General features: G+C 36.6%; 8 protein-coding genes across 9 annotated transcripts in view; 2 read left to right on the top strand and 6 right to left on the bottom strand.

Moving 5' to 3' along the window:
* Positions 1-1,572, bottom strand: part of LOC112050240 (organic cation transporter protein-like) — a 6,843-nt gene extending 5,271 nt beyond the window's left edge. The window contains exon 1 of the mRNA XM_024088460.2: positions 964-1,572. Coding sequence (XP_023944228.2) covers positions 964-1,133 — 170 coding nt within the window. The 5' untranslated portion in view covers positions 1,134-1,572. The remainder of the gene's footprint in view (positions 1-963) is intronic.
* Positions 1,573-9,300: 7,728 nt separating this feature from the next.
* Positions 9,301-13,011, top strand: LOC112050229 (facilitated trehalose transporter Tret1-like). The gene is made up of 3 exons (XM_024088446.2): positions 9,301-9,513; positions 10,708-10,843; positions 11,345-13,011. The coding sequence occupies exons 1-3, from the start codon at positions 9,490-9,492 to the stop codon at positions 12,634-12,636; spliced, it is 1,452 nt and encodes a 483-aa protein (XP_023944214.2). The 5' UTR covers positions 9,301-9,489; the 3' UTR covers positions 12,637-13,011.
* Positions 13,012-36,728: 23,717 nt separating this feature from the next.
* Positions 36,729-41,190, bottom strand: LOC112050237 (organic cation transporter protein-like). Its single transcript, XM_052882133.1, has 7 exons — positions 40,804-41,190; positions 40,275-40,377; positions 39,938-40,038; positions 39,408-39,559; positions 38,497-39,105; positions 37,589-37,770; positions 36,729-36,919 (listed from the first exon to the last, which is right to left on the bottom strand). The coding sequence occupies exons 1-7, from the start codon at positions 40,977-40,979 to the stop codon at positions 36,740-36,742; spliced, it is 1,503 nt and encodes a 500-aa protein (XP_052738093.1). The 5' UTR covers positions 40,980-41,190; the 3' UTR covers positions 36,729-36,739.
* A 3,687-nt stretch (positions 41,191-44,877) lies between these two features.
* Positions 44,878-49,666, bottom strand: LOC112050234 (organic cation transporter protein-like). Its single transcript, XM_024088453.2, has 7 exons — positions 49,335-49,666; positions 48,908-49,010; positions 48,209-48,309; positions 47,751-47,902; positions 46,614-47,222; positions 45,970-46,151; positions 44,878-45,439 (listed from the first exon to the last, which is right to left on the bottom strand). The coding sequence occupies exons 1-7, from the start codon at positions 49,508-49,510 to the stop codon at positions 45,245-45,247; spliced, it is 1,518 nt and encodes a 505-aa protein (XP_023944221.2). The 5' UTR covers positions 49,511-49,666; the 3' UTR covers positions 44,878-45,244.
* A 2,892-nt stretch (positions 49,667-52,558) lies between these two features.
* LOC112050233 (organic cation transporter protein) lies at positions 52,559-62,822 on the bottom strand. The gene is made up of 7 exons (XM_024088452.2): positions 62,569-62,822; positions 56,653-56,755; positions 55,769-55,869; positions 55,083-55,234; positions 53,994-54,602; positions 53,507-53,688; positions 52,559-52,764 (listed from the first exon to the last, which is right to left on the bottom strand). The coding sequence occupies exons 1-7, from the start codon at positions 62,745-62,747 to the stop codon at positions 52,594-52,596; spliced, it is 1,497 nt and encodes a 498-aa protein (XP_023944220.2). The 5' UTR covers positions 62,748-62,822; the 3' UTR covers positions 52,559-52,593.
* Positions 62,823-70,582: 7,760 nt separating this feature from the next.
* LOC112050226 (organic cation transporter protein) lies at positions 70,583-84,988 on the bottom strand. 2 transcript variants are annotated; one of them, XM_052882138.1, is made up of 7 exons: positions 84,850-84,988; positions 79,198-79,306; positions 77,061-77,161; positions 74,944-75,095; positions 73,429-74,037; positions 72,296-72,477; positions 70,583-70,808 (listed from the first exon to the last, which is right to left on the bottom strand). In XM_052882138.1, the coding sequence occupies exons 1-7, from the start codon at positions 84,933-84,935 to the stop codon at positions 70,611-70,613; spliced, it is 1,437 nt and encodes a 478-aa protein (XP_052738098.1). In that variant the 5' UTR covers positions 84,936-84,988; the 3' UTR covers positions 70,583-70,610. The 2 variants fall into 2 exon arrangements, with proteins under 2 accessions (XP_052738098.1, XP_023944211.2); XM_024088443.2 differs by lacking the exon at positions 84,850-84,988 and adding an exon at positions 81,419-81,945.
* Positions 84,989-112,305: 27,317 nt separating this feature from the next.
* Positions 112,306-128,132, top strand: LOC112050241 (hepatocyte nuclear factor 3-beta-like). The gene is made up of 5 exons (XM_024088461.2): positions 112,306-112,524; positions 113,765-113,922; positions 124,283-124,505; positions 126,102-126,177; positions 126,772-128,132. Exons 1-5 carry the CDS (start codon positions 112,384-112,386, stop codon positions 126,834-126,836), a joined length of 663 nt encoding a protein of 220 aa, XP_023944229.2. The 5' UTR covers positions 112,306-112,383; the 3' UTR covers positions 126,837-128,132.
* A 7,438-nt stretch (positions 128,133-135,570) lies between these two features.
* On the bottom strand, positions 135,571-138,309 carry LOC112050238 (organic cation transporter protein). The gene is made up of 4 exons (XM_024088457.2): positions 137,939-138,309; positions 137,312-137,436; positions 136,721-137,003; positions 135,571-136,441 (listed from the first exon to the last, which is right to left on the bottom strand). The coding sequence occupies exons 1-4, from the start codon at positions 138,307-138,309 to the stop codon at positions 135,700-135,702; spliced, it is 1,521 nt and encodes a 506-aa protein (XP_023944225.2). The 3' UTR covers positions 135,571-135,699.
* Between the last annotated feature and the right edge of the window lie 5,870 nt (positions 138,310-144,179).

Below are 144,179 nucleotides of genomic sequence, written 5' to 3'. Positions count from 1 at the left end.
AAGGAATGAGTATATAAGAGGAAGTCTGAAGGTGGCGCCAGTGACACAAAAATTGAGGAGTAGAAGGTTAGCTTGATATGGACATGTAATGCGTAGAGAGGAAAGTCATATTACTAGAAAAATGTTAAATGTGCAAGTGGAAGGTCATAAGAGGAGAGGAAGGCCAAAGAAGAGATGGTTGGATTGTGTGAAAGAGGACATGTGTGTAAAAGGAGTGGATGATGAGTTGACGAGTAATAGAGACGAATGGAAAAGATTGACATATTTTCCGACCCCACTTAAGTGGGATAAGGGTAAGGAGATGATGATGACGTCGTAAACATTTATACAGTCAATTAATATCTCTGTCATTTCATCGTTATCATTATCACCCCGTTACTGCTGAGCACTACTCTCCTCTCAGAATGAGAGGTGTTAGGCGTGTGGTCTAACCCCTAACCTTTTATCTAACACACTTCTAACAATGCAGGTTTCCTCACGTTTTAGACACGTGATATTTAATTTTTAAAAATGTACACAACTGAAAAGTTTGAGGTTCAAGCCCTGGACCGGATTCGAGACTACATCCTCCGGAATCGGAGGCAGAGGATATCCACTGGGCTACCACATCTGTCATGTAATGAGGATCATTTTAGCATGAGTAATTTTTGTGCAATGAGGCTGTATAAATAACTTAGTGGTATTTTAAAGTAAGTAAAGTAAGACATCTATACTCTACACTAATATATAAAGCTGAAGAGTTTGTTTGTTTGTTTGATTGAACGCGCTAATCTCAGGAACAACTAGTCCGATTTGAAAAATTCTTTCAATGTTAGATAGCCCATTTATTGAGGAAGGCTATAGGCTATAAATTATCGCCCTATTCCTACGGGAACGGGAACCACGCGAGTGAAACCGCGTCAGCTAGTCTCTTATAAAAACCGTGCAGATATTCTGAACTTGTTAAATTATAGATCGCCCCACCTGTACGGCGTCTCCTCTGCGACTATGATATAGTTAATACAATGCATACAATTGTTGAAGAACGCAAAACTGATCAACAGTATGGCCCGGATATTGTAACGGTTAAACGGACCAAACGTTTTTAGAACGTCGTCCAAATGCACGCTGTTATCATTGGAGTTTACAACCATTTTATATTTAAATTATCAATCACTTTCTACAAAACATTCCTTTATTTTCATTTACAAAACTACATAAACTTATACAATTTTCCACGACATCACAGAGCTTTCACAAATTCGAAGAACAAAGTTTTTTTATCTATAGAATCAGTTTTTCTTCATTGTAAAATTATATTGAGAGATTCTGGATTATTCACACAAAAGTATGGTATTTTTTCAAGATGTTCTACGCTCTTCAGTAATCACTTTGTATACAGCTTTTCTATCTTAAGCATTTTGTAATTAAATGATTAGTAGATATTAAAAGAAGACTCAAACGTTTAAGTTTTAAACTAATAAGTTAAAATTAACACGAATTACGAGAAATTTTCAACACTAATCACATCACATCATCTTTACACGTGACCATGTCCATTTAAACATGTTCAACTTGCCCTGTCGAAGAACTCGACATTTGCTGTATTATTTCTGGGTAACAAAGAAGTATGATAACCATATAAATATTATACGTCGGAAAGTCCCGGAATCTTACGCGATGCTTACAATCCATATAGGCATATTTTTCTAAATCCTTCATTTAAAATCTTATAAGATTGTGACGAATAACAATAATAATTCATATTTTATGATTTTATATGATTATAAAGTCACCATCTATACTAATATTATAAAGCTGAAGAGTTTGTTTGTTTGTTTGATTGAACGCGCAAATCTCTGGAACTACTGGTCCGATTTGAAAAATTCTTTCAGTGTTAGTTGTCCCATATTCCTAAAGGAACGGGAACCACGCGGGTGAAACCGCGCGGCGTCAGCTAGTCATTCATAATTTCGAGGTACTTCCCATTTAAATTAATTTTACTTTCTTGCCAATGACAATAATAATAAAAATCATTTATTCAGCCAAATACATAAAATAAACAAAAGAAAACCAAAACAAGTTTTGTTTGGGTAATCGTGAACAAAGATACTGAATAAAAGCCTTTTTGTTCATAAAGTCAGTGTGGTCACTCTAAATGCGCCTAACAGTAAGATGGCTTGTTTCCGTCTGTTCTCTCAGTAATGAGATAAGTGCTGACTGATGACCAGCTTCCGATACAACAGTAGGTAGGTACATAGGCGGTGAGAATGGAGACATTAAGTGGACACGTGTGAACACACAAACAGCTTCACACTTACCCTAACTATATTATAAATGTATGTTACACTTTTATGAAAACGCAGTGTTGGTCGACCCCCCATTAGGTGAACTGACAACATCAAGCGAGTAGTTCGATGGATGCAGATGGCTCAGGATCGTGATGTTTGTAAGTCCCTACGAAATCCATCGGTTGTGATGATGATGATGATGACGATGATGAAACTTTACTAATAGAAAGTTACATTCAGCGAGTAACATAGGCTATAAAAGGTAACATAATTATTAACGACCCATATTCGGCTCACAGTTGAACACGAGAGAGAACAGAGTCTGATAGAAGATATCAGAATGAGAGGGTTAGGCTTTAGTTCACCACGCTAGCCAAATGTGGATTCGCAGTCTTCACACCTAGAGAATTAAGAAAATTCTCAGGTATGCAAATGTTTTTCCTTCACCGTTTGAGACACGTGATATTTCTTAAAGTCGTAGTGGGTCACGTGTCAGGCTATAAAAATATTTTTCTTTTATTTAAAGATTTTCAGTAGCATTCTGTAGGCCTAAATTGCATCTCTCTCATCTCATCTCAAGATGAGAGAGACAAACGGCGACCAATATCGGAGTGGAATTGAATTTTGCGCTCTTTTTGGTTGCGTCGGAAAATATTTAAATTATCCAACACAAAAATAATCTTTCAATTGAAACGAGTAATGCCTGAGATTAGCGCATTCAAGCAAACAAAGATACTCTTCAACTATATCTATATAGTCTGACAAATTCGTTGATGACATTCCCATGATATGCGGGCGACGGGGGGAAATCGTGCATGCGGGGATGTGAGGTGCATCAGTCGTGGGTTTTTCATTCTATTTTTTTATTCTTTACAATTAAATCCTTGACTACAATCTCACCTGATGGTAAGTGATGATGCAATCTAAAAAGGAAGCGGGCTAACTTCTTAGGATGAGGATGAAAATCCACACCCCATTTTGGTTTGTACACGGCATCGTACCGAAATGCTAAATCGCTTGGCGGTACGCCTTTGCTGGTAGGGTGGTAACTAGCCACGGCCGAAGTCTCCCACCAGCCAGACCTGGACAAATTAAGAAAATCTCAATCTGCTCAGCCGGGGATCGAACCCAGGACCTCCATCTTGTAAATGCACCGCGCATACCACTGCGCCACGGAGGCCGTCGAAACATTCATCGCTACACGCCCTCCGGCCCGCGCAGACCATCGGGAGTGTTACGAACGAAGTTGCCAACCTATAGGTATTTTAATATAATATTAGTATAGATTATAATATCTAAAGAGAACACTCAGCCATATTGCCTAGTATTATATCACAAACCTATACGTTGACTCGTGTCAAGGGTTCTATTAACAGGCAAGTGTGCTAAGGTAGTATAGCCGGCAGCAATCTGCAGTGAATCAGGAGATACGGAGCCCAATTGAAGCGGGAGATAGTTTCTGTAAGCGGCGCACCTAGTGCTAGTAATCTACTAATCAAAGCCATTGTGAGACGGCGGCTCTGTCTGGGTTCAACTAATTACCTACTCGGTTCACTAATATCTGTTACTCACGGACGTAGAGTTTATACAACTAACATCTAATCGAGCTTGTGCTTTTTAGGGTGTTGTACTTCAAAAAGGTAAAAGAACCCTTATAAAATCACTTTGTCTGTCTGTCCGCCCGTCTGTCAAGACCCGGGTAAGGTTATGTAAGGAAGTCTACAGTCACTTGAATTTGTGAAAATATCAAACTTCAAAATAAGTGAAAGTGAAAAAAGATACCGTTTATGTAATAAAAGTAATACCGTCTTATACCTATTGTAAGTAGTAAGTAACCTATAGAGAAAAATCTGAAAACTATATATTTGTAATGAAGTCATAAAAAATATAGTTTTATTTTAAAGTATGTAAATCAATAGGGTACCCTCAGTGGGTGAATCCGAATCGTACTTGTCCAGTTCTTTACATAATAATAATGTTAGTCTTTTTTAGTCTAATTAGTATTATAATTTTAATAATGTCATGTTTTAGTCTGTAAATTTGTATGAGAATTCAAAGTTGTAAATAGTACTGTGGGGGTAATCCCTATTTTGGTCTTTATTATCAGCCTATTAAAATAACCATCAAATCAATTGACAAAGTATCATCTACATAATGTATGATATCCACCAGTAAGCACCGGATGTCATTTGTTACATATAATCTCAATTTCATTTATGTCAACCAGTATACATTAAAGATTTATATTTACTGAGTAATTCTTCAACGAAAATTAATTTTATTTTACTCGATGTTTATAATGCAAGTGTGTCACACTGTCAAATCGGAAACTAGAAACTCATGCATTATTATACGAGATGAACTGTACCACAGCCTCAAAACAATTACCGCCGACAATAACTACCATATTCATATAATATTCTAATAATTTAATGCAACGTTATAACAATTATTATACAGGGTGCTCGGGAGTATTTCCCATAACTTTAAGGTGTGGACGAGTCCACTTATAGGAGCTAAACTGCATAACTAATTTTTTCAACTAAAAATAAAAACTTTTTATTTTCATTTTTTCGTACAAAGTAATTCAAATATTTCCGACAATCCATATAACACTCGCCTTTAGGTAAAATGAAAAGAAATATTTTTTTATTTAATGAACTCAATAATGTGGTCAAGTAACTGTAATTGACCACATTTTTGACGAGAGCGACGAGATAGTTGCAATTGGCACTCCGCGCTTCACCAGTTAGCTACTTCGTGATATATTTTATCAATAAATAAGTTTCGCTACGTCATTATGCGTGGATGCGTGCGACACGTTTCAAGATATTTTACAAAAGAAATATTATTTATTCCGAAAATATAAATTTTTGATCATGTTTCTTAAACATATTTAATTAATTTTCTAAAGTAAGGTGGATTTACAAGACAAAGGTCGATCCCTGGCTGAGCCGATTAAGGTTTTCTTAAGTGGTCCAGGTCTGGCTGGCTTCAACTATCTACCACCCTACCGGCAAAGACGTACCGTGAAGCGATTTAGTGTTCCGACACGAACGATGTCGTGTAGAAACCGAAAGGAGTGTGGATCTTCATCCTACTTCAAACAAGTTAGCCCACTTCCATCTTACATTGCATCATCACTTACCATCTAGGTGAGATTGTGTTCAAGGGCTAGCTTGTAAATAATAAAAACACAAAACAAAAATAACTTCATGTAGAATGTTGTCATACCTTGTTCTTATTAATACACAACAATGCCGGATTTTAGACCATCAGTAATGAGTCCTCTCAGAATCTTCGTATTAGGGTAGGTGGTGCATTTTTGCTTGTTCATACAAGCAAAAATGCTCTCTATTGTGTAAATTGGATCTAAATCTAAATTGGAGAAGTAATGTTCCATTTTTTATCGTCTGACGTTATTTGCTTTCTCTATTTAAATACTGTTTGCACATCACTGTTCATTAGGGTGTCCCAGGCTAAGGGAGAATTTTTTTTTTTCTAATTTCAAAATGCATACCCTTTAATTTTTTTTCATTTAACTCCAAAAACTTAAATATTGAATATTATTAAGATCTGATAACGATAACCCGTGCTGACTTGACGGCAAAGATTAGGCTGAAAAGTTAGTATGGAGCTATAGGGACATAGTGTTCCTTAATTTATATTCAGTAAATAAAACACATTTATATTATTTATTAAGTATTTAAAGTAAAATACACATTAATCATTAAATCTTTTCAAATTTTGCTTTTATACAATTATGATATACGTTTCCATATATCTTGTAATAATAATTGCTTTTGCTCCTCTATAACATTGATCAAACCATGAAAGTTTTTCATTAATTAAACCGCTCTTTCTGCTGAAACATGTCTCTCAGTGTCAATAGTTTCCTTTTAGCTTGTTGGAACGAATCATCATTTGACATGAACAGAACATGAACAGTGTTCATCCATAAACTAGTACAAGTTCACGCAACTTGTGAACGTGTCATATGCTCAGGCTTCTGTGGAGAGCTATAAGTCTCATTTTGCTCATCAGGAGTTTAGCAAATGTTTGCTCAGTGTTAATTAAAACGATATTGCTCTGTGGCAGCGCTATCCGGAAAAATAGCCACTCTAGAACTGAGCGCGTGGAATTGATCTATATTGCTACTTCTGTTTTAATGACAATGGCTTGAGATCAAGTACAAGTTAGTGCCGTGTTTTCTTTATATAAAAGGGAGAGAAAGTAGAATTTCTCTGCTATTTTCTATTTCTTTTATATACTACTGCGTTGGTCCAGTAGTTAACCTGTTCATTAGTGGAAATTTCGATTCCTGGTTTGGGCTATGAAATATTGAATATTTGTTAGCAATTTTTCAACAATGAGTATCTACAGCGTGTGTAACACAGTGGGTGATTGAAATTGATTGAAATAAAGCTTTTTCTTTAGAGTTCATCTATATCATAATACCCGACAGGTATGGAGCCGTGATAGCTCAGTGGATATGACCTCGGCTCGGTTCGAATCCGGTCCGGGGAATGCACCTCCAACTTTTCAGTTGTGCGCATTTTAAGAAATTAAATATTACGTGTCTCAAACGGTGAAGGAAAACACCGTGAGGAAACCTGTATACCAGAGAATTTTCTTAAATTCTCTGTGTGTGGTGATGTCTGCCAATCCGCATTGGGCCAGCGTGGTGGACTATTGGCCTAATCCCTCTCATTCTGAGAGTAGACTCGAGCTCAGCAGTGAGCCGAATATGGGTTGATAACGACGATAATACCCGACGCCACCACGCAGTTACACTCACGCAGTTTCACCCTGCGATAATACGGGGATAAAAATATGGCTCCAAAGATTACCTACCTACCACACACACACGCGCGCACACACGCACGCACCCATACGCGAAGTACTACAAACTAATTTACAACTTTACTTCTTTACAATATTAAGTTTATAGATTTAGCAGAACTCAGAAGCGGATTGAAAAAATAAGAAAACCAATGTTGACAGAATAATCAATAACAGGCAGATAGAGCGAACGAAACACGAGCGACGGTGTCGCTCCAAATACCAAAGTCAAACATTTTAAAGACTGTACGACACGAAGGCTCGCATAACGATATCATACGACTTTCGATATTATTCAAGTAAAATGTTTTTAAATGTTCACAAAAACTAAAGAAATAAGATGGTGTATTTTTTTATTGGTAATTATTGATTATTATATTAATTTCACGTAATTGTTGTTAGTATTAAATTTTTAAATACAAATTATGAAAAAAAGTTTGTATATGCGGATGTCAAGGAGACGCGTGACGTTTGTTTTTTTATGGGTTTCACGCTGCTGTATTTACACATTCTGTATGATCTTTATTCTGTGTGTTGAACGAAGAATGTTGAAATTCACAACTTTCAAATTTAACTAACAAATCAAAATATAATATACGGCCAAAAGAAATATAATATTATATAATTAAAATATAGTATAATATTATTTTATTATAATTTGACGGCCTCCGTGGCGCAGTGGTATGCGCGGTGGATTTACAAGACGGAGGTCCTGGGTTCGATCCCCGGCTGGGCCGATTGAGGTTTTCTTAATTAGTCCAGGTCTGGCTGGTGGGAGGCTTCGGCCGTGGCTAGTTACCACCTTACCGACAAAGACGTACCGCCAAGCGATTTAGCGTTCCGGTACGATGTCGTGTAGAAACCGAAAGGGGTGTGAATTTTCATCCTCCTCTTAACAACAAGTTAGCTCGCTTCCATCTTTGATTGCATCATCACTTACCATCAGATGAGATTGTAATCAAGGGTTAACTTGTAAAGAATAAAAAAAAAAAAAACCTTGAGCACTCCTTAGACCAGTTGTTTCCGCCCGGCCGCCCCCACCTACTAACTCGCGCTCTTCACTATTATTTTAATGAGGCATGTCTGACTGTAGCAGGCTCATTTAGTATGACATTGATTTATTTTATAATTAATTTAGCCAGCATAAATTAATGTAAATTAAGTAAAAATAGTATAATTTTAGCAAGACATAAATATTTAAACGTCTAGACGGTGCAAGCTAAATTGTCTTATATTATTAAGTTGATAAGACTGCTTTTGATATTATACGTAAGATGCTCATTTACATTAGAAGGTTATTATCCTACTAATAAGTATAACAAGTATGTGAAAATTAGTATTATAAAAATAATTTTTTGGTTAGTAGGTACTATAAAAGTAATAACAAATGGTGCACATTTTATTTTTAATATAGGATATATTTTTTACATCGGTCTGTCTGTTTGAAATAATCGCCAAGATAAGCGATTTAGCGTTCCGGTGTGATGTCGTGTGATAGCCCAGTGGAGAGAGGGGTGATAGTCCAGTGGATATGACCTCTGCCTTCGTTTCCGGAGGGTGTGGATTGGAATCCGGTCCAGGGCATGCACCTCCAACTTTTCAGTTGTGTGCATTATAGGAAATTAAATATCGCGTGTCTCAAACAGTGAAGGAAAATATCATGAAGAAACCTGCATACCAGAAAATTTTCTTCGCATTGGACCAGCGTGGTGGACTATTGGCCTAACCTCTCTCGTTCTGAGAGGAGACTCGAGCTCACCAGTGAGCCGAATATGGGTTGATAATGATGATAGCACTTACCATTAAGTGGAATTGTAGTCAAGGACTAACTTGTAAAAAAAAAATAGCTAAAGTGTAAGTGTAAAAAAAAATAGTAAAGAACGTCCTTAAGACGTCTGTGTTTCCTGCCATCTTCAAGGCAAGAGTGAATAGGCACTTTTTAGACAAGCGAGTTACACATCCTAGACCTCATCTTTACTTTCCATCATAATTGTAGTCAAGCGCAAGCTTCTTAAGTATAAAAAAAATAGCCACGGTTCTTGCAGAAAAACAGAATTTCAAGCGAACAGAGTCGCGGGCGTCTGCTATAGGTATTTAATAAAATAATCGTTATGCTAATGCGTTTTTAACTACCTCATCGCAAAGCGTTATCATCTGAACGTGAATATTAAACACTTTGTCGGAAGTGTTAGTTTAACAAAGTAACACTTTACCCACGAAACGTAAAAATAATAATAATCAGTATTAACTACAGGCTACAGTGCAATGAAAAGTTGCTTCAATTGCATCACTTTAATATTATAAATGCGACGAAATTTCGCATATTTTGCTCCTCATTTAATTTTATAACATTATTTAATTTATAAGTGTACACCAAATGAATACGCCGATAATACGTCAGGTAAATAAACAATAATGAAGTTATTCTTACCAGCCTAGTTGATTTGATGGTTAGCCTGTGTGGTTCCATATAACAAGTTGTTGGGTACGACTTCTTTGATACTATGTTACGAGTTCCTCGATTGCAGGTGGTATTAACATTCATTATTTATGTTATTGTAGAGAGGAGGCATCAGTGTTGGTATAAATAAGAGGGTATTTCATGACTTGAGCTCAGTTGTTTGTTAGGCAGCGTAGATACCGTCACGCTGCCAGTCGCGTGAGTGATTTTGTGCAATAATGTTTTGCGTTGTAATTATTATTTATCATAAATTGTTGTGTGGGCATGGAGAACATGTCGGGATGCCAAAAGGAGTAGGTTGATGCATTTTAAAAGGATCTCTTAAACCTACTCCCAAAGTCACAAGTCTTAAGCTCTGCTCGAGGTGTTTCCTCTGCCACAAAATAATGGTACGGATACTGTTGCTGATACTCGTCATGTCACAATTATATTGAGCTTTTTTTTCTTCCAAGATTTTTTCAGTAAAAAAATTCAGTTGGGAAATTGGTGGTCGTACTACGTTAAGCCGTACCACGGTCATGGTCATTATCATTAACTTTTGATAGTGATGAGTGATGAGAATTTATCATTATCACTATTAACCCGCCAATTAATTGGAGTAACATCGTAGATCTATACTTTATATCTCCTCTTGTATATAAACTAACCACATCGCCATTATGTAGTCTGTAGGAATGTTTGCATCTTCCGGTACCGTAGCTCCACAAGTTGTCTCATCAGATTCCATTCTGTTTCTCTGGCTTGATCAATAATAGGAAAAAAGAGTTTAATAATAAGAAACCGACAGTTTCGGTCTACAGTAAGTCACGAAAAATGGTTGAACGAATGAAATCGAAGTGTCTGTCTTTGATTATAAATAACTGCGATTTATAAAGTGCTTTCACGATATCTAAACACATACAAGCCTTTTTGAAATTTTTGTCTCTCGGTCTATCTGTTGGTCCGGGTTTATGAGGGGAACAGCTGAGCCGATTTCTATGGCTCTTTCACTGGAAGAGTAAGGAGGTTATTGTGTAACATATAGACTTTTTATCCCGCAAAAATCAATAATTCCTACAGGATTTGATTTGAATTTCACGGGCGGGCGTCTGCTAATTAACATAAGATTCCTCAATGCAAGTTTTTGATTTCCAGATGTTCGTGGTGAGTTCAATGCTTCTGGCAGGTATATCAACTGGCGGAATCATGGGGGTGCCCAGCGTCATGCTGCAACAATTGAAAAAGAATGACAGTCTGATCGAAATAGACTTGGATACTGAATCATGGATCGGTAACTACCTTTTCTTTGTAACATACTCACACGATAAAACTAAAAACATTCTTTAATAAGTCATGGTAAAAAAAACATATTAAGAATCTATAGCTGATTTAGAATTAACTTCAAATTAGATCAGTGTAAGTCTAAGGCTCAGCGTTAAATGAAATAGAAAATAGAAAAGCATAAAGTCCCCACCAAAAACTTGACGATTACCAAGACCGAAAAAACAGATAAACTGAACCAACCAGAAAATAAATGGAAAACGTCATATTATACAGGACATCGTATTACTAGTGCTATTCAATGACCGTCTACCTAAGGAATTTATGTTAGTACAAATTATTCTTGTCGGCTGAAATGAGCCTACAAATGATTTAATTAGCCTCGAAATTGATTGAATTGGATAAAATTTGCAGCAGCGTAATATTTCCAAGGTTTTATACCCTTTTAGTATGAGTTGCGCTTCAATTATGTTGATGACTATAGATTAACTACATACATTTTTCGTTTCAGCTTCAGTTCACGGTTTTGCGGGGATCCCGAGCATTCTCATCCCATACCTAATGCAGTTCTGGGGAAGGCGTTTTGGATTTCGCTTTAGCTGTCTCGCTGTTTTGATCGGCTGGATCACCCTGTGCTTCGCCAATAGCTCCCTCGTCATCATCATCGCAGAAATCTTCCAAGGTGCAGGAGTTAAGAGTCTACTCCTAGTGGGTATGGTGATAATCAGTGAAATGGTTGAGCCCAAAATCAGGAACCAATCAATTGCGTTGTACGGTGTCATTCAAACATTCGTAGTGCTGATCATTCACACGGCAGGGAACTACGTTCACTGGAAAACAATAAGTCTAACCATGTGTTTTCCGCTCTCGTTAGCGATAATTTTCACTTTTATTTATCCCGAATCGCCGGCCTGGTTGGCCTACAAAGGTAGATTTGAGGAGAGCAAAAAATCCTTCGTATGGCTACGGGGCAAAAATAAAGAGTCGCTTGTGGAGATGAATGCTCTTTTTACAGCTCAAAGAGACTTTTTGCGAATGGAAATGTCCACGAAATATTCCAACCGCAGTAAGCCGCTAATGAGGATGTTGTGGCGAAAAATAAGCGCACGAGACTTTTACTTGCCGATTTTCCATATGTTCGTGTTACAATCGTGTTATTATTGGAGCGGGAATTTATTGATAGTTGTATACGCCATCAATTTAGTTGGTAAAGTTATAGATGATAGTGACTCTGCTTTTGTTGCCATGATTTTAATCGATATAGCTTTTATAATTGGTAACGTAAGTTGTCCTATTTTACTCAGATATTTTGGAAACAAGACTATCATGTTACCGGGCGGAGCGCTTTCTATTCTGTTTTTGTTATGTACCTCTGCCGTTTTGTATTTACAAGAAATAGGTACTATAGCAAGTGACTCAACGCTTTGCTTGTATTTCTTAGTAGGTTTCATGGTATGCTCTTCCACTGCTGTCTATATGATTCCTTTCGGCGTAACAACAGAAATTGTGCCTTTGCGACACCGTGATGTAGCTGGATCGTTTTTCATAATTATTATGAGTGTGTCTTATACCACTTCACTTAAAGTTGCTCCGTATTTAATCATACATTTAGGGATTTACGGGATATTCTTACTCTATGCCGCTATTTTGACTTGCTGCCTGCTGTGGGTTTGGAAATACGTTCCTGAAACAAGAAACAAAACACTGCAAAGTATAGAGGAACACTTCATAAAAAGCAATATAGATTCACGTATTGTTGACGAAGAAATAAACGAAAATGTTCATTTGAATAATATCAAATAAAAACTCTGTATCAAACTCGGCCAACCCACGTTAGAGCTGCATGGTGAGTGTAAGCTCTATATTCCCTCCTACAAAGAGTGGGGACTTTGCCCTGTAGTGGGCCGTTAAAATAGACTGATGATGAGGATGATGAGAAATTCATTGTTTAAGCATTATATTGAAATTATGTCATTCACTCAGAGGCACAATTATCCGCCCACTTTTATATGCGCGAGTATACTAAAATGGGCGGATAATTGTGCCTCTGAGTATATAGTTAGTAAGATAAATTATTACTAAGTAAGTTAAATTATGATAGTATATAGACATAAGTAAACGTTCTAAAATGTATATAAAATAATATTAATAAAGTTAAAAGTAAATTAAATCAGAAAACCTCTATTATGTCTGAGCTCAAAGCTATTGATTGCAAGAATGTAATGGACCCAATCGCAATCACTTTAGAGAAAATTGTAAATGAAAAGACTAATTAGTAATTACAGTATCCAGTAATTGGAGAGCTTGCTACAGTTGTTATTGACAGGTGACTGACTGGATAATAAAGGTCTAGAATTAAGTAAATAATTAACAATTTTCGTAATGCCAATAAAGTGAACAGTCCGAAGATAAAAGGTTAAAAGTCATAGAACAAAAATCCTGCATTTCATGTACCTACTAATAAAAAAAATCCATTATATTGTACATAAAGGGAGATGAGGTCAGAGTGCCTAGTGGGAGTTTTCATACTGTGACTATCGCGTAAACGTAAACGCGAATTTTTAAGGTATTGAAACAGCACCATTTAGTGGCACTACTGCACAACTATTTCAATTCCTTACAAATTCGCCTTTACGGTTACGCGATAGTCACAGTATGAAAACATTGAAAACTGCCACTAGGCACACTGTAAAAGAACCAAACGCAACGCAAAACGGAATTGGCGGAGGCGGGTATTCTCGCGCTATAAATTATTTCATACTAGCAAAAGCCCTACGGTTTTACCCGTGTAGTTTAATTCGGGGATAAAATATAGCATATGTTCGGTGAAGAGGTAGTTTTCTAATGGTGAAAGGATTTTTAAATAAATAAGGTCCAGGAGTTTCAGAACCTGCAATGCAAATAGTTTGAGAAAAATCGTTACAAACGTAATGTATAATACTATATTATAAAACAGGGATAATATCCCAACATCCTATATAATAATTATAATATTACTTTAGGTTTCGTGTTTTTATTTTTCAGTGTATAGGTGTAACAATTTTCCGCAAAATAACATCCGCCTTTCAACATATCCGTATTCTACTTTTATCCCTAGCGGTAAAAATTGCATTTCCTTCTGATCGGTCAGCGTCACACGTGACATTTCGCAAACGTCAGTTGGAGCCAATTCAATAAACCAACTGCAGTGCCGAGGACGTTTCAAATTCGTTATTCTAAGGTGACCACCGACGCCCGGGCTTCCTTCCGCCTTCATGTTTTATTAATAAGGCTGCATCAGCTACAGAGCACGAGTGGCAATATACTTGAGAAAAAATGCGCAACTTACAATCTTCTAAGTACTTATGGAAGCCTGGTATATTATTATTTACTATCAGAACTATGAGGGTGACATACCCTGCTGTTTTACCCTCTTAGTTCCTATTCTCGTGGCAAAATGGAGATAAAATATGGTCTAGGTTACTTTCTGGTAACGTCTTTCTATTGGTAAAAGAATTTTTCAAGTCAAGTAGTTTCAGAGTACACATCAGAATTCAAACAAACAAACAATCAAAACAAGCATAGACTAGCGGAAGCTGTGCCGTTTCACCCGCGTAGTTCCTGTTCTCGTGGGAAGACGGTGTCTATTTTACATGCTAATAATGTAGCTTTCTATTTGTGAATGAATTTTCAAAATCGATAGGTATATTTGTTTAGTCGTGAAATCGTGACCAACGAACAAAGTTTTTTATGACTCGACATTGTTAGCTTCGAATTCTTTATCTACATGCTTGCAATTCGAAACACAACTCTGTCGAGTTATAAAAAAATCATTACATAATAGTACCTATTACTGATTCTGTATAGATTTAATAAACACTGTTATTATGTGAGCAATAGCACAAGTTAAATTATTTGCTGACAAACAGCGAAAAACGCAAGCTAGAAAATAATGCAGTATAATGTTTTGACCCATAAAGAATTCCCGTCATCTCTTCCCAAGCGTAATGCAAATAGAAGCCAGAATAGCCATTTTAAGCGACACGAAACTAGATATTGTTCGTGTTTTGGTTCCGCGCAAATTTGCATTTTAAGGATTATCCGTCGCTTGCAAAACAGTCCTACGCAAATGTTTGTGTTGACCCAAACCATCTGTTCATAATTGTACTGAAGCGACACTCTTGTAAGTTGTCAACGCTATTTATACTAGAGATATGGCACTAGTGCGTCGAAACTGCGGTGAAAATATTGAGATGAAAAATATTTGAAATTGGGTACTTATAACAGCACTACAATTTTGTTCAAATCTATATATATAAAAGAAAGTCGTGTTAGTTACTCCACTTATAACTCAAGAACGGCTGAACCGATTTAGCTGAAAATTGGCAGGGAGGTAGTTTAGAGCCAGGAAAAGGACATAGGATACTTTTTATTCCGTTCGACAGCATTCCCGAGTGACTTGACATGAAACGCAAAACGCAAATGAAAGCTATGTAATTGACGTATAATGACAGATATGTAATGACGTATGGCAATTTGATATTATAATATAAAGTAGGGTAGGAGTAAGGTTAGGGGTAGGGGTAGGGTGGGGATAGGGTAGGGGTAGGGTAGGGGTAGGGCAGGGGTAGGGTAGTGGTAGGGTAGGGGTAGTTGAAAGTTTACATCGAGTTTCACGCGGACGAAGTCGCGGGCGTCCACTAGTAACTTAATAAATAAGAAAGTTAAAATTATTTCAATTCTGGGATTCAGTTTTGTAGTCGAAAGAGAGTAGGTACAGCCGTTTTAGTGTTAGTACAGTCTACCGCAATAGTTTAACCCCCCTGCGCCCCTAAAAGCAACATTTACATAAATAAATACTCATTGTATCGAACGGAAAGCCGCCATTCGGATGCCATCAGCGCCCGCCCCGCTGTAACTGAATATGATAATGCTATTCTTACATACTATAAAAAGCGTGCGGCTTGCCTCACCTTTTATTAAACTTCTTAATGTACCTACTATTTATTTTGAATTCTTTCATAGTTGGGTGTATGTCACGTAGCGTGAACAAAGGACTAAGGGGTAATATGGATCAAAACCAGTCGAGCATTTATTTTACAATAATTACATGTATTTAGCCGTGTACCTATATAGAATTTCATTATAATATTCTAAAAAGGATTTTTTTATAATTACCATGCGTACTTGTTCTTATCGCTAAATTAGTCTCTACCAGAGAAACCAAAAAAAATTGTTCATTTTTTTAAATTTCAAAAGTATAATGAGAAATAAAGTATAGGTATGCGTAGGAAGGTTCGATTTTTATTTATAGCTAAAATAGTAATTTTATGAACTTTGCAAATAAGTAAGCTGTACGAACTTAACGCTTGTTTGTAATATAATGTGCAGGTAGGCAGGTAGGTTAACAACAAAATATAAGAAATTTTATTGACCAATTTCACAGACAATAATAGAAGTACAGTACTTGTACATATGTTTTCTGTGGTAGAATTTGGCTAACTGACGAAAAGAGACTGAAATCGTCCGCTAAGTCCGCTTCAAAAAATCAGAGTAAATTCTCAAAATTATAGTGCAAATATAGGTATAACTGAGTTTAATACTTATAGATTATTATAAAAAAAAATTTATTCACAAACAAAAAAATTATCTAAACAAATTATGAAAACGCATGTTTTTCCAAATTGTTTAAATGATTTTTTAAATTTGGCGGGTGATTTCAGTCTGTACTTTCACAAGCCAAACTCTATAACAAAACCGCAGCACATACATACAGGATTTTCTCTTTGTATTAGTATATTTTGATATTCCACCTTCGAGCAAATAGTAGCGGACTCACCTCACGGATGCAACTGCGGAATAAAAATTGGCATATTATTGTATGTTGGTATCTCGACCTTTCTGGAAGTTTCTTTGGATAACCTTCATATTTCTCTGCTTATTTTATTTACATTCTTATTTTATACTTTAATACATTTAGCATCAAAGTCACGAGCTTTTAAAATTTAAACACAAATTATTATTAGTACTTTTAAAGTCTGGCTGGAGGGAGGCTTCGGCCGTGGCTAGTCACCACCTTACCGGCAAAGAAGATTTAGCGTTCCGATACGATATCGTGTAGAAACCAAAAGGGTGTGGATTTTTATCCTACTCCTTACAAGTTAGCCCGCTTCCATCTTAGATTGCATCATCACTTACCATCAGGTAACTTGTATAGATTAAAAAAAAATCTAAATGTTAGGTACATTACTTTACGGATGTCCGCGAGGGCCGACTTTCCCCCCGTCGCCCGCATATCATGGGAGTGTCATCAACGAACTTTGCCAGACTATATAATATACTAATGTTAGTTTCACATATTGTTAATATTTAAAAAATAATGATGAGAAATTTGTTATACTTATTAAAAATTTAATATTATACATTTCCTATGTTTGATATCATCACCCCCAGCTACAATAGAAATGTGTTAGTACACACGTGTGTAAGAAAATACAGGTTAACTCTCAATTTGCAAAAAAATACAATTTTTTATAGTTCGATACGACCTGATAATTTCTTAAAATAATGCAACACATTTCTCTGTTTGTTGATCCGGGATTCGAATTGTGGACTTTTTAATCTTCAGCCAAATAAACTAACCAGTAGAACAACGTACTAGACATAGGCACTATATACGTAAACTCCGAAAATGCAAAGTAAATACTATATTTTATAATAATAACTGACGCAAATATTAATTAATTAACGAGGGTAAATATTATAAACGAGGAAATGCATAAATAAACAACCCTTTTTATACCTACCCACATTCGCCATTTAACCAGCCCTCATGAAAAACAAATTTAGCTCGGCCACCCTAAAATAGAAAACATACAACTTAGAGTGTATGTCATGCACAAGACTTTACGCAAAACAAAAAGTCGCAAAACTTTCTATGAAATCACACTTTCTAGAAATTAATTTGCTTTAGTCATGAAAACCTAACAGTCAGACATTTGTGTTTCTATACTAAAGCTGAAAAGTTCGTTTGTTTGTTTGAACGCGCTAATCTCAGGAACTACTGGTCCGATTTGAAAAATTATTTCATTGTTAGATAGCCCATTTATCGAGAAAGGTCCCCGTATTCCTACATATTCAATTTATCAAAGCCTTAATAAATCCTCGATTAAGGGGCTGACATATTTTTGTTCCCATCGGAAAGACCGTGTTAGGACAATAATCCAGCGTTCGTGCATTCTACCGTTATCTATTGAGGCTTTTAGAGGCATTTGCTAAGTATACCACAATAATAGCACAGGTCAGTACTACACTAGCGAACGTCCGCGACTCTGTTTGCCCTTAGACCTCCTTAACCTCGGATTCTCAGACCAAGGCGCGTTATCAACTATTTTTTACGATCATTATTTAATAATATCTGATTCTTTGTGACAGTACAAGTATCTTTACAAACAGAAACGGGTTTTAAATAATAGATTTGTGCAACCAAAATTATTTGTTTGATCTATAAAAAACATTGTGTTAATGATAGATGGAAAAGGTTCAACAATGTTTATGTTGCAACATAATGTGTTGCGATAATTTGTCTCAAGTCTGATGTGGATCTAACTCATGCCATCTGAAAAGAAGTAGAGTTTGCAGGTGCGGTAAGAGAGCACTCTCATTAAACTTTGTGCCACTAATTATTTTTATACTCGTATAACTTTATGCTAATCCTCTCTCTAAACCTGTAGGGTATAGAGTCCAAGTTTTCTTGCTAAATAAATTTATAAACGCTTTTATAAAAAAAACAGATTAAGACTTAAGAGTAAATGTTTAAAATACACTTAAGGCTGGTTCACACTGTTCTATTTGCTGGATCAGAAGCTGACGGCTAAAAGAAGCTGCTGGCAGCTCGAGACTGTTGTTTTTGGAAGTCCATGCAAGAGGTCTATGTCTGGCAGTGGACGTCCATCGGTTGATCATGATGATGACAATGAAGCTAACTGAAGGCTAGGAACTTTGCAATGAACAAGTGTATTACTTTGTTACAAGTAGACATAGTATCCCAATCTTTTTAAGGTTAAGAAATTAAAACATAACATTGACTTTATGCATGAATATGAAGTGCACTCCACTTTTTGGGGTCCCTAAGGTCTTGGAAACTGTACTGTGTACCTATTTATAAAGTATATGAAAGCTATAGTAATTATATCAGTAGACTTTATAGTTAGAAATGTACTAGTACGATGCGACCCGGACTTAACGGAAAGTTCTTCGACCTGTAATAATTAAAATCCACTAGACTGGCTTTTACAAATAATAAATTCGGCGTAAGTATTTCAGTTTTACAATTTACATTCGCTCTATATTTGAATAAGTGAACATGTTAGAAACCTTGTGAATTTATAAAGTTCTTAAATTTTGCTAGATTTATAGTATACACATTAAAATTTCTTTACAACATTAGATATGTTTCATAAAGTTTAAAAACGCTGTTTTGAGTTAAATTATATTACAATGTTCATTAGATAGACTACTGTTGTTTAAAAACAAACAAATTATCAAATTTTGTAGCAATTGTCTTACTGCTCCTCTATATATATTGCCCTACGTCCCTACGAGTTGCTTAGCAATAATTGCTCCATAAATTACTTATTGTAAGTACATATTACATTTAATTATTAATAAAAAAAAACAAATATTAATTGGCGCTAACACTAGCCATGCCTCTAATAACCCACAGTGTTTGAAGCTCAAATGAAACGTGGCCTAATTAGCCCCTACCCTTTTTATAAAGGGTTAATGAATAGTCCTTTGCGATTCGTTCGGCCTTAGAGGTTTTGCGTCGTTAATCATAATCATTAATAACCAAATAATGACGTCTGACCATGAAATGTTCTATATTTTATATTTTACTAGGAGACGCCCGCGATTCCACCCGCGTTGAGCGCAGGGGTTGATATTATAGATCTTCATGATGAACAGCATATATTTGACTCACTGTTGAGCACGACTTTTTATTCTTTACAAGTTAGCCCTTGACTACAATCTCACCTGATTGATGGTAAGTGGTGATTCAATCTAGGTAAGATAAAAGCGGGCTAAACTGTTAGGAGTATGAAGAAAATCCACACCCGTTTCGGTTTCTACACGACATCGTACCGGAACACTAAATCGCTCGGTGGTACATTTTCGTCGGTAGGGTGGTAACTAGCCACGGCCTAAGCCTCCTCCTAAGGCCTAAGACCTAAAACAATTAAGAAAACCTCAATTGGCTCAGCCGGGGATCGAACCCAGGACCTCCGTTTTGTAAATCTACTGCTCCACGGAGGCCGTCAAAAACAAGTAAGCCCGCTTCCATCTTAGATTGCATCATCACTTTTCATCAGATGATATTGTAGTCAAGGGCTAACTTGTAATGAATAAAAAAAACTAAAAAGCACAAAAACATGGCGCTAGCAGATTTTCTTAAATAAAAGAATAACATAATGGCTCCAGGAAACGGTGACTCAAAAGGCACTAAGTAATTGCAATCCAGTAATTAAAAGGCTACTTGTGGAATAAAAACAAGCTTAATCACCCTCCCTAATGAGCACGGGACAACACACGAAAAGAAAATGCAGCCTGTAAAATATTTTTATTAAGGGCAAGTAAGTAAGGCAAATAATAGGGTAGACGCCCCGCGGTTTCACCCTCTTCCTCGAGAGGATACAGGACTAATTTATATCTTATGTTACTCAAAGAAGATGTAGTTTTATAGCACGAGAGAATTTTTGAAATCATTTGAGTAGTTTTGCAACTAAATCGTAAAATATAAACATAAAATCAAATCGTATTTCTCTTTACATTTTTTGATTGGATATTACTAGCGTTTGCCCCATGGTTTAACCCGCGCAGATCCTATAAATATAGCTTATTTTACTCGCTGATAGTGTAGCTTTATCAAAAATCCCTCACTCAATTGTAGCGCTGGGACCAACAGTTTCAGAAATGTATTAGCTGATCTCAAACCATGTCAAAAAACAAGTAACCTCAATCTTTTAACACTTACCTAACCTAGTTTTTCGTTTATTTTGATTTATATTCCTAACTTAAATATAAATGAAATATATACATTATTCGATTTTAAATAAAATACAAAAGTGAATTCAAATAATAACAGACCCACTCCATTAAATACACTCGAAACAGGATATGAGCATAAAATAAACAAATCCCGAACATTATATGAACATATTTCCTGAAAAAATATAAAGCAGATTTACGTTATTCTACACCGAATGAGGTAATTTTCCACTTCACATACTCAAATTTGTAATAGTCCAAGAGGCAATTACTGTTAATATTACTACTGAAATGGAATAAATTGGTTTATCACTAACAATTATCTTATGTTTCAAAACCAATTAAACATATATAAATTTATAATTACTGTAAGTTAATAAAAGTACAATACGTACGCGTAGTTCCCGTTTCCGTGGGAATACGTAAATAAATAAAAAAAATATATAGCATATATTACTTGGTGAAGTCATAGGTATCTTTCTATTGCTAAAAGAATTTTAAAAATTGGTTTGTGATGGTGAGTGATGATACAATCTAAGATGGAAGTGGGCTAACTTGTTAGGAGGAGGATGAAACCCTCACTCCTTTCGGTTTCTACACGATATTGTACCGAAACGCTAAATTACTTCAATCAATTTTTACGGTCATTTTGTAGGCATGTAACATACCTATCTAATAGTATAAAATCGTTGCAAGTAGGTAACACCAAATTGAAGTCCGATCTTGGTCAGTATAAGTTAGTATGAAAAAATTTGTACCAACCACACACGTATACCACTGTACTCCTGGTCCTTTATAAAATAATACTGCAATGTTTTTAAGCTCCAGCTTAGCATAAGTTTTGCACGGCCATCCATATTTTATATTTAAAATGGCAGACCCATAATTCATATTTACGTCGGGGCCAGCACTCTGCTATAAATGTCATCATGGCTGAACGGGCCTGCTGGGAGACTCGCGTATCAATATTAAGTATTAAATATTGTTCTGGTGAGAACCTTTTTACACGTTTTTATTTTTAGTTAATTTATATACGAAAGAATTGAGTACGAGACGCTCACCAGTAAAATCTCTTTATAATCTGCTTCAAGACCTTGAAGTAGAGCAGTAATTCCTATTTTGGAATCTTAGGCTGTACTAACAGGCTTCTAATAAAGACTGATCAAGAAGAATAACGCGATCAGTAAATGTAAATGCGCGCATATACTATATCCATATACTTAAACCTAAGCGTGTCACACGTCTCTGGATCAGCTTTTAAAAGCTGGCTTATCACCTCATGCTAATGAAACTTTAGGTCAACCATACCATACGTAAGTATATACTCTATACGGTAAAAATAGAGTTTGGACCGTGATAGAGTTAAAAAGAAGTACGTTAGATATTTGGACAATAGTTAGCCTGGACACTTTAAGCCTGCCTCCCAAAGCCACCATGGTCCAGATTCATTTGTTGCCTACAGTACTTACCCATGGCAAGAACTATGGGGCTAACTATGGGTTGACTAACTTTCAGCTTTTGTAAAATGTCCAAGATTTGGACATCACTGTCTCTTACACTAGGTATTTCATTAGATCAAATCAATAACAACTAAATACTCGTAATTTCTCAACCTTGAAAAGGTGGTATAATGTTTTCATTAATCTTTGTCAATAAAAAAATCCATTAACTTTAATTTTAAACCGTAGTTAATTAGCTTTTTCCATTTTTGTGCGTAAATATTTCGTTTTACAAAATAATTTTAGAAGCAAAATTTTCACTAATTGAGCTACGAAATCGGCTTATTGGAGTTCAATTTTATAATTAATTAGGCCATATTTTGCACACTTAAAGACTTTTAAGCAAATTATATAACACTTTGAAGCTTTTAAGCTTCCGAATATACCTTACATAATATACTGACAGCTTTGGCTTATAAATATTAAACTCTCACAAAATTCGAAATATCTAAATATACGAGTATAAATAATAATAAGCAAATAAAACAATATATTAAAAAAAAATAATTTAAAAGTAAGCTATTTTTGTAAGTAGGCTTGTACATATGCTTTCTGTGAAGTTACCGTTTTGTACTTTGAAACTTGAGGGCCCTTTAAACCTAAATTACCTTTTACCTTTAAACTACCTAACAAACTCTATAGCTGCAAGCCGCACTTATCTGTACTATACCTATACGTATAAGTATACCTATTAGCCCAGGATCCGTGGAACATTCTTACAATTGATTACTATAAAGTTAATTTTCCGTGAGTAGATTCATCTTGATGAAAATTTCTGAGCGTCGGATCGAGATAATGTACCACGAAATTTGTAGGACATTGTGACTGTTAAGTTGTATAACTATTAATTAAGCAACAGTAAAGAACAGCTGGTTAAAAACAACTTTTAATAACCTCGTTATTGATGCAAGTTGGGAGGAAGGGAGTTTACCAAAAAAAAAAAGTTCCACGGACCCTGGGCTGTATAGAATGGTTGGCTCTTACACCATAACGTGAAATTTTGATTGATTAGCTTTGGAATTTAATTAAATCGATGGACTCAGTGATTGGGTAATCTCATTCATACTATTCGCAAACTTCTGTCGCCTCGTGAAGTATTACAATAAATGTCATCAGGCTAATTGCGAAGATTGTTGAAGTAGAACTGAATTCCGCAGAATGTCAATTTATTACGAGTTCCCACTTCTGATTCGATTAGTTACTGCTCCTCAAAGTTTTGTGGTTGACGCATCATGCTAGCTACTCGTACCTTAAACTTTTTGGTTAGGTATACATATATTAGCTTAAACACAAATTCGCTAATATATAAATGAATTAAAGGATGTGTATTGTGCTTTTTTTGTTTTCGACGATACACGTTAGCCCTTGCATGCGATATCACTTGACCGAAGAAGAAGTGGTTTGCGCGGTGGATTTCCAAGACGGAGGTTCGAACCCCGGCTGGGCCGATTGAGTTATTGTTAATTTGATCACTATTGATAGTAAGTTAACATTTAAATCTCATATAAATAATATTGTTCAGAGAGGTGCACAGCTTTTGGGATTTTTGAAACGCAACACAAAGGGGTTCTCTTGTAAGACCAAAATTATTCTATACAATGCCTTGGTGAGATGTTGTCTTGAGTTTGCTAGTGTGAATTGGAATCCAATCTATAGTATACATTCTCAACGAATTGAAAATATACAACGAGCATTTACTAGACATCTTGCCTTTATATCAAGCGGTATGTCGCATAGGATGCCTTACCACCAGCGTCTAGCACAGTTTAAAATGTTACCGCTGCGAAGAAGACGTGAAATGCTTGATTTATGCTTTCTTCACAAATTAATAAATAATAAAATCAAGTGTGGTAACTTACTGGAAAGGATATTTTTTTCAGTCCCGCGTAGATATCCACGCTACCGTACTACGAAAGTATTTCATGTTCCTTTTATAAGGACTAACCTTGGTATGCAGGCCCCTATCAGACGAATTTGTGCCAAATATAATGAAATATCCAAAACCATACCAGGTATTGACATTTTTCACAACTCCTTCAATGTTTTTAAAAACAAGGTACACGACCATTTTGTACTTAATAATAATAATAATTAATTAAATAAATTGTCTTAGATTTAGTTTATTACTTTTCTTCTCTTTCTATTTGTTATAAATAATTTAGAATAAGTTTAAATATATTGTCAACTTTAATTTAATTTTGTATGTAATTTTACCTAGTAATCTAATTTAATAATTGTATTCAATGAATTTGTTTTCCTTTTATGCTAATGTTTTATAATAGTATACTTTTTTTATTAACTTTGACATAATATAATATTATTATAAGCTTGACATATAATTATTATGAAAGTGTTGACATGAAATTATATAAAATGTTATGTGCGCCTAGAGTTAGTATACATATCAGATTTTTTGTGGCATATTGTATTGTTTTTAATGGTTAATATGTGTATTGTTGGCGTGCTTTAAATAAATAAATAAATAAATAAATTTGTCCAGGTCTGGCTGGTGGCAGACTTCGGCTGTGGCTAGTTATAACTCTACCGGCAAAGTTGTCCCTCCAAGCGATTTAGCGTTCTAGTATGATGTCGTGTAGAAACCGGCGTGTGGATTTTCGTTCTCCTAACAAGTTAGCCCGCTTCCATGTACATCATCATTTATCATCAGGTGAGATTGTAGTCAACTAAATTGTAAAGAATATAAAAACGTTTTAATTGCAAAAGTTTTTCTTAAGAAACATCTACCACGGATGTAACATTTTTCATATCCAAACCCCAAGTTTCCTACAACGAACGCTGGCGCTACTGAGCTAGTTAGCATATTACAAGATATCGTAATAATTGCATGCAGCCTGGCTTCTGCCCCGACGTCAATTTGCATCACTAATAAACGAGGGAGCTGTGTTTTTATCTTATAAATAATGTTGCGAAGTGACAAAAAGTAATTCAAGAGCGCAAGACCCACGAATAGCGTCGTGAAACTCAACTGGATTTGAGAATATATTATTTTCTTTATTACAATGCTTGGGACGCCTGATTTTGTCCGCGTGTGTGTGTGTTTTTTCGGATATACGAATCCTTTCCTTATGTAATGGTTTTTAACAGAGGTTTGATTTGATTCTCGGGCCAATTTAGGATTTTCTAAATTGTCTAGACTGGTGGTATGGTTTGGCCGTGTCTAGTCAGCAAAGACGTACAACCAAATTGCGTGTCGGTATAGTGCCACGTAGAAACCTTCAGTGGTATAAGTAAAATAAACTTGTATCTTCGTCGTTACCAACCTATATTCGTCTCACTGCTGAGCTCGAGTCTCCTCTCAGAATGAGAGGGGTTAGGCCAATAGTCCACCACGCTGACTCTATGCGGGTTGGCAGACTTGACACACGCACGCAGAAAGTTCTCTGGTATGCGGATTTCCTCACGATGTTTTCCTTCACCATTTGAGACACGTGATATTTAATTTTTTAAAATGCACACAACTGAATAGTTGGAGGTACATACTCCGGACCGGATTCGAACTCACACCCTCCGGAATCGGAGGCAGAGGTCATATCCACTGGGCTATCGCGGCTCAATTGTATCTTACTACCATGTTATTCACCTAAAATTAGATGAGATCACAGTTATGGACTAACTTGTCATCTGACTGCAAAAAGCTTGGAGGTTATTAAAAAATATGCTTAAGCCTCCAGCAACAGCAAGAAGATATGTTTAGAGAGAAAGTAGTTTCAGAGATTAGAGTAACAAGCAGTGATCTCAAATGTACTGTCACTCTTGCCAATTTAATTCCGTTTAGAAAGTATATTCATTTAGAATCATTATAAATAAACTCAAACTACACCAATAGCTCTAAAGCTTCTCAAATGCTCACAAAAATGCAATTTTTCCAAAATACGTAACCCGTAACAGGATGACAATTAGTTTAGCAAAGTTTGGGAAGAATGTTGGGCTGTGGCCAGCATTATAGGCGGTCTAATATCCAGAGTTGAGTTCCCAGTTTGACAGTTTGACACGCTACTATTCAAAGTGTCACAGTGGAACGAAATTAGCAGTCCGATTACCTAACTATGTTTCCAAACTTTTGTCAAATGCAACCTGTTTTGCTGATTAAAATAGCTTAGACCAATATACGAGTACTTCCACTTTTATTATTTTTGGAAATTAAGTTGGATACATGCGGCTCAAGATAGCGGTGTTTGGATCCATTGGAAGCCCTTTGTCCAGTAGTAGACGTCCCTCAGCTGATAATGATGTCAATGACAATGACTTTAGAACTAAAATCAAGTTACGAACTTGAAACGATTGCCTCAATACCCATTCCTTTGCATTGGGATGCCCTCCTTTTTTGGAAGTTTACAATAAAATAGGGAATTTCTTTATTCCCAGAAGTTCTCAGTTTTGGCCCAGAGTAAGGAAGTTGACGGTGATTCAGAAATTACCCTATTAATGATATTTAACTGATAGCAAACGTTGCAGGGTCAAACAAACATCCTGAGTCAGCCAACATACAGAGGTCGTAGCTCATTAGAGCTCACTTGTAATAGACAGGTGCACCATGAGTGGACGCCGCGTTGTCACCAGTGAACCTCGCGTGGTCAACGAATTTCGAAACGAATAGTATTTCACGCGAAGCAAGCATGCCAACAGCGAGCTATCATCGAATGGTCCACTCGCAGTCCGTGCGTGGGCACCTCGCGAGCAAGGCGATTCGGTGATGGTACGGAGTTGATGTATTGAACGCATTCCCATACAAATGCATACGAAGAATACTAACCAGTCGAGGCGAGGCGGTGCGGGTCGGGTCCTGGGAGGCTCTAATAGGCTACGACCTTTAATACAATAATGATGATGATGACATGCAACGCAAAACACATACCTATAATAGAGTAGATGTATTAGACACAGGTATAAAGTCGTGCGCGCTGGGCATCGCTACTCTACTTCCGGCCCGCGCGTATCATCGGGAGTGTTAACGAATTTGCCAAGCTATAGTCATTCGCGCTGAGTGTGCGAGTTATGATCACTCGCCAGCGGTAGAGGGCGCTAATCAGCCGGTGGCGAAGTCGTCCGCACGTGACATCGTTGACACGATACGTGACTGTCGACGGTACAGTATCTTACTAAAACTTGTGGTGAAACAGTCACAAGTTAAAAGTAACAAAATTTAAATTTGGAAAAACTTCCAACAGCCATAAATACTCGTAGCTGATATACAGTAAATAATTATAAATATTTTACTGAGTGACCTTTCATCTGTCATAACTTTTTGATCATTTGGGTTACTTCCATGCAAATTACATTTATTAATACACATTGCATAACATCATGCTCTTTCATTTGATTTTTAAATTTAAAAATATTTAGTGGGTATAAAAATAAGCCTAATTATAAATCAAGAATAATTTAATTTTACAATTTACAAACAACTTGAGTAGTGATGGACTGGGCAATCTATACTAATATTACAAAGCTGAAGAGTTTGTTTGTTTGAATGCGCTAATCTCAGGAACTACTGGTTCGATTAAGATTTGGTGTTTGATAGCCCATTTATCGAGAGAGGCTAAGGGCTATTTATTATCCCCGTATTCTTACGTGAACGGGAACCACGCGTGTGAAACTGGGCGGCGTCAGCTAGTAATAGATAATATTGACAAAATGATATCCGAGACAATATGTACAGACTAATAGGTGGGAAGATGTATCAAGAACAATAAATAAATAAGGAATCCAATAAGGATTCGTACAGCAGTGTGTAAAACTTGATATGGATAGAACAACAGTGTCAAATTCGTTCACAGAAATGAAAAAGGCAGTATTCCAAACACCGCAGTGTGATCGGGGGTCACATTCTGAAAGTCCGCGACATTATCGGGATCAATATCGCATGCGATATTCGCGTCACGTAGCTAGTTGAGATCAAACGCCGTGATTCTCTCCCGATGCCCCGCTTCTTAGCGTTATTACTGCGCGGGGAGCGCTATTTCTCCTTAACTGACTCCTTGGACCGACTTCGTACAACCTCGCGTAATCATTTTGAATGGGTGACATCTTTTCGGAATATAAAGTTGTAATTCTATTTTAATACAGTCAACTTTGTCACAACCGGGACCGATGGCGTGCTTTCTGAGGGGGTTGTAACTTCTATCTCGGGGTAGAGAATTTTAACTGTAAATTTCTTAGAAGAACTAAATTCTCAGTATATTCCAACGTATCCAGAACCTAACTATCCAAATAACATTAAAAATTAATATTATCAACATCGCATACTCAAATTAAGCCTCTATAGCTCAACGGTAAGAGCGGTCGGACACATCACCAAGGGGTGGTGGTTCGATCCCCGCCCCGTAGGTATATTGTCGTACCCACCTAATACAGTATTTCCCGACTAGTTGGAGGGAAATGGAAATATTGGTCATATTTGAAAATATGGCAAATATTCTTTAAAAAATGAAAAAAATTAAAGTTATGTCAAATATTTAGACTGTGCCAACAATAGGGCACATACATACATACCTACGAGTAGCTACTCGTCCATACATGTACATGCGTTCGAAAAACATAAACCTTCAGCAATCAGGTACTTGAAGTTGATAATATTATTATACCATGTCTTTTTTCTCTATATATTCTGAAAGATAAAAGTGGCCAGGTTTTTTTAAAAAACCATGATTTTTCGTATACAAACAAGTGAACGCTCTTTGCGAATGTCAAAAGCGGCGAGCGTTGTTTCCGGTAGCGACGTCACCAGCCAGCTTCCGGCCCGTCATCTGCTCCACTCATTCGTCTGTATTTTTATTTAATAGCTAAAAGGTTCCTTTCAAAAAAATAAATTGAATTTCAGGAGTCTCAAACTTCGGGCTTTCTGTCCCGGTTAAGCAGCAAAGGTATACCTTTATGGGTTTGTGTCCCGGTCAAGCCTAATGTTTATTTATCGAAAATATGCTAGAAATATGAAAATATGAAATACGGACGGATAGCAAACGAATGCATGTGAACGATGTGTGGTGTGACAAGAATAGATAAAATAAGGAATGAGTATATAAGAGGAAGTCTGAAGGTGGCGCCAGTGACAGATTGTGTGAGTGACAGAGAAATTGAGGAGTAGAAGGTTAGCTTGGTATGGACATGTAATGCGCAGAAAGTCATATTACTAGAAAAATGTTGAATGTGCAAGTGGAAGGACATAAGAGGAGAGGAAGAAGAGATGGTTGGATTGTGTGAAAGAGGACATGTGTGTAAAAGGAGTGGATGATGAGTTGACGAGTAATAGAGACAAATTGAAAAGATTGACATATTTTCCGACCCCACTTAAATGGGATAAGGGTAAGGAGATGATGATGATGATGATGTTAGAAACATAGAGAAGGTATATCGCGAGTGGTCTCTATACTGAAATGAAAACCATTAAACACTCAGCCAAGCATTAAATTTTATGTTAACATCATCTGGCCATTTTATTTAGAAATAATTAATTATTAAGTTTTATAGTGTTGAGATCGAGAAATAATACAAAAACCTGAATTTTTTAATTAAATATAGAATTTAGTACAGGGGTATTCAGTGAAATCAGGGTGAAATTATTCACAGTATTCTTATGCGTCAAATTTGTGGAATTTTTAACCAATTTCCGAAAAGGAAGGTTTTTTTATAAATTTACTTTTTGGTGAAAACAATATGTAATAATGTTCAGTAATACCGGAGATTAGGTAAACAGACTGACAGAAAAAAATATATGAAGTGGATTTTTAGGATTATCGTCGTTGTAGTTGGAGGAGAATGGGGTATATTGGTCATGGAATGTTATGTCAAGTCAATATTTGAGAGTTTTAGTATTTAAGTATATCATTTAAATGGGAGTTAAGAAATAAGTTTCACAATAAAATAACCTCCAGGCAGACTTTTCCTCTAGCTGTATAATATTAACATAAAAATTTCACTAAGACACAGGTATTCTTTAGTACATAAATATGATTCATTGTAAGTCTACGGTGTGTTAATCAAAAACTCGTAAAAAGGTCACGATCTTTAACAGAAATTGTAACTCAGCACTCCGACCCTCCTCCGCGTGGCGATTCTATCACCGCCGCAGGGTCTTCGCCGCGATGCTATCAGTCCTCACATAAATCTGCAACAGTAAACTGTTATTTTCAACCCAAAAATGCTAAAAGTGATTTTTTCTTATATTAGGAAGAGCTTATCACGAGGTAAATTTTATGCCGACCACCTGGATGGCCAGATCTGTACAACCATTCGATTTCCTAGATCGTCCCAAGAAAATGTGAATGCATGCAAGTACATTATTTTTTTTATTGTAAATATGAAATGATTTTGATAACAATCGTAACTGAAACCAGTGATAAGGTCTAGGATGGGACAGGCTTGAGAGTGCGTTTTCAAATTTGCCTTGAAGGTCTTTAAATGGTCGGTGGCAGGAAAAGCATACGATAAGGTATTTACACTTCTGAATGAAATAAATGTTATACAATAGACTTATAAAAATTCAAAATTACAAAAAGAAACTAAACAAAACATTCAAATATTTTACTTTCTTTTTTTTATATCTGTACAACCGTCATTATTCCTTGTATTTATTTTTTTGTTTTATGATTGTTTGTCTAGAAAAGATCACTCATTGGCGATAAGGCCGCCAATGGTGCATTAGTTTTTAAATTAATTTCTTGCAAATCATATTTCATTAATTCATTCGTTCATATTTCAGCAATATTATACTTAACACATTACACAAAAATCAAAATAAATGTCACCTAAAAAGTTACAAGTTAAATTCAAATAAAAATCCATTTTGTGTTAATTGCTTCCCCAGCCTCCCATACAATCTATTGTTAAAAATATAAAAATGGTGGCGGTCAACCTCTGAACGAAGCTCGGCAAACAAAAAAAAACAAGAGTCATTAAAGGTCGTCAGTATTCAGCGGCGATTTGACCCGCAACGCTATTACCATCAGTTTATGAGGAGACACATTAGCGAGTCAGATTGTTCCGTAAATACTTTCTGATTTACAGCAGGGCGGGAAATCTTAGGGCGCGGTCACATTAGGACGACTTCTATTAAGACAACAAGATATTATAGGCTCATGGTAGTAAGTTTTGTGAAGAAAATCACGGAATATTGAATACGATTAGCTTATGTCAGTTTTAGTTTTGAACACTCCGTACCCGAGGGTACGGGTTTTTTTTTTTTTTTTTTATTCTTTACAAGTTAGCCCTTGACTACAATCTCACCTGATGATAAGTGATGATGCAGTCTAAGATGGAAGCGGGCTAACTTGTTAGGAGGAGGATGAAAATCCACACCCCTTTCGGTTTCTACACGGCATCGAACCGGAACGCTAAATCACTTGGCGGTACGTCTTTGCCGGTAGGGTGGTAACTAGCCACGGCCGAAGCCTCCCAGCCAGACCTGGACAAATTAAGAAAATCTCAATCTGCCTAGCCGGGGATCGAACCCAGGACCTCCGTTTTGTAAATCCACCGCGCATACCACTGCGCCACGGAGGCCGTCACCACTGCGCCACGGAGGCCGTGGAGTAACTTTACATATAGAGTAAACTTTAGTAAGTACTTGTGCTTTAGCAAGGAAAGAGTGCATAGTACTAACTAAAGTTTACTGTATGTAACAGTTATTAAAGTCAATTTTCTTATAATACAAACACATTAGCGTAACTCTTCATATAGGAGGATACGCGGGCCCCGCTCCTTAGCTTTAGCGTTCTATGTTCTGTGGTGAAAAAAGAGAGTGATTTCTTTTTATCCCCTTAAAGTAGAAGGGGAAGAAAATTTGTAAAAATATCATTTATGATTCCTTTTTGAAGACAATCATGCTAGTGTACTCATAAAATTAGTGAAAAGCTAGGTTTAGTTCTAGATACTTTTAAATGATAATTTGGAAATTATAAGGAAAGTTTTATATACAAAACATCGACATTTTGTCGTTCGACATGTCGCACGTTCAAACTCAAGGTTACGGTTCCAGGGAGGGGTGACTTAGCGAGGTTTATGTCGACGACGCTCACTGCATTAATGGAGACAAGAAGTTTGAAGCGATCCTTCGCTGAGGGCTCTGAAACTTGTATGCTGTTAATGTCTCACAGTTGGCCCCACAACTCCACGCTTCTTATTATCAACGATCAGAGGTTCTAACTAAGTTACACATCAATTCTCTTTCTACAAACGATGACGCTTCGGAAACTAAAAAAAATGTACGAGGATGACATGCGTTATCACGTGGTCACGTGATCAAAGTATCAATGGGATATGTCTGTCTCAAATATTTGTTTATAGTTTTCAAAGCGTTAGGCGTTAGTGTTTGTAGAAAGAGAACTGATGTGCTACAGGCACAGTTACTATAATAAGAATTAGCATTGCTACCTACCTATTGCTTAATATCCCGAGCAACCTACTCGAAGCGGAGGGGCAAGAGAAAAATGAAGTGTGGGTAAAGAATAATTAAATTGCCTTCTTGTTTCAGTGGTACACGGATCACGAGGTCCTGGGTTCTGGGTCCAAATTCAGGCTAATAAGGGTTTCTTTCTTCTACAGATTAACGTTCACCGACTTTTACAACTAGTATGTGCCCCGCCCAACGCCACTTCAGCTTCGCGACTAGTTGAGCTATGACCGTGACTGTGATTGTGTCATTTCCGATTCGATCACGCAGAGATACTCCGTCATACCATCGTCCGCTATGCGACTCTGAGCTCATCGTTAGTGACCAATAAAAAACTAATATTACCTAGGTACTCATATAGGTTCGTAATCAGTACAGTACGCTTGCTACACGATCACGTCTCAATACTTCTAAAGAAAAGAAAGCCCATAAGTAAGCATTCGTGATAAAATAAATAATATCGATACACGGCGCCGGTATTACCGCTGAGGAAGCGATCGGTCGGCAGTCGCGCCACGTCGCAGCAATCAGCTAAGACCGCAAACGTGACGTGGGTTCCGCCTGTAGGCAGTTTTTTCGTACTTATGTGATATTATGTGAACTCTCAATATTTAGACAGTCTTACGCTGATCAACCCATATTCGGCTCACTGCTGAGCTCGAGTCTCCTCTCAGAATGAGAGAGGTTTGGCCAATAGTCCACCACGCTAGCCTAATGCGGATTGGCAGACTTCACACACGCAGAAAATTAAGATAATTCTCTGGTATGCAGGTTTCCTCACGATGTTTTCCTTCACCGATTGAGACACGTGAAAAATGCACACAACTGAAAAGTTGGAGGTGCATGCCCCGGACCGGATTCGAACCCTCACCCTCCGGAATCGGAGGCAGAGGTCATATCCACTGGGCTATCACGGGTGTATCAATATGGGTTGATGACGACGCCGATCATCTGGTGTTGTACGGAGGAGTTCTTCCAGTGGCATCTCGTGAAAACGCGATAGGCCACGGGCAACATGAAAGCAGTCCGTTGAAAATGAGTTGAAGGCTGATGATCTGCTGGGCTATTCTGTAACGATATATTTATCTATACTAATCTATACTAATATTATAAAGAGGTAAAGTTTGTAAGTTTGTAAGTTTGTCACATTTTTTAAATGGGGTAATCTTCGGAACTACTGGTCCGATTTCAAAAATTCTTTCACCAGTAGAATGCTACATTATCGGGGAGTGCTATAGGCTATATTTTATATTAGTATGATATATATTCGCCGAGTTAACACAGTTTTTGTCATACAGATCGGACCGAAAATCCTCTTAAGCAGACTTATTCGCATGCGCTGCCTTAACCATTGTGTAAAATTGAAATTAATGTATAGAGGCTTTATGTATCTTTAAAAGTTCTACAAAAAAATCCGCGACACCATATATCTATCTTCTATATATTAGCAGATATAGTACCTTTTGTGTTTTAAAAATTATTAATTTTATATACTTAGGTTTGCGTCATTATTTATGCTACTTAACTTAAATCCTTATCAAAATAAATTATTTAATAATCACAAGGATATTATGGAGATAAGATTTGCCCTTTATAGTATGTTAATTAGTTAAATAGTTTCGGAGATAATACAAAATTTCTAAAAGACCCAGAAATTCCGCTACATGACGCACCGCGCTTTCAATTACGTAGTTCCCGTTCCTGTGTGAATATGTGAATCAAACATAGCCTATGACACTTGCAAATAACGTAGCTTTCTATTGGTAAAACAATCTTTCAAATCGGTCCAGTAGATCCAAAGATTATAATTTTAGCATAGAAGTCTCTATTTTCCTTTGTCATCGCACCACGCTCATAGGGCTGGAGCGATTTTGCTAAGGGTAGGGGTAAGGTAGGGAAGGTATAGGGTAGGGTAGGGTAGGGTACAGGTAGGGTAGGGGTTGTGTAAGGGTATGGTAGGGGTAAGGGTAGGGTAGGGGTAGGATACAGTTAGGGTACGGGTAGGGTAGGAGTAGGGTAGAGGTAGGTTGGTTCAAATGATACTGAAGCCTATTTTCTATTTTTTGTCTTTTTTTTGACCGGGCATCACGCTGAAACTACAGAATGAATTCAAATGATACTTAAGACGATTTGAGACCATAATACGTAGAAGGATAATAGGATACTTTTTGTCGCGAAAACAAAATCAGAAATTGGTAAAGTAGGGGTAGAAAGTTTGTACGGAAAGTCCTTAATTTTTCTAGGTACATTTGTAAATGTAAAATGCTAAGTGGACTATTTATTAGGTATAAGTTATAAAACTTGCAAAATAGAATGTGAAATAGGGGTTGAAAGTTGACATCGATTTTTACGCGGACGAAGTCGCGGGCGTCCGCTAGTAAGTATATATAATTCACCTCAATCTTTCTCTGTTTAACACGATACTATGGAATAAGAAAGATTTCGGTGAATTCGAAACTCGCACTTGCGAGTTGTACATAATATTGTTAGAGAATAGCCGTGCTGTTCTGGATTACGAAGATTATCTGCAGTCCGCGATAGATTCACCTGGAAAACGTTTGATTCGGCTCTATGCACCGCCCGGTGTTAAAGGAATCAAAGAAGACTTAATTATTAGATTACAATATCTTATTAGCTTCTGATATTATAATATTAACTAGAATCATCGATCAGACAAATTATAGAATTACGTCTGTAAAATAGCTTCTATGTGATCGAGCTTTACGGTGTTTAATTTGTAGTTATATTTTTTTTATCTCTGAGAGTTTTTAAACTGGTAGATACATCAAAGATCTTAAAGTTAGCGAAGTAATAATATATCTAACCTATGGTAAGAACAACCTTAACCGTAAGGTTTACCATTTAAAATTTATTTGTTCCTATTTGTCGTTTTTGTAAACTGTACCTAAAAGCAAAACCCCTAAGTAAATAGGTGATACGTATACTAATATCAGAAGTAGAGTGAGGGTGTACGAGTAGGTAATCTTTCTTATTTTGAAAATTCTTGTTCTAATAGAAAGCCAGCTTATTTGAAAGTATTTTATGCTATGTTTGAACCCTGTATTCCCACGGGAACGGGTACTACGTGGATAAATCGCGGTATTTAAAATTAAAAGAGCTAAACCAAAAATGTGTGGTCCTTATAAACAGGGTATGGCTGTTCTAGAGAGGCTCTCAGGAATTCAGAGGGAGGTTAGGGTAGAAATAGTTCTCCCTGACGTAGTAATATCGCCGGGTAGCGCCGGGATCAAATCACTGCGTTTGATCTCCACGATACGTGATGCGAATGCTGCATGATATTGCCTCTCATAATGACGCAGCAGCGACTGACACCTTTATGCTATCAATTATTTTTTCACTCCTGTAACGCAATTATAATTTTTTTTATTATTCTTTACAACATTTAAATTTTTTTTATATTTCTTGATTACAATCTCACTTGATGTGAGATGTAGGTGATGATGCAATCTAAGATGGAAGCAGGCTAACTTGTTAGGAGGAGGATAAAAATCCACACCTCTGTCGGTTTCTACACGACATCGCTTAATCGCTTAGTATCGGTTTTCCCACCAGCCAGATCCGGACCAACTAAAAAAGCCTCAATCGGCCCAGCCGAAGATCGAATACAGGACCTCCGTCTTGTAAATCTAACGCGTATGCCACTGCGCCACAAAAGAGATCAAATGAAAAATATCTATACAAATACTAATAATAAATTCTTATCTATTTCAAATCAAAACAAAGTTAATATAAATTAATAGCGATCGTCAAAGAATCATTATCATTCTATGTCAATACAGAGATTGATAATGATTCTTTGGGTTAATACCCAACGTGGTGGTTGTAAGCCCCATATTCCCTATAAGGGGAGAGGTCTGGCCTTGTAATGGGTCTTTAAAATGGGATAATAATGGCGAAGATAAAGGTAATTGCAGATAATCGAAGATTATAAAAAAGCAACATATAAATTTATTTACATCCCAGAATCAAATCCTTCGTCCTCTTTGTGAGTTTTCTGTCCTAACGCCTCAGCCTGTCGCACAGTGTCAGGCAGCGCGTCGTCGCCTACGTCGGGCACGAGGAAAGTCGACAGGCCCGCCGCCAGGGCTGCCAGGCCGAACACGAACGACGGCAGGCCCGGCCAATATACCCTCTGAAAACATGAAATGTCATTAATCCTCTAGAGAATGGGAGTCATGGAATGCCACGTGTGCCGATACGTTAGCGGTGTCTTAGGGCGGATTTGATTTGTCTGACGTGTCGTGTTGTGACGCATCAGAACAGAATCGATTTCACCAAGGGCTTCTACCAAGGGCGCTAACTCTTGATAAGTAATTTTAAGTCTTAATTTTAATTATTTGAATTTAATTTTGTAAATTAAATTCAAATAATTAAAATTGTGTTGTACTTGGGAAAAAATTATTGCGGTGGTAAATGTGGAAGGCAAACGGCCACGAGGTAGATCTCTAACCCGATGGTCCGATCTTCTCAAGGAAACAGGAGCCCGCACCTTTTACAGTGCCGTCCAAATGGCCAGCGACCGTACTCGATGGAGGAGCATTGTATACCATAAGATGACTCGCCAAGGTGGTCACGATCCTCAGTCATGAGGGACCGACTAGAGAAAGAGAGAGAATATTGTAAAATTTTAATGTAGGTACTTATATTATCTGAGCAATCTGTTTTTAGACCGAGCCTCATTTTATATACATAAATCTTATTATATAAATGCGAAAGGTCATGCATCACGAAATCTAAAAAATCGCTTGATATACAAAGTCGCAGGCGTACGCTAGTAAATAAATATGATAAAGAAAATAACCAGAAGTGGAGTTTGTGGAGCTATGATGGAACCCAGCCGGCCGATAGACGAACACAAGGCGTGCATCGAATTCCTGGTGGTAGTAGGGAAAAGTTCTATGGTGTACACGTAGGTGGTGTAGAAATATATCCAACACATCAATTTACCAGCCATGTAGAACATGATGGAGAGCCATGTCAAATCTAAAACACGATTTAAATATTAAGGTAAAATTTGAAAAAAAGAAAAAAATATATATTCAGATTTTTTTAAGATGACTCTCAAAATTACTCTTTTAAAAACTAATCTTTTTATGTTAGTTTTACTAACATAATAATTTGATAAACCTGCTATAATACAATGCATATTCCTATAACTTACACAATCGTATGCACAGGATGTTTTAATTTACTTGTAATTGCAACAACAACAAAACTCTAATTAAACTTAAATAATTATTTGCATTTTTGCATAGCAGCAAAATTAAACTGAATTCTTCGGGCGTTAATTTTACTTAACAGCCCTAATGATCTAAAAATTCTTACTTTTTTTTTTCTTTTTTTTTTATTCTTTACAAGTTAGCCCTTGACTACAATCTCACCTGATGGTAAGTGATGATGCAGTCTAAGATGGAATCGGACTAACTTGTTAGGAGGAGGATGATAATCCACACCCCTTTCGGTTTCTACACGGCATCGTACCGGAACGCTAAATCGCTTAGCGGTACGTCTTTGCCTATATAACATCTATAAATCGTCTATAAAACATGAAATATTTCACCCAGAAAGAAGTACTACTCTCATGCGATACTGTGAGTCGTCTAAAATTTAATTTAGTGACAGAATCTATGACTACGCAAACTAAGCTTCTCTATTAAAATATAGTGCTAAGGATACGGATGTTCTGTAGTTATTACATTATTAACTTACTTTTTGGTAGAAATGGCTGCGATATACACAAAATAGCGCCACCTAAAAATGAAAGCATCAAAGGATACTTTCTTTTATATTTTACCAATAAATAGGTAATTATAAAACATCCTGGAAGATCAACCAACGAAACCAATATGTAGTTCACATATTTGTTTCCTTGTAAAGAAACCGCGTTGATCATCAACCCGTAGTTAACAAAAGTTGACGTCGTCCACCAAATCACGCAAACGACAAATCTTTTTACCAGTTTCTTAGACTTAAACGTTTGTTTCATTAATTCAGCAAAGGAAACTTTAACATCAACTTCACATGATAAATGTTCTAGTGATTCATTGTCAATATCCAATTTATTCTTCGTTGCTGCATTCCTGATTATAAGTACAGCGTCATCTTTCCTTCCTTTTGTCAACAACCATCTTGGACTTTCATTGAGGAAGTACTTATAAGTAAGAAATATTACTCCAGGTACGTAAATCGCTCGTAAGTACCATCTCCAATTAGGTGTTATCCACGCTACGCACGCTGAAACGGCTCCACCGACAACGTATCCCACACTACCAAATGTAAAAGGATATATTTTCTTTTTGGTTGATACTGATTCCAATACTGAAACAGATGAATCGAAATTTCAAGTTATTAACTTTATAAGTTGGTGTTGTAACTAACGTGTTTGTCTGTATATTAATTATGTCAAAGGCATAAATGAATTAACTAAATTTTAGCTTAAGCAATTTTACAATTCCGTCTATTTGCTTTTACTTCTTAATACTTAAATGAAACCATAGAAATATGAAAGTAACTTTTATCGGATACTGCAGTATCAACTGGGATCTACAGTATAATTAACTTTTCGACAAGTTTTAACAGAAGGTTTGGTGTGTCATTGGAAGGGAAGAGTTACTGCTTACTTAATATATACATCGGCGAAACACAATCTCCTATAGCACCTTCCATAAACTCCAGCGTTATATAAAACCAGTACCAGGGAGCAAAACTTCTCAAAATACCGAAAATTGGTCCGAGCACACTTGTTAACACTGCAATAGGTTTTCTGCCAAACCTAAAAATATTTGAATTTTAATAAATAAACACCATTGTAACCATTTCTGAATTCCCGAAAATGAGGACACCGTCTGTAAGTGTTTTTACTAAACATAAACCTACACTATAATTTACAGCAAATAAGGCACATAATTAACAAAGCATCCAAATTAAATTGTCTATGGAAATTGTTCATGGGATATCACTTGTAACCCTGGCAATTTCTAAAGAGCTATCTACTTCTGATATCGCCAAGTTTTATTGACATTAAATAATATCATCAGATAACGTAGCCATTAATGTAGCAAGGTGTCCGAGACTACTTACAGATCAAGCTAACTGATTTTACTTGGTGGCTAATGTTATCATTATAGTGTTAAGCAATGTAATATCTTACCGATCAGACATAGGTCCAACGAACAACAAGCCACACATATATCCAAAACTGTGCATTGTTCCCACAAGCGTCCTCTTCCATTCTTGACAGGCTAAGTCAAACTATAAATAACAGATAACTATCATGAGTACCACAGGGATCCTATTTTGGGCCTAGTTTCATTTTTTTATTCATATATGACAAAACATAATATTTGCTTTACTAGGTACATGACTTCAGATTGTATCGTGTAAAAAAAGATATCAAGTATGTATAGAATGTATAACTAACTGAGTGTATAACAGTTATAAAATTTAAAATGGGAAGAAAAACCGAGGTTGTTGAGGAACTTACTTACGTATGCTACAAAACTGTCTGGATTATCATACATCCATTCCATACATTTATGTGAAGAATTTAATGGTTTGCAACGTGAATAATTTTCGAAATTGTCTTTACAACTGAAAAAGAAAATACATTACTAATTCATGCGTATGCAATCTTAATGTTTCCCTATCAGGCTTATGATAAACAGTAAAAAGTTTTATAGATATTTATAATTACTAAGCTTAGCTCCAAGGTTAGGAGGCTGTATTCGAATTCGAGAAGCGAATCAATCAGATAAATCTCCGTTTCTTGAACTATTAAAAAGTATTTATTTATAAGAAAAAAAAAAATGATTAGAATGAAAGGCAAATTCTTGAAAAAATTATTAAAATGAAATTCATAAATTTAGTTGAATTGTTCACAGTTCCAAAAAAATGCAGACGTGAGTATCTAGCTATTGATATTGAATTGATACCAGGTCCACACGCTCCTTAGAAAATTACACTTAGACAGGCGAAAATAATAATAGATGGTCGACTAAAGTTTTTTCACAATAATACCTGTATGATACTTCTTCGGTAGCAAACACATAATTCATGGAGTATATATTATTGGCAAACATGGCGATAACTAACAAACAGATTTGTTCCATGTGGTGCCGTTTGAAGATCCGGAACTTATCCAAAACATTGTCAATATCCACCTTTTTTACTTCAATTACATTTGTTGTATCCATTTCGATGCAAAAATCACAAATGTAATATAAAATTATCGCATAAATTAACCGTTGAGAGGAGAAGACGAAATTAGGAGGAAAACTACAACAAGTTTGCGTTTGTAGGGTTCCGTTTTCGACAAGAATTTTGTATGCACATCATTGTATATTTGCATTTCAAGTAAATCCAAGCGATCATTTTAAAACTCAATGTGGAACACATTAGATTCAGTGACCATTTTCTTCCAAACTTTAATAAAAAATTTCAGTCGCTATTTTATTTAATTTAGCGATGTCAACCGTTAAAGACATGGATAGCCAATGAAAAAAGCACCACACATCAATCGTATTGAATGCACTGTACCAGACTTTAACAATTTTTTACCCGACTGCGCAGGAGTGTTATATTTTCCGATGAATAAGTATGTATACTTCTTTGGGACACCTTTATAGCCTCTTCTTAATTAAGCTCTAGAGCCTTAAAATGTCAATCAGTTAGCCTTAAAATATTCATAATTTAAAAGAATTATCTTAATTCCCTGCGTATAACCCCTCTCATAAAGAGAGGAAACTAAAGCTCAGCAGTGAACCGAATATGGGTTAATATAAATAATGATGATGACGATGATGTTTTGAATGTAATTTGTTTGCTGAAAATATAGTTCAAAATATAACAATTTCTAGGAAGACTAAAATATTAATACTTATTAAAAGGTAATATGGTTGAACGGTGTTTGACTTATACGCAAGTCTCTCTTTTCAGTTCTTTTATTTTATTTTTAATTACCTGGATTACACATTAAACTGTCCATTTAATCTACGAAACCCTACACTGCGCGTTGCCCGACACGCATTTGACCGTTTTTTAAACAATTTCTTTATTCGATGTTTATCATGGTAAAAATCACAAAACACATTGAATTTACGTAATTTGGCACTTTTTGTAAGTAAGTAAGTAAGAGTATATGATGCTCAAATGTTTACTGACATTTGTATTATAAGGTGGTTGTTTTATTCGAACTAAGTTTTAAGCAAGAAACTGGTAAATAAATAAGACTAAGGACGTACGTTAATTAATAAAGTCATTTGCATACTTTTGTCATAATCGTAACTAATTTAGAGCATCGTTTACAAACCTAGCGTATTCACGTATATTTTACATTTCAATTTGCATTTTCAGTCATTTGGCGTAACTGTATGCTTTAATATTTGACTTTAATTAATATTTTTATTTAACTATTCATTATGGATTCAATTATCCACATAATGTTTGTATCTATAAATTAACAATACCTACTTTTATAAATAATAGGCTCAGGGGAGCCTTCCTAAATTGAAAAAAAAATTCAAAATTAATTTATTTCAAGTAGGCTCAGTTTACAAGCACTTTTGATACATCAGTTGAATATTTGTAAAGATTATACTACCGCCGGTTCGGAAGGCAGGTTCTGCTGAGTAGAAACCGGCTAGAAACTCAATAGTTGCTCTTTTTAAAAAATCAAAAAATATTATAATTTACAATTGATGAGCTGATTACAATTCAATTCTTATAGTTTTACTTCCTGTGTGAAGGTGGAAGCTGATCCAACGGCCTCCAAGCATCTTTATCATTAAGGATCATCAATAGTGTAGAACCTCGACTAAGTAAATGTTTTTAACACATTGCTTAAAGCTATGCATTGGCAGGTCCATCACAGTCTTGGGGATCGTACTATACTAGTCGTATACTAAAGTGTTCGTTATTTTGGCTCAGGATCGTGACGTTTAGTAATGATAATGATGATGATGTAGGGTATAACTCGCAAGTGCGAGTTTCGAATAAAATGATGATTTGTACGGAACTCGTGGTGATCCATGTCGATGCACTAAGTAAGATGTTTTATTTTTAAACAAAAAATTGAGTTATCATGTACATTTATTTGCAATGGCTTATATTTTAAGTGCTGTCACTATGTCGTTGTATTTATCAAGATTATCAACTTTATTCCTATATGTTATCGCATTTTATGGTTAATGTAAGATGTATTACATTTATATTCAAAAGTAAGTTTACTACTTTTTATAATATATTAAAAAAACATAGGTATTTAGTAAAGATAGTGGGTAGGTCTATAACCTGAACTATGCGCACTAACAATTATTTCGTTGGGTATCAGCGACGTATAGCGAATAACCATAGTAGCACGGATAATGATATCAAAAATAATTGATGAGAAAACTTTCGCTTTTATTTATACTAATATTGTAAAATTGAAGAGTTTGTTTATTTTTTGGTTGAACGCACTAATCTCAGGAACTACTGGTCCGATTTGAAATATTTCAGTGTCAGATAGCCCATTTATCGAGGAAGGTTATATCCCCGTATTCCTACGGGAACCGCGTGAAAGGTGAAACCGCGTGGCGTCAGCTAAGATAATGTAGTAGATAGAGTATAGCTGCTTAGAATAACAAAAAAATATTCTAACAAATTACAAAAAAAAATTGTAAAACTGAAATCACAAAACATTCGCAAACTGCGTTCGCCAAATAACAGAGGGCCGAGTTTATGCGCGGAGCGGCGCTTCCGGTGTGACGTCACGGGGCAGATGTATCACGTGGTTTCCGGCCGGCGCGTCCGCTGCGGAAGCACCGCGCCCGGCCCTTTCAGCTTTCAGCAAACGCCATTAAAAAGGCTTCACCGCGTGAATTTAGTGAACTTTTCTCGTAATTATGCCAAATATACCATATCTACCTACCGAATTTTGATTTAATTCAGTCCTCGTTTGGTCCAGAGGTTAACCTTCTGGTTTCGGATCACATCATCATTATCATTTATTCCGGTCCGGGTTAAATAAATGAAATACTGGGCTTTTCTTTTTTTTAAGATGGCCCTCTCCCCATACATTGTTTGTCTCATAAAACAAAAGCGTCATGACAAACATTTTATTTTTGGATTGGCTACCTACCAAAAGTATATTTATTTATTTATTTATTTATTTATTCCGGTCCGGGTTAAATAAATGAAATACTGGGCTTTTTTTTTTTAAGATGTATCTAATAAAAATGTATTTATTTTAACACACAGTAAAAATTTTTAATCAATAATTGAGTAGTTCCCTTGCTTCAAAACAAGCTGTCATTTTAAACTGTAACTAGTTGACACTTCAATATTATCACCCTAAGCCCGTCTACTCGCAATAAAGCAGCATAGTGGGTGTAAGCACCACATTAACTGCTCTTCTATAAGTCCGGCCCTGTATTTTACCGGACCTTGAGTTCGCAGTAATGCTGTATAGCGACATAGATAAGTACAGCAATAGTACTTCCTCGAACGATCTTTAATACAAAAAGGTCTACTACTAAGACTTCGATACATACTCGTATTCCAAAAAACTCTTAATTCAAGGAAGAACTAGTTAGCATATTACAAGAAGTTGTTATAATTGCATGAGAAGTCGTTAGCCGCTTCTGGTCCCGGCGTCAATTTGCATGACTAACAAATGATCTGGATTCCGCTGTGTTTTTGTAAATAACTCACAGAAGCTGGCTTAAATTAACAGTTTTTGGTCTTATTTTAGTAACTGTCATTGATGAAGTGTCAAAAGATTTGCTATATTTGACCTTAAAATGTTAAAAAGAAATATCATAGTAATAGAAGATTGCGGGATGTATATGGCAACACCCATGAATAAGCGTTTTCTAGGCAATTTCTTCTTTTCACCAGGCATGATTGTAGTCAAGCGCAAGTCTATTCAGAATAGAAAATCAATTTTCAAAACTGACTAATGGTGATGCCGCAGATGACTTGACTTATTTCTCCATCTTTGATGGACGAATCCATAGAAATATGATTCGTTTGGTTGTCCACTAAACAACACACAAGGCCGTCGCCAAAAGAAGACAGGGGTGTCAAGTTTAATAATAACACGATGTTTTGATGTTACAATTTATCTTTAAACTGGTGTGTTATGTTTATAATTATTTAAATATTTTGTACACGTAAAGATAAGGATTAAGTATTCTAACAAATTACAATTACACATTACATTTACACATTACATTAAGATATGCAATTAAGTTTATCATACAGCCAGTTTAAAAGCGAGATATGTATATTAATATAATATGGTTTTAATAAGAAATCGAAACTCAACGCGTTCCGGAGATATAGGATCTTGGAAGTCAGAAAGCAATCCTTGATGTACCGTTTTTTCCTTGATACGGAACTCTAAATAATATACTGGAAAGGTATGTCCATGTTTAGGAGATGTTCAAGATGTCAGTTTATCGACCTCGTTTATCGACTTTCAAATTTGATTCACTTCAACCCCGTTTTCGTTATCGAGGCCGGTGGCTTTCTTTTGTTTGCCCAGTGCTTCAGCCTGTCGCACGGTGTCGGGTAGTGCATCGTCGCCTATATCGGGCATGAGGAAGGTCGACAGGCCCGCCACCAGGGCTGCCAGGCCGAACACGAACGACGGCAGGCCCGGCCAATACACCCTCTGGAAGATAAACAATACGTGTCTTTATTATGCGGCTTAAGTGTCTTTTTGTCGTCGATAGATTATTGGTTGCGTAACTGTACTAGTCAAAGGGGTGGTGTTGCCACAACATTCGAATAGTTATATTGTAACCACTTAAGCGCCCAGAGCCTTAAGTGCTCAAGACAATATGATTAATATAAAGACATTTTATCCTGGACAAATCCATGGTTCCTGGGGGATTTGTGAAAAATTGAATTTGATGTGGACGAAGTCGCGGACGTACTTAAAACATATACTAATAAAAATGTTAAACTGTGTTCCAATAGTTGTTTCCTGTATATACATGTATTTATTAATGCATTTTTTCGTAATAGCGGAGTCTCAGTAATAGGGTCCCGTTTTATCTTGTGGGCATTCAACCCTAATAATAATCGCTAATTCAATTGACTGACGCGAGTTCCAGGACGTTAAGAATAGACGTTTCAAGTAGGTAGTAGCGAGACTGAAGAACAGAAATTTATTCTTATAATATAAACAAAAAATATAACCAGAAGTGGTGTTTGTGGAGCTATGATGGAACCCAGCCTGCCGATAGACGAACACAAGGCGTGCATCGAATTCCTGGTGTATGTCGGGAACAGCTCCATGGTGTACATGTAGGTGGTGTAGAAATAGAAATAACACATCAGTTTCGCAGCCATGTAGAACGTGATGGATAGCCATGGCAGATCTAAAAATCAATTTCAAATAATAATAAATGGAACAAGGAACTCGCAAGGAACACCCACTGACTACAACGTACGAAAACATGACTGTTTTACAAAAGGTTTGCTTTGTTATTTCTTAAGATATAACATTTCCTAATTTCTTTTATTTCTTAAATGAGTGTCTCGAAATTTTGCTATAATGATAGAACAGCTATGAAGATGTGTACGACTTTACACGTTAATAATATATGTGATTGGTCAAATTTTATATTTACTCGTAGACTAGCAGACACCCCGCGGTTTCAGTCGCATAGCTTCCTTTCCCGTGAGACAACGGGGATAAATTGATGTAGCCTATGATACTCACGAATAACGTGACTTTTTCGTGGTAATAGAACTTTCAAAATCGGTTGAGTACATCTAGAGATTGCCCCCTTTAAACTTTACCTCTTTATTATATATTATATTAGTATGGATAAACTTACTTGTTGGTAGAAATGGTTGCGAAATAGACAAAATAGCCCCGCCCATAAACGAAAGCATCAAAGGGTACTTCCTTTTAAAGTTAGCCAATACATAGGTTATTATAAAACAGCCTGGAATATCAACTAACGAAACCAGCATGAAGTTAATATATTTGTTTCCTTGTAAAGAAACCGCGTTGATCATCAACCCGTAGTTGACAAAAGTTGACGTCGTCCACCAAATCAGGCAAACCATAAATCTTTTCATCAGTTTCTTGGATTTGAACGTTTGTTTTAACAATTCTGGAAATGATACTTTAACATCTACATCACAAGATAAATTTTCTAGTGATTCTTTGTCAAATTCTAAATTATTTTTTTTTGCTGCATTCTTGATTATACTTATAGCTTCATCTTTTCTTCCCTTTGTCAAGAGCCATCTTGGACTTTCGTCAAGGAAGTAGATGTAAGTAATGAAAATTAATCCAGGAATGTAAATGGCTCTTAAGAACCATCTCCAATCAGGTTCTAGCCATGCTACGGCAGCTAGCCCGGCTCCACCCAGGATGTGGCCCATGCTGCCACACATAAAGAGATATACCTTTTTTCTTGATGATATCGATTCTAATCCTGAAAGAAATAAAATTAATGAAAAATATATCGGGTTGCATGTACTATCTGAACTGGCAAACCGATTTCTTCTTTGCAAGATGAATTGCTTGTGAGTGTTTTAAGTATGACTAAAGTAAATCTGTATAGTTGTGTGGAGGAATGACATTATGAGCAATTCCCAGGTCGATTATATCTGCAGATACTTGATATTTATTATAAGAATATGTCAGCTCGACTTTTTGCTGCACAGCTGCACGTAAGCCTTCAATGTGCACGGCTTTTGATGTGCAGCAAAAATTCAGCCGCGGTATGTCTAAGTCCTCATCCATTAACGGCAGATCTATTATATTCGTATCGAACGTAATATGTTTATGAGATAAGCTACTAATTAATTCTCATTATAGCGTGGCTTTTGTGTAAATACTCTCGTTAGCATATGCACCAACTGTTACATACTACATAATTTGTAATTATATAAAACGATTAAAGTGCGAAGTTAGAGTATTTTCCACGGTCAACTTAAGGTTAAAACAACTTACTGCTTACCCAATATATACAGCGGCGAAACGTTATCTCCGAAAGCACCTTCTATAAATTCCAGCGCTATGTAGAACCAGTACCACGGAGCTAAACTCTTCAAGATACCAAAGATTGCTCCTAGCACGCCTATCGTAACTGCAATCGGTTTTCTGCCAAACCTGTAAATGCCAATTATTAGAAATATCAAAATTTACAATTCTGAAAATCAAATCAATATATGTTCTGATTTTATTAATCACTAGTTCACAAAGCTCTGGACGTGAAACAAAACAAAAGGCTACCGGGTGATTTTGTATTAGTAGTAGGCTTGAGAATAATATGGTCCAGATCCTTCATGGGCCAAGTCATAGGTACTCTATAGTACTCCAGAACTAAAAGACAGCAAAGCACGGCGACCTAGCTAGATCCGCACAAGGAAAGAATCTTTTATGGGCAGTACAGAAGATACAAGATAATTTACTTACCGATCTGACATGGGTCCAATGAGGAGCAAGCCACACATATATCCAAAACTGTGCAACGTCCCCACTAGAGTCCTTTTCCATTCCTGGCACGCTAATTCGAACTGTAATTTTACAAAACGCTTGTAATACATACATATTTCAAGTTGTCTTAAGAACAGAGACGTTGTGAAACCCCTACGTAGTTGACATTCAGGTGCCCCAAAATATTAGTTTTGACGTTTCTTATACGAACATTTCTGTTTTCTGCCTGCAATTTTAACTCTTTCAAGTACAAAGATTTTCTAGACAAGCACTTCATATGTAAGTCTTACTTCATATTTATTTTTATTATGCATCATTGTAGTAGTCAATCGCAAGCATATTATTGATTATAAAAGTACATTTACAAACTAGTTTCTTTGTTTGTTGTTATTCTTTACCACCAGCTCGGAAGACAGACTCTAATATTAAGAAAACCCCACAAGAGTGTTGCTTTATTATATACTAGCTGACGCTGCGCGGTTTTACCCGCGTGGTTCCCGTTCCCGTAGGAATACGGAGATAATATATAACCTATAGCCTTCCTCGATAAATAAGCTATCTAACACTGAAATAATTTTTCAAATCGGCCAAAAACTTACTTAACATTTTTTAATTTCACAGATTACACAAGTACATATTTAATTTGCGAAGATTATTACTAGAGAATAATTAACTTACATACGCGACAAAGCTATCTGGATTATTGTACACCCACTCCAGACATTTGTGTGAAGAATTTGATGGTTTGCAATGTGAATTATTATCTAAATTATCTTTACAACTGGAAAATTAAAACAAAAACCAAATAAAACAATCAGTAATATTAGTACAAAGTCATACAATTCTCTGATATATCTATCCAGAAAGAGGCTTTTAAATGTAACTTCAATAAAAAAAGAACCAAGCCGTTTATTTTATGTTATTAAAATATCTATAGCTCCATATCTAAGGGACCAGATTCAGCTTTGCGAGGGTTCGATCTGCGCTCATTTGACTAATGTCATACTCACTCTTAACACAGTATTTATGACTAATTGCCCTCCCAATTAGTTAATTTAAATAACAGAATAAAGATTTAAAAAAAAGGGAAAATTAAGAAAAATACCTGTATGATACTTGTTCTGTAGCAAACACATAATTCATGGAGTATACAGCATTTAAGTACATGGCGATGAATAGCAAACAGATTTGTCCCATGTGATACGGTTTGAAGACTCCAAACTTGTCCAAGACATTGTCAATATCCACCTTCTTAATTTCTTTTACATTATTTGTATCCATTTCAATATGAATTTCAATAGGAATTGAATTATCACGATCACAATATTATAAACAATCTCACTTAAACACGCACACTTGAATGTTGGGGAATTAAATGTGCACGTTTACTTTTCAGAGTTCTGTACCCTGTAATGTCTTGTCATCAAATGTGCTTAAGGACATTGACTTCATGAGATAATATAGTTTATTGTTTCACAGCATTCAGTTATTTTAAAAACCACTTGTAATAGTGTGTTCAAACTTAAAACTATTTACGTAGTAGTATTTTGCCTATTACCAGCTCCGTACCTAATAGTATATCAATAATTTTTAGCTTGCAAAATTTATTGTGGAAGAAAGTTGGTACAGAAAAATCAGTCCCGCAGTGTATGATTTTGTACCTAGATTTTCAAAAAATGTAAACTGATACTGTATGTAGAAATGAAAATATGTTTCCAGTTTTGATGATGATGAGTTGAGCACGAGTCTCCTCTCATAATGAGACGAGCAAGGCCGGTAGTTCGCCACACTGGCTCAATTGGCAGACTTAACACATTTAGAGGATTAAGTAAATTCTCAGGTATGCAGGTATGCAGCACGATGCATTTTCTTCACCGTTTGAGACACGTTTAATTTCCTTAAATGCACATAACTGAAAGTTGAAGGTATAGGTATTGAACCTGCGCCCTCCAAATCGAAGGCAAAGGTCATCACCTCGGCACTCTTTTTTAGGTGTTAGTATTAAACGATTTTAATTGCCTGTGTAAGTGTACATCTATACATCGTTTTACGAACGTTTATTTTAATTTGAAACTGATGGCGAAGACCTTACATACACGTCATTTGCATATTTTTACCATTTATGTTTATTTTTATGAACGTAGTTTTGTAAAATTAAAATTATATTGCTGTTTGTTTTTTTTTAAGAATTTGGTTATTATTGGAATCTCATTACCTATTATGAATGTTATTTAAAAGGGTGCATACCACGATAAAAAGACGAGATTTTTAATGTCGATATTTCGACCCAGTTGCATGGATCGTGGTCACGACGGGACTAAAGTTGCGAGAGGAGAAGTGAAGTCAGCTGTTAGGGGCAGAATCGATCTACCCTCTTCCTTGTTCTTTTTCTTTTTTCAACAACCTCGCGTTTTTGGCTGTTTAGGCAAACCACACTCATCACATCGCTTTTCTTATTATGCGTATCGCGGCGCCCTCTTGGTTTGCACAATTCTACCACCGGGTAGAATTGTGCAAACCACGGAAAAATCTCGTCTTTTTATCGTGGTATGTACCCGTTTAAATAACATTCATAATGAACAACCACGAAATAAGTTTAAAATCATTAACTCATTACCTATTATTTATTTATTTACTATTTAAACATTGCATAACTATGACTCTACTGTTATTTTGATGCCTTTGTAGCAATATTTTGTATTTTTTATTAACAATATGTATAGTCGATATCAACCCATGTTGATATCGACACTGCTGAGCTCGAGTCTCGTCTCAGAATGAGAGTGGTTAGGCCAACCACCACGCCGGCCCAATGCGGATTGACAGACTTCACACACGCAGAGAATTTAGAAAATTCTCTGGTATGCAGGGTTTTCTCACGATGTTTTTCTTCGCCATTTGAGACACGTGATATTTAATTTCTTAAAATGCACAAAACTGAAAAGTTGGAGATGCATGCCCCGGATCGGATTCGAACCAACACCCTCCGGAATCGGAGGCAGAGGTCATATCTACTGGGCTATCACGGTCACAATATGTATAGTATTTGGACGGAACTCCTGGTGCTCGAAATAGATTCACACTTGGTTCCAAAAGACAAAAAAATATTTTTATATCCAAAAGTATTTTATTTCACCTTGTTACGTCGTTTATATTTGCAATGGCTTATATTTTAAGTGATGTCTCAATGTCGTTATATTTATCAAGATTATCCTCGTGTGATATGGTATATTATATATACGAGTATACTCACACACTCCCAAGCGTATGTATTATATTTTCGTCTAAGCGTGTTGAAAACGGCTGGCAATATATACAAAATTCATACTACATCAAAAGAAGAAACGTATGCTGGCATCTGAATCATCAAATACTGCAATTTGTTTTAGTATTTAAAATGATTCAGATGCAATTTTTTTGTAAATTGTAAACGGAAATATTGGATAAGATAGAAAAAGGTATGGTATTTTTTTTTTCTCAATCAATGCTGCTGTTTCCTGTAGCCTCCATCAGAGAAAAGACTATACAATTTCTCCCCATGTTTTTTATTATAATTACTAGCGGACCTGTAAAGCTAGTGTGAAAAATGTATACGAAAAACTTCTCGAGCGATTATGTGCAAACTTTACATACACCATCTTCTTAATAGTCCGAACAAAGCCTAGGTGAGCTCGTTCTTGAGTTATACAATTATAACGAAAAGTGGCACTGATATATATTTATATATAAATTATTGGTTTTATCACAGTATACATATATAAAATTATCTTGGTATACTTATGTATACTTATGTATAGAGAGACCCTTTCGTTCAAACATGTATGTGGTTTCTACGTGACTTTAGATTCGTTAGATTTGCCCTGGTCAGTGTGGTCTCGGACAGTGATTAAGTTTGAAATCTCCTGATTAAATTAACTCTCTTAATTAAATTAAACGTGTGGTCTAATAACACACACCGTCCTCAGAGGGTCTCCTGGGGGACCGACCTCGGCTTAAGTGACATTTAGAGGAAGAGGAAATTCGAACTGGGAATTTATTATAGTTTACTAATGGAATTATTCAAATTCAACATTTCCTGGTTTACCGGCTTTTGCTCCTCGACTTTTAGGTCAGCTCTGTCTCGATTATGGTAAATTAATTTTTGTTTTGACTTTAATGAAAATATGTTTTTAATAAGTTGGTGACCTGTAAGTTAACCTATGCACAGTAACTAATTTTTGGGTGTTGACGCGAACCGCAATACGTTGATGCATACCAATCGTGAGGTGAGTAATACTATCGATTTTACAAAAAGAGTTTTTAGCCGCATATTATTACAAACAAATAGTATAACAAATAAAATATTTATTTGATGTTCACAATATTTAATTTTTCAATGTCAGCCCAACAGACTTCGATTCCCCGAGCAATTCTGCCTGGTGAACAGTGTCGGGCAGCGCGTCGTCGACTATGTCAGGAACGAGGAGCGTGGTCAGGCCAGCGATGAAGGCTGCCAGCCCGAACACGAATGAGGGTAGACCGGGCCAATACATCTCCTGAAATTCAAACCAGTATCATAGGCATTATCTAGAACTTCAGAATCAAAGGTTGTTGTTTTAGATCTAATAAAGAATTATGACTATAATCTATGATGTGGTAAAGATTAAGGAGAAGAGGAAGATAAGTTGTCGACAAAAATCATTTTCCTATAGCTGTTAATCCGAAAAGGGAATTTCGGGATTAACTCGAGCGCGTTAAAGAAGAATAATGGCACATATTGGTGGTTACATCGATTATTTCGGGATAAAAAGAAGCTTATGTTTTCTTAAAACTTAAATTCAAGGTTTGATTTATGTTTTATACTAAATTTCTCAGTGAGTCAGTGATATAGTGGATAAGATCTCTGCCTCCGATTCCGGAGGGTGTGGGTTCGAATCCGGTCCGGGGCATGCACCTCCAACCTTTCAGTTGTGTGCATTTTAAGAAATTAAATATCACGTGTCTCAAACGGTGAAGGAAAATATCGTGAAGAAACCGAGAAAGAGAATTTTCTTAATTCGTGTGCCAGCGTGGTGGACTATTGGCCCAACCCCTCTCATTCTGAGAGGAGACTCGAGCTCGAATATGGGTTGATGACAACGACTAAATTTCATCCAAATTGGTTCAGTGGATTAGCCGTGAAAAGGTAAAAGTTGTCAAGTTGAATAAGTCAAATCGAAGCTTGACTGGGTCCTCTAGATGTATAATATAATTTTATAAACATAACATACTAAATAACATAATCATAATATACAATACCAGAAGCGGTGTCTGTGGAGCGACAATGGAGCCGATGCGACCGATAGACGAACACAGTGAGTGCATAGAGTTTCTGGTATATGTCGGGAACAACTCCGCGGTGTATATGTACGTTATATAGAAGTAGAAGGTACACATCAGTTTCCCTGCCATATACACCATAATTGAAAGCCATGGCAAATCTAAAAAAAATATTGAATTTTCTGCCAATATCATATTTTTTATGCAAATATAAACAAGTTTCCTGTTCCCCTCCAACCCCTTTACCGTCGATCTATTGAGGCTTTACAATATCAAGCTATTCTAACGACCGACGTACACTATTAAGCTATTTAACAGGCCTACATCCATATACGAAAAAGAATATGGATTTTAGAGTTACCACGCTGCTATCATTGAAAGCAGGCAAGCTTTGGCGACAAAATTTAAGGGATTTTTTTTCATGCACATAAATAATTACTTATTAACCGACTTTTTTAATACTTACGTGTCGGTAGAAACGGTTGTGCTATACACAAGGCAGCGCCCGTGAAAAACGAAAGCATCAATGGATATTTTCTCCTACAATTCGTTAATATGTAAGTAATAATTAAAGATCCCGGCAAATCAATTAACGCTGCCAACATGAAGTTGACATATTTGTTTCCTTGCAAAGAAACGGAGTTGATCATCAACCCGTAGTTGACAAAAGTTGACGTTGTCCACCATATCAAACATACAATGAATCGATTCCTCAGTTTCTTGGACATAAACGTTTGTTTCAACAATTCTGTGAAGGGAACTTTTTCAGTAACTTCACATGTAAGGTTTTGTAGAGAGTCTGTGTCTATGGCTAATTTATTCTTTTTTGCAGCATTTTTGAGTATCGTCACCGCCTCGTCCTTCCTTCCTTTTGTCAGAAGCCATCTTGGACTCTCATCCAGAAAATACTTGTAGCCGAGGAATAAGAAGCCAGGCAAGTATATGGCTCGGAGGAACCACCTCCAATTGGGTGTTGCCCAAGCTATTAAAGGTAATGTAGCTCCACCGAGAACGAACCCAATGATTACTGTGAAGAAAGCCAATAGCTTCTTTTTTGTTGACACAAGTTCCAATGCTGAAAGAAACATGAAAACCTTTTATTAAATAAACGTCTTAAAGTTATAGAATTTTAAAGCAATTATACATTTAACTATCATTAGCCTAGTCTAGTCTAGAATTCTAGTTTTAGGTCTAGTCTCTCTCTTTTGAATGGGGTAGGGTGTTCCTAATAATCTCTCGTTATAGAAAAGCAATCTGGGAAGCTACTAAATTACTTTAGTATATGTAGAGACGTTGCACTAATACCGGTTGGATATACTGACAATATCTGATAATATGTAACATTCACTACTAAATTATAATTCAAAATCTATAAATTAAAGTGCTCTTCGAGACACGAGAGCGTAACAGCAAACCATGCCAACGCAGTGCTGAGAATTTCTTGGAAGAAAAAAAAATCAAAATTTCCTAACCAATCCGTGGACTCAAACCAAAACCTCACAATCCGAACTCTTATCTTACTACTGGACCAACGAGGCGAAGCAAGTATACTCACTCATCACAAACATTGGTGAAACATTGTCTCCTATAGCACCTTCAATAAACTCCAACGCTACATAGAACCAGTACCACAAAGAGAAACTTCGCAAAGTACCAAATACTGCGCCTAAAACTCCAGTAATCACTGCTATAGGTTTCCTGCCAAACCTGAAAATAATGATACGAAATAAAAGTGAAATATAAAAATAAATTTAACAAATGACTGCGAAAAATATAGTATAAAAGTGTATCAAGTTATTACAAAGCAGCCATTTTATTATCAAAATATTGGATAGGTTTAGTTTAGTTTAGAACTCTAGATTATATAAATGGATCCCATTATTTACTACTTTCTACAATTACTGAACTTGTTTTTTTCTTTTCAGTTTTTATATTTTACACAGTCGGGTTTATTTATTTGTTATATTATTTATTTTAACACTTTTTAGTTACAATTTAATAACGATGGTGAATTAGTCTTATTTTTCTTTTTATTTAAAGTGATACCTTCCTACCTAATAATCCGTTTACTACTTATGGTATTTTTGTAGATAATCCTTGCGATACGTCCTATAATTAATTTGATACCCATATTTTAGTAACCAAAAACAACATTATAAATATGAAAATAAATTGGTCTATCCGTCTATTTTGATGAAGTTTTAGATAATTTATACATAGATTATAAATACTTTTTCTTACCGATCGGACATGGGACCTACGAGCAGCAAACCAAACATACATCCAAAACTGTGCACCGTCCCCACAAGTGTTCGCTTCCATTCTTGACAGGCTAAATCAAACTGTAAAGTAAAATTTATATCAAAAATCTATATTTATTATCATTAATATAGCAACTAGCGGATCCGGTCAAGCTTCGCTTTGACTTATTTACACTTTTTCCCTTAACCCTACCTTACATATCAATAAAATTAATCGGTATCGGTTTCAAAATAACTGTGATTTTTTTGATTTTGATTTCAAGATATTTACACGATACATATTACGTAATCAAGATTTGTCTGCCTTTCTGTTTGTCCGGGCTAATCCATGAAACGGCAGAATCGATTTTAATAGGACTTTCAATAGTAGACATTAGATAGAAGACTTTTATCTTCAAAAATGAACGGTTTCCTCGGGATTTGAACGTATAAATTTGCGGGCATTTGTTAGCTATAAATAAAATCAAAGTGTCTTTTGCGACTTTAGAATAACTTTAAACTAGACTAAATCTAGACAGCTTTGTGGTATCTGGGGATATGATTTCTCATATAATTTATTTATTTATTTATACTTTATTGCACAGAACAAAAACAATAACAAAGAAAACAAAAGAAAACATAGATAACAAGTATGTGCAAAGGCGGTCTTATTGCTTATAGCAATATCTACCAGATATTTCATGAACCTCAAATCATCATGCCCAAAGCCTAGACCTACCTTCAGTAGGTATCCGGTTTTAAATTTGACAAGGTAAATATTCAAATACATTTGGTAAAGACGATATTTGAAGGGATAATCCAAATTAAAAGCAGAAAACGAAACAATTTACTAATAACAACAAAAAAAAAAATAAAACTACTTACGTACGCGAAAAAACTATCAGGATTTTCATACACCCATTCTGAGCATTTGTAAGAAGAATTGTACCGTTTACAAAGTGATATATTTTCCAAATCATCTTTGCAACTAAAAAAATTGAAATTCATCAGGATAAATTATCCCAAATGAGGGAAGTCTGAAGGCATTGAAAACTTCTTATCATCAAGTCAACGCATCATATTAATTTTTCCAGCCTCCCACCAGCCAGACCTGGACCAATTAAAAAAACTTCAATCGGTTCAGCTGGGGATCGAACTCAGAACTTCCGTATTGTAAAACCACTGTGCATAACACTGCGCCACGGAGGCCGTCATGGAGCTTAGCTTAGGAGCAAAAACTAGTTTGTTTACATCAATCGAATTATTCTTGTTCTTGTTATTGCATTGCATTATCTCGTTTGATGCCGGCAGACATAAATGTGTGTGTTACGTACTTACTTACGTAACTTTTATATTATTAGCAATTGTTTATTCTTCAGGGATAAATCACGGAAGGTCACTTGGGTATCAACTTATTACAATAAGTATCAACTTACTGATTATAATGTATCACATTATAAAATTTGAGACACTTACAATAAGATAAAATATTATCATTGTAGAGAATGGGTTATTTCTTTGTATCTCAATTTTATTTCGAAAAAATGAGACAAGTACTGTGCTAAAATATTTGGGCTAAAATATTATATAAAATTTAATTTTCCAGAAAATTAACTATTCAATAAAACTAAATTATTTTATTAGTGATGTATGGCAGTGGATATGATCTCTGCCTTCGGGTCGGAGGGTGTAGGTTCGAATTCATTTATGTGCCTTTTTTTTTTTTTTTTTTTTTTTTTTTTTTTTAATCTCTCAATATTCCTGCAATCTGTCTTGAGACATTCAGCGGGATTTTAAGTATTTATATTAAGGCGTGTTAGGTGCAAAATCCAGTGATTTGCCCATATATAATAATGTAGTGTCTATTTCATGACATCTTGTGGTGCTCGTCTCTTGAGCCTTTTGAAAGTTGTACCAGGTTTCTTCATCATTAGGTTCCTTGCAAGTTGATTTGGATGTTTACGAATACGCATTTGGTATGTTTTCAGTGAGTGTGCAACTTCTGTCTTTATAGTCTTAATTTTTAGTTCACGATGCAGGCGATCATTTTTGAAGTACCAAGGAGCATTGGTAATCATGCGCAGCATTTTTGACTGGAACCGTTGCAGAATTTCTAAATTCGAGTTTGATGCTGTACCCCAAAGTTGCACTCCGTACGTCCATACCGGTTTAAGTATGACTTTGTATAATAAAAGCTTATTTTCCAGCGATAGTTGGGACTTTCGATTTAAAAGCCAATACATCTTTCTCACTTGTTGGCCAAGGGCTTTTCTTTTCGTGAAGATGTGTTTCGTCCAAGTTAGCCGTCTGTCCAGATATATACCTAAGTATCTCACATTCTCTGACTGAGGGATCTTAACTTGATTGAGTTCCACTTCGGGACATGTATCGCGCCTTAGTGTGAAAGTCACATGTACGGACTTCGATTCGTTTGCTTTTATTCTCCAGTCCTTTAACCATTTCGATAGACAGTTCAAAGTTCCTTGGAGTTTAAGAGAAGCTCCAGATGCAGTTGCATCAGCTGCTAAAATGGCTGTGTCGTCGGCATATGTGCCGGTGACCACATTATCTGCATTCGGAAGATCATAGGTGTAGATCAAATACAGTAAGGGGCCCATAATGCTGCCCTGAGGGACTCCTGCTTTAATCTTGAAAAGTTCAGTCATGCTATCACCATGTTTTACGTAGAAATACCTTTCCTCAAGGTAAGACTTTACAAACTTGAAATAGTTGATAGGTAGATTTAGGTGTACTTTGTAAAGGAGTCCATCATGCCATACTCTGTCGAACGCCTGTGATATGTCCAAAAATACTGCTGAAATATACAGTTTCTGTTCTAGAGCATTATTGATTTGCTCTACTAGTCTGTGTACTTGCTCTATTGTCCCGTGTCCTTCCCTGAATCCGAACTGGTGCTCTGGGATAAGATTGATTTCAATCAGTTTTACCATTAACCTCTTTATGAATAGTTTTTCCATGACTTTAGAGAGAAGAGGTAAGAGGCTGATAGGACGATAAGATTTAACATCTGTGGGATCTTTACCTGGTTTCGGAACTAGAATTATTTCTGCCACTTTCCATTGTGGTGGAACAAAGTTTCTATAAAGGATAGAGTTGTAGAGCTGTGTTAAGAAAGTTAATCCCTTGGTTGGTAGTTCTCTTAAAGCTTTTGCCGTGATGAGATCATAACCTGGGGCTTTATGGATTTTAAGACTCATGATAGCCGCCTTTACTTCTGATTTTTTGAATTTCTTAATAGGCAGATCCAATTGGTGGGGTGTGTTCAGGAGTTCAGTTACTGTTGCTTCTTTAGTTGAACAGAAGCCCTCATGAGCTGTAAATACTCCAGATAAATGTTTCGCAAAAGTTACGCTTTTATCTTGGTCACTTTGGGCCCAGCTGCCGTCAGCTTTTTTTATAGGAGATTGATGAACAATTGGTCTTTTCAATTTTTTTGTTGCTTTCCAGAGGGAATAGTCTGTAGCTTGTGTAGCATCAAGGTTTCGCAGATACATACCAACATCGCGATTAACAAAAGCCGCGAGTGCGTCCTTTAATTGTGAAGCGAGCTGATTGAATTTGAATTTATCTGGTGGGTACTTTGTAGACTGCCATGTTTTTCTAGCCTGGCGCTTCTTCTTTATTAGTTCGAGAATGGACTTTGGATAGAAGTACATGTCTTCTGTGTATGTTGTGAAGTCGGGAGTAGATGACCATGCTGCTTGTTGAATGCAGTTATTGAATAATTCCACTGCCTGAATAACTTCAGAATCAGAGGTCAGAGGTATTCCGCAATCAAGTGAATTTTCTACTATCTCTCTGAAGTTTGTCCAGTTTGTTTGTTTCGTATGCAGCTTACAAGTTCTTATATTTTGTAAAAATTTACAGCTTAACAGCACAATCACAGGAGAGTGGTCAGAGGTTAAATCGTAACAGGAAAAGCATCTTACATTAGAGCCAGGTACTCCTTTTGTGATTACGAAGTCAACTAAATCAGGTTTCTTTTTTGGATCAGCAGGCCAGTAAGTTGGTTCACCTGTAGACGAAAAGGCGAGTTGTAGTCTCTTGATCGATTTCAGCAATTCCCTACCCTTTGATGTTGTAAGTCTTGAGCCCCAATCTGTGTGTTTCGCATTATAATCTCCACCCGCGATAAATCGGTGACCAAGTGTTTGAAGAAAATTGGAATAATCTCTTTCCTTTAAATTATGTTTTGGTGGTATGTATACTGCTGTTATATTGAGCTGATCCTTAGAGTCACTAATTATTATGCTAGTCGCCTGTATTTCTTCAGTACTGTACGAGTTTGTAGCGTAGTGTTTGATTTTATCTTTTATTAAAATAGCGGAACCACCGTGAGCTGTGCCATCTGGGTGCATTGTATGGTATAACTTGTAGTTCGGGATTTTAAAGTAGCTCTTTTGTGTGAAGTGGGTTTCCGATACTAATAGTATATCGACGCCATTTGTTTCTAAAAATAGTTTAACTTCTAAAGAATGGTGTGACAGGCCATTTGCGTTCCATAAGACTATTTTGAGTTGCTCGAATTTTGACACAAGACTGTCATTAAATTGGTGAGTAGATTTGTCACGGTGCATAATTGATTCATGATTTGATTGAACATATTTATTACATTATTAATATCATTTGGATTATCGGAAGATTCTTGGATATTAGAATAATTTTTTGGTTGTGATTTGTTTTTAAGGATATCTGCGTAGCTCGTTTCAGGCATTTGCTGTTGTTGTCTCAGCGTTATTGGATTGATTGGTATTTTAGGCTGCCCTGATTCTGTAGCAGGTTTTTTAGGGCGTAGAGGAGGATATTTCTGCTTCTGTAGTTCTTTATAGACACTGCATCCCTTGTAATTTGCCGGGTGATTTCCACCACATAATACACACTTGACTGAGTCTGATCGTTCTTTGCGTAAGCAGTCTTTTGAGGCGTGATTCCCAGCACATTTTATGCACTTGGGCTTGCGGTGACAATATGCTTTGGTATGTCCATAGTTTTGACAGTTAGCACACTGTGGAATGTGACGGGTTGGTCTTGGAGGTTCAAATGTTATCCGACAGTTTAGAAGGCTTTTGACGTCGTATATTTCTTTATTGTTTTGTTGTGGAGATAGTTCCACTATGAACATGTAAAGTGGTTTCTTAGATATTCTTTGTTTTATATTCCAGATATTAACTGTTTTGTGTCCAAGATCTAGCAGAGCTGCCTTTATTTCTTCCAAGTCAGTGGAAGGGTGCATCTTCTTTAGGACTACCCTAAATGATCGTTCTTGTTTAGGTTTATATGTGTAGTAATCTGTACCTCTCGTATCCAGCTGTTTCTCTACTTCCCTGTAGACTTCTTGAGTTTTGAATAGAATTTTTACTCTATTACCGCTTAATATTTTTAGCTCATAATTTTTACTTGCATATTGGTCTAGAAGCTGTTTTAAAGGTGTGATATTTTCTACTCCATCCACAAATATTGGAGGGGGCCTTGGTATTTTCTCAGCTGGCACAGCTGATTCTTTGTCTTCAGCGTCCAAATCCAACTCTTCAAAAGAGTTGGAGGTTTGAATTGGTTGACTTAGCCAGTTACTATTAAACTTGGTCTGTTTTTGTACATTGAAATTGTTGGTAGGGCTGGTCATAGGACGTTTTTTGTAGTTTGATTTGTCTGTTTTTATATTTTGTGCAGCTTTTTCGCCAACGATACGAGATTCTTCAACATTACTCACCGAACTAGGTACACGTTGGAAGAAACTTGAATGTAAGACTTGTTGCACATATTTTCTGTTTCCAGTAGCATGAACTTCGGCAGCGTCCTGAGAACTCTCTCCTGGAGAGTCGTCGGTCACATTGCCTGGTCCGGGAACCGGGGAGCGCCGGGGGTTAGCCGGGTTAAAAGACATCGCATTCTCAGTATATTACTAGTATTTAATAATACTAGTGTAAATAAATTATTGTTTATATCACTTATTTATTACGCCTTACGCAACAAATAATGTAGGCCATCGTAACTCGCGCGGCGAGGCCGGTAAGAAACGCGGACGGTAGCGCTGTGTAAGCAGTTTATGTGCCTTTTAAGAAATTAAATATCACGTGTCTCAAACGGTGAAGGAAAACCTACATACAACCATTTGCGATATGTACGGCATATATGCGCCACAAAATCCGTTCTTAGCGGACGTCTAGGTATTAACTCTATGCTACCTCACTGTTAAATATAATATAATATAATTGTAATATATACATATTGATATATACTCGTCTGATTACTTGTTTGATTTCTCTTTAATTACTAACCTTTATATCTAGCTTGAAAAATACTATTTTTATCCTACTTTGTTAGCAAGTACTTGTATGTAAAGTTAAAAACAGTAATAATGGCTCATTTTAAATTTATATCTAGCTGTCTGCCAATCTTTTATACCTTATCAGCCGATAAACATCCACTGCTGGACACGGGCCTCTTGGACCTCCAAGCACAACGGGTTCGAGCCGCCAGCATCCAGCGGTTCTCTGCAACCCGCTTGATATCCTCAGTCTACCTAGAGAGGAATCGACCAACACAGCGCTTTCCGGTACGGGGTCGCCATTCCAGCACGTTGGGATCCCAGCGTCCATCGGCTCTTCGAATTACGTGGCCTGATCTGCGGATCTCCTCATTCTTAATTAGATCACGCAGAGAAACTCCATCGCCCATATGAGCCTTCTAATAATGCCCATAGTCAGCGACCAAGTCTCGGATCCGTAGATCATTGCACATCACACAAATGTTTACACGTAAATAAAAAAAAAGTAATACCTGTATGACACAGCTTCCGTGGCAAACACATAATTCATGGAGTACACCGCATTGGCAAAGAGAGCCAGAGATATCAAGCCAATCCTTTCTAAGTGGTACCGTTTGAAGAGTCCGAACTGATCCAAAACACTGTCTAAATCTACTTTTTTATCACCAACATGTACTGTATCCATTTCCATGTTGCTTTATATTTTTATAAAATATTTTATATTGAATAACAAAATTGTCGTCCACATTGAGTACGTTATCAAAGGTGACAATCATTTCGTTGGTCTGTTTTTGTGTGCTGCTGCAGTTTTTGGGGCATTAACTTTATAGCAATACATATATATTTTATCGAGGTGTTGCATTTTTCACACTGTTATCATGATACGTATCTGATCACAGTGACAAGCAACAAATTTTAATATATCCCATAAGACCGTCTCAAATGATGATGTTTTTTTTTTATTCTTTAATAATATTATAAGCTAGCCACCATAATCAACCCATAATCTCCTCATACTCATTATCTCCTCTCAGAATGAGAGGGGTTATTCCAATAGTCCACTACGGCAAAATGCGGATTGGCAGACTTCACACACACAGAGAATTAAGAAAATTCACACCCTACGGAATCGGAGGCAGAGGTCACGGTTCTCAACATAAGCTAGCAAATGACTACAATTTTGCTTGATCATTAATGATAATGCAGTCTATGGTGAAATGTGCTTTATCTGAGAAAGTCCATGAGTTGTAAGTTTGGCCTTTATGTCTTTCTATCTATGGCACCGTAGCTTTTAAATGGTTCATATATTTACAATTTATGGTTTTACAGTCGTTTCAGCTGTTTAAAAATTATACGGATTAAACGTGCGGATGAATTCATAACATTTGTAGACGCTTAAATTGTTTAAATCAGGTAGTGACCCCAGCAATTACAGACCGGTATCAGTATTACCCACCTTCAGTAAAATTTTCGAAAAACTTATTTTAAATCAGCTACTTAGTTATTTTAGTATCCAACCTGAAACACTACACGTTTTCGGTAAATGTTTTTTACAGGCTTACAGACTGAATTCATTCATATCTTTATGGCGATAAGCAAGAAGCGGTTAGTTGCAACCATAAAACATAAACGTCAATAAAACATGATTGTGGCTGCAGTAAACAGGTGAACGTTTTTTTTATCTATGACACACTGGGTATTCTACGTGATTAAATATGCCTGATAATATCATTTATACAAATGGGTACATAAGAATGTCTGTTCCTTGTTTTGCACTTACGCCGATGATTCAATTTGAATACCCCATAACTGTTTCGGTCAGCAATGAACAAAGCTAAATTAGCTTTTTTTTTATTATTCTTTACAAAGTATCCCTTGACTACAATCTCACCTGATGGTAAATGATGACGCAATCTAAGATGGAAGCGGGCTAATTTCTTAGGAGGAGGATGAAAATCCGCACCCCTTTCGGTTTCTATAAAGCTAACTGTTATCGCCATTTAGTGTTGGAAATAGTAGTCTGTGACGGATATGACGCCGCTCGATCTCGTGTTAGCTTCAGTGTGCTCGTGGCGTTCGAGGCGTTCACATCTCTTGTTGTGTAATTCTTTATGGGTTACTTGGGATAGGTGGAGAGAGTGACTTGAGTGGAAAAGGGGAGTGTTAGTCGACTGTCAAAGGATCCTTTAACCCTACATACATCGTTCACAAGTACGTGACTCCACTCAAGGTCATTCTCTGCCATTCTAGGATCTTATTTTGGTTACAGTTTGATTTATTAATTAAGTTGTCCTGACAAGTGTTGTGAATCATAACCTTTGTTCGACATTAGTTTTCTTATATTTGTAATCACCTTTTGAGTCCTATAATATAACCTCCGATAGAAGATGGTAGGTACTAATACAAGACGAAATTTCACCAATCTTTCCTTAGTAGGCAGGATAACTGTAACGAACGATTTAAACACAAATCCCTGGATGCGATGCGGCGTAGATTAATATTGCAAGCATACCCGCAGGTGTGCGCGGGGCCAAATTGAAAATAGCTTACGATGGCTACACTTTGTTTATGCCCGACGATACGGAGACGATACGGAAACGATACGGGAACAACGTCAAGGTATATTGTATGATTAATACATGTAAGTCTAAATATGCAAGCGGAATAGGTGTTTGAAAGAACTAAAGACATTATGAGAGGAGACACGAGCTCAGCAGTGAACCGAATATTGGTTGATAATGATGATAGGTTAATATTTTATCCCCGTATTCTTAAGGAAATGGGAACTACGCAGGTGAAACCGTGAGGTTCTGTTAGTTTATTGATAAAGACATTTTCTATATATTTAGCAGTTATATCGTATTAGTGTCGTAAGGTTGAAATGCAGCTTGGCGCGCTACCATGTCGCAATTACACATCCGCAGCGAGTGGCAAAGATGTGCCAACTGTGGCAAACAAACTATCGACCTGCGCTTCTACAACTCACTTGGCCATTCCGAAAAACTGTTGCCATATCGAAATGTTATCAATACCATTATACAGAAGAGCCACGTCTCCCACTGTTATTGTTATACAGAAAAATCAAAATCAAAATCAAAATCAAAAATCATTTATTTCAAGTAGGCTCAGTTTACAAGCACTTTTGACACGTCAGTTGACTATTTGTAAAGATTCTACCACCGGTTCGGAAGGCAGGTTCTGCTGAGAAGATACCGGCAAGAAACTCAACAGTTGCTCTTTTAAAAAAGTCACACAGTATTATAATTTACAATTGATAACAATTACTGTTTACATTTCTTATAGTTTACTTCCTGTGTGAAGGTGGAAGCTGATCCAACGGCCTCCAAGCATCTTTATCATTAAGGAACTCATCAATGTTGTAGTACCCTCGACTAAGTAAATGTTTTTTAACATTGTAAAAGTTCCATGAGCCGTATGTATAACAACTTAAACTCAACGATACAACGACAACTCACATTTCTGTATGAAGAACTCAAAAAGTTTATTAAACGCAAGCTTTTAGGAAAGTCTTATTATAGTGTTAATGAGTATATAAATGATAAAAAAGCTTGGTGTTAAACTGTTTTATACGACTGTGTGCTTAGTTTTAAATAAGTTTGTAAAATGGTGGTAAACAAAAAAAAATAAACCTTGGCTGAGTTTGTTGTTGGCTCTTCTCGGACCAAGGCGCGTTTGGAACCCTCGTAACTTTAATTTTAAGTTTTCGACTATTATTGCCACAATAAGATTAAATTATGACATAAACCTGTCCTTTCAAAAGTGCTTGTAAACTAGGCCTAATTGAAATAAATAAATTTTGATTTTTTTGAATTTAAACTTAAGCTAAACGACACAACAACAACTCTAGCAGTGGAATTCATAGACGTTGCAGGGACCCCCATGGGAACATTCACCCGCTGAGTGTTGAATTCTCAAACGCATAGAGTTTAAATTCGGCACTCAGGGTGAACGATCTCCTGGGGGCGCCCCCACAACGTCTATGAATTCCACTGTAAGTTCTGTATGAACAACTTAAACTTAAACTCAACTCACGTGACTTTCATGAATGAGGGGATCTCTTCATGGTACGGAGTATTAACTTCCCAATTCCACCACTAACTTCCCAATTCCATCACTAACTTCCCAATTCCAGGCTGAGAATTATTTATACATAAAAGATGTCCCACTCTCCATACATTGTTTGCCCCAGATAAAAAAAAGATAATGTGTCACAGTGATACTCTTACCATTGGGTTGATTGTAATGTCCTAATTAATTTAAAATAATATTTTTGATCCTAAATAGTGAGGCCATTGCGTATTGAGTGTTATAACATCTCACATAATACCTATGTAGAAGGTTAAGGATTTAAAATTATTTTAAAACTATATATATATATAATATATCCGAGATTTCTGTTTGTACCTTTCAATATAGAACATTAAGGTAATTTTAGCACATTTATATTATCGGGTCTCCTAGCATTTTGTCGTACCTGGGGTACGAACCCAGGGCCCCGTGATCCAAATCGTGATCGTGATCCTAACCGCTGGACCAACGAGGCAGTTAATGACGTTTATAAATGAATAATATGTATTTAAATGTTTTACGTAATATTTTTGCGTGGACTACTATCCTTTGGAATTATCATGGTTAAGAGTTCTAACTCAACGTCAGTTGGACATGAGCTTGGTCCAACGACCAAGTAAACCGAACTGATATGATATATATTTTTTTTATTGTCTACAAGTTAGCCCTTGACTACAATCTCACTTGATGGTAAGTGATGATGCAGTCTAAGATGGAAACGGGCTAACTTGTTAGGAGGAGGATGAAAATCCACACCCCTTTCTGTTTCTACACGGCATCGTACCGGAGCGCTAAAGCTTGGCGGTACGTCTTTGCCGGTAGGGTGGTAACTAGCCACGGCCGAAGCCTCCCACCAGCCAGACCTGGACAAATTAAGAAAATCTCAATCTGCCCAGCCGGGGATCGAACCCTGGACCTCCGTTTTGTAAATCCACTGAACATACCAATGCGCCACGGAGGCCGTCAAATCAATTTATGCTTATCAATTTCTAGGCTGCATCATACCGGAACACTAAACTGCAAGGCGGTATGTCTTTGCTGATATGGCTCTTTAAATGATAATCATATTGTTATCAAACCCAGATATATCACGATTGTCATAGATGTTTCTAAAAGAGCGATAAGCACTTGAGTTTCAAGTTATTGACATAGAATTATTTTACTAAGACCACTTGCTATTTTTTAAGATAGCAACTTGGTTAAGCACGCTCCTTCTATCAGCTAGTCCCAAAATGCATGTAATCTCGCCATTCTCCTTTAACTAATGGCGGTGCAACCGGAAATCTCTTTCATTGCGTTGTGATGAAACAGATGGGACTAAGGCAACTCGGCCGCTATTGGAAGATATGTTGTATCTTCACTGGGTCCCATTTTAGCACCACTGATGTTAGGTGACGATGCAGTCTAGACGGAAGCGGGCTAAAGCTACTATTACACACGCTCATTTCAAGTACAAAAGCATGTTATTATTGAGCTGTTGCTACCTATTAGCATGTGTATCGCAGCATATAATGCATGCTTATTTCTACTTTTCACACACATATGCTACTTTTTATCCCGAAAAAATCCATGGTTTCCCGAGATTTGTGAAAACTGATGATTTTGATGATATGAATGTTTGTTACTCTTTCACACCTCGACTACTGAACCGAATTATTAATTGGTATTAAGATATATTATAGTCTGTATTAACACATAGGCTACTTTTTATCCCGGAAAAATCCATGGTTCCCCAGGTATTTTTTTTTTTTTTTTTTTTTTTTTTTTTTTTTTTTTTTTTTTTTTTTTTTTCTTCGGGGAGGAAAAAAATCCCTCCGGACTTCTGCCGGCTAGTCGGCAGGGCATGTCCGACTTGCACGGACTAAAAATAACCTCCTCGTGCTTCGTGGTCAGCGCGGAACCGCTTAGCATTTCTTCACGCTGGCCATGTTTTATATTTAGATCTCCCGCTTTTCTTCTGCCTCTTTTTTTTCTCTTCTTTTCATGGTGGCTCGGACCATATGGGCGTACTTTTGCCACTCTTCATCGCTCGACAGCATGCGGGTGATAAGGTTTGCCGCGTTTACCTCGCCGCTTGTTCCTTCAGCCGCAGCTCTTAAGTCTGAGCAACCTGAGCACTCGAAAAGTGCGTGCCTCGGGGTATCTTCTTCGTCACAGAAGTAGCATGTCTCGTTATGAGCTTTCCCAATGGCGAAGAGGTAGGTCTTAAAAACTCCATGACCGCTGAGTGCCTGCGTTAGCCAGCGGTCTACCTCTCCATGCTGTCTCTTGTGCCACCTTATAAGGTCCGGGATCAGTTCCCGCGTCCAGGTCCCTTTCCCTTGTCCCTTCCATTCACTCCCCCACTCCGTCAGTGAGACCTCTCGGGCTTCTGCGGATAATCTTTCTTTGTTTTCGAACAGTATCGCACGTTCCCTTACGAGTTTGCGTATAGGTACAAGACCCGCAATTACTAACACAGCCTCCGTGGAGACTGTCCGATATGCCCCGCTTATGCCTACAGCGAGACGTCTTTGCACCGTTTCCAGCTTTCTTCTATACAGATCTACTTCCATTGCATCCTTAAATATAGGTGCTCCGTAAAGGATGACGGAGTGGGCCACCGATGCCAGTACCCTTCTTCTACTTGCTCTAGGACCTCCTTTTGTAGGCATAAGTCTGAGTAGCGCTTCTGTTAGCTTTTGCGCTTTTTGAGCTACTTCCTCAATGTGCTTTTTAAAATTCAGGCTTTTATCAAGCCCTACGCCTAGGTACTTTATGTAATCTTTCGGAGTTACTGTGGCGCCCTCGACGCGGAATTCGATGGGATCAATTTTTCGTCTCCCACTGAATACTATCGCCTCTGTTTTTTCCGGTGCTAGGGCTAGTTGTTTTTCTTTCATCCAGGAATTTATCTCTTTTAGCGCTCTATTTGCACGAATCATAAGCGAAGATTCCGTTCTAGCTACTACTATTAGAGCCAGGTCATCCGCAAAACCAACCAGTTGTATGCCCTCCTGTTGTTTTAGTTTAAAGACTCCGTCGTACAAGATGTTCCAGAGCGTAGGGCCCAGGATTGAGCCTTGTGGGACTCCGCTATTCACCATGACTATTTCTTTTGTACCTACATTGTCTGTCACTTCTATGCATCTTTCATCTAAGTAACTACTTATTAGGTTCTGGATGTATCCTGGGAAACCTCTCTTCCTCATTTCTAAAAGAATTTCCCTCCAAGAAGCAGAGTTGAACGCGTTCCGGACATCCAGACAGATTTGAGCACATAGACTACGAGTACTACGCGTTCCCTTCTTAGCTAACTCGGCGGATTCTACTACTTTCTTTACCGCCATCAGAGTTGACCGGCCTTTCCTAAAACCAAACTGATAGTCAGAAAGGCCGCCGAAGCTTGGCAGGAGGCTCTCGATTCTATTAAGCAAGAGCCTCTCCAGTAACTTTCCGTAAGAATCAAGCAGGCAGACAGGTCTATATCCTGTTGGGTCATCTACTGGCTTATTTCCTTTTCGAAGTAGTACCAGTCTCCCTCTCTTCCAGATCTTGGGAAAATTTCCTGTTTTTATGACCATGTTTATGGTGTTTCTTATTTTTTCTGGAATCACTTCGGCTGCTATTTTAACTATTTCTGGGTATAATCGATCAGGTCCCGGTACCTTTTTAGATTTAAGCCCCTCTGCCGCCTTTTTTATTTCGTCCTCCGTTACTTCAACGAACTGGGTTGTTTCTGCAGTGACTCGACCAAAGTCTTTATGTGTTGGGAATAGTACACCTACCACAGCTTTTATAAGGTCCATTTCCAAGCTGGGTGGGGGTTGACGTAATTTTTTCGTAACTATTCTGTATCCTAGTCCCCACGTATCTCTATCAACTTCATCGCAGAGCTTCTTCCAGTTGTCCGCTTTTGATTTTTCTATTGCTAGCTGTAGGTCCAGTTTGGCAGCTTTGTAATCCTCCCTTACATTGTACAACTCTTTTTCCAAAATTTCATCTACTTTTGATCTTCCCATACCTTTCTTTTGTGAAAAGGTAAATTCCCCAGGTATTTGTGAAAAACTAAATTCCACGCGGACGAAGTCGCAGGCGTCCGCTAGTGATGTATAATTAAGGATCTGGTTAATTGATTTGCTCAATAAAAGTATGTTTCTTCAAAAAAATACATTTTTTTAACACTCTTCTAGGCAAAATGTTCGCCGGTGTACCAAAACGGCGAAGTAACATTTGAAGCTGTATTATTTTTCTCTGTTACCAACAACAAGCTTAACAAACAAGGAAACGAGCAAAGAAACCAATCATAAGTCTTCAAAAAATATCGTAAAACTCAGACTGTATAATCAACGATCTTAGCTTGTCCCCGTGAACAAATTAAAGATGAATTAAAAACTTTTAACCTACATAAAACAAAGATCTATCTATCACAGTCTCTTAATCTATAGAATTAATATATGAGTAATATAAATATAATAAATCAGCATTACAATTGAGTATCAAAACCCTCGTTAAACACCCCAGTAGTCTTTGGTGGTATCTTCAGTTTCCCCAACGCTTCTGCTTGATGTACAGTGTCGGGTAGAGCTTCGTCACATATATCCGGCACTAAGAAGGTAGACAGACCAGCGATGAGCGCAGCTAGACCGAATACAAATGACGGCAGTCCGGGCCAATACACCATCTGGGAATACGATAAATTGATGTTAGCAAAATACTCAGAGGTGGATTTAAAATTATATTGAACAAAGGTTTTTTTTTTTTTTTTATTCTTTACAAGTTAGCCCTTGACTACAATCTCACCTGATGGTATGTGATGATGCAGTCTAAGATGGAAGCGGACTAACTTGTTAGGAGGAGGATGAAAATCCACAGCCCTTTCGGTTTCTACACGGCATCGTACCGGAACGCTAAATCGCTTGGCGATACGTCTTTGCCGGTAGGGTGGTAACTAGCCACGGCCGAAGCCTCCCACCAGCCAGGTTATGGTTATTCACAATATTTGTCACGACGACGACGTTATCAAGCCATATTCGGCTCACTGCTGAGTCTCCTCTCAGAATGAGAGGGGTTAGGCCAATAGTCCACCACGCTGGCCTAATGCGGATTGGCAGACTTGACACATGCAGAGAATTAAGAAAATTCTCTGGTATGCAGGTTTCCTCACGATGTTTTCCTTCACCGTTTGAGACACGTGATATCTAATTTCTTAAAATGCACACAAATGAAAAGTTGGAGGTGCATGCCCCGGACCGGATTCGAACCCACACCCTCAGGAATCGGAGGCAGAGGTCATATCCACTGGAATATCACGGCTAATATTTGTCAGGGTCAACTTAATTAACAAATCGAAATGTAACCAAAAGAAACCCTTGAATTATAATAAAATACCTTGAGCAGTCCCAAAGGCTTGTGTTTGCGGGTGCAGGCTTAAGGTATAACGCTTAAGTCTGCCAATCCGCATTGGGTCAGTGTGGTGGACTATTGGCCTAACCCCTCTCATTCTGAGAGGAGACTCGTGCTCAAAAGTGAGCCGAACATGAGTTGTTAACGACGACGATGATACGGAAGTATACCTGGGTTCCCTGGGCCGATGTTGTATAAGCCGCTGGGAATTCCCTTTTGCACTTCTCTAGTTTAAGGCCCATAAACACGGAGCCATTGAGGCTTTTCTACGGTCTGCTTGGCGCAGAAGGTAATACTGTCGTTCTTAACAGAGAGATCGTGGGTTCCAATTCCAACTCGGGCTGATGATGATGAAGAATAAAATCTTGAATAAATGTTCAAACAACATTGAAACGACGTCTATTAGGTCTTAAGTGTTTTCAGATAGCATGGGTACGGTGACAGTCGCCTGTGTGACGTTCATAATACGTACTATCGTGAATCACGGCAATCTTTCAAGAGTGTAACGAACTGTCAACCGCAACACCCTACATAAAACAAACTGTAATCTATACTAATATTATAAAGCTGAAGAGTTTGTTTGTTTGTTTGATTGAACGCGCTAATCTCGGGAACTACTAGTCTGATTTGAAAAATTCTTTCAGTGTTAGATAGCCCATTTATCGAGTAAGGCTATAGGCTATTTTATCCCCGTATTCTTATGGGATCGGGAATCACGCGGGTGAAACCGCGCGGCGTCAGCTAGTTATTAGAATAAAATGTTACCAGAAGTGGAGTCTGTGGTGCCACAATGGAGCCTATCCGCCCGAGGGAGGAACACAGCGCGTGCATGGAGTTCCTGGTATACGTCGGGAACAGCTCCAAGGTGTAGAGGTACGTTATGGCGAAGTAGGAAGAGGACATCAGCTTCCCAGCCATGTATACCAGCACTGACAGCCAAGGCAAATCTAGAAAACACGACAGGTATGTAAATAACTAACCTACTTCAACTTCGTCCGCGTGGAAGTAGAGAATCACATGGCACGGTACCTCTCTACCCTTCTATAGTAAATGCGCAGGGTTGTTTATCTTTTTTTTTATTCTTTACAAGTTAGGCATTGACTACAATCTCACCTGATGGTAAGTGATGATGCAATCTAAGATGGAAACGGGCTAACTTGTTTGGAGGATGAAATTCACACTCCTTTCGGTTTCTACACGGCATCGTACCGGAACGTTAAATGGTTTAGCAGTACATTTTTTGCCGGTAGGGCAAATAGCCTGAGCCGAAGCCTCCGACCAGCCTAAATCCGGCACTGATGGGCTTAGACTATGTATTTATTGAAATATCTCCATTACTGACTGAGCCGGAGAGATCGTCAAAGTGGTAGTAATTTAGCTTGAATGCTAAATTGCTTCCACTTTGACTCACACTCAAAAGGGCATGTTAAATAAAAGCTTATAAAAATAATTATATGTTATAAAGAAAATATAAGCCAAAGAAAAATAGAACGCGTATATTTTAAACTAAGCATTTGTTATGAAAATATCAAAGTAAGAATTCAAATTTTACAAAAATATAGGAGTCTGTGGTATTCACGAATGTTAACCCTTTATTATTTTACCCCTAGACCCAAAACGCTAATGAATATTATTATTTCAATAAAGAAATCATACCCTAACTACCTACTAGTGAAAATATGATTTAACAAAACCAACCCAAAATTAAGAGCGGGCGTAAAATGGTTAAGCGGAGTAAAATGGAAAAAGAAAAACTATATTGCATTTTAATTTACGCCTAACAAGTTAGCCCGCTTCCATCTTAGATTGCATCATCTCTTGCAATCAGGTGAGATTGTTATAAAGATTACAAAAATCTCTTAGATAACATAATATATTACGCAGATAATAATACTTACTTGTTGGCAGAAATGGTTGCGACATACACATAACAGCACCGGCAAAAAACGAGAGCATCAAAGGAATCTTTCTATTGAAATGAATTAATACGTAAGTGTTGGCCACTGTAGCGGGAAGGTCGACCGCCATCGTGAGTGCAAAGTTCACATACTTATTCCCTTGCAAAGATACAGAATTGATCATCAGGCCATAGTTCACAAAGGTGCAAGTCGTCCACCAAACCAAACATACGAAGAAACGTCGCCTCAGCGTTTTTGATTTAAACGTATCACGTAATAACTCGGAGAGTTTCACATTTTGCCTCACTTCACATGTTAAGTTCTGTAAGGAGTTCCTATCTATGTGGATTTTATTTTTCTTCGCTGCTTTCTCTAGTATAGCCACTGCTTCATCTCTCCTTCCTTTAGTTAGTAGCCATCTTGGACTCTCGTCTAATAAGTACTTGTAAGTGAAGAATAGGAACGCTGGTGTGTATATAGCTCGGAGGAACCACCTCCAGTCAGGTGTTAACCAGGCTATCACAGCTAAAGCAACTCCCCCAAACGTAAAACCGAAGCTGCATATCATAAAGTATACTAGCTTCTTTTTCGTAGACACCATTTCTAATGCTGAAACAATGAATTAAAAAACACTCTTTTAAACTCGTCGCCATCAACCCATATTCGGCTCACTGCTGAGCTAGAGTCTCCTCTCAGAATAAGAGGGGTAAGGCCAATAATCCACCACGCTGGCCCAATGCGGATTGGCAGACTTCACCCACGCAGAGAATTAAGATAATTTTCTGGTATGCAGGTTTCCTCACGATGTTTTCCTTCACCGATTGAGACACGTGATATTTAACTTCTCTTTTAAACTGTACATTGTCAATTATTTGTAAAAATATATTATGGAGTTCAGAGGCTATCACACTAATATTATGAAGGCAAAAGGTTGTGTCTAAGTGTGTATTTTTGTTCCTCCTCTCCGCTGCGGCTACTGAAGCGATTTTGCTGATATTCGCATGGAAAATGTCCATGGTTCCCGCGGGATTTGTCAAAATCTTAATTACACGTGTAGGAAATCGCGGGCGCCCGCTAGTTATGATAATATAATTATGATTTTATATTGATTATTAAAAAATTCGACAGGTTTACAGAAACAATCATTATCATTATAATCATTTAATTTTTCCGGTCCACTCACACTGGAACGTCATAGAACAGTCTAAGCTCCAAATGTTCCTCTTTTATAGGAGAAATTGTAGAAGGTGTAGATAACTACCTACCTCTTTATCTCAGAGAAAAAAAAAATCTTAGAAGAAAGAAAGTAAATTTTCTAAGGCCCGACACAGGCTTCCCGACACAAGACTTCGTGATCCTGAGCCACATAGGCTAACCTATTTGCTATATAAGCAGCTAAAAAATCTATATGTCGACGATAGCTTTCTTGTGATTGGTTGCTTGCGTAATTGTCAAAGCGAAGCTTGGCTGGGTTTGCTAGTAATATAATATGTATTAAATATTGAACTCACTCACTCAACACATACATCGGCGAGCAAAGGTCGCCCAGGGCAGCCTCCAGAAACTCCATCGCGATGTAAAACCAGTACCACGCGGAAAAGCTCCTCAAAGTGCCAAAAACTGCCCCTAAAATTCCCGTTATCACAACTGCTGATTTTCTTCCTAATCTACAAAAAACGTAAAATGTATTGTACTCTTTTCTCACAAAATAACTCATTTCTCTAGCAACAAGTTATTTACATGATATTGACACACAAACCAAAAATAAAATATCCGTTTTTAATTTTTGTCTGTTTGTAGGGTTAACTTCTGGAAAGTCTGAACCAATTTTAATGGGACTTTCTGCTAGGACGGATTACATGATAATTTAAATAAATACTCCAATGTTATCTTACCTTACTCAGTACTACCTACGTAGACAACATTAATAACAAGGAAATGTTAAAAAAATACCTTTTTCTACATTCTTTCGCATTTTTAACCGACTTCCAAAAAGGAGGAGGTTCTACGTTCGGCTGTATGTATGTTTTTTTTTTTTTTTTTCCTACCTATTATTAAACGTATCTAACTATGAAGCGAATATTTACTTACATTAAAACTAGTGTACATTTATTAGATTAGGTGTATAAGTAATATGTACTTTTTCATTAAAATAACCTCAAAGACTTGCTTTGTAATTCCTCTGACGTTAAAGTTAAGTACTACAAGACGTTAAAATGCTACAATATTTTAGCATACATAGTAATATTAACATAGAGATAGAAACTCTTACATATCTCTGAAGCAAAATGGCTCTCGACCCTCAAGCACAATAAACCCTGTACCGTACCGTATGTCAAGCTAAAACGTTACTTAGGGACTAATGCTAAACACTTTCGTATTTCGTTCTGCAAATGTGCTCACAAAAACATTTATTTCAAGTGGGACTACATTTATACTTTTTTTTGAAATACGTAGACAGTGTGTTTGCTCTACCAAATATCTTTTTAATCCAGACAATGATATTCTATTTTTAGTGAACCAGTAAGGTCTTTAACCAGACCATGATGTATTTTTAGTAAAACCTAATTCAAATGAATAGTGCATTAGTTTTGGGTTGCCTGTTAAAAATTAGCGGCAATTACTTTTTTGATACTTACAGTTTAAAAGGAAATATTTATAAGTCTCATTTTACGAAAATATTACATCCCTTTTAATATTTGACAATTATTGTAGGTATATGTTATCATTGATAATTATAAAATTGCAAGCAAAAAGTTGAGTGTAATAATTGATTCATGGCACGGATCATTTTGAGTGATACATTTTTAAATATTGAGAAAGAATACAATAAGGAACTTAAGCTAACTTATCCTAATAACTATACAAATCATGATAATATTTAATTACATTCAACTCCAACCAAAACTTGCCCAATTCGCTCATAATGCTTCAATGTCACGATAGCAGCTGATGGACGTCCACAGCAGAACATAGGCCGTTTGTAGGGACTTCCAAACATCACGATCCTGAGCCGCCTGCATCCAACGAATACCTGCGACTCACTTGATGTAGTCAGTCCACCCGGTGGGTAGTCGACTAACACCGCGCTAGTTTTTTGTTTTTTTTTCTCTTTTTCCTGATTGTGTAACTGCCGTAGGCTCCTTATGGGGCCTCAGCGGCGTCACCGGGGGTTTAGACAAGCGGTGAAGCATCGCCTGATGGGGCACGAAGGTAGAAGCAGAGTAATCTACTCTGCTTCTGCCTTCGGGCGGGCGTCTTTCTAAGGGTGTCTCGTCTGAGACTGGGACCTCAGCTTAGAGGGCCGTTCAGGAAGGGTGTTTTGGCCTGAGTGTATCAGTCCGAGCGCCCTCGAGATCGTGAGTTAAACAGCCCACGTCTGGGTGACGTCAGATATCGGGGACCTCGTCTTCGCCGGCGAAGACGCTGTTATCTTGTGTTTGCGTTGCCTGGGAAGCATTGTCGTTCGTTATGTCATCGTCAGGATCGTAAAGGACGTTTTTTGGGCGCTTTCTAGTGCGAGGGCGCCATTCCAGCACATTGCAATGTCCATCCGCTCTTCGAACTATGTGCCCCGCCGTTAACCGTTTACTGATTTTATATACCCACATAAAGTTACAGTTTGTCCTTACCTATCAGACATGGGTCCCACGAGTAACAAGCCACACATGTATCCAAAACTGTGCGCCGTCCCCACAAGCGTCCTCTTCCAATCTTGACAGGCTAGTTCAAACTGTAACATACAATTCTACCATTGATATACCATACTCGTACATAAGCATTCTGTGACCATATAATACCTTAAAGAAATTTAATATTAAATACGACACTATTATTAATATCTTCAACGATTTCTAATAGGAAAAAAATGTTAAGGAAAAGTATTTATATAGAAAACAGACTGAAGGTGATATTATATTTTTAAACTCACATTTAAATCTCAGTACGGGTATATACCTAATAATATCCTACTAATATTATAAACGTAGTTAGTAGTAGGAGCGTAGTTTTTTGAGGAGCGTAGTTTTTTGAAACTAAAATTAAGGGACAGAGTTAAAAACGAAGTCATCAGGAAAAGAACCCAAGCTAAAGATGCTGCTCGACATGTTCTGCGCCTTAAATGGAAATGGGCAGGCCACATACAAAGAACATCAGACGATAGATGGTCCCAAATTGTTACAAACTGGTACCCACGAGACTCAAAACGCAAACGGGGTAGACCATTAAGAAGGTGGAGTGACGATATAGTCAGGGTTGCAGGTAAAACATGGCAACGAACACCCAGAGACAGAATACAATGGCTACAATTGGAGGAGGCTTTTACAGCTTTATGCAGTCCTTACAAAAAAGAATAATGAAATGAAAAATTAACATTACTAACATAATATATAAAAATTAGATAATATCAACTAACCTACTAACAATCTATAAAACTTGTAAACCTTAATAATAATTTTCAAAAAAATGTCTGTAATTGTAAGGAAATAAAGCTATTTTTATTTTTTTTATTTTTTTTTTTTAATATTATAAACGCGAAAGTTTGTATGTATATTTGGTTGTTTGTTACTCTTTAACGCCGCAACTACATAATCGATTTGGCTGAAATTTGGAATGGAAATAGATATTACTCTGGATTAACACATAGGCTACTTTTCATCCCGAAAATTTCCGTGGCTCCCGAGGGATTTGTGAAAAACTAAATTTCACGCGGACGAAGTCGCGGGCGTCCGCTAGTATTGTATAAACACATTTTAGGTTCTTAAAGTTCTTAGGCAACATCTAATAAATGTCTGGTTGGCCGGTGTTTTATGGTTTTTCTTATAATAGCGTTAATTTTTGAGGTCACACTAATCTTAATTAACATACCTACATAATAAACGTTTGTATTAATTAAGACTTTTTGTCAGCCAGGAATTCTGTTGTATTATTTATTATAATTACTATTTTGTTATAATCTTAATGTTTATTAATAGTACAAGATTCGGTTTAAGAAATCCTCATCTGTTACTTATCAGTGATAAGGAATAAATGATAGATGATATTTACAGTGACACATTGCAAATTAAACTAGTACACCCGTAGGGTGAATTGAATGATTAAAGGAGATGCTCCAAAATTGTATAGAACCCAGGTCCAGTCATTGTACCCTAGCAAAAATAAAAGAAGATATTTTTTTTTAACTATTTTCGATGATACAAATCTAGGAATTAACTTTAATTCTTTCGAAATAATATTTATTATCTCCCAAGAAATGCAACATTATTATGGTAATAATGGCGGATAGATGACGTTTTCAGTGCAGTTATGGACTTGACGTTTGCTGTCAATTGTCATGTCATAGTTGCTTTATGGGCGCCATCTTGATATAACTCAAAATTCTTGGGTTTTTATTTTAATTATTTCTTTTTATTTAGTTAGATTTATTCACTTTAATAAATTTTAATAAAGTCCTTGTATTTATTAAATTTTAGTGATACGGGATACAAAAGTGGACCTGAAATGGACCATCTCCTTTATTACTTATTAAAAAAATCAGTTGGGTATACAAAAAAAACGTACTAGATAAAAAAAATTAAAAATAAAGATTGCCTAAATAATTTCAACCCACAACTATATCTGCTCTCCTATAAAGAGAAACCCGGCCCTGGAGTTACCTACCTAATGATGCAAATAACTGTGTCTTAAAACGCATGTTAACACACCAATAGATAAATTAGTTAAATAAAAAAAACAAATTAAATGTCCATACGAATAGTAAAATTGACTTACGTAAGCAACAAAACTATTAGGATCATCGTACACCCACTCCGAGCAAACGTGAGTGGTGTTGGAGGCACTGCAGTAGGAGGAGGAGGCATTTTCAAAGTCGTCCTTGCATCTGAAAGATAATCACAGCCTTAAGTAATTCCCAAATCGATCGATAGATCACTACTTAGTTTTTAATCATATTAACCGGGATCAAGAGCCGTGATAGCATAGTGGATTTGACCTCTGCCTCCGATTCTGAAGGGTGTGGGTCGGAGTTCGGTCCGCGGCATGCACCTCTAACTTTTCTGTTGTGTGCATTTTAAAAAATCGTGAGGAAACCTGCATATCAGAGAATTTTCTTAATTCTCTGCGTGCGTGAAGTCTGCCAATCCGTTTTGGGCCAGACTATTGGCCTAACCCCTGTCTTTTTGAGAGGAGACTCGAGCTCAGCAGTGAGCCGAATATGGGTTGATAACGAAACCCGGGATCAACGTCACGCGCTTTCTGAGGCTCGAGGGTTTTATATAGCCACTAATATAAAAAATTAACTATAATATGTAAATTGTAAGAAAGATGTATAGTCTGGCAAGTTTGTTGATAACACTCCCATGATATGCGGGTGACATGGGGAAAGACTGCGCGGGTGTGAAATCGTGCGTGCGGGGAAGTGACGTGTATCAGTAGTGGGTTTTTCATACATCGCCACACGCCCCCAGCCCGCGCGAACCATCGGGAGTGCTAAAAACGAAGTTGCCAAGCTATAGTTTCTCAATGTAAAGGTAATATACGTACTAAATTTAAATTATATCTAAAAAAACTTTGGTAAAGTGCCTAAGAAGGCTGGCAGTATTGCCACGTTGTATGGCAATACTGATTCTCTGACCTAAATATAGGCCAGCCTTCTGGTCTCGGGAGGCGTCGATTAATCACTTTGCGATTTCTTTAAAAAGAACGCGAGTCGGTCCCCACGGACCTAGTGTTTCGACCGCAAACTGCTGAAATACGTAATCTCCAGCGAGATGTCGTATGATGATGCTGTATTTGCGCTGCTTCAGCAGGAGCAGCGCCCGCATAGACCATCGTACCAGGTGTGAAGGCGCAAGGGTGTCAAGGTGTGTCCCTCACTGTAGGCGTACCCTATATCTTCCATAGCATATTGATGCTATGGAAGATATAGGGTATAAAAAGCTTGGAGTTAAACTGTATTCTACGACTGTGTGCTTAGTTTTAAATAAGTTTGTAAAATAGTGATAAATAAAAAAAAATAAACCTTGACTGAGTTTGTTGTGGGCTCTTCTCGGGCCAAGGCGCGTTTGGAACCCTCGTAACTTTAATTTTAAGTTTTCGAATGATTATTATCACCATTATCTTAAGTTTAATATTATTACCTGACGTTTCGAAAGAGCTTGCAAACTAAGCTTATGTGAAATAAATGAATTTTGACTTTAACTTTGACTTTGACTATGGAAGATATAGGGTACTTGCCGTCCGGTGTTTTGCCATTCTAAAATGGCAGGCACGCGGCGATGACAATTGCGTAATATGTCAAAAGTTGTGTAATAAATAAACGAAGGCTGGAATGGAATTAAAAAGTTATTTTAAACCTCATAACTTTGTAAAAAAAAAACCAAAGCAAGTAATACACATAACGACATCCTATTTTTGGGTTGTTATTGAGATGCGCATAATTATTAGCCTTCGCGCTTCAGTCTGTAATTGATTTTTTACGTACAATTACGAGTACGAAGAAGATTATTAACTGCCTCGTAAGTCTAGTGGTTAGGTAGTTCGGATCATGAGGTTCCGGATTCGAGTTTTCTTTCTTCTATGACTTTTTATTAGTAAAATTTCACAGCCTAAAATTGGGAAGTTGGTAATGTTACATCCCCGTGCCTCGGATAGCGCGCTAAGCCTAACATTAACATCTGAGTGATCGTTAAAAAATCATCGTCAGCCGTATCACTTAAAGCCTGCCAGCCCGCATGAGAGCAGCGTGGCGGGTCTAAGCTCAATATCCCCTCTCCTGTAAGAATCCTTTCTTACAGGAGGCCTTGCCCTGCAGTAGATCACACTAGGCCTTTTATTAAATCTTAATAGACTTGCGCTTGACTACAATCATGCCTGGTGGATAGCTATGATAAGGTCTAGGTTGGAGCGCGCTTGCCCAGAATAAAGGCTACATGATAATGATATGAGGATTAGGTATTACATAATCATCACTTCAAAATAAGTAAAGTATTACCTGTGAGGAACTTCTTCCGCGGCAAATACGTAATTAGCACAGTACATAGCATTGGTAGCGAAGGCCACGAATGTCAATATCATCTTTTCTACATGATAACGTTTGTATATACTGTACTTATCCAAAACATCATCCAAATCTACTTTTTTATCACTTACGACTTTCACATTCATTTTGTTAATTAATTATTTATATACATTAATATAATAAAACTTTTTTATGATTTCAAGTCACTTTTTATTAGCATTCACTATATTGTATTCACAGATTAAAGTGAAATTTAATAATATCAATAATTTGTAATGGGTTTTGGATTCTAAATACGTAGATATGTGTTAATATATAATTTGCACTAAGGATTGTTTTCTTAGTTAATTAGAATTATATATCAACTACAATTACAATTAATCACGTTTTTATTAAAACTTGTTTTTGGTTTCAAATTATTATAAATGTACTGCACTTTCGCACTGAAACTTTTTATTTCATTTCTCAACTAAATAATCAATCTTTTTAAGTAGATAAATAATTTTAAATTGATGTAATTATTTGTGTTATAATTAATTGATTTTGCTCTAAGAGAGCTACATCGTCACTATTGTTATTCAGCTTTGAAAAGCAAATAAAAAAAAACCAATTTAATTTATTATTGAGGTGTGTTCACTCGAGGTATTGCACTTTGAATAACCAGAGCAACAAAAAGATTGTAGTTGTTGAGTTGAAGGTAACCAATCAAGGTTCAATGGAACTGGCCTAGCGTTAAACGATGTCACAGAAAAACTTGACAAAACATTTCATTAGAGTCAGTACCATTTAATTAAGTCTGATTTTATTTAAATTTTAAAATATTTTATTCCATAGAAACATATTTTTATTAAACACGTTTTAATTATGTGTAGAGCGAGAATTTTAATTACATTGTTATTTTTAACTGACATTAGTAAGTATTTTAAAATAAATGTAAAAACGTAAAAACTGCTATTTACACGATGACTTAACATAAAATGAATTGTTGAAACTTTAAACACAATTAGTTTCGAATGATTTGAATTCAATAAGCAATTATTGTGGACCAAGGATGTACAGTCACTGTAGCCGGCAGTCAGCACCGATAAAGAAACAAAAAGTATTTTTTTATGTATGAACACGCATAACTTTTTACTGAGTGGTCTTTTTTTAATAAATCTTTTTTTATTAGAAATGGAATATTTAAATGCAGTAGGTCCCATATAAATTAAAAAAAAAAAACTATTTTCCAACCCTTGGGTAGGAAAATAGGGACGATTGATTGATTACTCATCAATTGTAATGTAAGAGCACGTTTAAGTTTGATATATTTTTTTATTAGATAAGGTATTTTATTCATTTTATACCTCGAAGTTGGTCCAAAATAAATTTGGAAAAAGTATCGTACTTATTGTAACACTAAAAGTTGAAAAATAATTATTAAAAAAAATCCAACCGACTTCAATAACATAAGCGTACCGATAAAACTAAAAAGCGAAAAATAACATAATCAAGCCCAAAGATAAGTTACTGTAAGCCGTTGAGGATTTCTCATAAGTGTCCTTCGTCTCTATTACCAGATCCCTAATGACAGTCATATCTTGATGTAAAGTTCTCTTTAATACACAATCAAACCCATGAACAAAGTAACTGCTGTAAATTGGCTCCATCATCAGATTTACTTCAGACCTTTATTAAGTTGCAGTGCTTTAAAATAGTGGAAAAAATTGAGAAACGCACTGGCCACCCCTACGATTTTTGAAACTTTATCTCGATTTTTCTAGGATCCCATCATCCTGGTTTCCTTATCATGGTACCATCCTCAGTATATTTAATTTCCAAAAAAAACAAAACATCAGAATCGGTCTATTAATAACGAAGTTATGCGTGAATATAAAAAATGTATGTATACGGTCGCATTGAGAAACTTCCTCATACATCAATCATCATCAAAAAGAAAAATAGAGTCTGGAAACCAAAATCTTGAATCAACATGGTACAAAATAATATAATACCTACTATATTTCGCTTTTTAGTTTCGTGGGCATGTTTATGTTATTGAAGTCAGTTGAGATTATATTTCCTTCTGCATTTGTTTACACATTTAACACGTAACTATGTAGCGTCTATAATTATCATAATTTTGTCGTTATCAGCCTATTTTGTCCACAATAAGGCCACTGGCCAGGCCTTCCTCCATAAGGAGAGATATGGGGCCCACCACACTGCTCTAATGCGGGTTGGGTGGCTATGGTTATAGGATTGAACCCATAACCCCTTGGCATTACGTCGAATCCAAACGGGTTCTTAATCATAATAACATTTACGCGGTGTAAACCAATCTACTAAGTTCAAAATAAACAAAAATAGTAGATTGTTTTACAAGGGGCTAAAAAGACCCATTATATACGAGGTATTTTTAGGCCTAAATAGAAACCGAGTTTATAATGGGTTTAGCCCCACGTGTTACACTCTGCTTTTCACTACGATTGCGAGAAAATAAAATAGTTTAGTACAATATTCAATGATTTATTTTGAAAAGGGCAAAGGTATTAATTACACCGTAAAGGATGTCCCATGTCTTCAAATCTCGCTCTATTTGTAATTCAATAAAAATTAATAAAAAAGGAACACATTCCACAGACAAGAACGCTGCATTTCATTCCAATTTAAAGTGTTTTATTTAATTTTCAAAACAATCAGGGCCTTACCTATAATGATTCTATTTTACCTGTCGTGGTGTCACACATACAACATCATAACACATCACATTAAGGCAGTGCACGATTTGTCAATGATAGTTCCCATACAACTCCCTAAATGGAATGAGGCAAGTTTCCTCAATTGTACCTTCATTTCCAAATTTGTCACTTCCTATTCATGTCAATAATAGCTCCATAAAAGGTTACCCAAGCGAGATTTTAAACATGGCGAATCTACCTATTTCTCTTACATTTAAGCAAAAGTCTGTGCTAGAAATACGAGAATAGTCCAACGGGCAGCGATCGAACCTAAAACTTCTTGGATTTGATTGTGATTATATGATTAAAGCCGTGATGGTGGAAATGGACTCTGCTTACAATTCCGGAGGGTGTGAGTTCGAATCCGGTCGGGGGCATGCACCTCCAACTTTTCAGTTATGTGCGTTACAAGAAATTAAATATCACGTGTCTCAAACGGTCAAGGAAAACATCTTGAGGAAACCTGAGTGTGTGAAGTCTGCCAATCCGTATTGGGCCATTGTGGTGGACTACTGGCCTAACCCCTCTCATTCTGAGAGGAGACTTGAGCTCAGCAGTGAGCCGAATATGGGTTGATAATGACGACGATGATATGATTAAAAGTGGTAGCTTTTGTTATTTTCAAAACATGCGTTACCACGAATGGCTATAATATAAATAAATAAATATAAAATAATTATCTACCTGTATCCAGTCTTCTCTGCAGCGAAAATGTAATTGGAGATGTGTATAGTAACCAAAGTGTATCCATAGCAAAGGAACAAGGCCATTTGGAAATGGTACCTTCCAAAAATATTAAATTTTTCCAAAACATCATCTAAAGACAAGCCACTGTTCACAGACATTTTTAAAAAATAATTTAATTTATTGAAATAATGAAGATACCAGTTAGTATATATAACGAGTGTTAAAGTGAAACTAATTTAATATTATTATACATTGCTTTGTTACCTAAAACACCTGAGTATGCGTAAAATTTATTATGTACCACACTCGTACGTAATTAGTAGACACCGTAACACGAATGAATTAACTGGCTAATTACTTTTTGTTCAATATTCATTTATTTAAAATTAACACAGAAATAAGATTCTTTACATCGACGTTGGTTGACAATTTTACAGAAGATATACCTACATAATAAATCAAACACAAATCTTTATTTTGTTAAAAAATACACTACGATACTACTTGCGTTTTGGGGCAGCTAGGGAGTTGAAAATGCAAATGCGTATGATTTTATACTTATTAATTAAGAAGTTTTGTAATAGATATATAAATTATTACAAAATTAAATTATAACTAACTAAAACTAAAGTGTGAACAGAAATCGATCAGAATTCATAATTTGTAACTAAGATCGGCAATCGATCTATTAAACTTACACTTAACCTATACCTAAACGACTACCGATCGACGATCGACCAAGTAATGATGATTGCTCCTAACTTAAGAGCAAACCGCGGTTGACGTCAGTCAATGCAGGCCGATGCTGATCTTGCGCCTCGTGCAGATGATACCATGTGCGAGGTTTAGAGGCCAACTCTTACATGGCAGCTTCTGAGTTATGGCTGGACGTACTTGAATAAAATAAAATGAATCCCTATTTGTTCTGTATTGTCCTGCCCTGACCTGTCATGTTCAATCTTGAGTCCTAGTCCTAAATAAAATAATACAGCCTGGTAAAAATACAAATAAGTATCCACTACAAATGTTAACAAATGAAACCTTGCAAGTGGAATTATGCAAAGAAGATGGCCGACAAATGTAATTTGCGAGCGTACCCTCGCTCCCCGAAAGTTGGAGCAAGTCGGTAATTGAATTACGGCTGTGCTGAGATGTGTTCAAAACTTTATCCCACTTATCTCCTTCTCTGCCCAAAAATATATTACCTTTAAACATCACGCGGTTGTTTTTGGTTCCGTCTTTTTATTCAATGACAAGGAAGTCCTTGACTGCAACGTTGACGTAAAACAACCGGCCTAGTGCTAGTTGGACTCGCGCACGAAGTGTTATATTATTAAAAATGGCCAAAACATCACGTATGTTGTAAGAGAGGCCATAAATATACGATGAATAATGCAAATTTTTTCATTTCATATTGCCAGAACTTTGTAATTTTGAAAATTGAAAGTTTGACATAGCAAGAAAAAAAGTTTTTTTCGTCAAAATATATGAAGTATGACCATAGATTTACAATACATAGATTGTGTGTCGTCGCAGGATTCGTAAGCCGCTTTATGTGCCCCGAAATGGGAGCCCTTGACGTATGCTACGCTACGATAGTATGCTTGTGTGTGTGTCGTCGAGTGTAGAGTTCTTACGCTCATATAATTACAGAAGTGTCTTACGTTTGGAGTGAAAAATTGTTATGTGTTGCGGGTCTAAGGGTTATTAGTCTAAGGGTATGACCTTATTTGCCAGACACTTAGATTCGTTTCAACCTTCAACGGACACTGTATAGTATAATCACATTAAGTTTGATATAAAATTCAAAATTCATTTATTTCAAGGCTCACTTTACTTTAAGCACTTTTGAATTTCATGTTTTCCCGTTTGTATCTACTAGTAGATAGGTACTCGTAATTCTATATCCGGTGCATCTAGAAAGGAAAATCTGCCGAGTATACCAAGTTAAGTTTTACTTATCAAAATTCACAAGAAATCTCTTCCAGTTATCATTTGCTGTACAATTTTTTAAAAAAGCTCAAAAAAGTTTTATATCAACACGGATTGCCAGAAAACATAAAATTATGGCAGTAAATAAGGGATTTGAGTACTGACGCCAAAATCAATGCATTACCATATTACCTTAACCTTAATAGGTACTAGTTTGGTGATTTTTTTTTTATAAAATAAACAATCTTTTATTATTTTTCTTTCCTTCGTAAATCTTTTGAAATTCTTTATGCATTTGAACTACCATTATTCAGTGAAAACAAATGTAAAAACGGAAAAATGTGATTTGCAAGCATTGCCTCCGCCAGGATAAGTCCTTGCGAAAGTTCGCGCGGCTCCGTAATTCAATTATCCTATCGCGCTCATAAAATGTATTCGCAAGTTTGTCTTACTTATCTTATTCTCGAAACTGTTTCACTAATTTCGTTGAAAGGCACATTTGTACAGTTTCACATAGTTTTTTTTTTAACTTTCACGTAATTTGAACTAATTGCCTTGATAACAAACCGACCCCCAAATTCTTAAAGATTGATTAATGGTTAAATTAAAGAAATATTTTACTCTTTGTTATTACCTACGTATACGTACTTAATGTTCAAATTATTTTTGGATTTCACTTGGTGATATGAATGGTACTAATAATAAATCGCTTTAATTACTTAAATGATATAATAAGATAATATAATTTATATAATCATAAATAAAATAATATAATTTATAATTTTTTTCTAGTTAATCTAGACATTTATTTAAACTAATATTATAAAGCTGAAGAATTCGTTTGCTTATCTATATATGAGCGCGTTAATCTCAGGAAGTTCTAGTCCGATTTGGAAAATTATTTCAGAGTTAGGTAGCCCATTTATTGAGGAAGGCTATATATTATCCCCAAATTCCTACGGGAACGGGAACCACGCGGGTGATAATGCGCGGCATAAAATATATATAAATATAATGTTGCACATATTCTGTTGTAATCATTTTATTTTAGAAATATGAATGTGCAACAAAAAGCTGTAACTGTAAATAAATATAACTGTAAAAAAATAAAAGTGTTTTACTGATTCTGAAAACTTACGTATCTGTAAAACAAAAGATTACATCTACATTTACCATTATGTGGAATTCTGGTCAAAGCGATTGAGGTGATTTCTAGATCACTACTAATAAGTTACGAAGAAACGTTCGATATATTCAGAAACATTAGGATAAATTGAGTGTAACAAGATTTCTGTAATACTAAAATTTCTGAGAGCCGTGATAGCCCAGTGGATATGACCTCTGCCTCCGATTCCGGAGGGTGTGGGTTCGAATCCGAACAATGCATCTCCAACTTTTCAGTTGTGTGCATTTTATGAATTTAAATAGCACGTGTCTCAAACGGAAGGTGAAGGAAAAACATTGTGAGGAAACCTGCATACCAGAGAATTTTCTTCATTCATTGCGTGTGTGAAGTCTGCCAATCCGAATTGGGCCAGCGTGGTGGGCTATTGGCCTAACGCCTCTCATTCTGAGAGGAGACACGAGTTCAGCAGTGAGCCGAATAGGGGTTGATCGAAAGTATGAAAGCTTGCCATTCTTATATTATATTTTTTCTTTTTCTTATAATTTATAATTTGGGTTTTTTTCATTATAATTATATTTTATTCACTAATACTTATTTAGAGGCATGGATCTAAAGCCTTTAAATAAGGCACTAAATATGTACTTACTCTATCTTTCGCAATTTCAACTCTGATAAACAGCTGTAGAGTTCTCTGGAGTTGCGTACATAATACTTGATTACAATTGTAAACACAATTAGCTCGCAGGCGCTACAAACTGTCGAGACCTAGGATCCGGTAATTAAATTAAAGTATCCTAGACGTACTAGAGAGAAATATTTAGCTCCCAACAATATTGTAATAGAGGTAAAGCTCAGACAAACTTGTAGTTTTGACATAGTTTGGGAACTTGTTAACGATGACGTATGTTATCGTGGTTTAGGTCGGCGGCGTTTGTGACTTTCAAATAATTATTATTGACTAATATATTGTTTACAATAATTATTAAGTTGTTTAAAATATGTCGAAAAATTAAATGACATGACAAAACACTCCTGAGGTACGATGAGATAATTCGTTAATAAGTTTTCGATTATCATAATTAGCTAAAAACGTTTACTTAACACATTCATTAAGTAAAATAGTTTTTTCTCAAAAAGAAAATTAGATTCCAATAGTTTCTACGATTAAGTAAAAAACATTAAAACAAATACACGACCTAATATACAAGATTTAGATATTATTATAATAGAAACCCTCGTAAGCATAATTTTAAGTTTTCGATTAATTATAATCATAATTATTTAATAACACTATCTGACGTTTCAAAAGCGCGTGTAAATTATGTTTGATATAAATGAACTTGACTTTGACTTTGACTTTCATCTATAGATAAAATAAAGCAATAAATATAAGAAATATACAAAAGTAAATTCGCAATCTGTAGACGACCCCGCGCTTTGAACACCAAAATCATTTCAATATCTCGCCGTGAATCAGAAATATGCCGAACTCGGAAATCCGAAGACAAGTTTTTCGAGCTTCCCAATAAATCGTCGGCATACTTCCCGCTACAAATATTCAAAGGGATTAATTTTGTTTAATTAAAACGCTGAGGTGATTCAAGTTTGGGAACCATTTTTGACGGATCAAAGGAATTTAATAAAGCCGGCAACTTGTTTGGCGTTTATTGAAATATTTTTGTTAATAATAAAGAATGTTTTGGAACAATAGTTCAATATAAAGGTTTGTTCACTGAGATGGAACACGCTAGCGGAGCTATGTTTACGGTAGAGAAGGATTCGCGCACTTCCTCAAGGTGTCCCTCCTTGTCTGGTGGTGCATAGAGAAAAATATCCTGTGTCGCCATACCGACACTGCACCATCTTCTTCCGCATCGCCTCGATAGCTGCAAAAAATTAAAACAAGACACTTGCCATCATCGCCATCTACCTTTTGATTCCGCACAATGATAACGTATCCAATGACAAGGATTTTACCATCATTTTGTAGTAGAGGAAAGCAAATCCCAGAACTTGTGACCTTGTGTAGGTTTAAGGAATCCCTTTAGAATGCATAAACTCACTTCTCCTGCCCATACCAAACTAATCGTATTTATGATCAACACGACAAAAATCACTAATGCCACTAGCAGCATGACGGCGTTCAACGGCGGCCTAACAAATAAGTGAACTCAAATCATCAAATATTTTTTTATTTGTACGATCAATGTCGTAACAACTTTGTAAAAAATTAGATTTACCTTTTTTATAATAATTAAAAATGAATGTAAATACCACTCGTAATTGAGGAACTCGTAACATAATATTGTAAAAAATGTTGCTGGTCGCTCTGTCCTGCAGAACTCAGCAGAACTCTTCTCTATCAATAGTTTAGCAGGCTCAGAAGTGATTACAAAAATACGAAAACTAATGTTGAACAAATGTTATGATTCACAACATTTGTCAGGACAACTTAATTAACAAATCAAACTGTAACCAAAATAAGACCCAAGAATGGCAGAGAATGACCTTGAGTGAAGTCACGCACTTGTAAAGGTTGTCTGTAGGGTTAAAGGATCCTTTGAGTGTTAACAAACACTCTCTTTTCCACTCAAGTCACTCCTCCCGTCTATCCCAAGTAACCCATAAAGATTTAAACGAAAAGAGATGTGGACGGCTCGAACGCCACAAGCACACTGAAGCCGTCCGTACCGCACTGAAGTCGTTGCAACGCGGTGATAACAAACATTACATCTAACTGAGCCTTATGACCTTGCTTTAGATTCGGATGGTAATGGATGGAGAGGCAGTAAACTTGGTACGTATACAAGTATCCTCGCTAGTTATACAAGAACGCCGACTTTATCCTCAATCCATCTAAAGGACCTATTAAACAGCTTTGTAGGACAATCTAATGTTAAGTATTACCTGAATTAATGATTGTGCTTGGAAATTTCATTCATTAGCATTCGTAGATGTAAAGACATGTTTTTTTGGTTTTTTTATATAACAAAGAAAGATCTGTGTACATGTAAATACCGTTATTCCCGTGCTAGTGTGCGCGCCGTGCTCACCGCCAGATGGCGCCCGACGCAGGTTGTATTGAATTTCAAATTTTTATTTTTGCATACGCATGTAAATTGAGATACGAATTCTACAGCTCGATCGTGTATGTGTTTTTTAATGGCTTTTTGGTCCGATTATAATCCTACTTAACTACTAATAAACTTTTTTACTCTCAATTTTCAGCTAGCTCGTAAAAATATCACGGAGCCAACAATAGGACGAATATTTACTTACAAGTTTAACATATTCGCACGAATATTGTCTCCAGCAACCATAACACGAGGCAGTTGCAGCGCAATCTGCGACACGAGATTGCACTGTCATCTCGTGTATTTGCTCAATTTCTTTCTCTAAACAAATAATATAAGCTAATAATAAGACATATTCACTGTTTATGTAACAATTTTTTCATGCATTATTTATTTACAAGGAAAAATACTTTTCTCCCGTAAATATCTATGGATTCCACGTAATTTGTAAAAAAAATATAATGCGGGTGAAGTTGCGAGCATCCACTAGCTCCTATTCAATATCCATTAAATTATTGACTTCATAAACCTCAATAGCTCAACGGTAAAACACGTCACCATGGTCGTGGTTCGATCCCCGTCCGATGGCCTGGTGTCGTATCCACTACTAACATAGTATTTTTCGAGTAATTGGAGGGAAATGGGAATATTGGTCATCTACACTAATTATAAAGAGGATGATTTGATTGTATGTATGTTTGTTTGCGTTGAAAAAGCTCCAAATCTGCTAGTATTTAAAATAAAGGTATTGCGAATATTCTAATAAAAAAAAAGAAAGTTTTAGTAGCCCAGTTCCGTATTTCAACCAAATGATATCCTCAACGATGTTTATAAGTATTACAGTAGGTATGTGCTTATTAATCTCGTCCTCGCGCGGGCACGTAGCAGAGAGATGAGTTATTTGTCCCTCACGTGCGGCCCTTCGGGGTTGTTCCTAATAAGCGCTTAAGTTCCTCGACTTTTGGACGCCAGATGCCGCCCGGCAGTTACTTTTACTTCTTGGTATAAAAACGTGAGAAACTGTTAGCTTGAAATAAACAAACCCTTCAATTTTCTTTGGTCCACTGGTAAATAAGATCTTGGGTTCTAAGACTGAGGTCGGGTTATGGGAATAGATTTTCTTTTTTCCAAAAAATTTCGAATATCATAATGGTTTTATATCTATAGGTACTAATATTATAAAGAGATAAAGGTTTTGCGGTTTTAGGAGGTAATCTTTGGATCTACTAAACCGATTTGAAAATTCTTTAACCGAGTAACATAAAGCAACATTTATACTATGGGTTATTTAGGTGCATGCTTATTTTATATTTATACTACAGCCATTCTTGATGAGGACTGTTTACCAACAAAGAAATTAGAAATGAAGGTAGGAAACGCATGTCATTTCATAACTTATTTATTTCAAATTATGTATTGATTGTTTAAAAAATGTTATATAAAATATATTAACCATATCTAATTGTTCTAAGCTTATTAATCAAATTTGTTTTCATTAATACAAGAAGAAGTTAATTATAATTATTATTAAGTGTTAAATGACTAGTGATTTGTACCCTCATTTTTAATTTGTTGTTAAACAGTACTCATCAAGAAAGGTAAAACATTTTTCGACAGATTTGTTTTTATACCAAATACATTCTAGAACGCACACGATTGTATTAGAGTTTCCCCGAAACGTATCCATTCTTTGATTTCCAGAACGTATTTCCACGTCACACAAAATATACGGCCCTTATAATGAAATTGGAGCCTCAGAATACAAACACATAAACTCCATAACATCGATATGAACCGTAAAATGTATATCCGAATGAAATAGACGCGTTAAAATATACAAAAGAAAGCGATATAACTCTCCATTCGAGTTTCACTTTATGTTTCTACTCGTAAAACGTTACGGCAGGTATCGGCGGGTAGACCAAGAGATGGTGTACAAATTTCCAGAGAGGTATCTTTATTACATTTTTGATGACCTCTCTGCTGCAGTTGGTAGTGCTGTGGTTTCCAACATAGAGGTCTTAGGTTCGACTACCAGATCAGTTCAGTGAAGGATTTAATATTTTCTAAATTGGCTTTAAATTCCAAAAGCAAGTCATCTTTTCCGAGGTGGTCACGATCCTCAGCCATGAGGGACCAACTGGAGAGAGTGAAATTGGCTCTGGTCTGGTCTGGTGGTAGGCGTCGGCTGAGGGTAGTTACCTACTGGCAAGCGGTTAAGCATTCCCGTACGTTGCCGCATATAAACAACAAAGGTATGAGTAAAATTAACTTTTTACCCCTTTAAGTTAACTCGCTTCCATCATAAACTGCATCGTTAAATAACATCAGGCGAGATAGCAGTCAAAGACTAACTTCTTTTTAAATAAAAAATATAACGCGAAAGTTTTTTACACGACTTTACAAGGTGGGTTATGATTTTGATCATATGTAGGTAGAACACGTCTTGTATTCTATGTCGCGCTCGTCATTTTAGAGGTGGTGGCAAGCCTTATGATCCATCGCCATTCCTCTCTTACCATAACTCTTCTAGCACATTCGTAAAGTGAACTAAAGCGAGAGCAGTGCTACACAATTATTCCGCCTCGCTAATGAAAAAATATAAACTTTGCATTGCGTATAGTAATAAGATTATTTCCCTCATGTCTTTCTGCCACCAGTTCTCAGCCTAGCGGTTCAAGGACCAGGGTGGCAATAAAAGTCGAGGTGAACATATAGAGCCTTTATTAGATCATATCGGAGACTATCACGGTTTGACGACCTCTGTGGCGCAGTGCAAACGAGTAAGCGAAAGGTCCCGGAATCGATTCCCGGTTTAATTAAATTATTGCACTTGATTTGTTTAGGTACTCGTCTTATAGTAGGTGCGACAACGGCTCTACCGCGACCATTTTTGTATCTACGAGTATGGATTGCCCTATTTCCATCTGAAATGTTTTGTTCTTTAGTCCTTTTTAGACACCTTTTTTACGTAGACTCATCATAATCATCATCATTTTAGATGGACCTTCACTGTTGAAAATAGATGTGATAACTTTTGAAACCGCGAACCACTCAAATCACATTTATTTTATAAAACCTCAGGTGTTAACTAGCCTCGGTTGAAACCTAGCAGCAGGCCAAACCTGAGCCTGAGAATATATAAAATCCTAAATTAACTTAAACTGGGAATTGAACTCAGGACCACTATATTGAAACAACAGCATTACTGTAAGAAGAGAGGCCTGCAATGGACTAATAAAATAGGATGATTTTTATTCTGCCCGAAAACTTTTAGCTTTATTTATTTCGGTTGATAAAAATCAAAAACATTTTTAAATAAAGCCGCTTTTACCTTATTGTCGGCAAAGGTTAAAGTATCTACAAGCACCTACTTACAGTAATTGCGGACATATTATACCGACGATCTGAACCCTACTTCTGGAGATGAAAATTCTTTAAGAAAATCTTTTATATAAGATCCAAGTAAAGATGAGGGACTGGATTATTTTTTTTGAACGGATGTTAAATAATATAATAATTATTTTAATTCATTTTATTTAGTTGTTTAAAATACTTGGTTATAGTTGAAATTTTTATTGGTTTGATTTTTCTTTTGGATTCTGTTGCTTTTCCTACATTTTTTTGCTTTTATATTATAGTAAACATTATTAATTAAATTAATATTCAAATCGGTCAAACCGTTTTGAGCTCTAACAAAAAGTAAGTGTTGACAGAACAGAAATTGATGTACTCAAAAATAATAAAATTTTTGAGTACATCAATTTCTGATTTGTTCCCTGTTAGTAGTAATTAAGTTTCAGTTTCAGCTGAAACTAAATTTCACCAATATGTGAACTAAACAGTGGCACAGTGAAATTCCATTTTAGATTTATTTATGTATTTAGATTTAGATATTTAGATTTTACCGTCATTTCTACATAAGCAAATATAAAGATGCGTCTATACTTTTGAAACGGAGTTAGATGTTAGCGGACATAGCAAACAAAATATCTCGCAATAAACGTATTGTATTGACACGCCTTGTTTGGCACCTGCCCTACCTGCTTACGACTTTGCTTTTATTTGTTTTTGATGAGATATACTCGTAATAGTATGAAGTAATAATGAAATGGAAACATTCTTTTTATGTATCTATAGTTGTAAAAAAATACTTACGTTGTAAGAGTTCAAATATATTATCATAGGCCTATTAAAACGTCTTTCTATAGGGCCATTCCTCCTTATTTAAAGGAGAGGAGATATTTTGTGGTTTACACCCACCATGCTGTTACAATGTGCGTTGGCAGGTTTAGGAAGATAATGTTTAGTTCTTGAATCGATCACTATCGAGAATCATGATTTTTTTTTATTCTTTACAAGTTAGCCCTTGACTACAATCTCACCTGATGGTAAGTGATGATGCAGTCTAAGATGGAAGCGGGCTAACTTGTTAGGAGGAGAATGAAAATCCACACCCCTTTCGGTTTCTACACGGCATCGTACCGTGATTATTGACTCTGACGCTTTTCGAGTTATGGAAGTGTAGTACCACCAACTTTCCAACTCCAGACAGATTTTTAATTTTCATATTTCTACGGACACGAAAAATGTATGGGATGAAACAAAAGTTAAATATTTTATAACCTGAACCAGGGCACTACCCCAGAACCTCGAGAACCAATTTCACAGGACCAAAGCGACGGTTTCTGTAAATGTAATAGTATCTACGTAATGAAATAGATTCATTACGTCACTAAATCACTGATATTAATATCATAACTCGCCCCCGTCACTTCGGACCCACATAAACCCAATAGAGGCAGGGGTCAAAGTGCATTTGATAAACGGCGACAGATCAACGCATTTAATTGTTCCATATTAAATTCCTCACTTGATACGGACGGACGTTGCAATATTAACACCCAAAACGGTAGTGAAATTCCGGAAAATCATATTGTGGTACTTGCCTTATTGAAATCTGCCGGAAAACTGAAAAGCACATCTGAAAATACATGTTCCTCCATTATACCAATCAATACAATAAGTTTTTAATAAATCGAGGAAGGCTATAGGCTATATATTATCCCCGTATTCTTACGGAAATGGGAATCATGCGTGTAAAACTGCGCGGTGTCAGCTAGTATTACATAACTTTTCAGTATTATGAGAAATTAATGCTTAATATTTCTGAAGTAAGCTTGTCGGATCTCAACAAAAAATTGAGAAACTGAGATCGTTGGTAAAAGCCGACTAAAGGTACTGATACCATCGAGCACGTATTTACAGTCTGCTGTCTGTCGGGAAGGAATATTTATTGACAACGGAGTGACAAGGGTCAACTGCAAAGGTTCTGCCTACTTTGTAAATTGTTTCGCGAGAATGCGGACAAATATTCGCAGGTTAGTAAAACACTCTACAAATGCGAAATAGGAAAACCGCATATCCAACTCTTCGCCCGTAGTACAGAGAGGATGTGGGTTGATAATGATGATGATGATGATGACTACCATGGTTCACTACGTTCATAATTAGGTCGACTAGTCATGAATATCAAAGTTTCAGCAGTATGGACGAGAATAAATGTTTTTTTTTATTCTATGACGAATGACTCGTTGGATTACCTAATTTATTAGTCATTCTATAAAAATACTGACATGACGGCGTTCGTCAGGTTAAGTGGTAAACTTTAGAAATATTCAATAATACTAAACTTTTATTATGAAATAGAAGGTACATTTGCTAATCTATACTAATATTATAAAGCTGAAGAGTTTGTATGTTTGTTTGTTTGATTGATTGAACGCGCTAATCTCAGGAACTACTGTTCCGATTTGAAAAATTCTTTCAGCGTTAAATAGCCCATTTATCGAGCTATATATTATCTCCGTATTCCTTCGGGAATGGGGATTCCCATTCCCACGCGAGTGAATCCTCGCCATGTCAGCTAGTTAAATAATACACGTAATCTACCCACATTACTGGTTTCAATAAGCTTCACGACATCAATTACAAGAATTACTTAATCACGCGTATTCAATTCTATATTTATGGTAGCTTTAAGTTGTGCGAGTTACTGGAACGTGCAAGTCTTGATGATGACCTGCTTAGTCTAAAGTTATTTCTGATAAAACTTCTTCATAAAACTAAACCTCCAAAATAAAGTTAAAACTAAGCTAATAGCTCTATCATTATACTACACTCGTGAATAAGTATAAGAGCTTTGTTTGTTGGAGCTAGACCGGGAAAGTACTACCTACCACCATGTTTATTCATGAGTATTGCTGCGTTACAGGGGCAAGAGGCTTAACACCTACTCGTACACACACAGAGTGGCATGTAGGGTGTGTTCCTTGCACGTCCAGCAAAGAGCTGCGCTAGAGGCGTTTTTAGGCGAAAATTTTCCACTCACCATGGGTTGCCCTCTGGTTGGTTCGTCACTACAAAAGAAAAAATTATGTTATATTTTAAACTTCAGGCTAATTCACTTACTTTGACGTTAGTAGTAATTTGATTAAAGTAATTTGATGTTTAATCTAATAGTTTGTTAATAAAGAACAAATTAGTGAATAGGCCAGCTGACCGCAAAGTTCGTTCTACTGTAAGCTGCGTAAAGGATCTTCGTTCCAAAAATATATTATGGACAGCCACTTGTTCAAGCACGCTTCCCGTTGCAAACAATCCCTAAATGTCGCAATAAACCATTATTGCAATGGTTTCATTCATGGCGGGTGCGATTCAGTTATGTTCGCCGCAAATGGTAAATAATTGCAGTCCGATGCGAATAAATTCTGGGTATCAGTTAAATTGAAACTTTTAGGAATTATTCCCATTTGGGGGCGAATCAATGGGGAGCTCGTGATCGAATTAAAATTGGATTCCGTTCAAGTGTTTTGTTTTGTCGCGCTGAGGGGCGGGGGGAGCGGTTGGTGCTTACAATGTTCTCTTAACTGAACAAATTAATTATCGATTTTCTCTATTGCGTTGTACGTAGTGGTGCGGTCGATGCAAAATGAAGTAGGACGTAGATTTAAGCTAAAGAATTAAGTTTGGAGTCAGCTGAGTTTCATCAGTATTAATTTGTTTTGACGGCCTACAGCAGAGCCTGCTTTGTTAAACCAGCCACTGACAACCAGCGCTGCAACTAGCTACAGCTTTAAGCTGAGTAGGAGACCTTTATTTGGTCAGTGCGCTTATAATATAAAAGCTTAGTTTTAATTTTTTACTGACCAAATAAAAATATTTTTCTTTCTTTCTTTCTTCTTATAAAAGAGGCGATATTGAGCTTAGACCCACCACGCAACTCCAATGCATGTTGAAGGAAGGTTGGTAAATTCTTTACGACCAGACAACTAAGTATTTGTCAATGTTATGGCTGCGACCGAAGGCTTGACGTGCTCACCGAAGCACGGGGTAACACTAGTAGCTTCCCAACTCCGGGTATTACTAGTTTTGCTTGAGTTTATATAAAAACTTGATCATATCATTGTTGAAAACCGTAATCAAAACGCTTATTCAAAAGATCTAAGCGTACAAAAGCAGGAAACTACTTTTAATACTATGTAAAGATTTTCCATTTGCCATGTGATATATTTACTCTAAGTTGTATCGTAATGTACTGTAAGAGCCCTTACGGCTTATCATCTTAGCTCTTGTTCAATATTAATTCTGGCGTCTGTATGTAATGGCGCACTCCGGTTTAATCGAATACCTCACCGCCCTCTGCCGGCCGTTTATTGACTTGCCAGAGGACTCTCTCTGAGCTATAGAATGCAGTCTGGCAATCTTTCCATCACGACCGCCACTCAGGTTGCGGTAAAATAATAAATACCACTGGTGTCGGTATAGTTAAGGAGAACCAGTCACCTCTCAGAATGAAAGGGGTTAGGTTATAGCCAATGCGTATAGACGCTGGCCCAATGCGTATCGACTTCACACATAGATAATTAAAAAAAATAGGTATCCAGGTAACATCACGATGTTTATTACCGTTTGATATTTAATTTCTTTAAATGCACATAACGTTGTCGGATTGAAACTACATCTCCAAATTGAAGGCAGTTTTCTCCACTGGGCTATCATGGCAGGTGTATACTGGTACTCTACTGAATGGTTCGTACTGACTGTAGGTTGTAGTTCTTTGTGTTAGTGGCGAATCGCTAAGGATCAAACATGTACTGGATAAGGAATTTTTCACGTGAAATGCCTACCCGAATTAAATACTTTCTGCACTCCACTGGATGTAGTTGTCTTTTTCTTTTACAATATAGGCCAGCCTTGACTACAATTTAACCTGATACGCATTAATGCGGTCTAAGTTGGAGCGCGCTTACCTAGAAGATGCCTATTCACTCTTGCTTTGAAGGTGTGTAAATTAAGTTTCAGGTAACACAATTGCCGGAAGGGCATGCCAAATTTTAGCTGTACGTATTAGAAATGTGGATGTAAATCGTTTCGTATGAGTTGCCTGGACATCCACAATATATGGATGCCACCGTTCGCGACGTCTTGCTGATCTGTGGTAGAAAGGGGAAGGAGGAACTAGATGGTGAAGTTTCTGAGCACACTCAACAAAGTATATCCGGTAAAAAACCGACAGACAAGCTACATTCCGACGGTGTTGCAAATTCTGCAATTTCGCATGTGTCGACGGTTCTTTGTGTAATAATAAATTTTATTTTACCATATTAGATTGAACAGTCTTGTCTTGTCGCTTTTTCAAAACGATGGCAATGTGGACCGAGACGTGAAAAGTAGAATGAATGCGGGATGGATGAAATGGCGAAAGGTCTCAGGTGTACTATGTGACCCGCGAATGCCTCTTAGACTTAAGGGTAAAATATACAAAACGGTTGTAAGACCTGTCGTGCTGTATGGATCAGAATGTTGGGCGGTGAAAGGGACGGATAGTAAACGAATGCATGTGAACGAAATGCGTATGTTGAGATGGATGTGTGGTGTGACAAGAATAGATAAAATAAGGAATGAGTATATAAGAGGAAGTCTGAAGGTGGCGCCAGTGACAGAAAAATTGAGGAGTAGAAGGTTAGCTTGGTATGGACATGTAATGCGTAGAGAGGAAAGTCATATTACTAGAAAAATGTTGAATGTGCAAGTGGAAGGTCATAAGAGGAGAGGAAGGCCAAAGAAGAGATGGTTGGATTGTGTGAAAGAGGACATGTGTGTAAAAGGAGTGTATGATGAGTTGACAAGTAATAGAGACGAATGGAAAAGATTGACATATTTTTCCGACCCCACTTAAGTGGGATAAGGGTAAGGAGATGATAATGATGATTAGATTGAACAGTCTTGCAGGCAATATTGTCATTCTAAACGCCCGTTATTACTAGTTACAAGTGGACGCTCACTACTTCGTCCGCATGGGAAAAGGTTTCTTACAAATAACTTTCTTATTTACATCCGATCTTCATAAAACAGATTTTGTTTCACATATTCCGCGGGAATCATTGATTTTTTCGGGATAAAAAGGAGCCTATAAAATACACACACAGACAGCGAACAGTTTTTATAGTTTATAGTTATTTTCACGTTACTAAATCTAAACAGTTTAAAAAGCTCGATTGTGATTTACTGACGTGAAAATAACTATAAACACTGGAGAAAACAGAGATGTTTTGAAATCACAAATTGTCACAAGACACATCCATTTTATTTATATGTATTGGCAAAAGTTGCACAAAAGCAGAATATTTGTTTAAAGCGAGCTAAAAATACAATATAGTGTTGTGGTCCATGTGAATGAAGCTAGTAAAGCATATTTAGATTTTGAAGTAAATATTGGCGGTCGGCGCGGTCCGGGATATTGATTGGCGGCGGAGTGACAAGGGTCCACCACCTTCCCGGGGCAACCCTTGTAGAGTAATCTTGTTTCACGGATAACTACTTTATCTACTCACCTATTTGACTATTTCCCACCTTCAGGCAGTTACTTATACTAAAGTGGAAAATGAATTATATAAATCCGATGCAACAGTAAATCCTAATAAAAATGTTTTTATGTAAAGCCGAAAGCATTATTGCTTGCACTGTCAAACAAATATCAGGTTTCATGGAAATCATAAAAAAAAATATAATCAAGCCAATCATAATAATGTGTGCATGTTAGTTTTAAGTTCTCTACAAATCCTTTGACATTTTCGTTACTCAAGAATCCATTAGAACATGGGTCCACGAATGCTGAACATTGATTGGGTTGTCCTTAATGAGTTGCAAATCAAAGATTAGTTAGTTTGTTAGTCACCTTTTGTTAGTTAAATTTAAATTATAGGAACTATAATTTAAAGATTTTACAAAAATGATCAAAACTCAGCATGTCCAATGCTAGTGGTGAATCCACAAATATTTATCCAAGCGCACGGTAGCGCGCAGTCCAATCCACGTACGTGACCATCGTATCTTTCACGATTTTAGCCACTACTCATCTTCTTTTATATCACAATGACACCCTTTCTTAATCTGTCAAAATACATGGTGTCAAAATTGATGTCAGTTAATGTACTCGCATTGTAGTAACGTCTCCAATGTCACACAGACTCAGGGCCAAGCTGCGTTCTCTTTTGAAATAAATGACTCAAAATCCTTTTAAAAGTTAATATCCCCAACAACATTCAGCTTGAATTTACTCGAGTCAGTTTTAAAGCGTCAAAGCGTAACAGTGAGAGGTTATATGGAGAATGCTTTTAAAGTTGTTTTAAAGTAATTATTCCGAAGCGACGCGATATGTGAAAAGAAACGCTTAAAGAATAATATTTATATTTTGATAGTTTTAAACGTTAAATAAAAGTGTATTATGAGTATGGAAATGTAGAGAAGAATATTTTTGCATAAAATTGTAATGCTAATTAATAATGAAGCTTTTTAACTTTTTTCCCGGAAATTATGTCATATATTTAGTAAACAGTTCACGCTTGTAAATTACAACAATAGGGATGTTGGATATTTTTTGGAATTGCTTTTAATTTTCATTTTATAGATGAAATTATAAAGATTATCACATTTAAGAGTAAAATATTTATTATTAATTTATTAATTTTTAGACGTCATAATGGACGGAAAACCTCTTTCGTTCGGTTACTGACGTCCCAGAAACAGAGAGACAGCGGGTTTGAAAAACTAATTTAACTATGCATTTTTATATGGATCATAAAGCAGTGGAGAGCATGCGAGATACGAGTCTAGTAAGTAAATTTGTCTGTCATTTGACGCAGCACTCAGATAATATCCAGTCTCCATTCACTCCATTCACTCTCCACAGACAGAGCACTTCCTCGAACTGGCGAGATTCAATTAAATGCAGCGGAAGTGCAAATGTAAATGGACGCCTCCTCTGTTCTATCCCATGTATATACTACTCTTGAGATTATTGTTCCAGAGCGTGCGCTGAATTAAGGTTTCTAACTACTAGAGATGGTGGAAAGAAAATAATTGAAGAAAAGTGAGGAAATATTTTCTTACTTTTACGTAATCCTTTGAATGAGACGATAATAAAGGGCTTGTAGATACTATTAATTTAGTTTAATTTCCACCAGCTGATACTCTTACGCGTTTATGAGACATAACAGCCATAATAGAGATGTATTGAGGTCAATGATGTGACGTTTTAAGTGCTTCTGATTTTCTTTTTAAGCTAACGAATATAATGAGGAAAATGAGGAGCTTCGGTTTTTCTTTTTAAGCTACGTGTAAGGACCCTCGTCTTTACTATAAGAGAAGATAAACACTGGCTCATCTCTACACTGGTAAGGCAAGCAGACCGCGCACGACCACTCAGGTCGAACGCCGGTGACAGACTGACTCATAGCCCCGGCCCCCACTACCAATGTACATGAGATAGTGTATGTAGTATTGTAGGTATCTATTTAGTATACACAAACACTACACTACGGATCCCCAAAAACAATTCAAAGCTTTTAAATTGCTTAGTGAGAAGGTACACGTATGCTAAACAGTTGTACAAAGGTACTCTGTTAGCGGAGTTGCAAGTAAACGTTGGAGCTCCTGAAGAGGGCTGACAGCGGGCCGGGCAACATCCATCTTACAAAAAGGTGCTTACTAATACATTTTCTTTGCACTCTCCAAAATAGATTTCTGCCACGTAGGGGTAGGTAACTAGGTAGCTCTTAATGTTTATCGCCCTGTAAGGTAGGATCGGACGTTATTTAGAAATATGCATTTATTTTTTATTTAACGATCCGTAAATTGATTGCCTTTATTGTCTTGATTGCCTTATTTGCCTTTATTAGATATATGAGGTAGGACCTGCGTTTTCGTTTATAAAGATTAAACTTAAAAATGATTCGACTGATTTTAAAAAATATTTTTTAATTAGAACGTTAAATATTTACCGAGTAATATAGGCTATATTTTATACCCGTATTCCTACGGGAATGGAATATACTCGGGTGAAAGGGGCACTATGCGGGGCGTCAGTAGTCGTAGATAAAGCGGGCAAGGGTGTTGCTCTGTGAGGCTATTGTGTATGACTTTATATCAAGTTAACAATTTGTTTGTTCCATCGACATAAATGAGTTTTGATTAAGTACAGTTAATGACAAAATATGCGTTATTAGCTAAATAAACGGCTGTATTTTACAACTCCATTGGACCGAAAACCTGAGTATAAACTTGATACTTCCACGCATTCCCGAAATAAAGTCTCTTGACAGACCGACAGACGGATAACATAGTGATCTTATAAGGTAAAATAGTTTAAAATTTATCGCATACAAACAGACCTACAGACCTCATCTATAACTTACAGCAATTTGTATAAATTAAATATAGCAGTTCCAAGATTCGCATAGGTGCCATTGGCCATATTGGATTTCGATTAGACCGGGTAATGGCCTTGAAATCTAGGTGGCCACGCCGACATAGTTGCACTATCCCTGACCTCAGCAACTTGATACTGCGATAGTAAAGCTAAAGGGTTCCAAAGGGCGACCCCTAGGCAGGAATCACCGATAAAACCTGTATAGACAAATTTTCTGTAAGTAATCTTACGTAAACTAAACCTACGGAGAAGTAATCTGTTTTAGGTTCTGTGATGCTCATGGAGTTTGTTAAAATAAATAAGTTCGATTAGGTTTAGGATTAGGATCGCAGCTAGGTTTGAGGTGGTCCAAAGTAAGAATCCGGGATAATCGGCGCAGAATTTTTGGGCGGAATTATTGCCATCTTGTGAGTCAGGTATTTAATATTATTATAATATAAATATGTCCATCTCTGGAAAATTAATTCTTGGCTCCAGTCGCTGAAGAAATTTTCAAGATAAACAATATAATTTCCGGAGATACGGATTCCAGGGAACTGTTCGTGAAGTGTCAACTGCGAATGCTATGCTATGATAAAGTGAGATGCAACAAAACCTGAATTAATGGATGCAGAGTTTTGTCGTCAAATTAATTATAACGCTCAGTTTTGTAGATGGATTATATTTTGTTTTATACATTATAGCAGATGCCACGCGCGTAGTACCCGTTCTCGTAGGAAAACGGGGATTAAATATAGCCCGGGATAGTGAAGCTTCCCAAGAGTGAAAGAATTGTCTTTCCTCTTTACAATGTAGAAGAAATATATGACATTTATTTTGTTTTATTTTTGATTTCATTTCTTTGCTTTTGTATTGAAAATCAAATTGGATGGAATTCGTTTGATAGCTTCATTTAAAGACAATTGAAATAAATGTCAATTCTCTAGGAAAACTGTCAGTTTTACAACGGAAAGGAATTGGCTGTCAAAAGGAGCCGATCAAGTTACCGATTAGCCGATTAAGTTTTGAAGTTTATTTTGTTGTGGCTCATAGTTACAAAATGTTTTTGCCAATTTTTAGTATCAATCATACTTCAATATTTATCGATAGTGTAGTGACGTCTCTATCGATCATTAGGCTATTTGACAACAATGAAATTAAGCTACAAACGTAGTCGTCCTATCAAATAAAACTGTGAAAAATGTTAATTTCCAAGTATTTTCATTTAAAATATCAATATTTATAGCTCGAAAATAAATTATAATATATTTAACGGCCATTGCGATTGTTTTTCGAAAAAATATCAATGACACATTTCACGATCCATTTGGGCTATCGCATGTCAAAATTTCGCAATCGAGCTGCAGGATTAGTTTGAATAACCAAGTGTTATTCCACATGACACGATATCATTTTGAAGTCCCGAAGATGAATAGTACATCGCCATTCTTTCAGGCGTTTTTGCAGCGTCAGAGCCTCGCTGAGATAAAGTGTGACGCGACAAAAAGTGAATTAATGAATGCAGATGACTGTTTTATTAATTATCGTGAACTGTTACGTGAACGCTTTTGTTTTTACGACATTATGGCGGACTGTGAAAAATGAAATTTCAAATCTTCTTTTGTTTTAGCTTTTTTTATTTTTGTAAGAACATTCTATAGTAGTCAAAATTATTTATTTATGTATTTAACATTCTTTTGTAGATAACTCAGGGGAACTAGTAATTACTGGCAAAATGGAAGCAAAGAGACCTCACCTCGATCACGTAGCCCAATTGGCCAGACAAATTGATGACGCAATGAATTTTTACAATAAGTAATTTAATTGATTAGGCAAATGTAGCTTAGTTTGATTAATAGAAAATTAGCCTCATGAGTTCTCTTTAACTGTCCTTATTTATGGCAAATTTTGTGCTCTGTATCATTTGTATAATTTAGGCCCGAGTTTGTATGAAGACTGGGTTTCTCCTTTTATCATCATCATCATCATCATCATCATCACCATCATCATTAACAGCCGATGGACATCCACTACTGGACATAGGCCTCCCGCAAGGACTTCGAAACAAAATGTCTCGAATCCGTCAGCATCCAGCGGCTCCCTGCAATCCGCTTGATGTCCTCAGTCCACCTAGTGGCGGGTCGACCAATACTGCGCTTTCCAGTGCGGGGTTGCCATTCCAGCACTATAAGACCCCAAAGTTCGTCGGCTCTTCGAACTATGTGGCCTGCTCATTGCCACTTTAGTTTCGCGACTCGCTGAGCTTTGTCAGTGACTTTGACTCTTCTGTGGATCTCCTCATTTCTGATTCGATCACGCCGTGAAACTTCAAGCATAGCTCGCTCTATCGCCCGCTGAGTAACTTTTAGTCTTTTCATAATGGCCACAGTTAGCGACCAGGTCTCGGATACGTAAGTTATTACTGTTTTCATTTCATGTAGATAAAAATTTTAATATTCAATATTAACGCACGGTGAAAAGGAAAAAAGGATTAAAAATGTAATACTGTCCACAGTTATGTAAACAAATTTTTGTAGGGAAGATTTTTTTTTTACTTTAATTTATTTTGTTTTAATTTATTGTGCCTGCTCTAGAACACTACGTTGTAAAAATCTCTTTGTTTTTTGTAAAGCTTTAAAAATTAAAAGACAAATTCAAGTCGAGTTTTTCCGTAGAACCCACACACGCCATATTCGTGTTGTGTCCGATGCTACGGTCCCCATACATACTTGATTTTTTATCCTGTGCAAAACCTTTTTAACTCTACAAATAATAAACACTGTACTCGTAATTAAATCAAACGATAATTACAAAAATAAATAATAATTGCGTAAAATAATACATTTATGATATTATTTACACCGATCTCACTTGATGCCACTTTCACCTTTTTCGTTAAGTGTATAAAAACATCCCTTACTTTTGAGTCAACTATACTTACACAGTTGACACCTTATAAATAGACTAAATTATGAATACTGAATTCCATTACAGTTACAGATAAGTATCTACATAATATTATGATAAAAAAAATACAAAGTATTAATTTTATGGTATTCATTTCATCCTATAAAATGATATAAAATCAAGCAATATTTTAATAGCATTCAGTACAAACAAGGCGCAGACTGTCTCGCTACACGGAGTAATTAAACCGGGCGAGGAGGAAAAAGATCTATTTTCATTATCTCCGGGGACAATATTGCTGGAGATCACTTCGCTAGCTCCGCTTATCGTCCGGGAGAAGGTGATTCATATTCATAATGTCCGGGACAATAATGAGCCTTCATTATTCAAGCCTCGGCCCGCTGTAGCCGGCTATGTATTGAGTAATAGGCGCCGGTATTAATATCGTCGTGTTGGCATCTCGACAGTGATTTGTAATTTTGTGAAAGGAATTTTCTTGGTATATTTACGTACTTATTGCTCGATTAGGCATTTTTATAGTAATAGTTAATTTAACAAGATGGTTCATCTGGTGGTGAGTGGAAAACCATCGTCGAAAGAGCAATACTTCGTATAGGAAATTTGTTAGAAATACATCTTATAATGCGGTGTATAATTTCACTTAATAATTAATTAGATAAAATCTAACTTAGAAAAGGCAAATACACACACAAATATTATCTGTATGGATATATATTTGTATGTATGTCAGGTCACGCAAGTTTTACCCTTTAAAGTCAGTGCTTTTACCCTTTAAAGTCAGCCATTGACGATCAATTATTCTCACGTTTCTGCAGTGCAAACGGCAGCGAAGACGTTTCATAAGTCGAGCCGTCATGCATGCAGCGAACAATACACGATCAGTTATAGTCGTGGGTGCTGCAGAAACGTGAGAATAATTGATCGTCAATGGCGTGCATTACTTGAAAATATTACGTTGCTTAATTTTTGTTATACACATTGCGTATTTGACGAGTCTATTATGCTCTGTGGTACACGTGTGCACGAGTCTTCTCGACGGCCTGTATACACATTTTCAAAATGGGAACTTTTTTGTCACATTAGTTCCTAATGCTTTGCTCATTATAGGTATGTTATCGCTGCGTTGCAAAGACTGGCGGTACGGAACTACGGACAGCTTCAGTGTGCTCGTGGCGTTCGAGCCGTCCACATCTCATGTTGTGTAAATCTTTATGGGTTACTTTTGATAGGCGGGGAGAGTGACTTGAGTGGAAAAGGGGAGTGTTTTTTAACAGTCAAAGGATCCTTTAACCCTATACACAACGTTCACAAGTGCGTGGCTTTACTCAAAGTCATTCTCTGCCATTCTAGGGTCATATTTTGGTTACAGTTTGATTTGTTAATTAAGTTGTCCTGGCAAATGTTGTGAATCATATCATCAACCTTTGTTCGATATTAGTTTTCTTATTTTTGTAATCACTTCTGAGTCCGTTAAAAGGTACTATTATTCATTTTGTTCAATTTTAACATAATATACTCGTGCACACATAATAATAAATCCCTCAAGTTTGTTAACACCCTGTATATAAGCGCAAAAACAGTCCGCTTATCTGAACGATGTATAAACAAGGCAACCTGTGGACCACGTAAGTGCAGCGCAAACATCTCTCCCGGGGAAACAGAAACCGATTATTTAGGGAAACAACGTGGGTAATGTTTGCTACCGTATCTAATGTAGTGTAAGAGCATACCGTCAAATTTCCGACCGTTTTCAATCACTTTGTTACTTGGTATACTTGTATGTATGGTATGTATATGAATCGTTAAGATGCTTAGCAAGTATTGTTATCTTTATATAATAAGACTAGCGTATGCCTGCGACTTAGTCGACGTAAAATTTAGTTTTTCACATCTTCCGCGGGAGATGTGGTTTTTTTTTTATTAAAAAGTAACATATATTGCCCAGAATGCTGCAATTTATTTTTCTACTACTAGACTATATGAGGTCAAACTTGACTTCAAATTCATAATCGTCAAAATAACGGTTAAAATCGATAGTTGTTTAAATAGCTAGTAAACACTAACATGTATTAATGCTATACAATATATGTTGGCATGTCTATCAATCAGTTCAAAGTTTTTATTAAACACAAGCTTATAGAAAAGTCGTATTATAGTGTTAGTGATTATGTAAACGACAAAATTGCTTGGAAATGAAATGTACTACATAAATACACCTATTGTTAAATGGTGATAAACTAAAAAAGGAAAAACCTGGCTGAGTTTGTTGTGGGCTCTTATCGGACCAAGGCGCGTTTGGAACCCTCGTAACTTTAATTTTAAGTTTTAGACTAATTATTATTACCATTATCTTAAGTATAATATCGACGTTTCGAAAGAGCTTGTAAACGAAGTCTATTTGAAATAAATATTGATTGATTGATTGATTGAATACATATCCCTGTAGAGAGTAGTAGTATCTATTGGTCGACAGAAATAAAAAAAAAAACCTATAGGTAGTACTAGTCATCATATTCGGCTTTCATTTAAATTTAAAATCACCGTTGTAGCTCCGGATTGAGTCTAGATGAGATGTATGTATGTTTGTATGTATGTATGTATGTATGTATGTATGTATGTATGTATGTATGTATGTATGTATGTATGTATGTATGTATGTATGTATGTAGTGTATTTTATTTTTAGCCCTAGTGGTTTAGGCTTTGCTTTGATAGATTAGTTAGACAGCCAGTACGAAGTTTTTACAAAAGCGGAACGGGCATTGCATGCATTATAGATTACATTTATTTTTGAATGTTTGACTGGATTTATTTTAAGAGTTCGTTTGTTTGATTTGTATAATAGAATCAGTTTAAATGTCAGTTTACGGCGAAAAATCAGAATTAAAAATTTCAAAAGTAAATGGAAATAAATTAAATGTAGGTAGAACTTAGAACAGCAAACGACGTTAATTAATGACGACTGAAACCGAGTTAATATATACACGGATCAGTGCGTAACTGACTTAATGTTGTGGTTTTTTTAGTGATAATTCAAGTTACTTATCAGGTAAATTTTCAAATTAAATTATAATAAAACTAGCGGACGCCCGCGACTTTATCCGCGTGGAATTTAGTTTTTCACAAATCTCTTGGGAACCATGAATTTTTCCGGGATAAAAATGTATCAGCCTATGTGCTAATCCAGGCTATAATATATCATAATACCAAATTTCAGCTAATTCGGTTCAGTAGTCGAAGCGTGAAAGAGTAACAAACAGTCATATCATCAAAATCATCATTTTTCGCTAATCTCGGGAAACCATGGATTTTTTCGGAATAAAAAGTAGCCTATGCGTTAATCCAGAGTAAAATCTATTTTCATTCTAAGCCAAACCGCTTCAGTAGTAGCGGCGTTAAAGAGTAACAAACATCCAAACATCCATACAAACTTTCGCGTTTATAATATTAGTAGGATCAATTACGACGAACACGATATTTTACTTTGAATGCTGTCTCTTCGACTATCTGAGTTAGTTTACCAGAGCACGCACTGTGTTTGCTTTGCACGTAGACAGCGCGTCGATCAGAATGTATTGCTTTTATTAAAGCTATCTTTTACCGAACAGTGCTTTTAACAATTATCCGTCATAGAAAAAAATATGGTCTCATCTACAAAAAAACAAGAATAAAGTGTTTTTCAGATAGCATGGCATAGTGACAGTTGTCTTATGACGTTCATAATACGTACTATTATTGTGAATCGCGGTAAACATTTAATGCTAGAAACAAACGGTCAATTATTCTCACGTTTCTGTAGCACCCACGACTATAATTGACCGTGTGTTGGTCACTGCGTACATGACTTGTATAGTATGCCGCGTGGGTACTGCCGTTTGTTTTTCAGAAATGAGAGAATAATTGACCGTCAATGGCGACCTTAAGAGTGAAACGAACTGTCACCGTACCCATGCTATCTGAAAAACACTTTAGAGTCCATACTCATTCCGTCTTTGCTCGACCTCTGCAAGGAAATTAAATTAAATAAATATCACCTCTTTAAGGTTTTATAGGAATATCCTATAGTTTCACCATGTCAGTCTGTCCGTTCCTTGTTTAGTATCGTATCAGTGTAAGTAGTGTCAAAGTTGATCATCTTATTACGATATCACAGATCAATAATACTGTATGATTGTTTTGTGATGCGGCTGAAGGTGTTCCTAATGTCAGCCACTGACCATCAAGTAATCTCATAAATGCCTATTACTACGTCTACTAGATCGTCAGTGGCTGACATAACAATTGTATGAACATAAATTCATACATTTGTTAGGAACAATACATTTGTTTGTTTTTTGGCTGGTGAGAGGCTTCGGCCGTGGCTAGTTACCACCCTACCGGCAAAAGACCGCCAAGCGATTTAGCGTTCCGGTACGATGCCGTGTAGAAACCGAAAGGAGTGTGGATTTTCATCCTCCTCCTAACAAGTTAGCCCGCTTCCATCTTAGATTGAATCTTCACTTACCATCAGGTGAGATTGTAGTCAAGGGCTAACTTGTATTGAATAAAAAAATTAAAAAAAAAAACACTCGGCGATCTATGTTCGTATGATATTAAGGACAACTTTGCCACTTTGTATCACTTATAACCTAAAAAATCATTAAGAACAGCAAAAGGATCTATATTTAAAACCAATGTTTAGGGTACATACTTTCGTTCGAAATCAACACAAGCAAACATTTTGCAAGCGAGATCTAAAACGAAACGAAACCGTCATAAAAACACAAAGTGACGCTAATGGGTCATCGGGAACACTTCACCCCTTGGCCGCGGCTTAGCGAGTCCTATTAAATTCAATTACTTTTCCAATTTGCAACTCCGGAGCGGATTTAGCGGATTTTACAGATTTTATATTTATAAAATACATCCACGCATATGTTTTGTAACATCCGTGAACATGTTTTTTTTAAATACTATTTTTTATCCCCAAAATAAAAAGAGAAGTGGAAGAAATAGGGGTTGGGTTTGTATGGAAAGTTGATAGCGATATCGACAGCGATAAAAGAATAGAATCGAATAAAAAACACAAACCCCGTTAAGAGTTTGAATTTTAAAATTTCTTAAATCATAATGTGATTTCGTAACTTTTTCATGATTTATGCATATAACATTCTTAATATTTAAATGCGAAAAGTCATTCATCACAAAATCTCGAAAACCGCTTCATGTACAACGCTGAAAAATATTTATTTTGCCCAATATTGTGCACTCTATATTGTTAAAGATACTTCATAATTAAACTAATATTGTAATTAATATTATTTCTGTAGAAATATTATTTCTTTTTAAGTCCGCCATTGACGGTCAAATATTCTCACGTTTCTGCAGCGCAAACGGCAGCAAAGACGTTTCATAAGTCGAGCCGTCATGCACGTAGTGGCCAATTCACGATCAGTTATAGTCGTGGGTGCTGCAGAAACGTGACAATAATTGATCGTCAATGGCGTGCATTAAAGATAAATCAAAAAATTAATACAATAAATCGCATCATGAAATATATCAAAAGAAAAGTTTCACCCCACAACACAATAGAAACTCATTTCAAAACCAAACTGTTTAATGAACCATGAAGGTGGTATATGCAGTATCTACTGTCGGAGATAGCGGTGCCTGGCACGTTAGCTTATTTGAAAAACGAACCCCAGTCTAGTTGGCTCAGCGTGTCAGTTCAGTGGTCCTGTCATGTCAGTCATGGCAAGCAAGACGGTGAGCGAAAAAGCGAAATGGCGAAGAAGAAAGTGCTCGAAACCTGACGAGGACAATGACTGTGCAAGTCTCGCTTGGCTGCTTAACTTTAGGCTTGACGAATTTGTGAATGTAAAGGTACGTGCTGTGAGTGATTAATATTGGTTTGACTAAGCAGATTTTGATACCTTCTCTCTTCTCCTTCTCTTCTCTCCCCTTGACGGAAGCTGGCAGATCATTTTTTATGAAGCTCGCCTGATTTGTGTGGTATAGGTGTGAATTATCCTCATCATTATCAGAAAATTTTAATAGTTAACTGATTGCCAGGCCTCCGTTGTTTATATAACAGGGGATTAGATAATTAGATCCACGACACTGCACCAATGTGTTCCTTTGTTTTGACGTAATGTATTTTCCTAACTTGTAACCTGTACGTAATACTATAAAGCTAAAAGTTAAAAATAATCATCAGTGTTTTAAAAGCCCACTCACTGCATGCCAACGACTCTACCTATAAGTGTGGGATTTGGGGTCAATACACAACACGCTACTACAATGCGGGATTCCGGGCTTAGAGTTTGTCTTTACCACCCTACAAGTGTTCCATTTAATTTCGACTTCACCATTTTGATTACCACCATCAACTCAACAATTATAAAAATATATTAGTTTCAAAATGGTTTTTATGATTTTTTCTAATAAAAATTTCGGTTGACAGTATGAAATTAATTACATAATCTATGATTTACATATCATTCACGATGGTCGCGTGTCATTCACCTAGTGGCAAACGGGGTATTTTACGGGTCTCCCGATTTTTATTTGGATAACACAGACATAATTCGAGCATAAGGGTGCTTTTCCATTATACATGTGCAATGCAGGCAACTATGCTGCGAAGATGTGAAATGTACGTTACGAAAATACGTGACCATTTCCACCCAATACTAAGCTATGTAGCTGCGCGAGAAAGATGCGCAGCTCGAACTACAAGTATGCGATGTATCTATAGCAGGCGTCTATAGCACGCATCCGTAGCACGCATCCATAGCACGCATCCATAGCACGCATCCATAGCACGCATCCTTCCATATATAAAACATATTAGTTGAATCCGTTTCTATCAGTGCTAAGCTTGTGCACCAATAAATATTATTGGTGGATATCAAACGCATCCATAGCAACGTAGTTTAGCACGTCTCTGGTGGAAAATCATTATAAGACCTAAGTCATTTTCCTCCTATAAATAAAAAGACCTTCTGTAATTGGCTACTAAAATAGACTATTTTGAAGATTGGAATATTATTTTGAAGATGAACTGTAACTACAACAATTAATACAAAAATGGTTGGTATTTATATCATTGGTTATTTCGAAGGTCCCAGACGACGAGCCGGTTGAAGAATTGAAGGTGATCGTTAACCCCGAGTCCCCGCCAATGTTCAAGAAGCCCCCGTTCACATACCCAGAGCTGATTGAGAAGGCGCTGAGGGAGAGAGGCGAGCTGACAGTGTCTGCCATATATCAGTGGATATCGTAAGTAGTATATATATTACTGTTTCAGAAACTTAATGACATCATCATTAACAACCCACATTCGGCTCACTGTTGAGCACAAGTCTTCTCTCAGAATGTTACGGGTTAGGCCTAAGTCCACCAATGCGGATTGGCAAACTCTAAACACGTAGAGACTTAAGAAAATTCTCAGATATGCATGTTTCCTTACGTTGTTGTTCCTTCATCGTTTGAGACCAAATACTAATTTCTTAAAATACACATAACTGAAAGTTGGAGGTGCATGCTTCGAACCGGATTTGAACCTACGCCCTCCGAATTAAAGACGGTGGTCATATCCAGTGGACTATCATATCTCTCATTGCTGGTCGATCTCTCTCGATGCTCAACCATTCGACCAATATTGGCTGATAATTTCGATACATTTCTAGCGGTGATGAACAATATTGTCCCGGGCAAATAAGTCGAATCACAATAACTGTTGTCTGAGCTGGTACAAAGTACCTATATGATAAAGTTTTAGACGCGTGCTCCGTGGTTTGACGGTACATTTAACATGTCAAATAAATGAAAACTTCATACGCCATTGTATCAGCCTTACGTGTTTCTATGGTTACCTCTTATTGTACGTCGCTAATACCCGAATATGTGTTACTTTGCAAAGTTCAACTTATAAGCCGCTTACTATACCTTTGACGGCCTCTGTAGCGCAGTGGTATGTGCACTGAATTTACAAGACGGAGATCCTCGGTTCGATCCCCGGCTGGATCGATTGAGGTTTTCTTAACTGGTCCAGGTCTGGCTGGTGGGAGGCTTTGATTTAGCGTTCCAGTATAACAAGATAGCCCGCCTTCTTCTTCTTTGATTGCATCATCACTTACCATCAGGTGAGATTATGGTCAAGGACTAAACTGTAAAGTAAAAAAAAACCCTACCTACACGGTTAGCTGTAGCATCAGATTGAAAATCTTTACTATTAAATAACGGGTTAACATGGAAGATTTTTTTAGCAATAGCTCAACGGTAAGAGCGGTTGGACTCATCACCTAGGGGTGGTGGTTCAATCCTCACTCTGTTGGTCTATTGTCAAACCCACTCCTAGCTGTTTTTCCCAACTAGTTGGAGGGGGTTGGGAATATTGGTCATATTATTAAAATATGGCAAATATTATTTAAAAAAAAAAAGAAAACTCATACCTCAGAATGATTTCTTGCGAAATCACTAGCCAAGCCAATTTAAAAAAAAATACGAATTTACATGAGTCGGGCACCTTGCAAATCAATGCATTCAAAACTTAATATACTTAATAATACTTAATAAATATACTTAAACAATACACATACTATCTAGCCCCAAAGTAAGCATACAAAGTAGCTTGTGTTATGGGTACTAAGATGGTTGATATTGTAATATTCATATATACTACATATAAATACTTATATAATGTATAAATACATACAGACACTGGAAAACACCCATGCTCACACAAATATTTTCCAGTTGTGGGAATCGAACCCACGACCGTGGATGCAGAAAGCAGGCACTACCCACTGCGCCACGCGGCCGTCAGAGGTGCAGAACTGCGCCACAGAGGTCTTCAAACCACAATTGCTAAAACCTATGCATAAAATAGTAATATAGATTTAGTCCAGCAGTGTATGGAAGTTTCCTGCAATGCAGCACCGCCGTTTGTCTATAAAACCCTGCGTGGAACAACACGCCGCGCTATGGAATTGCTATAAAATAAAATCCCGTACGCAGTGAGCCCAGTTTTGCGTCATAATTGAGGTTTCAATGAAGATTATTTTTCGGTTTTTTTGAAAACCCGATTCAAAATTCCTCTACGAAATAAAAATATAAAAATTTTGAATTTAACGTCGTATTTGTTAGGGATTTGCGTGTGCAGTTTAGGCTGGTGGGAGGCTTGTTACCACCCTACCGACAAAGACGTACCGCCAAGCGATTTAGCGTTCCGGTACGATGTCGTGTAGAAACCGAAAGGGGTGTGGATTTTCATCGTCTTCCTAACAAGTTAGCCCGCTTCCATCTTAGATTGCATCATCACTTACCATCAGGTGAGATTGTAGTCAAGGGCTAACTTGTAAAGTATAAAAAAAAGCATAAAGTTACCGATTAGTTTCAGACGACAAAGTCCGAGAGCTCTCCTTTTTCCTTCCTCTCCAAGGCATGAAGGTGTGACACCACCAACTTCGAAACTAAGGATATCTTAGAAGAGAAGTTCAATATTTCGCAGTTAAACTCGGGAGTCGAATCCGAGACCTCATGATCGAAAGATTCATAGACTAACCACAATGTGGTTAGTCTATGAACAGACGAGGCAGTTATAGTCAATCTTTTCTTCGAAGTCCGTTTGACTTTAAATTTAATGGTAAGGTTTAAAGACGAACGTTTGACACGCGCATTCGTCTATGTGTGTGTGTGTATGTGTGTTTATGTGTCTGCTAAAACTCCTTAAGTTTATGCACACAGATACATTTAATCTGTCATCTTACCACTACATACAAATCCGAACAGAATTCGCGAATAAGATAAATTTATCGATTTTGGTTTATTGGTAGAAACTTTTACCTGAATTCACAATTATTATCGAAGTTACTATTCCCTAGATGCTATTTATTATTTTAATACCATTCCCATACGTCGTTCGGCGTCGTTTTCACGTTGACAGTTTTACATTACCCGGGGGGATGCGGGAGTAGCTACGGAATAACTTATCGACATAAAAATTTGCCCACATCTCATTTCAGCAGCATTATAATGATTGTACATGACAGTTGTGTATGTATTCCGTAATTTTGATAAGACCTCTGACAGTCAATAAATAATATTTTACTTACTTTTTTGACAATACAATTATTATAATTGAAAAATGCTGATATCTCAGTATTGGCTTATACAATTCTCTTAGTATTTGGCTCAGTCATCGTTAACAACCCATATTCGGTTCATTGTTGAGCAAGTCTCTTCTTATAATGAGGGTTCAGATTATAGTCTACCACACTGGCCCAATGCTGATTGGCAGACTTCACATGCGTAGAGAGTTAAAGAAATTTGCAGGTAGGTAGGTTTTCTCAGGATGTTTACGTGAATGCTATTTACCATTGGTATCTCTGTTCCATGCACTGTATTTTTGCGGACGAGAAGTCTTCGCCAAGTTATAATGACAGATCGCTCGACGTACATCAAAATTTTAAAACAAATCACCCTATATAGAGCACGTGACGAGTACGTAAATGTTATTTATTATTTGTATCTCTGTTTCGTGCGCCGCGATTTTGCGTACGCGATGACATTTTCACATCGCCCCGGGGAAATAACTTACCGCGGGGCTAAAAATTACCTGCTTTATATTTCAAAAGCCTTTGAGGGGATACCGTCATACGTGTTTCGGATTTGCAACTAATTATATCCTCTTTTTAAACGACTTTAAAACAGGTTGTGTTTTTACAAGCTTTTATCTAACTCTGCCCTTTGATCCAGTATCACGAGGTCCTGGGTTCGAGTCACGGGTCTATCAAATGAGCTTCAATTCCTTCTCAACCCGGAGTTGGAAAGCTGGTGGTGTTACAGCCCGTTGCCTCAGAGAACAAGTTCAGTCTCGGTTGTTAATATTACCACCTGGTTATTATCAGTCCACCAACCCGCATTGGATCAGTGTGGTGGGTCTATATCCCTTATAAGGAGCGAGGCACTGTAGTATTCCACAGGGCCAAGCCAGAGTATTTACTGGTGGTTATATTTGTAAGTTTGGACCAGTATATTTGCGTGTTTGGTGACAATGCAATAATATTCTACCATAAATCTGATCTACTCAAAAGGTAGCCGTAGGAACTCTGAAAATAAACAAAAGGTACACACAATCTGCCATATTGACTTAAAATTAAATAATAAATAATTTGTTTACAATTATTAGGCGTCTAATAAGAATTAGTATTAGAAAGATTTTATTAAGAATTAGAATTAGCAGACGAAATCGCGGGCGCCCACTAATCTTAAATATTGTATTTATAAATATTTTTTTTTAATAAAAATCTCAGACCTCCACAGAGCAACAGGCAAAGAAGCTAGAACCCAATTATCTCATGACCACAGATTGCTAAATAGATGTCCACAGCACTAAATTTATGCTTTTTAATGTCATTGGCAGGCCATTACCATTGAAAAAGCCAAATCTAAACCGCTGAGAGGTTACTTAAAACCGTGTAGGTGTTATATATTTTTTTAAGTAAATTTATTTATGTTATTAAGCACAAACGAAAGAGGACAACGACACGCATAAAAACAGTCCTAATGTAATATTGTTCCCTTTGTATGTCATAAGTATAATTTGATAACATGAGGAGTGACTGGCAGAGTCAATGCTCGTGAATACATTTTGTATCATGAATGGCAAGTGTACATGTATTGTGATTATTTTTCGAATAATATGGCTCTTCGCAGTAGCTTAGACAGAATATCGTATATTTATTTATAACACATTTGCTCGTAAAGTATCGCTTATTTCACCAACTTCAATATCGTAATGTATCTCATTACGCACATGTGCCTTAATGTAATAATAAACCTTTATCATCCGTATAAAAACGAACGGTTCCTTTTTTAAATCTTGGCAAAGAGTTTTTATGTCAGAAAAGTGCCCAACATCTTATGAATAAAATTAACTTTGTGAGAGAAGAATTAAATGTTGTTTAATATATTTTATAATAAACAACATTTTATTCTTTAATTTTAATATTTTTGGCAATAAATGTCAACCATTTATCTGTATCAGAAATACAAAAATATTAATTTACTTTATTAGTAATACTGGCTGTTTTTAGTGCATTTGTCTAAAAAAACAAACGCTGGTGTGCGCACTTCGTTATCTGTGCAAAAATGACAAGCGTATCAAAATGTCATCATAAGGGAAACAGGCAAAGATGCAAATTTATGGTCAAAAAGTGTGTTCTGTGTGTTTCCTCGCAAATGTGTTATAAAACGTCGTATGATATACGTGCGCTTTGATAATTATTACAGCCTCTGCTTCCTTACTATAGCTCTCGCTATTGGCTCGAGCTGCAATATCGCCTCGGCTGTAATTTTCAACTTACCGCATTTATATCATAATGTACTATTATTTGTGTCTTTTTTTATGGGAAGGAAGGAAGGATCTGCTTTTTAAACCGGACTATACAGGGCCAGACCTCTATTTGTAGAAGAGGGGCTTAAAGCCATTTACTGAAAATTCTATATCCAACCAAAGTGTCGAATCCATTCTTTATCCGAAAATACATAGGGTAGCTATTGAACCACGGTATTTTTGGATCTTATAAAAGAACTTACAGAAAATAATACCTACTTCATAATAATAATATGAATAGGCAATTACTTATAGCGAAACGAGAAAATGCGCATTCTATATTCTTAAGGAGCTATTTGAGTTGATATTTCCATTGTTTTCTTTTCACAGCGAGATTATTTTGCATCAAAGAAGAATGGAACTGAGAAACAATACCGCTTACTTACTTAGGGCGCGCTCAGGATTGCTTCTTTTATCATTGCTCAGTGCAGTTATTTCGTTTTAGAGAAAATTTAAAATTTTTCTATTTCATACAACTATACAAAATATTATAACTATACAAATACTATCGGGAGCACACGATTTCTCTAGCGTAAGGTAAGGTGATGAGAGATATATAATTCGTCATGATATCCTGTAGGAAATATATAAAAAAATACGTTTTGTATTTATTGGACAGCTGAATGATATTGAAACCTACAACTTTCGAAAGCCATCACTGTTCATACTCCATAAATGGCTGCTAGTGTCATTCATAATATGAAGTAACTGGTCAGCTCTAGCTGACAACAACCATTAAGGGAAACCTTGAAAAATCACTAAACCCATTCTATACTTGATCGCTAACGATGTGTCTCAAAATAAGAATTAATTCATAAGAAAGCTCAGAGTTACACAGCGGGCAATGAAACGAGCTATGCTCGGAGTATCTATGAGTGATAGAATCCTAAATGAGAAAATCCGCAGAAGGACCAAATTCACTGACATAGCTCAAATAGTCGCACAGTAGTAGTGGCAATGGGCGTAGCACTTAGTACAAAGAGCTGATGGAAGATGATGGAACTTGGGGTCCTTAATGCTGGAATGGCGACCCCGCACTAGAAAGCGCTGTATCGGTCAACACCCCACCAGGTGGACTGACGACATCAAGCGAGTAGCAGGGATTTGCTGGACGCAGGCGCCTCTAGATCGTGATGTTTAGAAGTCCCTACAAAAGGCCTATGTACTTCAGTGGTCATCCATCGGCTGATATGATGATGGTGACGATGAAGGTTTTTTTAAAAAATTAAAAAAAATTATAACAAAATAAAAAAAATATAAAAAATTAAAACAATGTTATCTTCGGATCTCGAGACTACCGGTAAAAAAACATTTCATTTTGGATCTTCAAAACGTTCGGCCACTAAAACGGTATCTTGTGATTTTCCCCCGTTCCCCACAACCGCAATACGCTCCCCGATTGTGACGGAAACGATTCGATTAATTCCCCACTTGTGGCGATTAGTCGTAATCACTGATAATCGGAACCGTTATCACCCTTGTACCGGATTAGCGGCCGGCGGAGCGTGGCCGATGTTATTAATTCTTTATCGTCCTGCCGATCGTAAAATTAGATTCCCTTCCCTATTAGGCTGAGAGCCAGTGAATTATTTTACGCATTCCATTCAATATGTACTTCCTTGTACGTAGCGGCGAAAAACAAATTTTTACCAGCAATTTTTTTCTTAAATAAAAATGAATTGTGGTCCGCAAATCTAGTTATACTTCAAGAAATGGTTTATATGTTTGAATATTTTTTGTTTTGTTTTGTTTACTTAAGGTTATTGACGTTTTTTTTTATATTACATTGTAAGGAAACATCAATTTCGTTAGGTGGATATGTTTAAATTGTAAATTTATTTGGTTTGTCTGTTTATAGTACCTAACTAGTGACTGTAGTCTGTACCGGCTTGGAAGGCTGGATCTGCTGAGAAGTACTAGAAAAAAAAACCCGATAGTTGCTCTTTAAAAAAACATAGGTACATTAGGTATATTTTGTTATAGTTTATTTATCAGAATGTTAAATAATATAGCAGTTATTAAATAAAAATAGAATTCCAAAAGCATCTCACTATTTTGAGCAGTTTAATCAAAAAAACAACAATAAATTTAACGAAAGAAGTTACGCAAACTGCGGAATTTCTGATAAAACGCGGGTATATCGTAGGGTCAGATTATGTCTTTTCCGGATCGCTATTAAAAGCGCTTAATCTGTAAACCATAATAATAAGTTATTACACTCCCGGGCCTCTACATTACAACAATATAGACGGTAGAGAATCCCGAGCCTGCTGTTATAATGCGCGACTCGGGTTTAACAGTATGGTTTAAATCTGATATTGGCTAGTTATCTTGCATCCATTTTATAGGTGAAAACTGTAATTTCAGCAGAAGTAAATTACACCAATACATGAAGTACACAGCAGCATTACGGGGCGCATTCATACTTACATTACGAGTATATTTCCTATCAAATTGGTCCCTGTCAATGTGGTCCCTGTCGATTTGGTACCTGTCAATGTGGTCCCTTTCAATGTTGTCCTTGTCAAAGTGATCCCTGTCAATGTGGTCCCTGTCAATGTGGTCCCTTTCAATGTGGTCTTTGTCTATGTGGCCCCACCCCTGTCAATGTGGTCCCTGTTAATGGTGTTCCACTTAGTTATTGTAATATAATATATAACACTTGTATCAGTTGAGCAAGGTTGTTTCGAAAATGTAGAAAATGAAAAGATTGCATAGTTTGTTGTTGATTTAATAAAGTTTAGATTTATAAATGGTAGCGTTGCTATTGGATTAATTTTTTTTTATAAATAATCCCAAATGTTTAACTATTTCTAGTAATAATAGTTTAACAATAAATAAAATAATAAAATAAGACTTTTAATACGCCATAAATAAATTGTACCTTATGGATCTAACAGGGCAATGTCTAACAAGTTAATAGCCGGGTAGTAGGTAGTACGATGTTTCCATATTTTGCTTAAAATGCAGGGCTTTATAAAATCGCTTAAAACAGGTGGGGGCCAGGTGGTCGATGTCCCAAAACGGCAACATTGATGCAATGCTAATACTGTCGGCCACGAGCGAGCGATCGCCTCGCCATCGACCCGTGCCAGCTGGTGATCGCGCTATAATATGGCGTGTTTGACTTACAAACACTGCTGTACCCACGTTTAACGAGTGTACAGTGTGCCTAGTGGGAGTTTTCAATATTTTCATACTGTTACTATCACGTTGACGTTTACGCAAATTTATATGGAATTGAAACAGTTGTGCTGTAGTGCCACTAGATGGCGCTGTTTCAATTCCTTAGAAATTCGCGTTTACGTTACGTGACAGTAACAGTATCAAACTGCCACTAGGCCCTCAGTTAGCCTATAAGTTATGGAAGGTACAGGTGAGGAAAAATTGATATACTGGTGGATTAATATGGTCATAGATCGATTATTGAATATTTAGAGTAAATCAGTTAAAACAAGTAATTCAATAGCATAATGTGCTGTCATAATTAATTATTATGGGTGAGCAAAAGTAAAGCTAGTGACATACTGGTTGACATTTGAACTATGATTATTAATTTCAGACAGTTTTTTTTGGTTGAAAATCTACAGGAACTGGTACTGCAAAATCTCTGTCCGTCATTTTTTGAAATTTTTAACAGACTTCCAAAAAGAAGGAGGTTCTACGTTTGGCTGTATGTATGTTTTTTTTATAGTATATTATGTGAGTTGTACCATTGTGATTTTTATTAAAATCTTGCTAATTAATTTAAATATAAATATAGATCGAATATAATAGATCCAAATTTTGTTAAAATATTGTATACTCGTATTTTATCCCTACCCTTCCAGGCCTATGTCCTGCAGTGGACGTCCATCGGCTGATATGATGATGATGATGATGACTCGTATTTTGTTTGTTGTCGTATATATAACGCATCACTGTCCTCATCTGTTACTCTATATTGGTATTGGACGTGGTTTTGAACTTATTGTGACCATTTGCCACATTCCATCAAGTGCAATACTATAAAAACTCCGAAACGATGGTAGAGTCTCTGTAAGCTTAATTTCAAAAGTTCTTGTACACTTTAAAAAGACAATTATGATTTTTAACTAATATTTATCTACTGTATGATTAGTAAAGCGTGTGATCATACTGTGCTTAGCCCAATCGACATTGGGGGTCGATTCCGCTCACTTTGTTATTGATAGGGTCGAATTTGCTTTACAGCTTTGTTTCAATAACGTGTAATGTTTCCTAATAGGGCGTTTTGTTGTAAGCGGAAATGTAATAATCGTGTTAAAAAGGGGGTTTGATTTCCAAAGTAATCTGTTTAGTATTTGTGGGGTGGTTTACCCTGTTTGCGATGGTCATGAATTAACAATGGCTGGCAACGTTGGTACAAGACTGCAAATTGTATTTTTGGAGATCCTTTCCACTAAAGATATTTACTATTTAAAATTAAGTAAGCCTATTTAAAATTAACGAATATTGATTGATTGATTGGAGTAGATAAGTAGGTATGAACAGTTACGCCTTCTGAAAGTTTTTTTTACAACTTAGCCCTTGACTACAATCTCACCTGGTGGTAAGTGATGATGCAGTCCAAGATGGTAGCGAGCTAACTTGTAAGGAGAAGGATGAAACTCCATACACCTTTCGGTTTCTACACGACATCGTACCGGAACGCTAAATCGCGGTATGTTTTTGTCGGTAGGGTAACTAGCCACGGCCGAAGCCTCCCAACAACCAGACCTGGACCAATTATTAAGAAAATCTCAATCGGTCCAGCCGGGAATCGAACCCAGGACCTCTGTTTTGTATATCCACCGCGCATACCGCTGCGCCACAGAGGCCGTAATTAAACTATTGTTGGGCAATTTACTTGTACTTTCAACTAGTTACCTATACTTAATATTATAAAGAGGAAAAGTGTATGGTGTTGTGAAGGTTAATCTCGGGATCTACTGAATCTATTGTGAAAATACTTTAACCCCTAGAAAGCCACGTTATTTGTGAGTGGGTGAACTACGCAAATGAAACCGCGCTGCGTCGGCTTGTCTTAAAAAAAAAATAAAAAAAAAATTATTATACATGTGGGCCTGAAATTCAAAGCTAAATTTTTTATTGAGAATTTCTTGACACAAAAGCTTAGTCATAGGCCAGTATTCGAACCCACTACCTTTCGATTCATAGCCACATAAGATAACCACTGGAGCAGAGAGACAGTTACTAATGAAAATTTTCCATTAATTTCAGAGACCACTACCCGTATTACAAAGTGAACGACGAGCGCTGGAAGAACTCCGTGCGACACAACCTGTCGATCAACCCCCACTTCCGCAAGGGGGCGCGCGCGGCGCAGGGTGCAGGCCACCTGTGGTCGCTGGCCGCCAACGCCATCGACCTGTTGCCACTGAGGAACCAGAGCTACGACCACGCTGAAGAAGTCGTCGAGGCGCATGTTATCGATTGTCCTAAGGTGATCATCATCATCATTATTTCATCAGATAACCAGACTTAAGACATACCTAACTCATTTCATGAAAGCTGAAGTTTGTGTGGCGTGTATAAGGGTATGCATTAGTAAGATAAATTAACCAAACTGGGAAAATCTGCATTTAAAAGTATTAAGAAAAACATCTCTTAGGGTATGCAGTACTTTGATACATGCATAATTAGTTTTTACATGTGATCATAAATTTTTTCAATCTTTTGTCTCTTTATGAAGATCACTTTACTGAAAAAAAACGAGGAGGTCTAAAAATGAAAGCAAAATTGAATTCACATTGTTAAACACCTATGAAAGGAAAAAATCGAAGTAAATTAATTAATTGTAGTAACAATGAATAATAAAGCTACTGTATCTAAGAAACATTGTACATTTGCAATTAGTTGTGTTTGTGGACATTTACAAATATTATTTACTTCCATAAACGTTTAACATTTTTACGTACGCACATAAGGAAAATTAGAGCCAAGAAGAAGATAGCGCGGAAAAATAAGTTTCTATTCTACCAAGAAACACATGCAGCAGAACATTAGCGTTTAAAGTTGTTCGCTAATTTAGTATGCGGCGGAAAGTGGAATAAACAAGTTGTTCGCTCTGTGACCTAATTCACGTTTATATCTGGGTCAATTAAAAACTTTCTTCGGAAACTTGTGTATAATCAGAATTATTACTGTCCGTCCCAGTTTTGCCTTTGCGCGGATAAAAACTGTAGAATTAACGTTGTTTGAAAGTTGGCTCCATTGTGAGCGTGGTAGTTTTTTTCCAAAAGTTGCAATTATATAAGCCGGCTTCAAATTATTATCTGCACGTACGTGGAATTGCGTCTGCAAAGTTGGGCTGCTTCTCGGAATCTTTAAACAGATTTCATCTCGTGGACACGACCATGGTTAGGCCAATCTATTGCGAAGTTATAATATTTTACTAGCGGTCGCCCAGAAGTTTGTGCGCGTGAAAATTAGTTTTTAATAAATCCCGCGGGAACCAACCATCCACTCGGGATTTTCTGGAATAAAAAGCCACCTATATGTTGTTCAATAACTTAATCTGTCTTCTAGCAAAAGTTTTAATCAATTCCGTTCAGCCGTTTCCAAGATTAGCCTGTATAAACAGACAGAGTGATAACAACAGACAACTCTGTTACACGCTTGGTATTATTGCCCAACTAGTGCGAGTCTACTAACACTGCGCTATCCGATGAGGGGTTACCATTCCAGCACCCTGGGACCCTACCATCCATCAGCTCGTCGAACTAAATTATATCTATGCCCCGCCAGTTGCTTCATTTTTTAAGACTTATTGAGCTACGCCTATCAGTAAATTTGTTCTTTTTGCGGGTCTACTCATATCTGATTCAATCACGCAGAGACATAGCGAGTATAGCTTTGCTTCCTTCCTTCCTGGTTTCGCATCATCGAGTAACTCGGGCCATAGCTAATGACCAAGTCTCGGATCAGTATGTCGTCGCTGGTCAATGCAAAAGTAGCACAGATCGAAGACTTTCGTCCTTAAAGCTCTAAATATTTTTGTATCTAATTTTACTTCTAAAAAACCACGATTCTTTTGCAGGTCATAGTGTTGGACGAAGCTGCTATTGCCGCAGCCAGCATCATTCCAGATCAAGATATATTTATGGGCAGTACAAGTAAGTAATCCCATCACATTAATAATATGTTAAAGGGGAAAGTTCGTATGTTTTAAGTTTGTTTATATTTGCCTGCCGTCTTGTGGCACTTTCGTTTACTGGGCTAGGATACATTACCTTATCAGCCGATAGACGTCCACTGGACATAGGCCTCTTGCATGGACCTCCAAGCACAACGATCTCGAGCCGCCAGCATTAAGTGGGACCTAGGGGGAATCGACCAACACTGCACGGTGTTGGTCGATTCACCTTGGGATCCCAACATTAATCGTCTCTTCGAATTCGAATCTCTATGTGGTTTCCCACTTCCGCATCGCAACTCGCTGAGCTGTGTGTGCAACAGTGAATTTGGTTCGTCTGCGGATCTCCTCATTCCTGATTCGATCACGCAGAGAAACTCTAAGCATAGCTCGCTCCACCGCCCACATATATACATAGGACACAATAAAAACAGAAAAATAAAATATTTTTGGCAGATTAAAAGATTAATTAATTAATTTTTCTTATGGAAGCCTGGCACTTCAGTGACCCATTAAAACAAATCTGATGATGATATGGAACGTTTAGTGTACAGTATATTGTTTCGTTTTCCAGTGTTCCTAAATCCAGTGTCAACGGAGCAGGTGGTCCGGGAGTGTGGACTCATCACTAGCATGTGAAGATTCCTTACAACCACTTATTAGTTTAATTGTTTATAAGACGGTGAGAAACCTCTCAAGAAGTGTAAATCTTAGTTTCTACGCAATAGCGTTTTTATCGAACAGTTGAAGATATAAGCTGATGACTCACCTGGTGTTGAGTGAAAATTGTCTATAACAGTTGCTCTGTTATAGATAATTTTCATTATTGCACGAGGCGTGCTAGAAAGAAAAGGTAGGTATGAGCCCGTCATGCTGAGGCAAAGTTTTTATGCCTTATTTGTTAGTAAATACATTAGCAATTACCTATAATATACCCTTCAGCAATGATGCTTGGCGGCAAGAAGTATAAGGCATTATTTTACAACTTCCCCTGCCCATTGGGTTAAACGTCGTATCGTAATTGGCAGATTCTAGATTAGATGTTCTTTTGATATGATTCAGATCTGATCTAGTGGTAGGCTCCAGCCGTTACCCTAATGACAATGTATTGTCATTTAACATCAGGTGAGAGTGCAGTCAACAGTGACACTGATGAAAGAAAGTTTATCTTATAATGTTCATCCGAAGTGTTGTATTATACAGGATGCTGGGGAGTATTTCCCATTACTTTGTGTTTTTAAGCTTTACCGAAAATTAATTAATTTCGGAGTAAATAAAATTTGTTTTGTAAATAGATCTTAAATTGGGTCCCATAAACGCATCCTTATAATTATGACGCAGCCACACTTTAAAATTTTAAAGTTACATGAATACTCGGAATTATTTGAATTACTTTGTACGAAAACAAAATTTTTTTTATTTTTTAGTTTAAAAAATATGTTATGCAGTTCTTTTTATATACGCAGACTCGTCAACACCTTGAAGTTTTGCGAAATACTCCCAAGTACCCTGTATATTTAATGTTTAAATTGGCATGTTAATTACGTATTGCATTGTGTACATTTTAAAAACAAGACACGGTTTGCTCTATATATTTACTAGCAAATGTTAGAATATGTTGTAGGAAAACTATTTCTAGATTTTTTAACTTGGTAAGTTAAAAAATCTAGAAAGAGTAATTATAATGATCTTAAATTCGGCGGCCAAGTATCATTGTCGGGAATCTAGCATAAGTAATGTAGAAAAAATCTAATAGTAAAAATATTGAAAGAATAAAAAACGTTAGGCATAAATAAGGGGTTTTGCGTACATTTTAATTATTCAAAAGTAGGATTTTCAGTACAATACGTAAAAAGGAATTTGTTAGAGAAATTTAAATATTTGTATCTCAGTACGAGTAAGTTTAGCGTAGGTGTTTATAATATAAAAAGTGTATAAAAATGAGATGAGTGTTTAATTTGATATCACCTTTACGTCAATTTATAGTTAACGTAAAGCTAAGTTAACTACGAGCACCTTCATGGCTTCATGCGATTTTATGATATATGACTTGGCTAGCGAGACACTTTCTTTAGTATTCTATAGAAGCTTTACTTAACTTAACTTTACTTAGCTTTACGTTAATTTATAATTAACGTAAAGCTAAGTTAATTACGAGCACCTTCACGGTATAGTGCGATTTTATGATATATGACTTGTCTAGCGAGACACTTTCTTTAGTATTATGTAGAAGCTTTACTTAACTTAACTTAACTTGATTATAAATTAACGTAAAGCTAAGTTAAGTTTTCTAACCATCATCATCACTTGGACCTGAGAAATTCCGTTCACTCGCGTACTCACCTGTACCGCTCAGAAATGACGGCGTAGTGCTCAGAGTTATTTTCTGATATAGTAATAGCCTTTGAAGCGTTATTCACGTTGGTTCATTTCAAAGGTATTTTTTTTTCAAGGGCTTGTAGTCTATACGATTGGCATTCATAAACACTGCACTGTATTATTTTCTTCTTATTTAATTATATTTTAAGCGAACGGGTTAGGCTTATAATATGCAACAAGTTGACTGATGTCGTGTTCAATAAAGCGATCCAAAGATGACGCAGTAACGTCAGAGTTCCAAATAAATGTAGGTAATATTCGTCAGCAATGCACAACAATATAGTCGCTGAAACAAGGAACGGAACGGAACGCAGCGTCGGGTTCCTCCACAGCAATAATACGTCACCGCAACCACCTGCTGTCTTGCGGTGGCGCGTCGTGTGCAGGCTCGACCTCTGTCAGAGACCGTATACCGGCCGGATGTGCGCTAATCTTGCCTCACTGCATCGCTACACACTTGCAGATAAAGATATAGGCGTCAATACACGGCGTGACTAAACGTCTCCTGACTTTATTTTCAAGCCTTATTTATTTACAACAAAAGGACGGACAATGGATAATTGTCAGAAACGAGGCAGTGCGACGGGAAGTACTGCAAAGATTTCCTGCACTAAGAGGTGGGCGGCTGTAATCGTCTCGTCTTTGCCGATTCGGCAACAGCGACTGGAAACTCTGTCACATTACACGCGGGCTTCGATCATGCGCCCTCATGTGACTTATGTACCCTATTTTTGCGCGGAATATCCTGGAGCAAACAGGACAAGTTAGGGTACCGTCCACATAATTATATGAGATATTGGAGGGTGGCTTGGCCTTAAGTTGTTCACGACGATTATCCAGATCCCGCCTCCGCCTATCTTCAAAACCAAAGGTACTCCGCTGAACATAGGACCTCCACTCTGACCGATCTTTTGCTAACATCTCCCAACGAGTAGAATCTATGTTACAGTTAGCCAAATGTCTCTTCTGTACATCCTTATACCTCAAGAACTGTCCACCTTGTTTCCGCTTACCGTTCATGAGCTCCGAGTAGAATAAGCGCTTGGCTAACCTCTCGTTGGGCATTCTCACTACATGCCCAGACCAGCGCAACTGTCGCCGCATCAGATATGCCTCAATACCACTGACTTGTGCTCGACGCAGTACATCAGTGTTTCTAATATGATCGGACCACCTGATGTTTTGAATGTCACGAAGGCACCTGAGATGAAACCTATCCAGCATGCGGATATGCTTGCGATATAACGTCCAAGTCTCAGCAGAGTAGAGAAGATTCGGGACTACGATAGCCATATACACTTTGATTTTTGTGCTCAAATGTAGATCATGTGAGCGAAACACCTTCTCTCGTAATTTACCAAAAGCTGCCGAGGCAGAACAGATTCTACCAGCTATCTCTGAGTCCAAATCACCTTTAGACGTGACAGTACTGCCCAAGTATTTAAATTTGTCAATCTGCTTGAGTTTGGTGCCCTTTAGAAATACATTAGCAGCTGTCTCCTGTCCATTCCAGGTGTTCATTGCCATAACTTCAGTTTTAGTTACATTGATTTTTAACCCGAATTTTTCACACGCTTTGTCAAGATTCTCAACAAGCTCTTGCAGGCCAAACAAAAACAAAGTATCCGCCACAAAGCACAAATCATCAGCGTACATGACTTCCGCAATAAGGTCATACGAGACTTTGGAATGGGACTTTAGTCGTCTCAAATTAAACAGGTTACCATCTATACGATATCGAATAGATATACCCTGTGTATTGGTTTTTAAAGCATCAGTGACTACAACGAAAAAGTACAATGCAAAGAGAGTCGGAGCTAGAACACATCCTTGCTTTACACCACAAGTTACTGGAAAACGTTCGGATTCATCTCCTTCGACAAAAACACAGCAACTCATGTTGTCGTGTAATAGTCTTAACATTCGTACAAACTTTTCCGTGCAGCCTAGCTTACCTAGTACCACCCACAGAGCCTGGCGAGGCACACTGTCAAAAGCCTTTTCAAGATCAACAAAACATAGAAACAAAGGTTGATACTGCTCTCGGCTCTTTTCTTGCAGCTGGCGTACTGAGAAAATTGCCTCACAGGTGCCTCGTTTCGGACGAAACCCAAATTGGGACTCGGGGAGTATCCTTTCTGAAATTCCTACAAGGCGATTTAAGAGGATGCGAGCAAAGATCTTACTAGGTGCTGACAGAAGTGATATACCTCTATATGAGTTACAGTCTGCACGGTTACCTTTGTTTTTATACAACGCACATATTTTTGAGACAACAAAATCATCAGGTACTTACTCTTTATCCCACATATGGCAGCAAAGCTCCCAGATTGTAAAGTGTAACTCATCTCCTCCGTATTTAAGTAGTTCGCCGGGAATTCCGTCAATACGGCGGCTGTAATAATGCACTGGCATATCCTCAGTCAGAGGAGGCCAGGGCGCTGTTACAGTTATATAGAAAAGTTATTAAGCAAATTAATTAAATTATAAGATAAGTAGTGGCGGCCTTACGGAGCGGCATAGTCCAAAATGGAGTCAGCTCCTTAATGTAAAAATTAAAAAAAAAAATGGAATATGACCCTGTGATAGCCAGTACATACAATAATTTTCAAACGCAGATAGTTTATCAGCCTATGGTCGTACCCTATATAAGTACGTTAGCCAATTATGGCGTTTGGACTGTGAGCTTTGGAATGTTGCAGGTTTCAAGGCGGCAGACCCTCAACTGTCCCACGTATAGAACGTAAGTTTGTAATATTTTCTACGGAAAATCATGAAGGATCATGGCCACAATCGCTTAATAATGGTATTATTGTAATTGGTCTCAACCAATAACTTTGCGGCAAAACTATTTCAAACCTTCAGAAAACTCCGTTAATAAGAACATAAACGAAAGTAGCGACGAAGCTAATGATCTGGCGATTGATGAAATGATTCTTCAAGATATTCCGGTAAGATTTTTAAAAAGGTAGGTAGGTACGTTTTATTATTAGAAAATTTTGCATCTGGACTACTGAAGCTTGCTACCTTCCAAAGCCACCACTGTCCAAATTTATAACTATGAATATTATTTATATTAATTTATTATGATTTTCATAATCATAATAAATTAATACACGGCTAAAACTCATGTGATACAACGTCGGAGTATGCCCGACTATTTCAAACCCTTACGGAGCCCTTATGATGTCTGGATCGTGCCGCGTTGCAAGAAGCAGCTCATGACTCAGGGCCCCGTATGGGTTCGAAACCAATCGGGCATACTCCGATGTTCTATCATGTGAGTTTTAGCAGTGTTTATAATAAATTAATATAGATAATCATAAAGTAAAAGCCCCAAAATTCAATATTTTAAGTAGTGGTTTAATAAAAACGCAAATGACTTCTTAACTATGTCCCTTAGAAGCGATTATTAGGGAGATACATATCCTTAACAGCAGCATTATCCTTAACAGGAATTCCAAACACCTGACATTTAAATGACCTTCAGTTTCATTAAGCACAATTTAGTAGCCATTTTGTACATTTTAATTGTTCAGTCGCTCGTAATGAGAAAAACCAATAGAGGTGATTTTCTTGTTGCCGAATACGTACAAGGTTATTTTGTGTAATCGCTAACAATGTAACTTTAGTACGATATAAAATTACAATCGTACTAATTATTGTGCTAATTGGAATTTTAATCAACTTTAAAAACAGAGGAGCTAATTTATCGAGTATGTATTTTCTTATAATAGAACTTACGTTCGAACTTACTTACGAACTTACTTCTTTCGTAGAACAAGAGCTAACGATCATCATCATCATCATTAATAACAGTGGCGTAGCTAGGTAACCAAATTAAAAAAAGCGTCCCCACTATTTTCTAAACTGAATTAAGAATTAAGAAATATCTCATGTACGCAGGTTCCCTCACGATGTTTTGCTTTCATCGTGCATGCCCTGTACCGGATTCAAACCGACGCCCTCCGAATCGAAGGCATGGGTCATATTCACTGGGCTATCACGGCTATTGAGCTAATGATATTTATCTATCTGTCGGCTACCATTGGTATTTACGTACATTTGGTGGTATCATAAGCTCCACCAAGATTTGCATCCACATTTCTAATTCGTACGGCGTTTGTGTTTCCTGGCACTTATAACTTAAACACCTTCAAAGCAAGAGTAAATCGGCATCTTCTATATAGACTGCATTAATGCTTTCCATCAGGCTTAATTGTACTCAAGCGCAAGCCTAAATTGTAAAAAAAAATATTTCAGCCTTCACAAAATGAGGTGTCTGACCATACATTTAAGAGTCGGTACGGAGTACATTATAATTCTATGTGTCTGACTATGACAGACTCTCAGTCCAATGTCTATTTACCGAATTCTCAGTCAACATGGAACCCAGGATCTCTCTGATGCAGCCAAAAGCAACTCAAAAGTCGTTATAAATGTTACTTTGAACTATAAAGTTTAACATTTCTAACTTCTTAATAATATTACTTTGAAATTATTGAAGAAGCTTTAGCGATCGCGGCAAGTGAAACCATGTACAAGTTCCCAAACAACGTAACTCATTATAATCCAGATGAAACCGCACGCAAGTTTCGTATCTCACCTACTTAAGCGATAAATGAGAAATTCCCCAAATCCCGTTATAAACGTAATCCAGAGAGTACAAAGGGTACGCAAGCCAAAGTTCTTAAAATTAAGTCTCCGGCGCATCTAAATCAATTTCCACGGCCATTATAAACAAAGCTCGTGGATTCTGAAGAGAATCCCACGTAATCCACAGTGGGCGTTGCCTAACCCCAAAGGGTGAGCGTAAATTTACTGTACTCGACCCAAGTTGTGATAATAGATGGAGTCTCAACCACACCCAGTGCTGATACAAGTTAAGACACGGGTATTCGGCTGAGATCTTTCTCACTTAAATTTGCTGTAATTCTTTAGGGACTCGTCCGAAATGGGCTTTAATTTAAAAGTTTGGATGAGCTACATTATGGGAGGGCAAGATGGATAGTGTCTATCCTAATTTGGACAGTGGAATTTGTATTTTCCCCGAAGATATATATCGTGGGAAACAATTATTTTCGGCACACCCGACTTCAGCGTGTTTGCTCAATTAAACGAATGGTTGTGTGAACGCGCGAGTGTTGCAGCGATCTGAAATTAACTTTGTTCATAACCGAACTGTTTGTTTTGTAAATCAATTTATTTTTGGCTTTAATTAATTATTCCAGTCCCATCGGTCCATTTAACGGTCGCTGGACTTGACTCGTAGTATATCTATATAATTTTACTTCGCATGCTGGGCAATGGAGCTACTTGTTTCCTTTATCATTTACCAAAAAGTTTTAATAACAACACATTTTAATAGCTGCTTAAATATTAAATCTTAATTTTATTTAAATCTGGTTTTTATGCAATGTGAGCAATGCAACACGGAAAATGAGCCTATTAATAATATTGTTACAGTATAATTAGGGTTTTATCATCATCATCATCATCATCATCATCATCATCATCATCATCATCAGCATCATCATCATCATCATCATCATTAACGATGGATGTCCACAGCTGGACATAGGCCTCTTGCATGGACTTCCAAACAAATCGGTCTCGAGCCGCGAGCCAGCGGCTCCCTGCAACTCGCTTGATGTCTTCGGTCCACCTTTTTATGAGGGGGGGTCGACCTTTTTATGAGGGCCACAGTTTTAGGATTTTTTACACAATTAGGGTTTAGTAATTAATTATACCAATATTAATTTAATCATACGGTTCCATTTATTAATTCATATTTTGTTTAAATAATAAATTTAGATCTCTACATATTATTTGTGTTAGAAACGTGTCGGGCATACTCCGACCAAAATTCCCCTGAGCCTCAATTGCGTTATATTTCATCGAACTCAATACGCGTTGCGGAAAGTAAAATTTTTGAACAAAGCATTTCTTATTTGCCACTTATTGCTCCAACTTCGCCGAAGCCACGCCAGTATTGTGGTAATAAAAACTTTTTTCATTACAAGAGCTTATTGAAAATAACAATGTCACAAGAGAGCATATTTTATGGCGTTTCTCTTAAGCCAAACGGTTCGAGGAAAAACTCTCATAAGCGATATCGAACTAAACTAGGAGAATAAATACCTTGGCTGGTTTTTTTACTTTTCAATTTATTGATTCAATATATTTCAATTTGTCAAATCTGTTTAAAGATATTATTGTTTTTTTTTCGATTGATTTTGGATGCAGTAATATTACGACAGCAATACTACATTTGGTGTCAATAAAAGGAACAACGGAATTGGTAAACAGGGGAACCGGTTTATCAAAATGCATAATTTAGTGAACATTTTACAGAAGGAATATTTTAGATTATAAACAAGTTTCTACTTTGCTGACGTTACATCAGTTTTACTCGCAATGACGCCTTTAATAAAAGCCAAAACTATTTAACCAATGGTACTGTTTTCTTTAGTAGGTTTTTGTTGGTTAAATGAGCTTATAGGTAAACGAACGGATTAGTAAGTTCTTTTAATTAAAATCATCATTATCAACCCATATTCGGCTCGTGTCTCCTCTCAGAATTAGAAGGGTTAGGCTAATAGTCCACCACGCTGGCCTAATGCGAATTGGCAGACTTTACATACGCAGAGAATTAAGAAAATTCTTTGGTATGCAGGTTTCTTCATGATGTTTTTCCTTCACCGTTTGAGACAAGTGATATTTAATTTCTTAAAATGCACACAACTGAAAAGTTGAAGGTGCATACCCCGGACCAGATTCAAACCCACACCCTCCGGTATCGGATGCGGAGGCCATTTCCACTGGGCTATTACTGCTCTTAATTAAAATAGCTTAATTAATTTCTTTTGGAAAATAAAACCGTTTATACGATCAATGTATAGAAAATGCGAGTGAAATTAAATAAATACTGTGGGTACGAATAAAATAAATCAAATTCACTTCTTTAGAAATTTCAAAAGTATATTTGGTTATCTTAACTTTTATTGTATAAGTATTAGGTATATTATATTATGGTAGAAAAAAGGTTTTCTGTTTAATATTTTTGATAAATAATTCATCGCATGATTCTGTAAGTACCTACATTACTATATCATAACTTTTTTCATTGTACTATACTCGATGTAGTAACATTCTGATTCACCTCAACATCTTCTTCTAGGTGTATTTTTTTTCGGCTTAATGCCTTCATATCATCTAGTGATGAGGGAAGTTCAGTATCTTTTGTTTCTGGCAGCAAATAACAAACCAGCGTTCCAGATAACGCTAGTACACCAAAAACAATACCCGATGCGTTTTCTGATAATGCGTTAATATACGGCGCAACGATTTGACCTAATCTTGCCAAAACTGACAATATACCCAAAACGGAGTTCCTAACAGAAGTGGGAAACAATTCGACTCCAAAAAGGAAAACAATAATGAAAGACATGAAAAAGAAACAATTACAAATACAAGCGATGACGACCCTCATCCATTTGTAGTACATAGGAATACAAACATTGAAAATCATAAATAAACTTGATAGAAAGATAGTAGTCATTAAAAACGTTCTTCTATTCAATATTTGAAGTAAAAATATAGCAGCTATAGTACCAGGTACTAGTAATAGCCCAGATATAGCAACATTGATGTGGATGTTGCCACTCATTTTGCTAATATACTGGGTCACGCCATAGTAACCCATGCCACATAAAAAATAAATGATTGACATATATAAAAAGTTTAAAGCAAGTTTCTTGTGACGGAATATATGCCAGATTTTGATCCTCCTTCGAGACTTGGTGGAATGGTGGGCGGAGTATTCTTCTATTTGGTTTCTAATATTTTCTATTGGAAGTCCGGCGCTGAAAAATAAGAGATAGTTATGGTTTTCACATCTAACTAATATATTTGGCTAATTCTACGTGATTCTGCAAATTTATCTTATTATCAGGATCATGAGTAAGGCTAGTTTCTGCTGATTCTGCTACCAAATATGTATCTAGACTATTTTGCGACTGAACCTTATTTTGTTCTTCTTATTTGACTGAACCTTATCTTGCTTTGTATACGATAGTAATTTTTATTGCTAATTTGATACTAGCTTTACAAACTGATACGTCAAAAAATAAATAACTACTTACTAAGACGCCAATTTCTCCATAGCAATAACAGTGTCATCAATACGATCGCTATCCATCAACCACTTCGGTGACTCCAACACCATCCACCGCATGCCCACGTAGAACAACAAAGGTATAGAGAGAGCGAGCTGGAACTCATCACAATGCCTCAACAAGTACGATATACCTGGTAGCGTCATATGGCTGATGTTCAATGGTAGGTGAAATAGAGCTGTGATCACTTCTCTGTGTCTAACTCCTGTGTACTCTATGCAAAGTACGTAAGAAGTTATGATAGCACCACCTAGAATATATGTGATTTAATTAAATTATTTAATTAAAATTATTATTTAATTAAATTATTTAATTAAAATAAAATTAAAGAATTTTGTCAACCAATTTCAAATGAGTTTTTAAGACATTGGACATATTGGAGAAGGACATACTTACAGTTTGGCTATTTGATCAGAAATAGCTAACGGAATTTCATGATTTTTTATTAATTGAAATTGTTTTTAGAATGGAGTAACACATACCTAGGTTTTGGCTTATTGAATTTACAAGAAACTGAGATTTCTCGAAAGTTTATCTACTAAAAAACTGTAATACTACCTGTACCAATGCCTTCTATATGCCTCATAAAAGTGAAGGCTGCAGCCGTGGGCATCGCACTGACCAGGCAACCAGACACTGCTGTAATTAGACAACTCATGCTGAACATGGACAACCTGCCGTATCTGGAAATGCACAATCTGATATTAGTTTTAAACTAATAAGTAAATACATAATGAATAATTATAAAAGAAAATAAGAATGGCCTTGATATTAAGGGCATAGCTTATAATTTTTATCATCATCATCATCATTATCAACCCATATTCGGCTTACTGCTGAGCTCGAGTCTCCTCTCAGAATAAGAGGGGTCAGGCCAATAGTCCACCACGCTGACCCAATGCTGATCGGTATACTTCACACACGCAGAGTGTGTGATCTAAATTAAATAAGAAAATTCTCTGGTATGCAGGTTTGAAAAAATGGAGGTGCATGTCCCGGAACGGATTCGAACCCACACTGGACTATAATTGCTATATTTTTTATAGTCTCCACGAAATCAGTAATAGCGGCCAACATCGTCTTAAGATTGTACTTTACATGCAAGTTATTAAAATGAAGATGCGCTAATACAGAATACCTCTTATCTCAAACAGAACATACGCGTAGGAGCTACTACAATCTCACCTGTCAGACAATAGTCCAAACACCAATGATCCAATCAACAATCCCACAAACATCATACTCTGAGCAAAGCTGACAAGCCAAAGACTCTCGCAGTATAACCCAAATTTAGTCTGCATGGTCTCCGAAAACACACTTTTATCCCAAACTGGTTCATCACATGGGCAAATATTCTTTGTAGAATTCGCTGCGTCATCAGTGACATTGCAGTAGTAATCTATAGGTGGCGACAAGAAGATCAGATTCAGTACATGCCAAAAAGTAGGAATTTTACTTGAGAATATTAAAAAGTATAAATAGTAGTGATATCTGGAGACGTTATTGAACTGTTTCTCGATCGGATTTTGGAGTTTCGGGTGTTTTACTTTCGTCATGTTTTGAACTACGTTGGGTATAACGGGTTGGTTATGACTTGTATTTAAGAAAACAGGATTGTGTCATTAGTTTTGGTTTTGTATTAAAATAGACTTTGGGGTTTTTTCATCTAGCAGGGAAATAAATATAATATTTTTTAGTTAAGTTCTAATAGTTTGAATTAATATTAAAAATAATCAGTTACTCAGTTGGTATTTTATAATATTGTTATATGGTCTGACGACTTATCGGTCTAATTTAAGACCTTAAGAACTTCCACTAAGAACTTCCTAAGAACACAACTTTCCAGAAAAAATCTTTCCACTTTAAGAAAATTGTATAGAACTTTTGTTTCATACGCCTCATAAAACAAACGCTTACAAGTTGTAGTTCCTAACATGAAACCTTTTAAATAATCAAACTTTGTTTGCCAATAACACGGATATTGTATTACGTTTCACAAGATACGGAGCTCAAACTGGCTCAAACGTGATTAGGTACATATGAACTTAAATCCTACTAATATTATAAACGCGAAAGTTTGTATGGATGTATGTTTGTATGGATGTTCGTTACTCTTTAACGCCGCTACTAGTGAAGCGATTTGGCTGAAATTTGGACACATAGGCTACTTTTTATCCCGAAATTTATGATTTTAATGATATGAATGTTTGTTACTCTTTCACGCTTCGACTACTGAACCGAAATAGCGGAAATTTGGTATTAAGATATAATTTAGCCTGGATTAACACATAGGCTACTTTTTATCCCGGAAAAATCCATGGTTCCGGAGATATTTATGAAAAACTAAATTCCACGCGGACGCGTCCGCTAGTATGTGTATATTAAAAAGAAAACTCTCAAAATCAAAAAAACGTAAAAAAACGGACAGTCGTCATGTCGATCCAATTTAACATTAAGTTGACTTTTTTACGCAGTTCTAAATCTGATTGGACGTATTTGATCGGTATTTCCCTTGTAATTTCCGATCCAGTGCGAACTCCGGGAAACAGTATACCCTATGTCCATTGATAATATTCATTCGTAAAGGTATATTATATTAAAACTCATCTATCAAAGTTACTATACAATTGATGAGTTTCTTCTTCACAAACGAAATATAATAATAAATATACTTGTACATTTTTATATATTAAATTATTGTCATTTATTAGAAAAAAGCAACTGCTGAGTTTAACAACAACAACTAGATTCCAGTCATCGTCGTCGTTATCAACCCATATTCGGCTCACTGCTGAGCTCGAGTCTCCTCTCAGAAATAAGGGGGGGGGGGGGGATTTCAGTAATAATTAAAATTTTTTTTACATGATCAATCTGCCATGTTCTTTATCTACGACATCTTAGGCTACGAATAAAAACTTTGATTTTAAAACTTGGCGGCCGTTTGGTGAAAAACTTTCGATACACTAGAGCCGTAAGTCATTTATCATTCAACCACAAGTTTTTTGACTTCAAAGATTCGAAGGCTTTCGTCTAATTCATAATAATAGGTTTAAAAATGCGAACTTCAACGAAATTTGATATTCAACGTATGTTTATGTGATTCAAATATATATTGTGACATATTTTTTTTCGTTGAATAACTTTTGTACCGTTTGGACGAAGTTTATTAATTGAGTACTTAGTTCTAGTTTATACCTACCTACTATGATGATAATAAATAAAACCCTAATGAGGTTTTGTGGGTTTTTGTAAGACTAGGTGTGATCGGAACCATCATTTATTATTTCACGACATTAATTTATTACCACTGATTTACAATAATGTATTCAAAGTGATCTTCTAAGTATTTAATAAATAAAAAAAAATACATTGACTAAGCAGAGTTAGTTCAAAATCCTGTTATTCAGCTCAAAGTGGCTGAAGTTGGTACGGCGGATCGTTTACAGGCAAGTCATAAATCACTAGCGGCTGACGATTCACTCGTGTTCTACGTTATTAATCGTGTGTTCTTATAAAGCACGTAAGAGACCCTTTACATGTTTTCTAAATCCTCATGTATTAGTGCTTCTAATTTTAAATATTTAATACTAGCAGACGTTTCAGCAGTTTCAGCCGCGTGGTTTCCGATCTCGAAGAAATAGAGATATAGATTATAGTCTATAGCATTCGCGGGTAGCGTAGCTTCTTACTATTGAAAGATTTTTTCTAGCCGGTTCTGTAGTTCCAGAGCCTATTCAAAACATCCAAAAAAACTATCGAATCTTTCCTTTTTAAAATATTAGTATAGAAAAACAGGTGGAGCTTGGTAGGTACGAGTATGAATTGATTTTTAATAGAAAATAACAATTAAATAAACTGAAATTGACATTTACCTACGTAAAAGAAAAGAAAACGTGTTTAAATCTTGACAATAATTAAATGTTAACAATATACTATTTACGGTGTTAAATTTACATACAAAATAAATTCAAAATGACTCACATAGAGTCAGGTGTACAAAAAGTTCTAGGGATCCCTGACTTTTACAGTTGGAGGAACAAACAACATGATTTGCACCTAACCTAACATTTAACATTTCATTTTATATTAATTAATACTTATATGTGTAATGAAATAAAAAATCAAGTACATTATTAGTACTAAATTATTTTACCTACAGAACACAGAGAGGTATAGGTAGAGGTAACAAAGTTATAAGCTAGAGTCTGATTTTAACTGTAGAATCACAAAACTTGTTCAAAATCAAACAGTGTACAGTCTCCCTAATATCGTAATAAACATGCTCGCACATCATGCATATGTTGATACAGATATAAGTTGTGGTACTTTTAGATTGAGATGAATAGATTGGTTTAGCTTAGGCTCTTTTCACACAAAATTTAATGCAATATTAATAAATGATAAATATTATTTTCTCCAAAGGCCATATATTACTTTTTTATTTTATTTTATTATATTCTTTACAAGTTAGCCCTTGACTACAATATCACCTGATGCTAAGTGATGATGCAGTCTAAGATGGAAGCGGGCTAACTTGTTACGAGGATGATGAAAATCCACACCCCTTTCGGTTTCTACACGGCATCGTACCGGAACGCTAAATCGCTTGGCGGTACGTCTTTGCTGGTAGGGTGGTAACTAGCTACGGCCGAAGCCTCCCACCAGCCAGACCTGGACTAATTAAGAAAATCTCAATCTGCCCAGCCGGGGATCGAACCCAGGACCTCCGTTTTGTAAATCCACCGCATACCACTGCGCCACAGAGGCCGTCAAAAAACTTATACTTTTTATCGAGGACACACCTCAACAATGCTTCCATAAATTGGAAGCTATTTTAAAAATGAATGATAACAAAAACAACACTCCGCTAACCCGTCCACAGTTCCCACTGCACCTTGGGACCATCGGCTCTTTGAACTTTGTGTCTCGTCGGTTACCACTTCAGCTTCGCGACTCTGAATTTTTCAAAACCCGACCAAGGACTCGAGTCTCACAATCTGAATCAATACAGTTTACTGGACAAACCAGATCGTATATATTGATTGAATATATAATACTTTGCTAAAAAGAGCACATTTTAAACTACCCTTTATTAACAAGTTCTTAAATGACTTTCAAATAGCGTTTCAAATTGCGCACGTCACTACTTCACCCCAGCGGTTTGCGGTTCAAATAATATTCATAATATTTCGAATATCCAAGTGGAATTTGGTAACTGTGGAGATACATGAGATACATGTTAATCATCATTATCAACTTATATTCGACTCACTGCTGAGTTCGAGTCTCCTCTCAGAATGGGAGGGGTTAGGCCAATAGTCCACCACGCTGGTCCAATGCGGATTGGCAGACTTCACACATGCAGAGAATTAAGTAAATTCTCGGAGGAGAGGTCATTACCACTAGGCTATCACAGCTCTTATGTTAATATGTATGACGTATTAACACGTATCATAACAAGATCAGGTTTTCCAAAAGAGAAGATTTGTGTAGCTTAGATCACGCTGCGGTATAAAGGGCTCTAGAATAATGTTTGCCTCTTTACCGATCACTATCAGATGTATATGATAAGGACCAACAGCTTAACGTGCTATCAGAAAATAGAGGTAACACCACCAATTTCTCAACTCCGGGCTGATAATTCTTACTGAAAATTTCTTAGTAAGAAGAAAAGTTTAGTAATTCGAATCGAATCCAAGATATCGTTATTTTTAAATTATCCTAAAAATGCAGAAAAAAAGCAATCCACTCTGGATTGCTTTTTTAAGTCTTTCTCATCAATTTTAAAGTATCTATCATTTTGATATAATATTTTTGAGTTTTCGTAAAGGTATGCTATGTATTTAGATCCATTTTACATTGTATGAACATAATCAGTTTCAAGTAAAAATAATTTTAACTGTTTTGTTGGAACTTATATAATATTTCCACCTCTCAATTCCACATACCTACTAATTTAAGCCCAATATCACCAAATACAAATAATTGTTCGTGGTTTGCGCCCATTATTATAGTAATTATGTTTTAATTAACAACGAATATTTAATTATAAACTTTATACGTACCTACGTGATAATATTAATTGCATTCCATTCTAGAATTGGACGAATAATTTTGAAATTAAATTAATTATTTAAAAACAAAACATCCAATAAACTCGCGTCGGGTGATCCAGGAGTTGGCGTTTATTTGACCCGATGGATTAGTCTTTCGATCCAGAGGTTAGTGACAACCTGCTGTGTACTTTGCCTATGGGTGAACTTAAAAAGGCATTTTCTTGCATAATATCTTTGATTAAAATAAAACTACCTTTTAAATGCATGTAGCTAGATGCAGGCAGATCAGGATCGTGGTGTTGGAAGTCCCTGCAAAGGGGATATGTCTTACTGTAGGTTGACTGGTGTGATTATAATGTATGATCTATCTGTTGCTGAAAACTGCAATAATGTCTGTTGAACAGTTTAAAAGATCAAAACCAACATACAGCGGAAGCGGCTCCATTTCATACACTATGTAGGTAATGATGACTAAGGATTACGGAAAAGTACTGTGAATTTACCTACAAAATTGTTAATTGTAAATTGTTATATATAAGCCGTGAAAGCCTTATGACCTCTGCCTCCGATTCCGGAGGCCGTGGGTTCAAATCCGGTCCGGGGAATTTGGACATGCACCTCCAACTTTTCAGTTGTGTGCATTTTAAGAAATTAAATATCACGTGTCTCAAACGGTGAAGGGAAATATCGTGAGAAAACCTGCATACCAGAGAATTTTCTTATACTCTGCGTGTGTGAAGTCTGCCAATCTGCATTGGGCCAGCGTGGTGGACTATTGGCCTAACCTCACCTCACTTTGAGAGGAGACTAGAGCTCAGCAGTGAGCCAAATATGGATTGATAACGAAGTTGTTATAATATTGTGTAATATCATTAACTTATTTCATATATACTTGATAATTCAGCTGTAGCTTGTCACTGAATAAATAAGCGAGCATAACTGTTTAGCTCGTCACAAGCGCTGGAGGTTTGCGGTGTGCAGTGAGCAGTCAGCTATTTCCATAGCTCAGGATATTACGCGTGGAATTGACCGATGAAATACCTCACGCTGCGGTTTCAATGCTTTCACTGTGGAACTAAAACAGCATTGGCTTACCTGGCGATTTGTTTGTATTTGGTAAAAAAATAATGTTTCAAAATTCATTTATTTCAAGTAGGCTCAGTTTATAAGCACTTTTGATACGTCAGTTGACTATTTGTAAAGATTCTACCACCGGTTCGGAAGGCAGGTTCTGCTGAGAAGAAACAGGCAATAAACTCAGTTGCTCTTTTAAAAACAATCATACAATATTTACGTTACATTCATCTATAGGTATAAATTGTGTTTTGATTTTTGTGTAACCGATTTTTAAGTCACTTCTATCTAAATGA

Source organism: Bicyclus anynana, chromosome 6 (genome assembly GCF_947172395.1).
Source record: "Bicyclus anynana chromosome 6, ilBicAnyn1.1, whole genome shotgun sequence".
Classification (NCBI taxonomy): domain Eukaryota; kingdom Metazoa; phylum Arthropoda; class Insecta; order Lepidoptera; family Nymphalidae; genus Bicyclus; species Bicyclus anynana.
The sequence above is the reverse complement of the archived record's forward strand: the minus strand, read 5'-3'. Positions and strand labels throughout refer to the sequence as shown.

Bases quoted from the DNA above. Each gene is read 5' to 3' on its own strand.
- LOC112050226 (XM_024088443.2), bottom strand. From the start codon at position 81,591: ATGAATGTGAAAGTCGTAAGTGATAAAAAAGTAGATTTGGATGATGTT. The intron at 75,096-77,060 runs GTAAGGACAAAC...CGTTTTTTGTAG, and splicing joins GTGGGACCCATGTCTGATAG to ATTAGGAAGAAAATCAGCAG. The intron at 70,809-72,295 runs GTAACATTTTAT...TCGTATTCCCAG, and splicing joins CACCACAGACTCCACTTCTG to ATGGTGTATTGGCCCGGACT.
- LOC112050237 (XM_052882133.1), bottom strand. From the start codon at position 40,979: ATGGATACAACAAATGTAATTGAAGTAAAAAAGGTGGATATTGACAAT. The intron at 39,106-39,407 runs GTAAGCAGTAAC...CATCTGTTTCAG, and splicing joins TTCGCCGATGTATATATTAA to TATTGGAATCAGTATCAACC. The intron at 37,771-38,496 runs GTAAGTTAATAA...ATCGTGTTTTAG, and splicing joins GCAGCCATTTCTACCAAAAA to ATTTGACATGGCTCTCCATC.
- LOC112050233 (XM_024088452.2), bottom strand. From the start codon at position 62,747: ATGGAAATGGATACAGTACATGTTGGTGATAAAAAAGTAGATTTAGAC. The intron at 55,235-55,768 runs GTAAGAAAAAGT...CATTATTTTCAG, and splicing joins GTAGGTCCCATGTCCGATCG to GTTTGGCAGGAAACCTATAG. The intron at 54,603-55,082 runs GTGAGTATACTT...TGTTTCTTTCAG, and splicing joins TTCACCAATGTTTGTGATGA to CATTGGAACTTGTGTCAACA.
- LOC112050229 (XM_024088446.2), top strand. From the start codon at position 9,490: ATGAATACGCCGATAATACGTCAG. The intron at 9,514-10,707 runs GTAAATAAACAA...TTTGATTTCCAG, and splicing joins ATACGCCGATAATACGTCAG to ATGTTCGTGGTGAGTTCAAT. The intron at 10,844-11,344 runs GTAACTACCTTT...TTTTCGTTTCAG, and splicing joins GGATACTGAATCATGGATCG to CTTCAGTTCACGGTTTTGCG.
- LOC112050238 (XM_024088457.2), bottom strand. From the start codon at position 138,309: ATGACGAAAGTAAAACACCCGAAACTCCAAAATCCGATCGAGAAACAG. The intron at 137,437-137,938 runs GTGAGATTGTAG...GTGCATTTCCAG, and splicing joins TTTGGACTATTGTCTGACAG to ATACGGCAGGTTGTCCATGT. The intron at 136,442-136,720 runs GTAAGTAGTTAT...CTTATTTTTCAG, and splicing joins ATGGAGAAATTGGCGTCTTA to CGCCGGACTTCCAATAGAAA.
- LOC112050241 (XM_024088461.2), top strand. From the start codon at position 112,384: ATGTCAGTCATGGCAAGCAAGACGGTGAGCGAAAAAGCGAAATGGCGA. The intron at 112,525-113,764 runs GTACGTGCTGTG...GTTATTTCGAAG, and splicing joins ACGAATTTGTGAATGTAAAG to GTCCCAGACGACGAGCCGGT. The intron at 113,923-124,282 runs GTAAGTAGTATA...CATTAATTTCAG, and splicing joins GCCATATATCAGTGGATATC to AGACCACTACCCGTATTACA.
- LOC112050234 (XM_024088453.2), bottom strand. From the start codon at position 49,510: ATGGATACAAATAATGTAAAAGAAATTAAGAAGGTGGATATTGACAAT. The intron at 47,223-47,750 runs GTAAGCAGTAAG...TATTTCTTTCAG, and splicing joins TTCGCCGCTGTATATATTGG to GATTAGAATCGATATCATCA. The intron at 46,152-46,613 runs GTAAGTTTATCC...ATTGATTTTTAG, and splicing joins GCAACCATTTCTACCAACAA to ATCTGCCATGGCTATCCATC.